Source organism: Citrus sinensis, chromosome 5 (assembly GCF_022201045.2).
Source record: "Citrus sinensis cultivar Valencia sweet orange chromosome 5, DVS_A1.0, whole genome shotgun sequence".
Classification (NCBI taxonomy): domain Eukaryota; kingdom Viridiplantae; phylum Streptophyta; class Magnoliopsida; order Sapindales; family Rutaceae; genus Citrus; species Citrus sinensis.
Genome location: NC_068560.1, coordinates 1,381,490 through 1,525,668, shown reverse-complemented (window position 1 = coordinate 1,525,668; position 144,179 = coordinate 1,381,490). Strand labels below are relative to the sequence as shown.

Here is a 144,179-nt window from a genome sequence, read left to right as displayed (position 1 = left end):
GGAAGAGATGAAATCTCTCCATCAAAACCAGACTTGGGAACTTGTAAAGTTACCAAAGGGGAAAAGGGCTATTGGCAATAAATGGGTCTACACCAAAAAACAAGGATCTCCGAATCAAACAACTCCTCGATACAAGGCAAGGCTCGTGGCAAAAGGTTTTGCTCAAAAGGAAGGTATTGACTACAATGAAGTTTTCTCTCCAGTTGTAAAACATACTTCCATTCGTATCCTACTTGCCTTAGTTGCAGAATATGAGTTAGAGTTGGCTCAATTGGATGTTAAGACGGCGTTCTTACATAGAGATTTGGAGGAGGAAATCTATATGATTCAGCCTTGTGGTTTCAAAGTTGCTGGAAAGGAGAATCATGTGTGTAGGTTGATTAAATCTTTGTACGGACTAAAGCAATCGCCAAGGAAGTGGTACAAAAGATTTGATCAATTTATACAAGGGCAGAAATTCACCAGAAGTGAACACGATCATTTTGTTTACTTTAGAAGACTACCAGATGGAACTTTCATCTATTTGTTACTCTATGTCGACGATATGCTTATAGCTTCGAAGAATAGAGATGAGATTGAAAGATTAAAGAAGCAGCTGGCTTCTGAGTTCGAGATGAAAGACTTGGGTGATGCACAGAGAATACTTGGGATGGAGATTCGCAGAGATAAGAAGAATGGGAGCGTATGGTTGACTCAAAAGTCTTATTTGAAGAAAGTGTTAGAAAGATTCGGTATGGATGACAAAACTAAACCGGTATGTACACCTCTAGCTCCTCATTTCAAATTAAGTTCTTCTTCATGTCCTAAATCTCAAGAGGAGCGCGATTACATGGCTCGTTTTCCATATGCTAGTGCTGTGGGTAGTTTTATGTATGCTATGGTATGCACAAGGCCCGATATATCTCAAGCAGTGAGCATGGTTAGTAGATACATGCACAATCCGGGTAAAAATCAATGGCTTGCGGTAAAGTGGATTCTCCGATATCTGTATGGGACAGTTGGTGCTGGGTTATTGTTCAAGAAGGATTGTGGTCAACAATGTGTTGGGTATTGTGATTCTGATTTCGCTGGAGACCTTGACAAGCGAAGATCAACAACGGGCTACGTATTCACATTGGGTGGAGGTCCGGTTAGCTGGAGGTCGATTCTACAATCGACAATTGCTCTATCCACTACGGAAGTAGAGTATATGGCAGCAACTGAAGCTGTAAAAGAAGCTATCTGGTTGAAAGGCTTGTTAGGTGATTTGGGAGTAATCCAGGAGAACATTGCGGTCTTTTGTGATAATCAAATTGCAAAGAATCAAACATATCACGCTCGGACGAAGCACATAGATGTGAAATATCATTATGTGAGGGAGATTATCGAAGGTGGTGATGTGTTATTGAAGAAGATCGATACCAAAGATAATCCATCAGATATGTTGACGAAGATAGTTTCTGGAGTTAAGTTTCAATATTGCTTGAAACTAATTCAAATCTTTCGATTGTGTTAAGATATGTCCTTCGGGAATTTTGAACTACGGTTGGCTTGATCCCAAATTTTGGGTACGTAGGCAGTCACAGAGATGCAGCCACTTTGGGGATGATGGTTCGTTCATAGTCGGCTCAGATTTGGACAAATTTTCGCCGAGGTGGAGAATTGTTGAAAAATCATGCACGTGACATGCAAATTCAACAAAGCATGCAATTTTTCAAAGAGCTACCAAACATTTGAAGAAAAAATGGAAAGTTGGCAAATTTGTCAAATTTGCCAAATGGACACCATTGACATATTTGTATGGATTAGGTGAAATAGTGCTTGGGTTAGGTGGAATAGTACTTGGGTTAGGTGGAATAGTACTAGCTTCAAGCCTATAAATAGAGAGCATTTCTTCATTCCATAGGCATCCCAAAAATTGTTAAGCTTATAAGTTTCTAAGCTTTTGAGAGAAGTGAGAGAAGTCTGTCTGGGAATTTATCTTTCCTGCAGAGTGTGAGAGTATTGGGTATATTTGGGTTTTTGGAAAGTGAGATTCGTTACTCAAATATTGTACTCTATTAATTGTTAAATAAACAATTATTCTTTCTTGCCTCCGTGGATGTAGGTTTAATTACCGAACCACGTAATTCTTGTGTCCTTTATTTTTCTATAATTATTTGGTGCGCTTGATTCCGCATTCCGCGCACAACACTCCCATCCTGAACTGTCACATTGTCAGCTCTGCTTTTGTATTTTCTTTGACTGAGAGATCTTCTAGACTAACAGTACTTGTGTGTTGTGTTTCATTTGGGATCAGATTTCTCACGTTCAAGAAAATGTCATTTCAGAACGGGCTCATGCTGTTTTGAATTAACGGACAAGATTTGGGATTTGGCTCAGAAACAAGACGCTATTGGACTCTGCAAAATAATACCAATACAATCGTTATCAGTTCCATAAGTCACTCCCAAAAATTGAAAGTAGTTCGGCCAATACACATATGTCACTACTAGTAGCATCATCCAAATCAATTATCGCAGATTTTGTTCCATCTTAATTTATATAAAATTAAATTTTCCTTGCTCCGTAGTAAAATTACGAAAAAGAAGCAATTATAGATATAATTCGGAAAAATAATTTTTTTTAAAAATTTTATCTTCAATATTGTCACACATACAAAAGCTTAGACGATGTCGTTGCTGCCACGGTTGTTGCTGTTATAATTTTTCAATCCTTGTGTACACGTGGTCGATTTCGCTCCTATTTTCTGTTTTTGTTTATTTTGCTGCCATGGTTGTCCTTGGTGTAGACATGGTCGATGGACAATGATTTGTGTGAAATTATTCAAATTATAAAGGATTAAATTATATGGATTTAAAAGAAAAATAAAGTTTTAGCTAATTTATTAAATACTGTAATCATAACTTAAGCTTGTTCTTGTATGTTAAATAAAAGAGTACTTTAGGCAATACTCTAATTATGACGACAACATGTCAACCAAAATATTTTTTACTTAATTAATAAGTAATGTTTGACAATTGATGATTTCATTCTATTAAATTTTGGGTCAAATTCAAAATTCCTCTATATTCTACTGAATTCAAACATTTATTAACTGTTATTATCATTGTCTTTGTCATTACTATTATCATGATCATAATGATTATTATTAAGTGAAAAAAAAATACTTTAGACGAAGAAAGAAATGAAAGAAAATCTAAAGAAGGAGAAGATTTCTTCTTGTTGTTTTTTTTTTTCTTTTTTTTTTTTAAATAAGAGATGAAGAGTTGATTTAAAGAAATAGAGAGAGTCCAAAAGAAATTGAGCGCCCTTTTTTTGTTAACATAATCGACAGAGACACTTGTCAAATAATAAGAGGTCAATTTAATAGGAGTAATTTTATTTTTGGTTTGGGCCTGGTGCGGCTGTAACATGATTCGGCCGCTTTGCGGGCTCGCCTCTCCGGGCTCCATATGCGAAAGATGGTTCGGATACTATTTGTTTTTTTGACCTTTTTAAAATTATGATATGAGTTTTTGTAAATTGTAAATAGTGAAGAAGGAGCCAATTAAATTTAAATTGATAGACACGTTACATGTATAAAAGAAAAATTATTATGTGGTAGCAATTTCCAAGCAACTTGCATGAAATATAATCGTTCACGCAACTTTTGTGCACCCAAATAATTATTTCTTGATACCCATTGATGGAGAGTGACTTGACTTCTTGACTTAGATAAGTATGTTGAATATTTGCATTCAGAATTGGAAAATCAAGCTTATCGCTGGAAATTATTGCCTATAAAAGTAAACCAGGATCCTTACGTTTCTTCACATTTATAAAAAATTTTAAATTTATTGCCAGGAAGCTATGGGTGGTTCATTATTCACAATATCTATGCAGTTTGTTTTCTCACTCATCTTCTTCAATTTTACAATTGCTAACTTCACTTCTTCCATGCTGTCGCCACTCTGCCATGGCTATGAGCGGTCTGCTTTGTTGCAATTCAAAGAAAGCCTCACGATCATTCGTAAGACTTCGTATTATATCTGGGATCCATGTCATCCAAAGACAGCTTCATGGAAACCAGAAGAAGCAAATATTGATTGCTGCTCACAGTGGCGGACTCAGAAATTAAAATGAGGGGGGCTTAGTTCAAAAATTTTTATTTAATTTAGATTTTTTTTAATGTTTACTTGAATACATATTAAGTCTTATAAACTCAAATTTTATTACTTTTTTAAATTCTAAATAATAATAATAATAAATTATTATTTTTAAATGCGTGAAAATATCATTTTTCGAAGTAGTATTTTAAATGCGTGAAAATATCATTTTCCGAAATAATTTCCACAAAATATTTTAAAAAATAAAATAATGTGGCTAATGGATTTGAATCAAGGTTTTGAAACCATTAAATAACACTCTTACCATTGAACTACAAGTCTTTTAATATATGAAAAATGTGTCCAAACTTTTTTATCTAACTTTTTCAGAAGGGGCTTGGGGTACATTTAAAAGAAAACTTAATGGCCCAGGGGGGCTGAAGCCCCTCCTGGGCCTTAATTGAGTCCGCCCATGGCTGCTCATGGGATGGCGTAGAGTGCAATGAAAACACAGGTCATGTCATCAAGCTTGACCTCTCCAATAGCTGCCTCCAGGGTTTTATCAACTCTAGCAGCGGCCTTTTCGAGCTTGTCCACCTTAAGTGGCTTGATCTTGCTTTTTGTGAAGGCAGCTCATTATTCAAGTAGCTCAATAAAGCCACGTCAGTAGCAGATTGCCAGTGAGGAATGACAGCTCAGCATGATCGATTAACAGTTACTAATCCAGCTCATGTAAACTGTGATGTAACAAATTGTAGTTGGTTTTGGTTGTTAAGAAAGTTAGTTAGTCACGAGTTATTCTCACGTGTAAGTGATTGTATATAAGCTTGTGATTGACTGATGAATAAATAAGAATTGAATCTTCTGGAAATCATTCTTCATTTTCTCTGTAATTTTCCTTCAAGCCAAACAACACATTTCTGTTTTCTTTCATGGTATCAGAGCCACAAATGGCTAGTTCAAGTAATACAACTTCAAATCAACCAATCATAAACTCAATTCCAACTTCGCAAACTTCATTTACATTTGCTGCAATTGTAAAACTTGATCGATCAAATTTTCTACTCTGGCGTAAGCAAGTATTAACTTCAGTCAGAGGAAATCGTCTTGAACCATTTATCTCGGAGCCACAAGTTGTTCCAGAACAGTATCTATCTGGAGGATCTGGTGAGAGCATTGAAAATCCAGCTTACATTAACTGGAGAGCACATGATCAAACACTTCTCGGCTGGCTACTGTCAACTGTCAGTGAAGGTATTCTAAGTTCTGTTCTCAACTATGACACCTCCTTTGATATGTGGAGATCTATTGAAAAACAGTTTGGAGTTCAATCTGAAGCTAAGATAATGCAACTTCGATATGAAATGAATATTCTGAGAAAAGATGAAATGAATATTCTGAGAAAAGATTCAATGAATATTGAGGAATACTGTGCCAAAATGAAATTGCTTGCTAATAAATTAGCTTGTGCTGGTGATATAATTATTGAGAAGGATTCGTTAATGAGAGTGTTAAATGGATTAAGTCTAGGATATCTAGATTTAGCCTCAATAATCACTGCAAATAAGATGAGCTTTGATGATGCTTATGCACTATTGTTGACACATGAGGCTAGGCTTAAGCAAAATTAGAGTACCAAAACTATGTTTAATGCAAATTACAGCACAGTGAATGTGAATCATCCCTTTATGAGAGGAAATTTTAGAAGAGGTGCTTTTGGAAATGGACATTATGGTCGATCTGTGAATAGAGGTTTCAATGCTGGCAGAGGCATGTTTTATAACCAATATCCAAGAGGTGTTTCAACTGGTTTTGGTAACTTTGGGGGTTATGGCAGAGGACAAATGATGCAATCTTTTAGGCCACCTATAAAAACAAATCTTCATCCCCCAATCAACATGCAAGTTGATGAATCACCAGTTATATGTTAGATATGTCACAAAACAGGACACACAGCAGATGAATGCTGGCATAGATACGATGATCCACTATTACCTAAACAGTTTGGAAGGGGAAAATGTTTTGGACCTAAGGCTGCTTATGTAGCTAATTCTGAACCATTTACCAGTTATGTTGCTCCTCCAATTGAAGAACAATATGCCGCATCTTACCCATGCTACAATCGTATATCCTACTCACCCTATCCAACAGTAGATTCAACTGTTCCTGAAGCTTATCTTTCCAACTATGAAGGACCTGTTGATGAAGGGTGATACCTTGACAGTGGTGCCACACATCACTTGACCAACAATGGCAAATATGAATGTCAGAGAGGAATTCAGAGGATCTGATCAACTAGTCATGGGCAATGGACAAGGTTTGCCTATAACTCACATTGGAATGCATGCTTTACTTATAAAGGGTCAAATAGTGCATATAAACCTACACACATCTTACTTAAAGACATGTTGTTAGTACCTGATATCACAAAGAATTTGCTAAGCATATCAAAACTGACAACTGATAACAATATTTCTGTTGAATTTATTGGTAATGTCTATTATGTGGAGGATTCTCTGAAGAAACAAGTGCTTCTGAAAGGAATTGCTGAGAAAGGGTTGTATAAGTTGCTTCTAAAGCCATCTGAGCGCCTTCAGTGTGCTTACTTGTCTCAATTCTTTCTTGTTCAACCTTTATCAATGCTGTCTGCATACTCTTTTGACTCAAGTGTTCCTAATAACACTCAAAATAATGACTCCAGTTGTGTCTCATCTTGTAATGCATCAATCAATAAATTTTCCAGTTACATTTCATCTTGTGATGCATTGAATAATAAAGTTCAGCTGTTACACAGACGTTTTGGGCATCCAAATTCTCAAATTCTGATGCACTTGCTAAAAAGTATTCCTTCTGTTAATCTCTCCCACAATACCATAAAGTAAGCACTTGAAAAATTATGTGAAGCATGTCAAATGGGCAAATCTCATATATTACACTTTCCCAACATAGAAACCAAAACAACAAAACCCCTGGAACTTATACACACTGACTTATGGGGGCCTTTACCCACACCTTCTAGAGATGGCTATAACTATTACATAAGCCTTGTTGATGACTTTAGCCGATACACTTGGATTTATCTACTTAAGCTGAAATTAGAAGCATTAGATGTCTTCAAGTTGTTCAAATTACAGGTTGAAAACCAATTTGACACCACTATTAAGAACCTGCAATCTGATTGGGGGAGGGGGGAGAATATAGAGAATTTACACAATTCTTAAACCAATGTGGAATCATTTTCAGACATTCTTGCCCTTATACACACCACCAAAATGGGTTGGTAGAAAGAAAACATAGACATATTGTTGAGATAGGGCTTACTTTGTTAGCACAAGCTAAGCTACCATTTAAGTTTTGGTGGGATGCTTTCCATACAGTTGTCTATCACATCAAGAGACTACCATCCATAGCCCTGGAACTTCTTACTCCTTATGAGAAAATTTTCAAACTTAAGAATCCTTTACACTTCTCTCTTTACTCTCTTTGATAATGGGATGTCAAAAAAGAATAGAATGTTACATGTGATTTGGGAACGATAACCACTTATATAGATAACTTTCCTATTATTGATAGGTGTTCTTATTTTAACCCTTCATAAAAATAAAAGTTACCCTTTAATCTCCACACATTACAGGCCCACATCTTATTAGATATATTGAAGCCCAAATTACCAAAGAATTTAATAGATCAATTTTAATTAGACTTAACCTTAAACAATAACTTGCAACAAATAATTATTTACACATAAGTCTAACGTTGAATTAGGGATCCAATATTTATTTCTCCACTACTTCATTGTCTATTTAATTGCCTCTTTTTTCCCCTTTCCCACTACTGCCAATTCATTTAAATTTTCCTTCATGGCATTTCTACGTTTGAATATTTTGCATATTGAGGGCGTTTATTAAGTCTTTTGCAAATACATGCAATCGTAGTTTGAAAGATTTCAAGTTCTGCATTAAAATTGTGCCAAAAAACTGCATCTTTAATTGCAAAATTAGAGGCTGATATTAGAAATACATCTAGAAGGATTCTCCTCTTACATGTATGAAATAGATCTTGTTGGTTATTTGAGTCAGTTTGTATCTTAAAAGAAATAGAAAACAAAGAAATAGGTAGAGGAGTGTTTTGAAAACAATATTGCCCATGCAATGATGTCAAAGTTCTTTGCTTTTTATTTCAAATAAGGCCCATTTTCAAAATTATTTTCTTCACGTTGAGTCCTAAATAAAGTTTTTAATAACTCATTATATTTTTGCTGTTAGAATTGTTGAAAACTAAGGAGGACTCAAGTGCTCAAGACTAAAAATATTTAGACAATAAAATAATTTTGCTAAACTAAATGACTTTATTGATATTTTATAAAAGAAATATCACAACATTTAGGGCCGTCCGTCTTGAAAAACTAAATTTTCAATTTCATCTTGCAAGACCTTTTCCTTGATGAAATGATAGTGCACCTCCACATGTTTAGTTATTGCATGAAAAACTAAATTTTCCACCAAGCTGATTGCCGATTGATTATCGCAATAAATCTATTGGTTGTTGTAGATCCTTCATTAACTGCAACAGCCAAATACTTTTTTAAGCTACCATTGCTACTGCTCTATACTTTACTATTGTAGTTTATAGTATTATAGTTTGGTTGTCTCTTACTACACCTAGAATATACTCTAGATCTAATGCTAAAAGCATGCCTAGTAGTTGATCTTTTTGTATCATGATCTCCGGCATAGTCAGCCTCACAATAGTTAGTTGGCTTTCACCTTTCTTATCTGCCGAATCTTTTCTTAATCGTCACCAGTAAAAATCAAATCATCCACATACAATAGTATAGTTGCTAACCTTCTTTCATTAGCTTTGATGACGTTAGAGTCTGCATATACTATTAAATGATCAATCTGAGTTAGACATTCAGCAATCTTACCATACCATGCCCTTGATGCTTGCTTTAAACCATAAAGTGACTTTCTCAGCTTTAATACATACTCCAAATGTGCTTTATTCTAAAATCCTCTCTATTGGTTCATGTAGATTTCTCAATCTAATTCTCCATGCAGGAAGGCATTTTTTCATCAATCTGCCACAATTTCTATTCCTTAGTAATTGCGAGTGCAAGTAAAAATCTTATTGTTGTGAGCTTTACCACCGGACTAAATGTTTCATCATTGTCTAGCCATATTGTTGTAGGAATCCTTAGGTTACCAACTGAGCCTGGTACCTTTCAACTGAACTATGTGGATGGTTCTTAATCTTGTATACCCATTTGCAATATATTAGTTTTGTACCTTTTAATTTTGGAACCAGATCCAAAGTCTGATTCTCTTTCAATGTGGGAGCGATTACTTATTCCATCATCTTCATCTAATTAGAATTATCTCTCAGGTTCTTTTATTTTTCCTAACTTCTGTAACCATGACATTAGCATACCTGAGATTTGGCTTTCTAACTCTTTTAGATCTTTTAAGTTGAGATTTAGGAGTTCTTGGTTTTGGTGCACTTGGTTCTTCGTCTTCAATAAGGCTTTGGTGAACACTTGTCTTCTAAGGATTTGGCACCTCATCATGCTCAATATCATCATTTATTAGATCATCAGAATCTTCATATTCTTCTTGGTTCGAGCGAATTTTGACAATTCTCCTTCATTTGATCTTTAATTCTTTTGAATCTGACAGTTCTTTTTTTGAATACCACTATGAAGATGCTTTGTCAAACACCATGTTTCGTGTTGTGTACCACCATCTAATGGTAGGATCACAACACCTCCATCATTTGCTCTGGCTCTCATATATAACAAAGATATAATAAATCACTTTCTTGTCAAATTTGCTTCATGAATAGCTTGGCAGGAAGACGTAGTACACACAATCGAATAAACGAAAGTGGCTGACTATAGGTTTCACATTCCACAACTTCTTATAAGGTGATATGAACCTTAGTTCCGGGTGAAGAAGTCTATTGATCACATGAGCTACCATCTTCATAGCTTCGGCTTAAAACCTCCCCGGTACATTCTTTGCTTGTATCATGCTACAAGGACAAGCTCTTCTTCCTTAATGCCATCATTATCCTTCTTTTGATTCGAAGTAGCAGCATTACTCTTCTTAGACTAGTAATCTTTCGCCGTGTGGTCTTTTTTTTGCAGTTATAGCAATTCTATTCGAAATTCTTTTTAGCTTGTATTGGCCACCATTGCTGTGATTCATTTTTGCTCCCTCTGTCTGCGAACTACCTTATTGTTGATGACCTTTTGACTTATCAACAAATCTTTTAGATCCCCATCACTATGCCATCTGAATCTATGTCTCTTCTTATTGGTGAAAAGCATTTCCTCGCCGTTCTATACTAGGCTCCACTCATTTGCTTATCAATTGCTTCTTGATCAGCAAGCAAGTTTTCAAATTCCTCAATGGTTGGTTGAGTTGCCAACCATAGATAACTGTATGAAAGTTCTAAAACTCGGTCTCAAATAATTTTCTTCATTCTGGATTTATAAATTGCAGCAATACGATCTAACCCAAAAATTTTACGGTATAAGGACTTTACCTTATTGAAGTTGCTTTGTTGTGAAATTGACTGTAGCTCATTGTCCAAAAGTTGTAGCTGTGTGTTCTTCTTCATTGAAAAAAATCGTTGCAAGAGTGTCCCAAGCTTCCTTAAGCCTTTTTTTTTTCCTTTTTGTGTATTGTAACATCTCTTTTTTAATCATACTCTTGATGGAAAACATGGACTTCCCAACTTTAATGTTCCACTTCTTTGAAGCGGCATCCTCCATTGGTGGTTTCACATCGTTACCACAAACAATCTCTCGGATGTCTTGACTTTATAAGTAGGACTCTATCATTGTTGCCCATATTTTAAAATTTTTGTTTTTGAGCTTCTTGACTCCTCCAACCACTTAAAGATCATCCATCGTATTTGTAAGACTTTGACAATGCCAAGCTCGACCTTAACCAATGAACTTGCAGAGTTTCAAACTCCTCACAATTCAACGAAGCTCCATCAAATGATTCTCGATCATCCTCGCTGTACATTTTCCACACAGTCCTTGACTATAGTGAACTTTTGGCAGCACTACTATAGTGTTCCCAACCAACCTGGCTCTGATACCAATTGTTGAAAAGTAGAGAGGACTAAATTGGTCAAAACTAAAAATATTTAGCAACAAAAGAATTTTGCTAAACCAAAGGACTTTATTGTATTTTACAAGCACTCACGACTTACTCTTATTTCTCTCTTCTAATTCTTCACTCTTCACTTGTTGCCTATAATAAACAGCTTGGGGGTATTTATAATAACCTAGAACTAATACAAACCACATAAATATTAAATTACAAAAATATGATAACCATGCTCCACAAATATCTCTAAATATTTAAGAATTGTCTAGACTTAGATATTTTTACCTCCGTTAGATATTTTCAAATTAGAAATATCTGCCACTCTCTACATAGTTCTCTTATCTTTCATGAATTGGACTTTGAACTTGGGTTTAGACAAATGTAATTGGATTAGATCACGAAATTAGTGCTAGACTTTTAACAAGAATAGTAAAAGGAAACACCACATTATTATATTGGGAACCAAATGAGATGTTTATCCACATGGTATGATAATTTTTAACATGGATGCAGTTTCACCCTTCTCATTTCAATACAATACATAATGCTCAAACCATAAAGAAAATAAAGAAAGATTGCACATCGTGGTGATTAGATCTCTGATCGTTCACCTTGATACAGTATTTATCTGTAATTGATAATTAAGCTATTAGCTAATAAAAGTAATTTCTAAAGAGACAAAGTCCCACCAAATAAAAATAATTTTTGATTTAATATGTTATTGATAATCTTTTTTTAAAAAAAATTAATAGAATCTATCAAACTTGTCCGATTATATTTCCTTTCATTTTCTATAGATTGTCATCTAATCGGTGGATAAATTAATTTGCTCTCTTTTTTCTCCTTTCCCGGCTTGAATTTTCCTTCATGGCAAGTTGAGTGTTCTGCATATTGTGTTGGGTCATCTCATTTGAGTGGCCTAGGCCCAAAGTTTAATCGGTTTGGGTAATTAATTAATTAAAGAAAACTTGAAGGGGCAAAAGAAATTTGCCATGAAATTTGCCTGTATAAAGAAGAATAAGTGGACGCAGCAATCTTTTGTTAGAAGAAAAAGACGAGTGAGAAATGAGAGACAATAGAGTTGAGATTTTTAATCTTTGATTGAATGATCAGAAAGTAATTTTAACTCCGTTTTCTCTTAAATTTTGAGGTTAAGTTACTGGCATCGCTCTTTATAATTCTACTAATCTTAATTTTTATTTTATCCTCTCTTTAGTTATTATTTGAGATACCTACTTATTAGAGAAATATGTATTAAGCTATTATTATAAGTAAAGAATATTGAGATTCTTAATATTGATAGTCTCTAGTATCATCTAGAGAAGAATTTTTTTCCGAGCTCACAAAATGTCAAAATTCCTGACTGGTCAACTCAAGGAACGACGCATTAATCGCTGAACTGTCCATGGCGGCGGGAGAAAGGGGTTTGCAAACTAACTATGTTAGTGGTACAAGTCAAATGGAAAGAAAGAAGCATAATTTGCTGCCACCTCCTAAATCTGCTTCTGAGGAAATTATCAAAGCAAAAAGCTCTGAAGGATCATACTGTAAGAGGAATTCATATCCAGGAAGAAATGCCTATGAAAATAGGAGTGCATTGGTGATGAGGGATGAGAAAGATTCTCCTGGGCATGATAGAGGACAAGAAAACTTTCATCTGGGTCAACGATCACGTGTTTTGTATGTGGCCCTCCCTCTTCATGCCAGGAGTTCAAGTGGTAAAGGTCCTTAAAATGATGCTATTGGTGCCCGAAACAAGGTGAGGGAGACATTCCGTCTGTTTCAAGCTGTTTGTAGGAAGCTATTGCACGAAAAAGAAGCAAAACCCGACAGACAAAATTCTCATAAGAGGGTTGATTATCTAGTAGCAAGGATTCTCAAGGACAAAAAGAAATACATCCCTGTACACAAAAAAGTCATTGGTTCGGTTCCAGGAGTTGAAGTAGGCGATGAGTTTCAATACAGGGTGGAGCTCAATATGATTGGTCTTCATCTCCAAATTCAGGGTGGTATAGATTATGTCAAGCACGAGGGAAAAATTAATGCTACAAGTATTGTAGCATCTGGGGGTTACGATGATAAGTTGGACAACTCAGATGTTTTGATTTACACTGGTCAGGGAGGGAATGTGATGAACGGAGGCAAGGAACCTGAAGATCAGAAGCTTGAACGAGGGAATGTAGCTCTAGCGAACAACATACATGAACAGAATCCTGTAAGAGTGATCCGTGGTGATACAAAGGCTTTTGAATATAGGACGTGCATTTATGATGGTCTGTATTTGGTGGAGAGATATTGGCAGGATGTGGGCTCACATGGTAAGCTGGTTTACAAGTTTAAGTTGGCCCGAATTCCGGGTCAGCCGGAGCTTTCTTGGAAAGTGGTGAAGAAGTGCAAAAAAATCTAAAGTACGTGAGGGTCTATGTGTTGATGATATCTCGCAAGGAAAGGAGTTGATTCCCATTTGTGCTGTGAACACCGTAGATGATGAAATGCCTCCATCATTTAAATACATAACCAATATTATATATCCTGACTGGTGCCGTCCTGTTCCTCCAAAGGGTTGTGATTGCACTAATGGATGTTCAAAGTTGGAGAAATGTGCTTGTGTGGCTAAAAATGGAGGGGAGATTCCTTACAACCACAATAGGGCCATTGTTCAGGCAAAGCTCCTTGTCTATGAGTGTGGTCCTTCTTGCAAGTGCCCTCCTTCTTGCTATAATAGAGTCAGCCAGCAGGGTATCAAAGTTCAGCTTGAGATCTACAAAACTGAAGCACGGGGATGGGGTGTGAGATCCCTAAATTCCATTGCTCCGGGAAGTTTTATCTATGAGTTTGTGGGGGAGCTCCTTGAAGAGAAAGAAGCGGAAAGAAGAACCAGTAATGATAAGTATCTGTTTAATATTGGGAATAATTATAATGATGGTTCTCTTTGGGGTGGACTTTCAAATGTTATGCCTGATGCACCATCAAGTTCTTGTGGAGTTGTGGAGGATGGTGGATTTACCATTAATTGATGCAGTGGAGTATGGCAATGTGGGGAGATTTGTTAACCACAGTTGTTCGCCTAATCTTTATGCCCAAAACGTCCTTTATGATCACGAGGACAAGAGAATGCCTCACAAAATGCTCTTTGCTGCTGAGAACATTTCTCCCCTGCAAGAGCTGACTTATCATTACAGTTACATGATAGATCAAGTTTATGATTCGTCTGGCAACATTAAGAAGAAGAGTTGCTTTTGTGGTTCTTCAGAATGCACCGGTTGGTTGTACTGAGGGGGGTTAACAATAGTAGTTTTGATTTTCATCAGAAAGGTACACTCAAGTGCCATGTTAGTTATATCATTTGTTCCATTATCTAATGTTTAGTGGATGCATATATACTGTTACTCCCATGGACGGCTCAAACCAGTAACTGCGTCAAAATGTACAAAACAACTGCTAACTTGTGCAAGTTGACGGACCTTTACTGACAGTTACTCTGATTCTGGAGAACTCAACACAATCAATGCAGTCCTTGTTTGATGCATTTTTCCTTCCAATGCCAAATGTTAAATTTTCTTAAAGGTCGCTGCTTTAATATGTACAAGTATTATGATGCTTCCAAGGGGTGTTCTGTCCTGGTTATTGCTTGTAAGATTACAACACTTCTGAAAGAGGAGAAATAGATATTGTGCCGTCACTTGTTAATTTATTTTTCCAAATACACGTAGTAGTATCATTTTGAACATGCTATATATGTTGTTTGCATTTGAGAAATGTAACAAATGACAAAAAATTTCACAATATCATCTATTTTCCTTTTATGGTGTACCTAAAATCATTAGTTAACGAGTGCTTACCAGAAGGGCTGAAGATGAAATTAATGTAGTACGTTGGTTGAAAATTTTATTACATGTAGTTTTATGGGTAAATATTCATTAACCACCTAATATTCTACATTTTATTAAAAATACACCAAAATTTTTTCTTTGTAATTTTTTATAATTTTTACACTTTTCCATTAATAGCATTAGATGATTTAACAGGATATTGATAAAATACTATTTTATCCCTAAATATAAATAGATTATTTATTAGTTGTTGTTTTAGATACTTTTAGAATATGTTTTATTTTGAATTGATGGAAACAAATTGTAAACTCTATGTTCATCATAACTGGTTTTACATTGTTATTTTTTGATTGATGGCAACAAGGTATAATATTTAAAATTTTCTATAACTACTTTTATGTTTCTTTTAAATGTATTTTCAATAATTATGATTCTTTTTATTGGTAATTTATTGCTTTCGAAGACTTGTTATTGTTGTCAAAGATTATTCAGGATGGATTATATGAGCAAAGGTTCTGGATTTATGTTGTAAATGAACTACAAATTAGTTAGGGTGGTTATATTGGTGATTTTGTATTGTTAAATTTGTAGGTTTGGTGAATTTATCTAACTAATTTTATAGCTGCTATTGGTTCCAACAGCTACAAATTGGAATTTTTTTCGTCATTTAGCTACTAGCTAGGATTAAATCATATTTTAACAGTATAGTGGTCGTTTAATTAATATTTTATTAAATCTTTAATTATGTTAATCAAAAAGTAAAAAGGTGATACATTTTGTAAACCTTATGTGGATAGCTACAAAAGAAAAAAAGTTTGGTATATTTTTTATAAAGTGCAAAACAATGAGTAGTTGGTAGATATTTATCCTACTTTTATAAACAATTGACAAAAGATTTGGCTAATCTCCAATTCTAAAATGAAATGCCTCGTCAGTTTATTTTACAATTTTTACATTTAAAATATGTTGTTTTACATGTTGTAATCACCAAGGATTATTATCGATGATATATGTTGTTCGATAATACATCAATTTTACTGATTCCTCTTACTAGAGGAAATATAGTGGAGTTATTTAAACATTCAAATGAAATTAAACAAGACACACACACACACACTACAAATGAGACGGATGAGCGGTTTTATCTTAAAGAAAGCGGAATTTTATTCATTTATTCCTTCGTTAATTAGATCAAAAGATCTAATTAAAGTACACAATCCCACTATTTATTTAGCAACTAGTTAAGTATTAAGGAGGCAGGGGTACACAATACATGCTAAGCAACACACTAAAAAAAAAAAAAAAGATAAAGTAACAGCACTTGCTGATGCTGGGCAACAAAATACTAGAATATCTAAACGACATTAAGAAGCTGATAACCAGGAACCAGTAATGGAGAAGTTGTTCCTATATATATATATATATATTCTTCTATTCCATGATATGTCATATAATAATAAAGCTTGGGATATCTCAAATTTATTTAAGCTGAATTTCTGACTCATAAGCAACGCCAGCCTTCCAATCGCTAGGAATAGCATTGTTTGCCACAACCCATGTGAGCCCCGCGCTGCCACTCACTTGAAACCTCAAACTAATTGCTCCTTCTGGTGGACTAGAGATGTCAAATACTGCACCGAAAGCCCTTCTCATTGCCACCCATTCTTGATAATCCTCCTGCACCAACAAAAGCATTACATGCGATGGACGGGCCAAAAATCAGTTGTTTAGAAGTTAATTTGATACTTTATTTGTAAGTAATTACCTGCCATATTTCAACTGCTAGGACATCATTTTGGCCAGCTACGTACAGAATGGCTATGGCCAAGTAATGTGGGTACCTGCTGTTTTCATGGACCTTGAACTGAAGGTTGTAGCCTTTGTACCAGCAAGGGACTCTCCGGAATTCAACGTTGACCACACCATAAGAATAGAGCTCTGCTGACTTATCTGGAAGTGCCATTCTTCCATATGCGCGCGGGCTGAGGATGAAGTCTGTTTTGTCTCCTTCACCGTAGTCAGTCACCACCACGTACACCCCATAATCTGTGCAAAGTTGTGGTACCTTGCACCTGACCTGAAGTTAATTAATCAACTAATAATTATTAGTTGGTGCTACAAAACCAAAAGAATTAGTTGTTTATTACTAGTGGCAATAAAATTGTTGAAAATGTTGAATTTCAAACGATTTAAGCAGGTTTATGGAGACTATGCATGCAACTAGCTTTTTATATATAAACGTTAATGTTGTAGTAAATCAAGTTTTCAATTTCCATTCACGCACAGCCTTAGCACTCTTAGCAATATTTGTCCACTTTACACTTGTTATGTAACTTTATAATAAACTGAAATGATTAAGTGGGTTGAAATTTAATAATCATTACTTGATAGCAAGCTCCACAACCAGTTCCATTTTTCCAAAGCCTCGACACACCGGCCACGTTAGCATCATTTACAGTTCTTCCATATTCACCAAACCCGCAAGCACCAGCTGATGAATCATCAACAGGATCATTAGTTAATCTAAAATATAAACATATACAAAAACAAAAATTCTCTAAGTCATAATGACATGAACTAATAGTTCGCGTAAACTTGCGCGCGAGTTTAATGTACAGAGCTTTCTAAAGGTGAGATTTTTACGTACTTGGTGTCCCTAAACTATCAGGGCTACCATAGTATGTAGCTCTAGAATATGTGGATGTGTAATGAGAGTAACACAATGCAGGCAAAAGCAGCATGACGGAAAGAAGGTAGTATTGATATAACCCCATTTGCAAAATATGGAAATCTTTGTTAGCAATACGAAGGAGGAAGAGGAATAATAACAAGTTATGAGATGGGTTGCTAACAAATGTTAATGGCCATATTTATAGTAGAGGCCTTGAGGGCTGCTGCTAAGGGGAAATTGCCACCTCTTTTCTTCCTTTTGGGACTAGAGAGTTGGATTAGATTGATGATGTGTAAATGTAGACCCCATTATTGACCCCTCAAGACCCTTCTTTGAAATGAATTGGACTCATTATCATAATTATTAGCAGAAAGTTACAGTTTCCACATAAAGGTTTTTCGCTTTATGCCTAACACTCGTCTCTCTTTCATATTTTGGATACTTCCTTTGCCACCCACAGACTTTTAAGTAGTGCACTCGTGCTACACGAGTCAGTGACGGTAGCTGAGAGTGAATCTCATCCGTTGTGAAGCAACCAATAAAATCATTAAATCACCTCCCAAGCCATTATTATCAACCGAGTAATTGTTTTGTAATTGTTAATTACTGGTTTGGTTTTGCTTTGTTTGGACGTTCTAATAGCATAAATTATTTATTTATTTATTTAAAATATTGAATGGAGAAGAAAAACTTCAACCACTAAACACCAATCCTTATTCTTTACTGTTATTCGAATTTTGGTGATTACGCCAAAAGATCTAATAGCACACACCTTGTGACTTGTGTGTAAGGAAAAATTCAAGATTTCTCTATTAGAGATGAATAAATCCTACACGGGTTTGGGTTCTCATGAGGCCCCACCCTAAATATGATGAATTTTAAATAATTTCTAAGGACTAGAGTAAGGAATGAGGGAAAATAATCCACAAGCTCTTAATGGGATGGGGTTTGATTTTGTATTCTCCACCCCACCCCTACTTCACTCCTCATTATATGTAAATATTTTTAATTTTTATTTAATAATTTTTGTTTTATCAACTACAATGTTGATTAACAAATTTTCTTTTTTATTTTTATCTAATATAAATAAGTTATAATTAAAAGAAAACCCTACAATATAATTTTTATTCAACTCTAAAACATTGTTATGTTTTCTTTATTTTTGAAGTTCTGTTCTCATCAAACATTTTTCAGTTTTGATATCATTTTAAGATATTGTTTCAAAATTTTGGAGATTTTTTTAAATAATCTAAATATTTATAATATGATAATGATTTATTTAAATCTCTAATTTTTAATTTATTGAAATCACATATTTATGCCTATTATAAAATAAATAAATGGAGAATATGGTAGAGATGAGGAAATCATTCCCTACATGGGGATTTTCCATCTCCATCTCTCTAAATTTATTGGAGAGCGAAATAAAAAATGGAAGCAAAATTTTTTATGGAATGGGGAATGGGGTGGGCCTCTCCACGCCTGCGCCGCCCTCATTGCCATCCCTGTAATCTCTATCACTATGCTAAGTAAATTGTGGAATTAAAACCTATAGAAACTAGCTGGAAATTGCTTATTGAGTCAAGAACTGAAGGCTAATAGGGAAACCGCACCAAGCAATTGGATTTAGTACATATGTACCGGTATCCAAAATGGCGTTTTTTTAAATTGTTTTGTCAAGTCAAAAGCAAATGCTATAGGCTCATAACAACTGGATTAACCCACTTGATCACCACCAGTTGTTTGGTTGTAACGCACTAATAAACGGGTCAAGCCAGGTAAACGTATTTAGCTAAACTCAAAAATTAGGGACGGAGGCACTCACTGATCATAATTAATTTAACAGTTGTTGCACTGCAAAGTACAAAATCAATTTTAAAGTTTGTGGTTTTTGACACGATTGGTGCGACCTAAGATTAAAAAAAACCATGTGTACTTATTGCATGAGAGAGGAGGTTTGTTGGACAATTAATAAATAGAAAATTACTATTTATTGGCAGATGGGGTAGGTGAGCGTTGCTCCTCGTCATCCATCTGTCAGCCCTAGCCATTCCCTTTTAACTAATTAGCCTGCATAATGTTGTATTTGTATGCAAGTCAGTGAAACAATGAAAAAGTGAAATGAATGGGACAGTACATACGGCTACTTAATACTTCCCCAAGCAAGTCGAAACTAAACCAATGGGTCTTTCTAATCAATGGATTTTTAATTCAGTGGGAGAATCCTTTCATTTGCAATGTTGAGAGTAAGAATTTGAACTTCTATAAAACATTATAGGGATTAATTTATGTTCTCCTTCAATTATTCAAAAAAGAAAAAAGCAGCAAGTCGAAACTAAGCATTTGTGGTGGAATAACTTATTAGATAACTTTTTCTTAAACTCTTTTTGTGTTTAAATAAATATTCGAAATTGCGAGTTTCAGTCAAAATGCGGAGAAGACCCTTCTTAGTTTTGAGGAATTTCGATCTCTACAACCAAAATTACACCGTCAGAACCGCAAAGGACGCCTAGACTGAAAATGGTCGCTCGTACAATATTAAGCGCAGGAAGAGTTCTGATTTCTACTTATTTGACAATGCTAATTATTATCACAATTCATCAATATTTGTGTCGATCCTCATGTTAGAATATGACAAAGTTTGAAACATAAATGTAATACAGAGAAAACAAACGCAACTGTTGGACATTGCATATACTGGAATATTCTAAATTTATTCAAAGGTGTCAACACCACTGATGTCTGATGTAAAAGAATCATTGATATTACATGCTTGGACAGGCATGTAAATAACGTGCATGGATGAGATAAATGTACATCACATAGATCCACACACTTCGGTAGCAACATTTTATCTTTCCAAAACCTATCTTCATTCTGACCCACATTGCTCCCCCTCCTCTTGCCGATGCATTGACATTGGCATCGCAACTACCTCTTTCAAAACCACTACTTTTTCAGCTTTGTTTGGACACTGTCGATTCAATCTACCTATAGTTCCAGTGAATAACAAAATATTGAAGCAATGAAAAAATAATTTCAATGAACTGATTCACACTGAAAGAATGTCAAGTCCCTAAACATGCATTAACTAATTGGAAGAGAAGGGGGAGGGGGGGTAGGGGGGAGATCAAATAGAGATAGTGACTGTCCTTATAATGGACTCGAATAATGACAGCACCCTCCTTAATGGGACATCCACCACGAGTGTAAATAATGGAATAATACTGTGGAGACTTGGGCCCAAAGTATGTGTATGGTTGATGTCTCTGAACTACTTATCTTCTCGCAGCATCCCTTTCCTACACTTAGCAAAAAATTTGGCCGATGCGAGGGGTAAGGTGATGTGACTGGGGTTGAAACTAGAAAACCAAAAGCCACAAGCATACCATCAACAAAAAATGCCTCTTCCACCCCTTTCAATCTCAATAGAAAAAATCTAAATGCAAGTTGTAAAGCAATTGAACCACATAGTCAAACAATCAACTATAGCTATTGCCGAGTATAATTTTCCAGGTGTCTTATGCTAAATATTTTGTGCAGAAAGAAAGATCAATAATGCAAAGGTGGTGGTGTAACAGAAAAGAACAAGCAATTACTTTCAGTTCTACAGCACAATAATTGAGAATGGAGTTATTAGGAGATGTCTAGAAATGTTGCTTTCTTCTCCATGCTAACATCTAGATATCATTTACTTACTTATTGCATCTATAAATCAGTTCAGGTTATGGGTTTAATAAATTTGTTAAGCGGGAGCAAGTTGGTAGATTCCCTGATTAACTCTTCTAATTGAATTGTAGTAGCATCCTGCTGGTAAGGTTTATGGTGACAAATCTGAAAAACCAGATGGACCTCTTTCTCATGGGATGTTACCTTGCCCAACACTCAGTCTTTCCACAAGAATTAGTACTAAAGATAATTAAAGAGATCTTGTGGCCTGGTAGACTAACAACTGACTACAGTAATTACAAGTGTTGTAAAGAAGTTGAGAAAGAAGACTTAGCTTCTTTTGAATGCATGCTGGTACGAAAGGGAACACCAAGAACTATAACAATATGTTTTATTACGTACATGGTCTGACAATGACTTTTGTGCTTTACCTGAATACTCCAAGAAACTACCAGTCTGAGTTTTCCTACTGCTAAATCAGTTGTGCCTTCTTCAGGTCAGAAACAACTCCATGGTCTTCCGGGCTTTTTTCAGTATACAATACCTGCAGAATGTTAAAGGTAAATGTATTCAGTAAGGCATGACAATGAGGTTCAGTGAAAAATCTTTCTTGACTGTAGGAACCTTATCCATGATGCCGTATTCAACAGCCTCACTGGGACTAAAATATTTTGGACGCCTTATGTCAGCCTCAATCTGCTCAGGAGTTTTTCCAAAATGCTTTGCATAGAGTTTAACCTTTGAAAACAGATTGAAGTACATATGTTAGACGTTTAGCTGTCATATTTGCTAATGCACATCCAAATGCAAAGTTGCTGTTGAAATGAACTCAAACTCGTTAGTACAACTTGTCGGTTTAAAGTTGTGAATACGAGTGACATATCGTTTTATTTGAATGAGTTCCAGAAGCTGACAAATTGACAATGTCGTTTAAAACCATTAAATCTCACATGACTAATGCAAGCCTGTTTTAAGCTTAAACGGCATTGCTAGAAGTCGTTTAAGGAAGGCTTTATAATAGCGCGTGAGGAGCACGTGACAGGTTGGTTAAGGCTGTTGGATTTGGAGGGAAAATTCTGGTTCTGGTGTAATCTTGTTGGATCAAGGAGAGAGAGATAAGGCAGCTGTAGTGAGAGTTAAGCTTTGTGAGTGATCTCTGTATTGTGCGTTATCTTCTCTATAACCTTGAAGCTTAATAAAGTTGCTCCCTGAGTTGTTTTCTCCAGTGGATGTAGGCACCCTCAAAGGTGCTGAACCACTCAAGTTTTTGTGTGTTCTTTGTTCTTTGGGCTGTGTTCTTTGATCTGATTGTTGTTCTTGGGTAGCTTAAGTTTGATTCTTGAGTCTTTAAGTTTGAGTTAGGTCTTGGGGTGTGATCAATCCAGTAATCATAAGGGTTAATTTCACAACAGTTGCTAATGTGGTCAATTTTCACCTAGGAAATAGAAGAAATAAATCAGCAGAAATAAATAAAGTCCGTCAATCAAGTTCGGATAACTCAAAGCATAATTTCAAATGTTAACTTGGCAAATAAGCAGAATCCTTCTTGTTTAATCTATTTTCCTTGTGAATAGAAAGAAAAGAAAATCATTCTTGTTTCCCCCCCCCCCCCTTAGAAGGGTAAAATTAACTAATTTCGGAAATTAACTTCTAACACTTCTTAAAATGAGAACTTTGGCCACTCATGAAAATTTTGATATGCATGTCAGCATAAATATGCAAGGTCATGATAGAACAATTTGAGATTTAGTTTCTTTTGAAGAATAATTATAAATTCATAAAAGTATATGTGAATTTATGGCCGGTTTCAAAAGATATAACGGAATTAAGCATCATATAAGCTCCTAGATTTTCAACTAATAGTGGCAGCCCTTTGTTCTTCTTCAAGAACACATAGTTCAGCACTGTTCCTGATTGATAAGCTATGGCATTAACCACCACAACTACTCATGCAAGTTTAATGAACTTTTTCAAATATCAAGTTTACAGATACAGATAAATGCACAAAAAATTATGTCATAAGTCTAGTTCTGGTCGTCCTCAATATTTTACCCCCTTGTCCTCACACTGCTAAGATAAAAATCCTAAGTAAGAAAGATTTATCTCAGAATCTTGATTAATAGGGAGGAAATGTGTAATCATTCAAGTATAATCATCAATATTACCAACTCTGCCTTCACATTCTTTATTTCTTTTCTGGCAATTTCGACATCTGTTGCTTGGCCTTCAATCCTCCCAATTGGCTGCAGATAGGTAGAGAAAGAATAAGAACATTTAATTTAACAGAGTTCGCCAATGTCAAGGACCTCTTAAGCAAACAAATTCCAGTATCTCCAGCCTTGCAAGACATCCGAGCAATATTTCAGAAGATACTTAAACAACAAGGACATTGGAGATCACTGGTCAAGAAAGAACCTGCTTTATCATGATCGTTGACGATGGCAGAGCTGCACGATTTCCTTTTGCACCGGCACTCAAGAGAAGTGCTGCCTGTAACATATGCACTTTAATTTTTTTAATTAAGTGTAGTATTTAATTTTTCCCCTTCTGTATTAATTTTAAATTTGTCAGATTTGTTGTGAATTTTTACGGTGAAGTTGATGCGACTCGATTTTTCCGATATTGTGGATGAAGGTTGTTAAATGCTACATGTTTATTAAATATATGTCGTGTTTGCATTATTTTAAATTTGTCACGACAATAAATCAAGGCAAATCGAACGCGATTAAAAGGATCATATAGTCGGATTTTGTTTTCGTCACGGGTCTGATATTGGTTTAATTTGTATTAAGCTTAAAAAAAAAAGGGATGCGTTCTATAAATTGAGAAGAAATGAGAGAGGGGGAGAGGGAGAGAGGAGAAAGAGAGAGATAGCCCCGGTTTTGACCCGGATCCGACCCGGAAACCTGCGTCCTTGACCCGACTCCAGCGGCCGATTCCGGCCACCTCACCGGCCGATAAAGATACCGATTTGAAGCTTAGTAGCCAGCCATCATATCCCCATCATCCTCGCCGTCGAAACATAACCGAAACGCCGCCGTTGGAAGCTCGAAAAGCCGCGGCCAAAACCCATCACCATCGCCGTCGATTTCGTCGGAATTAGCTGCGCCACCGGCTGGGTTCCACTCCTCACGTCAGAAGCTCTGATTTCCGACCAGTTCCGTCACCAGCAACGGCCGGATTGCTGCCGATCGACCACTTGGAGCTCACGGATTTGGGAAGCTCGATCTGCCATTGTCACCGCGCGTGGGAGTTCACCGCCGGCACCATTGGACTCAGCATGGCTGAAAATTTCAGACCTGAGCTTTCCGTCACCGTTGACCGGCAGGGGCAATTCGGTAATTTCATAAAACTTTGGGGGTAAATTTGTAATTTCTGAAAATAGTGGATAATTTGGTAATTTCAGACTAGGACAGTGAGGTAATTTGAAATTTCGGGGGTAATTCGATAATTTACGTTGTTAAGGCAATTTTGGTAATTTTACACTTCAAGGGTGATTTCGTAGTTTCTGATATTGTGGTTATTTTGTGATCATAATTGAGGGCAGTGTGATAATTTAGGATTCTGCGGATAATTTGATAAATATTGATGTCGGGGGCATTTTGGTAATTTCGGCATGCAGGGTATTTTGGTAATTTGATGCATACGAGAATAGTTGAATGCAGATAAATATTCGTCTCGAGATTAATCGCCTAAAGTTTATTATATTTCATGTTTACGAAAAATGATTTGTCGTTTACTTAATTAGGAGGACCCGCGAACGAGAATTAACCTGCGGACGTTGTTGATATCGAGTCTGGATATTGTCACTGTGAGTGGAATATACAAAACTTATTTTCATAGTATATTCTGATTTTACCATACAGTACAACAGGCTTTGACAATAAGTATTTGATGTTTTGATTTAATGATTTTCTAGAAAATAAATTTTTATCTGCGTGCTGATATTTATTATTATTGAGCATGAGTTTGATTAATGATTTTATTATCGCTTTTGAGTAAATTCATAATAATAGTTTTAAAGAGAATTAAGTGGAATTGAGATTTGTTGAATAAAAAAGAAATGAGAATTTAGATGTGATTATATGTTTATGTACATGTGTGTAAAATGGTTGCTTATAAAATCATTGGACAATACCTATCCCCTCCAGATACAGTGATACAGATGATATGAGATAAGAGGCCTTTGGGGCTCGTCTGAACACACATAGAGGTTTTGGACCGTGTGTTTGGGTGCTTTTGCTTTTAGGGGGCATGTGCATACAGTATGGTGATTACAGAGATACAGATATTAAGATACATATGATACAAATGGGATATGATGATACAGATGATATATGATGATACAGATGAGATATAGGTCTTTGGGGTCCGTCTGAGTACACATAGAGACTTTGGGTCGTGTGCTTGGGCGCCTTGTCCTTTGGGGACCAGATTATGCATGCACAGATATGATGAGATATATGAGATATGAGATGGCATTTCCCTGTCTATTTGTTGTAGCTCTGGGATATGATGGTTCCTGATTGCCCGTCCGTCGAGGTCCAGATATGATGAGATTATTCCCCTAGGTACTTGTTTGGTGATAGTTTTTGGTATTCAGTATTTGATATTATAAGTGTTATGATTTTATTGATTTTATGCGGATTTATGGAATATTGTTATTTTAGTGCATGATTTGAATTAAATAAGTTTATGTAAGTTCTTATGATATTTCGATGAAATTGATTTGGGAAAGATTAAATCTTAAATAAATTTATTTTTCGAAAATTACTATCCACTCACTGAGCTCACTGAATTTTATACTAACTCTGTTTTTCGTATATTTTTCTCCTCCACAGGAGATTTGCAAGTATATCAGTCGACCCAACAACGATAGTTAGATTTGAAATTTTGGCCACGTGATGGTGTTAGAAATCATAGATATTTTGTTGGGATATTTTGAATTGTATAATTTATTATTTATTTATGATTAAGGATAAATTATTATATTCTTGACATTATATATTTGAAGGATATTGGTATTTAATTGAGAAAGTTGGTTGTGGAGGTTTGTATCTTTTTTTGGAGTGTTAATTGTATAAATTACAGGTTTAGGGATGTCATAATTATATAGAAGATTCTGTCGAATTTTTGGTAGAATCTTTATATAATAGATTTATTATCGATTCAATTAGGCGAGTTTAGATAAATTCACCCTGAGGTTTGGGGCGGGTCGTTTCAGTGCCTCACCCCAAGCATTGCCAACACAAAGAGTAAATATAGGCGGCTTGACATAACTGCATTGGAAGAAGATAATAATTAAATTAAACATTGGCTTAGAAATCACTGAATTAAGAGGGATGCAGATGGTTAAGAGTTGGTTATGAAATTTTATTTATTTGTTTTTTTTAATAGGAAACAAAGAAACTAGTATTAATAAGAACAATAATTACAAAATGTGAACAATTAGTCCACAAAGAAAGAACCCCCCAAAAGATCACTAGAAGATCTATACAGTTAAGAGCTGATCAGATGAAAAAATAAATAAGGGACCTAAAAGACTGAAAGCTCTACAACAAAATCATAATAAAAAACACAGAATTACGCCAAAAACCATTCCCAGTTTAGATGAATGAAGAAGAAAGAAGAATCCTGAAATTCTTAATAATTGTGGCCCAAAGAGAAGCTAATACTCACGCTCTCTCCCACAAAAAGATGATATCTTCCTCTGAATCTTCAAAAATCCGTCTATTTCTTTCAAGCCAAATCATCCAAAAGGTGGCCATAACTGAACACTTCCACAGCACTCTAGCTTTTTAACCATTCTCAACAGCATGAATAAATTCTGAAAGCTTAGATATACTAGAAGCTGGCATCACCCGAGAGATTTTAGCTACCTAAAACAATCTATGCCATAGCTGGACAGCAGTGTGACAATGAAAAAACAAATGATCCACACTTCCGCCATTTTTCTTGGACATGATACACCAAGAAGGAGACAAAGAAACATTAGGATTCTGCCTTTGAATAACATCACTGGTATTAAGTTTACCAAGAGCCAAGGACCAGGCAAAATTTTGAACTTTACTTGGGATTTTAGCTTTCCAAATCATATGGGCAGGCTGAAAATTCAAAGGAACTTGATCATCAATCAACTTATCCAAAAAAAGGATTTGCAAGAAAAGATCCTTGAAGGACTTAGCTTCCGAATTCTTTTATCCACTATCACAACATTAGCTGAAACATTCTCCAGTAAAGTCAAAAGAGCAGAAGCTTCTTGTATTTCTCCCTCGTTCAAGTTCCTCAAAATTTGAATTCCAATTCCAATCAAACGAGGAATAAGCAATCTTACCCTTGATAGAGACATTGGAATACATATATTCATCACCATTACTACAATGGGATAATCTTAGGAGGGTTTATATATATATATATATATATATATATATATAAAATTACTAGATTGAGATTAGACTCACCAGAAACTTAAAGCAATTTGGTCAGTGAGATAACAATATGTGGACATTAGCATGCATGAGGCTGACATTAGGCACACTATTTCCTTAACTTGAAGATTACCATACAAAAGCATAAAATATGTGAAATTTAGGCCAAAATATTTTTCCCACAATCAGGACCAAAGGGTCTCTTTGGATAATGCACCTAACTAAGAAATCACAAGAAAGTATAGAAAGCATTAGTTAAATTCGTTTTTTTTTTCTTTCTTTCATTTGTGCTTATTGGAAGGCTTCATCCTGTATTTATGGGCAGGTATTTTTTAGGGAAAACCAACATTTTACTGCCTGAAGACACCTGCAAGTTGCTTAAAGCCTAAGCATGGTTCTCAATCACAAGGCATAAACTATGCAAAAGCAGTTAAGCTTGATGGTCAAACATGGAGCCAATATGTTAATGTTGCCAACAAAACTAGAAAAAAGGGATGAAATCCATTTTTGCATTCACTCAGAGCAAACAACAAACTACTAAACACATTTCAATAGGAATCGATTGCTTAAGAAGAGAGGCATAAAGACTACTCACCCCATAACATCATATATCGCAAAAGCCTCAGTTTCATAACCCAGCTTCTCGCCACCCTGACAAAATATAAAACTCTGTTATTAGCATGAATCAATAGATAAAAGCCAAGGCAACATGGTTTTCGCAGCGTATTATTTACTTTTCTCACTTAATAAAGAAAGAGAAGTAGAAAAGACAGCATATTTATAACGCCTAAACTTGGCTTTTGGAGAAGAAGAGAAGACAAAAAGTCTAGTTTAAGAATGAACATAAATACTGGCCAAGACTGCAACCATAATTGAGAACAAGAATGCATGATTGCTGATCCTGGCATAACTATTCATGAACCAGTGTCCGTGCAAGAGAACCAGAAGAAAAACTGAAAACCCAGCACATAAGATGCTCGAGATTCAAAATATGTATTCAGAAGCATTAATAGACGAAATCTGAAAGAAAACTGGAGCATGACATAGAAAGCTTCCAACGTTGGTGGTTTCCGTAGAGTTTATGTATAAGTAAATGGGCTTCTCGGCATCTTCATATTGGGGGTAAATGATTTCAGCAAGAATCAGCTCTGTGACAGAAGGAACAAAAGACATGCCCGAGTAAACAATTCGATTCTTGTACAAATAAGATGCCAAGTCTGGTGGAGGTTGCTCCCATGCAGTTCCACTAGTAAAAGGAATGACCTGCCCAGAGGAACATGGCAAGCTAAATAGATAAGTGGACCACTTGTACGCAGGAATGATGCAAAGAAAATTATGCTAAAAAAATTAATAAGATATTACCTGCTAAGAAACAGGATGAAGATAATCTATTACAAAACATGAAGTCTTAAACTAGCATACTCTTATGTCGCATAAAAATCAAGTTCAAATAATCAACACGAGAAGTATCTCAACACTCAGTTTTTCTCCCCATCTTACAATCCTACTTGCTGTCGATGGTATGGTCAACTAGCTCAGAGTTACTTTCCTCTTTCTTTAATTCCCATAAGGGGAAGAGGGAGGATGTGTATCATTTGGTGTAGTGGCCCACAGCCTATAGATTGTTTCTTTCAGAAAGAAGGCAACCTTGTTTTCGACAATGTAACCTCAAGGAACGACGCATTAAACTTTGGAGTTGTTTCAATCCTAGCAAAGGTAGATTCTTTAGCAGGGTACCCACTTGAGAAATTATCAAAATCTTTCTTTCTCTCTATTCTTTTTGCAGTATTTAAAGAGTGCCCATTTGAGAACGCGAATTTGTTTTTATTATTTTGTTTTTTTTTTGAGATGCTGTTAAATGTTGGATGTGCAGGAATTGATCGTCAATGGAGAGTAGAAATGGTTATCGTAAGCAGAACAGTGCTCTGTGGAGATCATTGAGAGATGGAGATTTTGAAGAAGCAGATGTTTGGGCAGTTCTCAAAGAAAGAAAAGATTCAACTTATTCAAAAGCCGACCAATCTCCTTCTCAAGTTCAAAGAAACCTCTATATGCCTTCAGCTGCAAGAATGATTACAAGAACAAGCAACAGCAGCAGCAGCAACAATAATAATAATAATAATAACGCCACCAATGGATTGAAGCAGCAGCAGTAATCAGCACCAGTCAAAACGCCTGACTGGTCAAAGATTAGTCACAAAAAGTCAAAGCTCACAAGAAAAGAGTTCTGCTTCCGCTTAATTTGCAGCTGCTTATTGTTGAATATGGGGCACCACTCTTCTAGAAATGTTGAAAATGGGCCGAAATGCTTGAAGAGGAAAATGGAAAAAGAAGCAGTTTGAAGAAGAAAAGGAGGAACGCGGTTTTGAAAAGGAGGAACACGGTTTTGACTTTCTTGGCCATCATTTTGCTATAAATAGAAGTGCAAATGAAGAGCTGAAGCATTCCATTGAGAGAGAAGCATTTCCTTCCTTTAGAGAGGTGAGAGTATTAAGAGTTTAATAAACTCTTGAGTGATTAGTGTTTTGAGAGTTTGGATGTATTGAGATTTTGGGTAGTGAGCTAAAATACCACAATACTTGTAACTCCTTTTCACTAGTAAAATATTTTCCTTCTGTTTTTGCCCGTGGGCGTAGGCTAAAAGCTGAACCACGTAATTTCTGGTGTCCTCTTTTGTGCTTGTTCTTTATTGTCTTTCAATTTTATTTTAACTGCGTGTCTGCTTCACCCATCAAATTGGTAACACTTATGGTAGTTCCTTTCCAAACAAAACTCTATTAGCTTGCCCAAGCATGACAGAATATGGCCTTAGAGATTATTGTTGTTGAGGTTTAGAACTTCAAGATCCTTTAAATTGGCAGTCGAAAATGGAATCACCCCATCAAATCTATTGCTTGAGAGATAACTCCCCTGAGGATATCTGGGATCTTGTCGTATCTCATCAATTACCCTTTGTTGTTCATTGTCAATGAGTAATCGTAAGTGACCATTTCTTCATTGGAAAGCCTTTCATTTGGAGAAATCACATGCTGCTGATATTTTAGCTCACTTGTGTTGGCAATTTTCATGGGCATTCCAACACAAGAAACACTTTGATGGAAGCATTGCAGTAAATGTATTGTTGGAAAATCCACAGTGCAGAGTTTAGAAAATCCACAATCAATTTTAGGTTCTCTTGTAATGCCATAAAATTTGTTAGATTGTAGGATAGGAACTTTCAAGTTTGGAATATTTCCTAGCCAAGAGGGAAAAGTGTCACTAGGCTGGTTGTTTCTAAGATCAAGAACTTTCAAATTTTAACATTTGATCAACGATCTTGAAATTCTTCCTTGAAATAGATTATGGCTTAAGTCAATCATCCTCAATCTACTTTCTTTCATGAAAGTATTTGTTATGGTCCCAAAGAAGTTGTTTGCTTCCAAGTCCAGTACTGAAAGTTCATCATTGAAGTTGCCTAAACACTAAAGAAGCAAGCCACTTAAGTTATTGTGAGACAAATCAAGGTTTGTAAGCCTATTCAAATTGCATATCCAGGATGGAATTTCCCCTGTTAAGCTATTGTTTGAAACTAGATAGTGAATGGTTTTTAGAGGTGGAACTAGGAATAGTCCTCGTAAATTACTAGGTCAGATCTAAAGTCAACAATTTCCCGTTAAATCCAGGAAGAACGACAGGATGCTAATCACACCCAATTAACAAGTTATGGGAAAGGTTCAAGGAGTAGAGATTTTGGTCTAACAGCCATTTAGATACTTTTCCATGAATTCTATTGGAAGAAAGTCCAGGAACTTTAAATCATGTTGGTTTTTCAAGAAATTTTGATATTTAGTAAGGTTACATGAACGTCGTCTTACATAACAAAATTTTCTGTGAAGTGGTATTAGAAGTGGCAATTGGTGAGTGTTGAGATTTGCCAAGATTATGGACAGTTATTGGCAAGATTATGGACAGTTGTTCTGTTGCAGTAATGGACGTAATTTGATAGTCAACTTTCTCTTATAAGCAATTTCCTTTTCTATTGTCTACAGCTAGCAATCAATCTCTTCTTTTTAGCCTTTTAGTTAGCTGACGCTTTTGTATATAAATGATGTATAACAATAATAATAAAGTATATCTTTTCCCCCTTTTTTTTACATGGTATCAGAGCATTACGCTCTTGGGAGAATATTTTCTTAGCTTTCCTTTAGTCACAAATGACGAAAGCTACTTCATCGAAAATAGAAACCAATGTTATTATCGATCCTTCGGATCCATTTTATCTTCATTCCTCGGATCATCCAGGAATTAGTTTGGTCACCAAAGCCATTGAATGGTGATAATTATGCCACTTGGAGTCGGTCAATGAGTATTGCTCTAAGTGCGAAAAACAAAACAGGTTTTGTTGACGGTTCAATTGATAAGCCACCATCAGCCGATGAAAAACATGCCTTATGGCAAAGATGTAATGATATGGTATTATCTTGGATCCTTAATTCTATTGATCCTAATCTTGGTGATAGTGTATTATATACAGAATCTACAGCAGAGGTATGGGCCGATCTAAAGGAGAGATTTTCCCAAAATAATACCCCAAGGATCTTTCAAATTGAAAGAGACATTGCTTCTTTACATCAAAGGACCATGTCCGTGGCAGCATATTACTCCAAACTGAAGGGCTTGTGGGATGAACTCTCATCTTACAATGACATGCCTATTTGCACCTATGGGGCAATTAAGAGAAGTGAAGAACGAGAACAATGAGGGAAGGTAATGCAATTCCTTATGGGTTTAAATGATACATATTCTGCTATACGTGGTCAAATTCTCCTTATACAGCCACTTCCTACCATTAGAAAAATTTATAATTTGATTCTCCAAGAAGAAAAGCAACGTGATGTTGCTGTGTCTAGAGAAATCTTGTTGGCAGCAACACAAATCAGCAACAATGATAGCAGTTCGCATAACAAAGGGAGAGGAAAATTGCATTGTAGCCACTGCAACAGAGATAACTATACAGTTGAGAAGTGTTTTCACTTGCATGGCTTCCCCCCTGGTCACAAATTTCACAAGAAGGGTGAGAAATCTGGAAATAAATCAAGGCCTACAGTTAACAACTCACAACTTGAAACGCCAAGTTTCACACAAGAGCAATACCAACAAATCATGGCTCTCTTGAATAACGGTAATGCTCAACCTAAGGCAAATATAGCAGGTCAGCTTTCCCCTTTTTGTCTTTCATCCCATATTAGCTCCTCTCATTCGAATAAATGCATAATAGATAGTGGTGCAACTCACCATATCACATCTACTCTTGATTTGTTATCTGAAGTAAGTCCATCTCCACACACCTCTGTTACACTACCCAACGGAAACAAGGTTCAAATAGACTCAATAGGCTCAACTAACTTTGGTTCTGATTTTTCTCTCTCAAATGTTTTCCATGTACCCTCGTTTTGTGTCAACTTGGTGTCTCCTAGCAAAATGACAAAGTCCTTGAATTGTTCAATCACTTTTTTTGCTGACTTTTGCATCTTACAGGACTTGGCAACGAAGAGGACGATTGGTCTGGGGAGACAACATGACGGTCTTTATTATTTTTCTCCAAACATTACACCTTCGCCTAATTTGCTCACTCCTCAAGTCAACCATACATCTTCACAACCAGATTTGTGGCACAAACGTCTCGGACACCCTTTCATCCACCCAATGAAACATCTTGCAGATTTAGTACCTGAAATTTCTTTCTCTTCAAATAAAGTTTGTGATATTTGCCCTTTGGCTAAACAAACAAGGTTACCTTTTGGTTTAAGTATTATTTCTACTAAAAAAACCTTTTGAGTTAATTCATTGCGATATTTGGGGACCTTTTCGAGTATGTTCTCTTTCAGGTGCTTATTATTTTTTGACTGTTGTGGATGATTACTCCAGACATACATGGATTTATCCTATGTGGTTTAAATCAGACACACAAAATTTTTTAAAAACTTTCTGTGCTTTTGTTTCTACACAATTCAATCATAAAGTTGAAAAGGTTTCGCACAGATAATGGCAAAGAATTTACTTCCATGCATAACTTCTTTAAGGATGAAGGAATCCTTTATGAGCATAGTTGTGTTTCCACACCTCAACAAAATGGTGTAGTAGAACGCAAACATCGACATATTCTGAATGTAGCCCGAGCCTTGAGATTTCAATCTCATTTGCCTTTAACCTTTTGGGGCGAAAGTGTTCTTACTGTAGTTTATCTTATTAATTGCGTACCTACACCCTTACTTTCTAGAAAAATGCCATTTGAAATTCTACATAAAAAGCCACCTACTTACGACCATTTGCGTGTGTTTGGATGTTTATGTTTTGCTACCAATGTCGAACCTCAACATAAGTTCGATCATCGTGCCCGAAAATGCTTTTTTATTGGGTATCCTTCGGTCAAAAGGCTTACAAAGTTTATGATCTAGAAACTAAGAAAATTTTTTCTAGTCGAGATGTTATTTTTCATGAGAATGTATTCCTTTTCACAGACTTCAAATTTGATATCAATCATAATTTACAAGTTTTGCCTTTATCTATACCAGACCATGATGCTCAGTTAATTCCCATCGTTCCACAAGAGGACAATACATCCAATGAATCTCAACTTGTACCTTTACATAACCAGCCCACTCAACCTATGCTAAGAAGATCTGATCGAATCCGACAACCTTCCACTTGGCTCCGTGACTTTCATTGCTCACAGGCCGCTCTGTTGTCCCCCGGCTCAATGTCATCTTCTATGCTTCAGTCTCGACAAGGTGCACGTTATCCTTTAGTTAATTTTGTCTCTTATAATAATCTTTCCTCTTCTCATCACTCCTTTGTTGCATCTATCTCTAGTTCTGTTGAACCTAACACATTTGCCCAGGTTGAGCATGATCTCAAGTGGCATGAGGCCATGAATTTGGAAATCGAAGCTCTTGAAGCCAATGGTACTTGGACTCTTACTACATTGCTCAAAGGGAAGAAACCAATTGGTTGCAAGTGGGTCCATAAAATAAAGTATCGTTCTGATGGCACAATAGAACGATACAAAGCTCGACTGGTAGCTAAGGGATACACTCAGATTGAAGGGATGGATTATCAAGAAACATTTTCCCCAGTTGCCAAACTTATTACTGTGCGATGCATTTTGGCTATTGCTGCTGCTAGAAATTGGTCTCTCCATCAATTAGCTGTTCAAAATGCCTTCCTTCATGGTGATCTAGCTGAAGAGGTATACATGCTTCCGCCACCAGGTTATAGTAGACAGGGGGAGAACTTGGTTTGTCGACTTAATAAGTCACTCTATGGATTGAAGCAAGCTTCACGTAACTGGTATTCCAAGTTTTCTTGTGCCATTCGCAAAGCCGGCTTCAACCAATCTATGGCTGACTACTCTCTTTTTACTAGAGTGCATGGAGACTCATTCACAGCAGTATTGATTTACGTTGATGACATGATAATAACAGGAAATGATCCAGCGGCAATAACAACTCTAAAAAAGTTCCGTGATGAACATTTTAGAATCAAAGATCTTGGAAAGCTAAAGTATTTTTTGGGAATAGAGGTGGCTCGTTCCAAGAAAGGCATTTGCATCTCCCAACGTAAATATATATTAGATATACTTGATGATATATGACTCCTGGGAGCAGCACCAGCTTCTTTTCCTATGGAACAAAACTTAAAGCTTATGCCATCAAGTGGTGACCTTCTCAAAGACCCATCAAAATATAGAAGACTTGTTGGTCGTCTCATTTACCTCATAATCACAAGGCCTGATATTAATTATTATGTACATCTTCTTAGTCAATTTATGAACCAACCCCGCAAGCCACATTTAGATGCGGCAATTCGAGTCCTTCGATACTTGAAAGGAACATCGGGACAAGGACTATTTTTTCCAGCAGAAAATAATTTGAAGTTAACAGGTTATAGTGATGCAGATTGGGGAAGTTGTCCTACCACAAGGAGATCAGTTACTGGATATTGCATATTTCTTGGTCCTTCCCTCATCTCTTGGAAAACCAAAAAGCAAACAATGGTTTCACGGTCTTCAGCAGAAGCAAAATATAGAGCCATGGCAGCCATTACTTGTGAGCTCACTTGGTTGAGATACCTCTTCAAAGATTTGCAAGTTAATTTCGTGATCCCTGCTAAGCTCTATTGTGATAACCAAGCAGTATTACACATCGCAGCAAATCCAGTGTTTCACGAACGAACAAAACATATTGAGATGGATTGTCACGTGGTCAGAGAAAAGATTCAATCTTGGCATGTTGCTACTGCTTTCACTTCATCACAAACTCAAGTTGCAGATTTATTAACCAAGCCTCTTAGAAAAGCCATATTTCATACTCATCTTCGCAAGTTGGGCATCATTAACATCCATACTCCAACTTGAGGGGGAGTGTTGAGATTTGCCAAGATTATGGACAGTTATTGGCAAGATTATGGACAGTTATTGGCAAGATTATGGATAGTTGTTCTGCTGCAGTAATGGACGTAATTTGATAGTCAACTTTCTCTTATAAGCAATTTCCTTTTCTATTGTCTATAACTAGCAATCAATCTCTTCTTTTTAGCCTTTTAGTTAGCTGATGCTTTTGTATATAAATGGTGTATAACAATAATAATAAAGTATATCTTTTCCCCCTTTTTTTACAGTGAGCAATGACAACCTATTTGATGAAAGAGATAAAATTCCCAAATTTTTCAGGTTGATAAGTAATGAACCTAGCTATATCGTTCCTCTCTAAGAATTCTGAGAATGGTCAAGGCGGATGAGTTGGGTAAGATTTGTGAGCGAAGATGGAATTGAACCTAAAAAATTGTAGTTTTCAATGTCTAATATCTCTTATGACCTAAGATTTCCGATGGAAGCAAGCAACTCACTTGAAAATTTGTTAGAGTAAATGGCCAACAATTGCAGCTGGGTAAAATTACCAATTGAATCTGGAACTTTGTCCCCAAAAACTACATGATGCTAAAGATAATCTAAGATAATCTCCTCAAGGAGCTAAAGTTTCTAGTGGACCATGGGAGCTCTCCTAATAAGTTATTGAATGAAAGGTCAAGTTCTTCCAAATAAAAAAGATTTCACATGGAAGTAGACAACTCACCAGACAAGTTATTTTTAAAAAGATCTAGTTTTTTTTTTCAAAGAACAAAGATTTCTAAAAGAAATAGGCAGCTCACCCATTAATTCATTTATTCTAAGGTCTAACTTAAAGAGCTTGGACAAATTATCGAGTAAAGATAAAATTCTTCTTGAAATTTATATAATATATATTAAGTAGAAAATTAAAAATAATAATTTTTTACAGTAATGAATTTAACATTACAATTGGCGATTTCAAGTAAAAAATATATACTTAACAACAACATGCATGTATATTAGTTTAGGAGAAAATATATAAAATTGAATTACCTTGCAATTCATAGTTTTGGAGAGATGAAAATGTCAAAGAAGATAGATTTGTCAAGTTATGAAGTATCGTTAAACGAATAGAAACATCACCAAGGTCAAGTGATTTTAGATTGCTTAACTTCTTGACCAGATTTGCGAGATTGGGCTTCTATAGTTCAAATCTATCATGACCGTGTTTATTTTGTGATAGATTAAGGGACATCAAGTTGGAGAGCTCTAGAGTTTTTTATGGTATTTGATCAGATAAAGTATCTTCATATACCTACTTAGAGCCACTTGGCAAATTTCTTCCATTTACTTTTTAACAATCCCTTTTAAGTAGCACTGATTGTCTACACACCCAGTAGACTCCTTTTTTCTTAGAGTTATCTTTCTTCCAATTACCAACTATCAATGCCAAATCATCAGAAGCTTTATTATTTCCATCACTCATCCTTCTTTATTCTAAAATTAGAGTACTACTAACTTCTTTAAGATCCACAGCCTCTTTCTCATACAGTAAAGTAGGCAACAAATGCTTGTAGGAAGTTGAAAGAGACCACAATAGCCTAAGTGCCTTGTCTTCTTCTTAAATTTTAACTCCAACTGCTTCTAAGATGATCATAAATTTTTGTACCTTCAATCATTCTTAACATACAAAAAATTAGAAATGCTCTTTACTTGATACAAATTTTCTAGTCTCTCCCAAATTTCTTTTGCCGAAGGAACTTTTCCTACATTGTAAGAGCATGCTTTGTTAGACATAGTCATATAGCACTTGCAGTCTTTCATCCAATTCTTCCCAATCTTCATCACTTAAAACAAATTTCCTAGAGTCACTGCTAGAAGCAGGAGATGGTTTGCCCTTCTAAGCCTTGCATACTCAAGATTGAATCAATACATCCTTAACTTGAATTTGGTAGACTTGAATTTAGTAGAAGTCAAACTTGATTCTTCCATCAAACTTTCAACCTCAATTCTCACAGGATTTGAAAATTTGTTTGTAGACATAATTGTTATGCAGAACAAACTTCATCTGTGATACCAATTGTTAGGGAATTTAATCCCATCCAAGATCGTGCAATCAAAAATATCAAATAAATAATAAACAAAAAATAAATAGAGAATAAAACCAATCACACAACACAAGAATTTACATGGAAGACCCCTATACCGGAGGAAAAACCACGGCCACCAAGGACAACGAGAGAAAAATCCAAAATGTGAAAAATTATTACAATTGTTCTAGTATTTTTCTCACACTTGAAATCCCAATAACACCCAATCTCTTAATAGAATTACCATTGCTCTCACACTAGAAGCTATCTACTTGCACAAAATTGATTGTTGTGCTATCTTATACAAACAAGTGAACCCAACCTTCCTACATATAGTGATTATTTCTTGCAGAAGAAGTATTCATTTTCTTATACTAATTGTATTCCTCATTGAATAAATAAAAGTCCCAAAGGAGAAATTACTTATTCCTTAAAAAGGAATCTTACTCAACAAGAAAATATTATAGGAAATCCTTATTGAAAAGTAAGACATATTTCCTAATAGATTCAATGTATTAATTGTACTTGCATCATAAATTACCATCCCTATGTATGACTAGGACGTGATGAAGGCTCATGGAACATTGACTCGAGACTAGTGAGAGTCTATCTTTAATAAGTATCATTTTAGGTCTTCGTCCGCTCCGTATTGGAAAATACTTTCGCTTTTAATCTAGCCAACAAAAAACTGAAAGCTAACTAAATTTTTAACTGATAATTTAGCCATTAATTTGCTAACAAAAATTAATTTCTGGAGCGGCAACATCCCCCCAAAAAAAATAAAAAAACTAATTTTTTGTTTAATGTATTATTCATAATCTTTTTCTTTTTTTTTTTGAAAAAAATTATTTTATAGGATAAATCGAACTTGTCCATCGGGGGTTTATATTTCCTTTCACTTTCAATAATTTCTCATCTAATGCTATTACCTGTTCACTTAATTTTTCCTTCGCGGCATCTTGAGTATTCCGTAATCCTCAAGGGGCATTTATCATTGATGTTATTGCCATAATCTTTGTCTACCAGGCCGACCCATTTTGTATTGATATCTAGCAGTTGTCTTGATGACTTTTAAACTATAACTCTGTTCGGTGTATTACTTGGGGGAACCGAGCCTAGGATGTTTATCCAATCCAAAAGATTAATTTATTGAAAAATATCCTACCTATAAACCCAATTAATTCGCCTTTTCTAGTTAATGTAAGACATACCTTAATATAATTTCATTTAACTGAAAGTTTAGTGATGTTATCTCATAGTCATCTAGCAACAAGATTACACTGTTGTCGCCAATTTTAGTTTGATAAAATTATTATTTAAAAGTCACACTTAACAAAAACTCTCACATTTTATTTCGTAGCTAAAATTTAATTTCATTACACGGCAACTAAGCACTATAGTAGTAAACGGAGCCTTAATTTAGCATAAGTTGAGATTGAGTTTTAATTATATGTTAATGTTTCTGGTACTTCATATGGGAGTTTCAATAAATGTTCTTTTGATTCCCAGCCATGCCTTGAAAATTCCATTATCCGTATGGACACCGTTTTTTAACTCAATTAATTCGCCAGAGTAATTATATGTACCATTTTTTTTTAAGAAATTCTAATTTTTTTATCACTCTTTTTATACTTTTTAATTGCAATTGTGAATGTTAAATATACTTTAGGTATTTAGGTTTACTGAGGTTGTTAACTTATTTCAGTCATGTTAGTATTTATTGAGCTCACAGATTTAGTCGCTTCCGTTTTATAGTCTTAAGTTATGAGCCTATATAATAAAGTCACATCTATTGTACAATTTCATGTTAATCTTGAATAAAAATTTTCGTTTATTCACAGAGAATATTTACCAATTCCTCTTATTCAATTCACAGAGAATATATTCCAATTCCTCTTATTATGATAACCATTTTATTTTTTTTAATTTTTGGGTGAAATCAATATCAAATAATTTATTAGTATGGAAAGAAAGAAAATGTGTAGCCCTCAAGATTAGATAAAAACGTAATTCTTATTTAGATTCTGAAAAAGACTTGAATGTTCTCATCTTAAAATAAATTCCATTAAAACAATCATAATATTTATCAAATATTTATTACTAAGAATGAGTGTTACTACTTGGCTAAGATACGTTGAAGTGACCCAATTTAAAGGTTCGATCCGCTCAACATGGGTCAGGAGGGATTTTTTATTCACGGGGGCCTTACTAATTCCTTTCATTTTCAATAATTAATTGTTCATAAAACGGGTCAATAAATTTGCCTCTTTTCTATCCTGTTCAATAAAAATTTTCCTTCACGGCGCGCTGAATATTCTGCATACTCGGGGGCATTTGTCATTGATGTTGATATCTTCTTGTCTACGATTTAGGCTGATCCGTTCGAAATTTTCTAATTGTATTTAGGGAAAAGGAGACCTATACTTCAAGATTTGGGGGAAATAGTCATGCAAATCTCCAAGTTTTCAATAAAGGCCATTAAGACTCTTTTTTAAGTATAATCCCCTTTGAACTTAATAATTAAAAAATTGATTTTAAAGTTTTTTATTAAATATAAATATAATTTAAATATTTTAATTTATCTGGTAGACTAATAATATTAGAATTTTTAGTATGTAAAGTAATTTTAAAAATGTAAATTTTTTATATTCATTTTAATAATATATTTCTACTTATTATAAATGTTTTGAATAAATCTTTGGGTTAAATAGATTTTACAACTAATAAAATGTATCTCATGTATTGTAATATTAAAATTATTTTATACAATATTGAAAATAATTTAAATGTTTAAATATTTATTTCAATACTATGTTTCTATTTATTACAAATTTAGTTTAATATAATATAAGATTGTAAATTATTAAAACATTTTTAAATATTGAAATTATTTTAAAAGGTATATATAGTTTCATTTATTTTAATATTATATTTCTATTTAATAAAGTAAAAGGGTATTATAGTCAAAAAAGGATTTTAGTGTCCCTTAGTAAAAACTTGAGGGTTTACATAATTATTTTCCCAAACCTAAGGGGTGTAGGTGTCCTTTTCCCTTGTATTCATAATTTGAAAGTTATTTGAGGTAATTTTATCTTGTCGGAGAATATATTTGATTGCCTTACTGCCCTCTCAATTACAAAACATTTTGTTCTCCAATTTTATAGGCTTTTCTACTTTTATTTCCTTAATTTTAGAGATTTTACAGCTTTGCTTTCAGGTGCTTTCCTTTATTAACCTTTAGGAGTCAACTGGAATTTTGCATATAATCCTTTGCATTTTACACTTGTAAAAATAATAATATATGAAAGCATTTTCCGAACCTTTCATTTTAATCATAGTATTAGTCTATCAGAGCGAGGGTAGTGCTCTTGAATCATATATTTCTTATTGCTCTTCCTTTTCCCTTCTTTCGATCTTGGTTTCCTTTCCATTAAATATGGATGTTTGATTTGCAGTTTGAATAACTTTTAAATTAACTAAGAAAACAAATTATATTAAATATGACACAAACAAGAACCATGAAAATTTAATTCAATTCGGTACCGCTAATTTCGTGTCAGATTCATGAACCATGTAATAATAAATCAGCATTTTAAAAGTCATATGTATGATGAGACAAAGGTTCAAGACTAGTGAGAAGTAGTTAAGTGTCAATTAATTAATAATTTAATTAAAAATGTATTTGGTAGGATGAGGTTCTATCAGGGATTTATTTCTCCACTATTTCATTGGTCTATTTAATTGTCTCTTTTTTCTACTTTCCCAACACTATTGCCGGTTCATTTAAATTTTCCTTCTCGGCATTTACATGTTTTAATATTTTGCATATTCGAGGAAGTTTATCAAGTGTTTGGTAAATACATGCACTCGTAGTCTGAAACTTTTAATGCTCCACATTAAAATTGTTCTTGACGATTGCAGCTCTTACTGCAAAACCAGATGCTGATATTAGAAATGCATCAGAGTTAGTTTCCGAAATAGATCCTGTTGGTTATTTGAGTCAGTTTTTATCTTAAAAAAATAATAAATAAAAAGAAAGAAAGAAAAAAAGTAGACAGAAGAGTGCAGTGAAGAAAAGTACCTGGGCAATCCTTTCAAAGTCCTCTGCCTTATATTTCAAAGGAGATGGTCTTGGTCCATTTTTGAAAACTATTTTCTTCATTTTGACTCCGAAATAAAAGTTATCAGTAACTCCACGCCCACGGTGTGTTGAATATTCTGTGCTTACTCGAGGGCATTTGTCATTGAAGTTGACATATTCTTGTCCAGCGAAGGCAATCTTAAAATAATCAAAATTTTCACTAAAAGTTCTTCCATCAATAATTAAACATCTCTTTGAACACATGTTACTACTAAAATGATTTAGTTTACTTGAAGCTTTGGCTAGCATTGGCTCCACTCGAGATTCACTATCACTCTTCTTTGTAAGCTGTGCACCCATCGCTTGAGTGATGGAGCCTCCTCAACTTAGTTATTCTCAAGGTCAAGAATTTAATTTGAGTTTTACTCCCCGAGTACCGCGGGGGTATATTTCCTTTAGATTTCTTGAGCTGAGCTACTAATGCACGGTACGTATGAATTTGCCATGAGCTTCAGCTGATGATTTCTGAGATGGGCTCTGATGCACCTAAATTCTTGCAAAGGATGCGCAAGGTTTCCATTCATATAAATTTAGCTATCTTTTGTGGTTGATTTAACTAATGTTGTGATTTATCTACGCTAATTGATAGAACTTTCCAAAGTTTTTCCTGCAGGACTGATAGGAAATTCTTCATCAGCCAAGAACTCAGATACAAAAACTCAAGTATATCATATTATCATGTCCATGAGCACTAATTGGTTTCACTCTGATTTGCAGCATTTTCCTAGAAATTGTCCATTCAACCATTCTTCCGGCATCCGTTAGATATCCATATCTGTATACATGCATCTTTCAAATGCAATACAATTAGTCTAATAAAATTGTCATTTAGTCACACGTAAATTTCCCAAAGAAAATGAAAGTGTAACCTATATCTCACGTTAACAACCCATAATTTCATGCAAAACCATTCTGGAAGTTAAAATTAGGAGTCAGGTCTCAAGAGTCGGAAAACTTCTCGAAAACGTATATTAGCATTCGTGCAAATGCTTCAGGCGAAACATCCCAAATCTTTTTATGTTTATTAATGCTACCTGCATTGTCAAGTTAGCCCTATGGACAAAGCAGTTTCACATTGAGGAGGATTAAAGTAAAAGAAAAGGACAGAGTCAATAATTCTCTTTATTTGTTGCACAGGCTATCAGATTTCAACGTTATAGTATTTATAGGCGAAAAACATCCAAGAAAATGTCATTTCAGAACCAGAACAGACGCATGAAGTTTTGAATGAGTAAGAGAATTGGCCACCGCATTGATAAAACTGCTAACTACTCTTTTCTTTTCATGCCTAACAACATATTCTTGTGACATTGTATGTCATCATTAATTTGAAGTCTTTAAAATTTTGTTCAATCAATGATCTGCAATAAGTAAACAAATTTGGCCAATAGAACTTGCAGGCTTTCTAGTAGTAAAATTAGAAATCCTGAATTTTGTTTATTTAGCTACATAAATATTGCATTAAAAGCTTGAAACAAAAACAACAGGCAATTATAGATAATTGAAGAAAATATAATCTTTTAAAAGAACAAAATTAATTTTGAAACGACCCGCCCCGAATCCCCCCAGGCGAGTCTATCTAGTCTCATCAAAATGGACTTGATAAAAATTCTATTAGCAAAGATTCTACCGAAAATTCGGTAGAGTCTCCTTTATATATATAACACTCCCAATCTACAAATATGATTATAACACTCCCAATACAATTCAATATACAATAACTCTAGTGATCAACATCCTCAACCAAAATGCTGAGTTTTATATCTCCAGAGTCTCAAAAGATAATATTATAACTAATATTAATTTCTCAGTTTATTCTTAATCTCAAAAGAATAATATAACAAAATTATACAATCCCAACAGGACGAGACAACCAAGATGTCATTACAAAAACATTTATATCTTCTAACACCATCACGTGGCTAAGACTCAAAATATATTTACAGTCGCTGGATCGGTCTGGTGTACCTGCAACCTCTTGGTGAGGGGGGAAAATATAATAAAAATGGGGTGAGTTTAAAACTCAGTGAGATCACTGAGTAGATAGTAGTTTTTTTGAAAAATTAATTATTACTTTAAAAGAAATAATCGTATCATTTCCAAACACGATTTCATCAAACCATATGTGAGAAATCAGTAATAAATCATTTAACATTTAAATCAGATTACTAACCATGAAAAACATATATAACGATCATACGTTATAATCATGGAAATCATATCATAATATCATATAGAATTCACAAATCTGAAAATCATCACCAAACAAATATCTAGGGAAATAATCTCATCATATCCGGACCTCAACGGACGGGCAATGATGTACTATCTAGGTAACATCACGTCCTAGAGCTACACGGATAAACATGAAAATACCATCTCATAGCTCATCATATCTGTGCTTTCATAATTTGGTCCCCAAAGGACAAAAACTCCCAAGCACATGGCCCAAAACCTCTATGTGTACTCAGACAGACCCTAAAGGCATGTATCTCATTCGTATCATCTGTATCTCAATATCTGTCTGTATTTCATGCATGTATCTCTGTAATCATCATACCACATGCATATGCCCCCAAAAGGCAAAAGCACCCAAACACATGGCCCAAAGCCTCTATGTGTGTTCAGACGGGCCCCAAAGGCCTCTCATCTCATCTGTATCACTGTATCTGGAGGGAAGGGTACTGTCTAATGATTTCAAAAACAATCATATACTCATATTCACATACCTTTTAACCATATTTCAAATCATACCACTTTTGAATCCACTTTTCTTATCTTTAAAATACTATCATGTTTAATCAAAGTTAATACGCAAAATCATTAATCAAATATTTTAATAAAATACTAATGCGTGAATAAAATCCAGTTCAAGGAAATCATTAAATCAAAACATTTAAAATACTTATTTCGCAAACATGCTTTACTATCATAATTAACTATGAAAATAGGTTTTGTATATTCCACTCACAGTGACGGTGTTCACGGTCGGTTATCGTCCACGTCCGCGGACCGGTTCTCGCTTGCGGATCCTCCTAAATCAAAGAAACGACATAATTATTTTCCGTAAATCAGAATGATAACTAAATTTTATGCAATAAACTCGAAACGAACATCTATCCATAATTGACAACTCTTGTGTCTATAAAATTACTAAAATACCCTTAAGTCCGTAGATCATTAACATGCTCTGAAATTTTAAATTACTGAATTACCCTCGAAATCATAATTACACCCAATCCTCAATTTTGGGAATTGCTAAAATATCCACAAGCTCAGAAATTACAAAATTGCCCTCATGTTGTGAAAGAAAATGTCATTTCGGAACGGGCTCATGCTGTTTTGAATTAACGAACAAGATTTGGGATTTGGCTCAGAAACAAGACGCTATTGGACTCTGCAAAATAATACCAATACAATCGTTATCAGTTCCATAAGTCACTCCCAAAAATCGAGAACAGTTCAGCCAATACACATCTGTCACTACCAGTAGCATCATCCAAATAAATTATCACAGATTCTGTTCCATCTTAATTTAAATAAAATTCAATTTTCGTTGCTCAGTAGTGAAATTACGAAAAAGAAGCAATTGTAGATATAATTCGGAAAATATTTTTTTTAAAAATTTTATCTTCAATATTGTCAACGCGTACAAAAGCTTAAACGATGGACAATGATTTGTGTGAAATTAATCGAATTATAAAGGATTAAAGGATATGGATTTAAAAGAAAATTAAAGTTTTAGCTAATTTATAAAATACTGTAATCATAACTTAAGCTTGTTCTTTTATGTTAAATAAAAGAGTATTTTAGGCAATACTCTAATTATGACGACAACATGTCAACCACAATATTTTTCACTTAATTAATAAGTAATGTTTGACAATTGGTGATTTCATTCTATTAAATTTTGGGTCAAATTCAAAATTCCTCCATATTCTACTGATTTCAAACGTTTATTAACTGTTATTATCATTGTCTTTGTCATTATGATTATGATAATTATTATTAAGTGAAAAATAAATGTACTTTAGATGAAGAAAGAAATGAAAGAAAATCTAAAGAAAGAGACGAATTCTTGTTCTTTTTTTTTTCTTTTTCTTTTTAAATAAGAGATGAAGAAGAGATGATTTAAAGAAATAGAGGGATCCCACAAGAAATTGAGTGCCCTTTTTTGTTAACATAATCGATAGAGACACTTTTCAAATAATGAGAGGTCAATTTAATATGGGTAATTTTATTTTTGGTTTGGGCCTGGTGGGGCTGTAACCTGATTCGGCCGCTTTGCGGGCTCGCCTCTCCAGGCTCCACATGAGAAAGGCGGTTCCCATATTATTTGTTGTGATTTTTTCCTTTTCTTTCCGCCTAAATTACGACATGAGTTTTTGTAAATTGTAAATAGTGAAGAAGGAGCCAATTAAATTTAAATTGATAGACACGTTACGTGTATAAAAGAAAAATTATTATGTGGTAGCAATTTCCAAGCAACTTGCATGAAATATAATCGTTCACACAACTTTTGTGGACCTAAATAATTATTTCCCGACACGCAATGACGAGAGTGACTTGACTTCTTGACTTAGATAAGTATGTTGAATATTTGCATTCAGAATTGGAAAATCAAGCTTATCCGCTGGAAATTATTGCCTATAAAAGCAGACCAAGAGGGAAGTCGCCTTTGTTGGGAGAACCTGTGCCTCCCGGTTCGAGCGGGGACTTCTAGTCTGGATTGTGGTACGGGCTTAAAGGTGTGTCCCACAGTTGGGGCCCTCCCCAGGATACCTCGTGGATAAGACCAAAAAAAAAAAATAAATAAAAGCAGACCAAGATCCTTATGTTTCTTCACATTTATAAAAAATTATTAATTTATTGCCAGGAAACTATGGGTGGTTTATTATTCACAATATTTATGCAGTTTGTTTTTTCACTCATCTTCTTCAATTTTACAATTTCTAACTTCACTTCTTCCATGCTGTCGCCACTCTGCCATAGCTATGAGCGGTCTGCTTTGTTGCAATTCAAAGAAAGCCTCACGATCATTCGTAAGACTTCTTCGTATTATATCTGGGATCCATGTCATCCAAAGACAGCTTCATGGAAACCAGAAGAAGCAAATATTGATTGTTGCTTATGGGATGGCGTGGAGTGCAATGAAAACACAGGTCATGTCATCAAGCTTGACCTCTCCAATAGCTGCCTCCAAGGTTTTATCAACTCTAGCAGCGGCCTTTTCAAGCTTGTCCACCTTGAGTGGCTTGATCTTGCTTTTAACTACTTCATTTGTTCTGAGATCCCACCAGAAATTATTAACCTTTCGAGGTTATCCTACCTAAACCTCTCTTCTGCTGGTTTTTTTGGTCAAATACCATCAGAAATTCTAGAGCTTTCCAACTTGGTGTCCCTCGATTTATCTCATAATTCATATTATAATCTTATTGAACTCAAGGAGCCAAATCTTGGAAATCTAGTTAAGAAGTTAACAAACCTTAAAGAGCTTGCTCTCGGAGGTGTGACAATTTCTTCTCCAATACCTCATAGCTTGGCAAATCTATCTTCTTTGACTCTTTTATCACTCTCAGGCTGTGAATTACGAGGTAATTAAAATCTTGCTTCGTTAAATTTTCTCCTTAATATATGTGCAACATCTGTATTTCACCAGTTCTGATTTTTTTTCTTTTATTTCAAATTCTCAGGAAGAATTCCGTCTTTACTCGGTAATCTAACCAAGCTCATGTATTTAGACCTTTCATTTAATAATTTATTAGGTGAGCTGCCTACTTCTATTGGAAATCTTGACTGTTTGAAAAGACTTGATATTTCATGGAATGAATTATCGGGTGAGCTGCCAGCTTCCATTGGAAATCTTGCTTCTTTGGAACAACTTGAACTTTCATTAAATAGATTTCGGGGCAAAACTCCACATTCAATGGGTAACTTTACCCGACTCTATTGGTTATCTCTTGCATCAAATGATTTTTCTGGTGAGCTACCTGCTTCTTTTGGCAACCTTAGATCATTGGAAGGATTGGACATCTCTGAATGCAAATTTTCAAGTCAAATTCCATCTTCACTTAGAAATCTCGCCCAACTCAAATTCCTTGAATTTTCTCATAATAATTTTAGTGGCCCAATAGATCTAGATATGTTTCTTGTTAATTTTAAACACCTAGAGCATCTATCTCTCTCATCAAATAGGTTGTCGTTGTTTACCAAAGCCATTTTTAATACTTCACAGAAATTTAATTTTGTAGGACTGCGTTCATGCAACCTTAATGAATTTCCAAACTTTTTAAAAAATCAACATTATTTGGAAGTGCTTGACCTTTCTTGCAATAAAATTCATGGAAAAGTACCAAAATGGTTGATAGAGCCAAGTATGCAGAACTTCAGCTATTTAAACCTTTCCCATAACTTTTTAATAGGTTTTTATCAACACCCTATGTTTTTTCCACGGAATTATGATGGCTTTACATTAGATCTTAGTTATAATTATCTACAAGGACCACTCCCAGTTCCACCCCCCCAAACCAAACACTATCTAGTTTCAAACAATAGCTTAACAGGGAAAATTCCATTTTGGATATGCAATTCAAGTAATAGTCTTGAAATCCTTGATTTGTCTTACAATAACTTAAGTGGCTTGCTTCCTCAGTGCTTAGACAATTTTAGTGATCATCTCTCAATATTAGATTTACAGCACAACAAATTTTGTGGAAGTATTCCTCAAACCTTCTTGAGCGGAAGGTCTCTTATGATGATTGATTTGAGCGATAATCTGTTACAGGGAAGAATTCCGAGATCTTTGGTCAATTGTTCAAGTTTAAAATTTCTTGATCTTGGGAATAACCAAATTAGTGGTACTTTCCCCTCTTGGTTAGGAACTCTTCGAGAATTGAACGTTCTCATCCTGAAATCCAATAAATTACATGGCATGATAAGAGAACCTAACACTGGTTGTGGGTTTCCTGAACTCCGTATTATTGACCTCTCTAACAATAGGTTTACTGGAAAGCTTCCATCCAAGTACTTCCAGTGTTGGAATGCTATGCAAGTTGTCAACACAAGTGAGTTAAGATATATGGAAGGTATGATTTATCCATTTGCATTGGTGTCTTATGCGGCCCTTGGCATTTATGATTACTCGTTGACAATGAGCAACAAAGGCCAAATGATGTCATATGACAAGGTTCCAAATTTTCTCACGGGCGTTATTCTCTCAAGCAATAGATTTGATGGAGAGATTCCAACATCAATTGCCAATTTAAAAGGACTTCAAGTTCTCAGCCTCGCCAATAATAGTCTTCATGGCCATATTCTATCATGTTTGGGCAACCTAACGGGTTTGGAATCATTGGATCTCTCAAATAACAAATTTTCTGGACAGATTCCTCAGCAACTTGTTGATCTCACATTCCTTGAATTCTTCAATGTCTCAAACAACAATCTCACAGGACCCATACCACAAGGAAACCAATTTCCTACATTTGACAAAACGTCATTTAATGGAAACTTGGGGTTGTGTGGAAAGCCATTGCCCAAGGAATGTGAGAATGACGAAGCTCCAACAAATGAAGATCAAGTCGAAGGCTCAGAGGAGTCTCTGCTTTCAGGCACATCTGATTGGAAAATCATTCTGATAGGCTATGCGGGTGGACTCATTGTTGGAGTGGTTCTTGGGCTTAACTTCAGCATAGGAATTCTTGAATGGTTTTCGAAGAAATTTGGGATGCAGCCAAAAAGGAGGAGGAGAATCAGGAGAGCTAGGAACAGAATGTGACTATAAAGTTACATTTAATTCTCTTTTATATGATTTATTGCTATGATGTGCTAAGAGAGGATGTGGAGAATTCATTCCTTGTAGTCTCATTGCGTGTCAATGCAATTTTCTAACAAGAAAGTTGAATAAAATTCTCTTTATAATTCATTTAACCAAATCAACTTTACATTTTTACGGCCATAAAAATGCTCTCATAAGTAGATCACATGAGCTTTGAAGGATTTTTTGGCACGTGCATTGTTATTTATGTATGGTCAAGATTTTCTTATTTATTAATTTTTATTTATTAAGTACCAATCATGTGAATTTGTTTACTAAAATGAAAGATTAAACTAGGTGGGAATCCTGATTTTTTTTTATACGTTATTGATGTCAAAGAATTGAGCCCGAGCAAGACACAATAAATAAATAAACATATGATAAACTTAATGTTCAAGTCGTTTAGTAAGGACAAATTAGACGTGTATGGATAGCACTTTTTTTAACTCAATTCACCGCAGTATTTATATGTATCATTTTCTCAAAAATCTTAAGGATTGTTTTTAGGTGTTGTAGTTTTTAAAATACAACTGTCGCGGAAAAAAACTATAACTATAAAGTAAAAGTTAATAGTATATAGTAAATACAATTTTTAAATAATAATTTAGACAAAATTGTAAAGATATAATAGATTTTTCATTATACAAGTATAAAATTAAATCAACTTATCTTCCAAACTACAGCAATTAGTGTTTACCAAATACTTTAGTCCGTACCTTTTAAGTTATAAAATAAAAGTTAATAGTATGTAGTAAATATAATTTTTAAATAATAATTTAGACAAAATTGTAAAGATATAATAAATTTTTCATCGTACAAGTATAAAATTAAATCAACTTAACTTTAAATTACAGCAGTTAGTGTGTACCAAATACTTTAGTGTTGTACCTTTTAAGTTATAAAGTTATCCAATCTTAATCCCAAACGGGACCCAAATTCTTTAATCATACTTTAGTGTTTACCAAATTCTTTTAAGTTATAAAGCTATCCAATAATTTTCAGTTGCAAATGAGAATGATAAATATAATTTAGTATTAAGGTTTACTTTGGCAGGTAATATTTTTAAATTTACATGTTTAGTGGTTTCCCTTTTATGGTCTTAGTTATGAGCCTATATAGAGTCACATCTATTGCACACTTTCATATTAATCTTGAATAAAAAATTTCGTTTATTCACAGAGAATATATACCAATTCCTCTTATACTGTTAACCCTTATTTTTTTTGGGGGTGAGGTGAAATCAATATCGGAAAATTAATCGAAACCGAAAGCATGGAAATGTACCCCTCAAGATTGGCACAAACACAAAATGTTTTAGTTAATTTGTAAAAAAAGACTTGACTGTTCTCAGCCTAAAATAAATTCTGTTAAAACAATCATAATATTTGATAAATATTTATAAATAAGAATGACTGCGACTATTTAATCGATTTACTGTATTTGATGTATTAATAGAAGATTTCTTTGGTATTTTTAGACAGTTATATAGTAGCATAGCTTTCTTATAATTGTTGGGTCAAAAGCGGAAGAAAAATAACAAGTTAGGTCGATCGAACTTGCTCATCGGGGCATTATTATTATTTCCTTTCATTTTCAATCATTAATTGTTCATATAACGGGTCAATAAATTTGCCTCTTTTCTATCCTGTTCACTAAAATTTTCCTTCACAGAACGTTGAATATTCTGCATACTCGAGGGCACTGTCATTGATGTTGATATATATTAAAAATGTCATACGTATAATAAATCAGCATTTAAAAAGTCATACGTATGATGTGACAAAGGTTCAAGACAAGTGAGAAGTAATCAACTATCGAATAACTAATAATTTAATTAAAAATGTTTGGTTAGTCGGATGAGGATCTATCGACTTGTCTATCAGGGATTTATTTCTACACAACGTCATTGGTCAACTAATTTTTCTTCACTAAGTTCGGATTTCTTAATATTTGGTAATTCAGAAAAGAACCATAAATTATTTTCAATGAGTCAACATGAATAATTTTGATACCACTTATAAAAAAGTAATCCCTTGATGAAAACTATCACCTAAATTGTAAAAAGATTCATATTGTATCATCAAAAATCAATAAATAAATATACAAAAGTGTTGGGTCATTTGGGGGCCCAAAAACCCAAAATCTAAAAAGGCTTGTTTGATGTGTAATTAACATTAAACATTGGACTTGGATGACAATTGCTATGAAATTTGGTTTTAATAGGAAGCGGCAGCTCTAATTTATGATATCGCAAAAAGACGAGTGGAGAAGCAAAAGACGAGAGAGAGAGAGAGAGAGAAAAAAAAAAAAACAGTGGCTGGTTATTATAATTTGGGGGTAAGATTTTGCATCTTTAATTGGGCGATTGAAAGGCGAAGTTAATTATGTTTTCTCCCAAATTTTGAGGGTAAGTTCCTAGTATCGCCTTCTACAATCCTACTAATCTTGATTTTTATTTTATCCTCTTTTGGCTATTATTTGAGATACTCACTTGTTAGAGAGACAATTATTAGGTTGTTACTGTAAGCCAAGAATATTGATATTCTTAATGATGTTGGTAGCCTCTAGTATTATCTAGAGAATAATTTATATTATAATCCCATTAATATAGTGGAAGATTAAATCGGACTATGGTCCCTTGATTTTTTCCGCTTTGGGTTTCTCACGGAAAAATTTGTGTCTCTTACGGTTGGTTTTTGCTTTGGATTTCATTGATTAATTTTTCTGCCTATTTATTTGTGGTACACATTCTATTTTAATCACACAAAGAGAGAAAAAGTTTGTTTTCACTTAATTTTCAACTGTTTGTGGTAGTCCCTTTCTCAATAGAGTGGTATCAGAGCTTTAGGTTTTGTGTTTTTTTATTACTTGTGTGGTTGAAATAGAGGATTACTCGGCATGCATGATTAAATTAAAATTATGGAATTATGATATTTGGAAGTCTAGAATGGAGGATTTGTTATACATGAAAGACTTACATGAACTCATTAAAGGCAAAAAAGCTAGACCTATCGATTTATATGATAAGGAATGGGCTCAATTAAACTAGAAGGTCGTGGGTACTATTAGGTCACGGATTGATCAGAGTGTGTACCACCATGTCGTGAAGGAATCCAAGGTTGATGTTCTTTGGAGAAAATTAGAAACAATCTGGGCATGTTGCTACTGCTTTCACTTCATCACAAACTCAAGATGCAGATTTATTAACCAAGCTTCTTGGAAAAGCCATATTTCATACTCATCTTCGCAAGTTGGGCATCATTAACATCCATACTCCAACTTGAGGGGGAGTGTTGAGATTTGCCAAGATTATGGACAGTTGTTCTGCTGCAGTAATGGACGTAATTTGATAGTCAACTTTCTCTTATAAGCAATTTCCTTTTCTATTGTCTACAGCTAGCAATCAATCTCTTATTTTTAGCCTTTTAGTTAGCTGACACTTTTGTATATAAATGGGGTATAACAATAATAATAAAGTATATCTTTTCCCCCTTTTTTTACAGTGAGCAATGACAACCTATTTGATGAAAGAGATAAAATTCCCAAATTTTTCAGGTTGATAAGTAATGAACCTAGCTATATCGTTCCTCTCTAAGAATTCTGAGAATGGTCAAGGCCGATGAGTTGGGTAAGATTTGTGAGTGAAGATGGAATTGAACCTAAAAAATTGTAGTTTTCAATGTCTAATATCTCGTATGACCTAAGATTTCCGATGGAAGCAAGCAACTCACTTGAAAATTTGTTAGAATAAATGGCCAACAATTGCAGCTGGGTAAAATTACCAATTGAATCTGGAACTTTGTCCCCAAAAACTACATGATGCTAAAGATAATCTAAGATAATCTCCTCAAGGAGCTAAAGTTTCTAGTGGGCCATGGGAGCTCTCCCGATAAGTTATTGAATGAAGGTCAAGTTCTTCCAAATAAAAAAGATTTCACATGGAAGTAGACAACTCACCAGACAAGTTATTTTTAAAAAGATCTAGTTTTTTTTTTTTTTTCAAAGAACAAAGATTTCTAAAAGAAATAGGCAGCTCACCCATTAATTCATTTATTCTAAGGTCTAACTTAAAGAGCTTGGACAATTTATCGAGTAAAGATAAAATTCTTCCTGAAATTTATATAATATATATATATATTAAGTAGAAAATTAAAAATAATATTTTTTACAGTAATGAATTTAACATTACAATTGGCGATTTCAAGTAAAAAATATATACTTAATAACAACATGCATGTATATTAGTTTACGAGAAAATATATAAAATTGAATTACCTTGCAATTCATAGTTTTGGAGAGATGAAAATGTCAAAGAAGATAGATTTGTCAAGTTATGAAGTATCGTTAAACGAATAGAAACATCACCAAGGTCAAGCGATTTTAGATTGCTTAACTTCTTGACCAGATTTGCGAGATTGGGCTTCTATAGTTCAAGTCTACCATGACCGTGTTTATTTTGTGATAGATTAAGGGACATCAAGTTGGAGAGCTCTAGAATTTTTTACGGTATTAGATCAGATAAAGTATCTTCATATACCTACTTAGAGCCACTTGGCAAATTTCTTCCATTTACTTTTGAACAATCCCTTTTAAGTAGCACTGATTGTCTACACACCCAGTAGACTCCTTTTTTCTTAGAGTTATCTTTCTTCCAATTACCAACTATCAATGCCAAATCATCAGAAGCTTTATTATTTCCATCACTCATCCTTCTTTATTCTAAAATTAGAGTACTGCTAACTTCTTTAAGATCCACAACCTCTTTCCCATACAGTAAAGTAGGCAACAAATGCTTATAGGAAGTTGAAAGAGACCACAATAGCCTAAGTGCCTTGTCTTCTTCTTCAATTTTAACTCCAACTGCTTCTAAGATTATCATAAATTTTTGTACCTTCAATCATTTTTAACATACAAAAAATTAGAGATGCTCTTTACTTGATACAAATTTTCTAGTCTCTCCCAAATTTCTTTTGCCGAAGAAACTTTTCCTACATTCGTAAGAGCATGCTTTGTTAGACATAGTCATATAGCACTTGCAGTCTTTCATCCAATTCTTCCCTATCTTCATCACTTAAAACAAATTTCCTAGACTCACTACTAGAAGCAGGAGATGGTTTGCCCTTCTAAGCCTTGGGTACTCAAGATTGAATCAATACATCCTTGACTTGAATTTGGCAGACTTGAATTTAGTAGAAGTCAAACTCGATTCTTCCATCAAACTTTCAACCTCAATTCTCACAGGATTTGAAAATTTGTTTGTAGACATAATTGTTATGCAGAACAAACTTCATCTCTGATACCAATTGTTAGGGAATTTAATCCCATCCAAGATCGTGCAATCAAAAATATCAAATAAATAATAAACACAAAATAAATAGAGAATAAAACCAATCACACAACACAAGAATTTACATGGAAGACTCCTATACTGGAGGAAAAACCACGGCCACCAAGGACAACGAGAGAAAAATCCAAAATGTGAAAAATTATTACAATTGTTCTAGTATTTTTCTCACACTTGAAATCCCAATAACACCCAATCTCTTAATAGAATTATCATTGCTCTCACACTAGAAGCTATCTACTTGCACAAAATTGATTGTTGTGCTATCTTATACAAACAAGTGAACCCAACCTTCCTACATATAGTGATTATTTCTTGCAGAAGAAGTATTCATTTTCTTATACTAATTGTATTCCTCATTGTATAAATAAAAGTCCCAAAGGAGAAATTACTTATTCCTTAAATAGGAATCTTACTCAACAAGAAAATATTATAGGAAATCCTTATTGAAAAGTAAGACATATTTCATAATAGATTCAATGTATTAATTGTACTTGCATCATAAATTACCATCCCTATGTATGACTAGGACGTGATGAAGGCTCATGGAACATTGACTCGAGACTAGTGAGAGCCTATCTTTAATAAGTAAGGTCTTCGTCCGCTCCGTATTGGAAAATACTTTCGCTTTCAATCTAGCCAACAAAAAACTGAAAGCTAACTAAATTTTTAACTGATAATTTAGCCATTAATTTGCTAACAAAAATTAATTTCTGGAGCGGCAACATCCCCAAAAAAAAAAATAAAAAACTAATTTTTTGTTTAATGTGTTATTCATAATCTTTTTCTTTTTTTTTGAAAAAAAATTATTTTATAGGATAACTCGAACTTGTCCATCGGGGGTTTATATTTCCTTTCACTTTCAATAATTTCTCATCTAATGCCATTACCTGTTCACTTAATTTTTCCTTCGCGGCATCTTGAGTATTCCGTTTCCTCAAGGGCATTTATCATTGATGTTATTGACATAATCTTTGTCTACCAGGCCGACCCATTTTGTCTTGATATCTAGCAGTTGTCTTGGTGTCTTTTAAACTATAACTCTGTTCGGTGTATTACTTGGGGGAACCGAGCCTAGGATGTTTATCCAATCCAAAAGATTAATTTATTGAAAAATATCCTACCTATAAACCCAATTAATTCGCCTTTTCTAGTTAATGTGAGAGATACCTTAATATAATTTCATTTAACTAAAAGTTACGTGATGTTATCTCATAGTCATCTAGCAACAAGATTACACTGTTGTCGCCAATTTTAGTTTGATAAAATTATTATTTAAAAGTCACACTTAACAAAAACTCACATTTTATTTCGTAGCTAAAATTTAATTTCATTACACGGCAACTATCGCTTAAGCACTATAGTAGTAAACGGAGCCTTAATTTAGCATAAGTTGAGATTGAGTTTTAATTATATGTTAATGTTTCTGGTACTTCATATGGGAGATTCAATAAATGTTCTTTTGATTCCCAGCCATGCCTTGAAAATTCCATTATCCGTATGGACACCGTTTTTTAACTCAATTAATTCGCCGGGGTAATTATATGTACCATTTGTTTTTTCAGAAATTCTAATTCTTTTATCACTCTTTTTATACTTTTTAATTGCAATTGTGAATGTTAAATATACTTTAGGTATTTAGGTTTACTTAGGTAGTTAACTTATTTCAGTCATGTTAGTATTTATTGAGCTCACAGATTTAGTCGCTTCCGTTTTATAGTCGTAAGTTATGAGCCTATATAATAAAGTCACATCTATTGTACAATTTCATGTTAATCTTGAATAAAAATTTTCGTTTATTCACAGAGAATATTTACCAATTCCTCTTATTCAATTCACAGAGAATATATTCCAATTCCTCTTATTATGATAACCATTTTATTTTTTATTTTTAATTTTGGGTGAAATCAATATCAAATAATTTATTAGTATGGAAAGAAAGAAAATGTGTAGCCCTCAAGATTAGATAAAAACGTAATTCTTATTTAAATTCTGAAAAATACTTGAATGTTCTCATCTTAAAATAAATTCCATTAAAACAATCATAATATTTATCAAATATTTATAACTAAGAATGAGTGTTACTACTTAGCTAAGATACGTTGAAGCGACCCAATTTAAAGGTTCGATCCGCTCAACATGGGTCAGGAGGGATTTTTTATTCACGGGGGCCTTACTAATTCCTTTCATTTTCAATAATTAGTTGTTCATAAAACGGGTCAATAAATTTGCCTCTTTTCTATCCTGTTCACTAAAATTTTTCCTTCACGCCGCGTTGAATATTCTGCATACTCGAAGGCATTTGTCATTGATGTTGATATCTTCTTGTCTACGATTTAGGCTGATCCGTTCGAAAATTTCTAATTGAATTTAGGGAAAAGGAGACCTATACTTCAAGATTTGGGGGAAATAGTCATGCAAATCTCCAAGTTTTCAATAAAGGCCATTAAGACTCTTTTAAGTATAATCCCCTTTGAACTTAATAATTAAACAATTGATTTTAAAGTTTTTTTATTAAATATAAATAAAATATAAATAGTTTAATTTATCTGGTAGACTAATAATATTAGAATTTTTAGTATGTAAAGTAATTTTAAAAATGTAAATTTTTATATTCATTTTAATAATATATTTCTACTTATTATAAAAATTTTAAACAAATCTTTGGGTTAAATAGATTTTACAACTAATCTCATGTATTATAATATTAAAATTATTTTATACAATATTGAAAATAATTTAAATGTTTTAATATTTATTTCAATATTATGTTTCTATTTATTACAAAATTTAGTTTAATATAATATAAGATTGTGAATTATTAAAAAAAATTTAAATATTAAAATTATTTTAAAAGGTATATATAGTTTCATTTATTTTAATATTATATTTCTATTTAATAAAGTAAAAGGGTATTATAGTCAAAAGAGGATTTTAGTGTCCCTTAGTGAAAACTTGAGGGTTTACATAATTATTTTCCCAAACCTAAGGGGTGTAGGTGTCCTTTTCCCTTGTATTTATAATTTGAAAGTTATTTGAGGTAATTTTATCTTGTCGGAGAATATATTTGATTGCCTTACTGCCCTCTCAATTACAAAACATTTTGTTCTCCAATTTTAATTGCTTTTCTACTTTTATTTCCTAAATTTTAGAGATTTTACAGCTGGTGATAAATGGTGAATTTCATTCCTTAACCGAGGTTTACTAAGTTAAAAAAACTAGTGAAAAACATATGGTAATTAAATAAATTTTAATGGAAATAAAGTCACAATAGTAGAAGTGACAATTTTTGGCACGATCAACTAATTAATCAGACACAAACACAAGACAAATTAATGAATTTGGATTTACAAAGATTGACGTGATTTTTAACTTAGATCAATTAAAAATCTTTCATTTCGTATCATCGGACTCACTATTAGTCATCATAAATTATTGTCAACAGACGACCAATTTCAGAGACTTCAGAATCGATTATTAGCAATCTATTTAAAAAGAAAAAAAAAATCTTTAATAAGATCTATGAAACTTGTTTGGGGGTTTATATTTCCTTTCATTTTCTATAACTTGTCATCTAATGGGTCAATAAATTTATTTGCTTCTTTTTTTCTCCTTTCCCCACTTTAATTTTCCTTCACGGCAAGTTGACTATTCTGCATACTCGAGGGCATGCCATTGTCTTGATGACTTTTAACTACAACTCTAAAAGTTTCGTCCACGGCGTGTTTAATAGTCTCTGCTGACTCGAGGGCATGGGCATTTATCGTTGATGATGATATATATTCTTGTCTAGCGAGGGGAGTTTTAAAATAATCAATTTTTCGTCAAAAGTTGTTCCATCAATGATTGAACATCTCTTTGAACACATGTTGCCATTAAAATGATATAGTCCACCCGAGAGTCACCGTCACTCTTCTTTGTAAACAACGCACTCGTTGGTTGAGTGATAACACCTCCTTAACTTAATTATTCTCAAGGTCAGGAATTCGAGTTTTGTTCCCTTAGATTTCCTAGCTGAGCTACTAATGTACCAATTTGTAATGAGCTTCAGCTGATGGCCTCTGAGATGGGCTCTAATTAATGCACCTAAAATGTAACAAACATCTCACGTTAACAACCCAAAACTCCATAATTCCATGCAAAATCATTCTAGAAGTTAAAATTAGGTGTCAAGTCTGAAGAGAACACTGACACTTCTGTTCGATGTCTCTGTATTTTCTTGAGCTATTAGTCATCATAGTAGAAGTGACAATTTTTAACACGATCAACTAATCCGACACAAACACTAGAAAAATTAATGAAATTTGTATTTACTAAAATTCACATGATTTTTAATTTAGATCAATTAAAAATATTTCATTTTATATTGTGGAATTCACTATAAGTCATCATAAATCATCATCAACAGACGATCAAGGCCTGCGGATAGAGACTCAAGACTAGAATTAGAAGTCTTCAAGTATCAATTTTCGGTGATAGCAAGCGCAATTTCAGTCAAGTGGTTTAGGTCTTTGCATGTTCTATACGTATGTGTGGACTCTAAAGTGCAATGAATTCAAAACTCAAGCATTTGATACGGCTGCGTTTTAAGTGATTTCACTTACAAGTCACATGCTGCACACGTGATGTTTTAAGCTTCAACAAACGACATCGGTTTCAGCCGTTTTGGGCAAGCTTAAGTGACTCACGCGCTAAGCATATGAGCTGAGAGGCAGATCAGTTAATAGCCGTTACACACGTTTCACAAACTGGTGCAATCTGGGTTTCTATATCAGGCGTATAAAAGGGCTGATTGTTAAGGCAGATTTTGAGTGATTTTGAGAGCTTTCCAGAGAGTTCTAAGAAAGTGAGAAAGAATTATCTTGTTCCTTGTATTCTCGTCTGTATAAACTCTGTAATCTTTTGATTCTAATCTCCATAAACCTTGAACTAAGATTTGAGTCAGCGTTGACTCTTCAGATTTGTTGTTGGTTTAATTGCAACTTGAACAGATCTTGACAAGGTTCTTGGGCAGTGGTTTATTGCTAACAAGAGAACAAAGCAATCAAATCACTACAATATGTCCGGTCAGAGAATTATTTCTTAGTTCTTTAGATAGGAATGACGAAGGTGAGATGTATATATGAACACCGTTCTAAGTCAACTAAAGTTAAATTCGCCATATCATTATAATGGATGTTAATATCGCTAATTTGGAGTCAAAGTCATGCATTAATGGTTATGAATTTTTTTTTTTTAATCATGGTGGAGATTGTTGAAAATTGATTATAAAAAAAGAAGTCAAAATGATGGGTGGTTGAGCCACCATCTTTGAATTCAAAGAAGGTGGGTGGCCAAGTTAGCCACCATCATTGAACAAGAAAAAATGGGTGAGTGCCGCCCATGCAAAGAAGAGGAGGGAGAAAATGAAGCCAAAGTTTGGCTATAAATAGAGGGGTTCTCCCTCTCATTTTTGTATCCCATAGAAGCAATCCCAAAATTTGAGAAGCAAGAAAATGTAAGAGAAGCATTAAAGCTTCTAACATGGGAGAGAAATATTCTTAAACATGTAGTTATATTGAAGGAGCATTTGGCTCCTCAATATGGGTATTACGGGTTTGCTTTGTTAAGGAATATTTCTCGAAATTATGTATTTGGGGCTTGGGTGAGAGAAAATTATTTCTGAGAGTGTGGTTGTAATAATTTTCCACATAGTGAATATTTTTTCTCTGGTTGTCTCTTGACAACGGCCGTAGTTTTTCTCCGGATTCGGAGTTTTCCACGTAAATCTTGTGTTGTGTGATTTTTGTGTTCTCCATTTAAATTTTTTATTAATTTGTTGCTTGACAAATTGCTTGGAGTGATCTTGGGAGGAAACTCAATTTCCTAACAGTGGTATCAGAGCCATTAATTGAAGTTTTGGTGTCGGGGCACTGTTTACGTAGACGGTGCTGTTTGATATTGTTTCACGTATACAGTACTGTTTATGTGAAGCAATGAAGCCAAACCAAATAATCCGTGGTGAAGAGCAAAAACTGATTTGTAAAGCATATATATCAGCAGCCTGTGTTTTTCAAACTTGTTGGAGTTTGATGTTGTTGAAAAATTAATGGGAGAATGATTTTTTGTTGGCTTATGGAGAATTCAAGTCAAAGGTATATCCAATCTGGTATGCACAAGGATTTGAAGGTGTGGACAATTTTGCACCTTAAGGAAATTGTCAAGAAGGTGGCGCGGGCTCGGCAAATTGCTCCAGAATCAGTAAAAGAGATACTGATATTCTCACAAATGGTGAATTTCTTTTTGATAAGAGATTGGGTTAGTTCTTTTGGCATGTAGATCTCCAAGTTGCCATGAAAGAGAACATGTTATTATCAGTGGGGTCCACAAGTTTGCACGCGAGCATTGGCTTGGTATAAATGCAAGGTGTGTGGTGGAAAGTTATGTCATGGCTGAAGAATTCTCAGTGAAACCAAGCATGAGAATTGCACCATAAATTTTAGCAGGATATTTTGACATGTGCCGAGAAAAATTTTAGAATGGTTGATTCTAAGTGGTATACTTGTTATGGTGGAGTGTGATAATTCTTTATGTTGAGAATTATGACTGTTGGTGAAGACAGTGCTTTGCAGCAGTGGTTATGAATTTTTTTTTTTTAATCATGGTGGAGATTGTTGAAAATTGATTATAAAAAAAGAAGTCAAAATGATGGGTGGTTGAGCCACCATCTTTGAATTCAAAGAAGGTGGGTGGCCAAGTTAGCCACCATCATTGAACAAGAAAAAATGGGTGAGTGCCGCCCATGCAAAGAAGAGGAGGGAGAAAATGAAACCAAAGTTTGGCTATAAATAGAGGGGTTCTGCCTCTCATTTTTGTATCCCATATAAGCAATCCCAAAATTTGAGAAGCACGAAAATGTAAGAGAAGCATTGAGAGCTTCTAACATGGGAGAGAAATATTCATAAGCAAGTGGTTATATTGAAGGAGCATTTGGCTTCTCAATATGGGTATTACGGGTTTGCTTTGTTAAGAAATATTTCTCGAAATTATGTATTTGGAGCTTGGGTGAGAGAAAATTATTTCTGAGAGTGTAGTTGTAATAATTTTTCACATAGTGAATGTTTTTTCTCTGGTTGCCTCTTGACAACGGCCGTGGTTTTTTTTCCAGATTCGAGTTTTCCACGTAAATCTTGTGTTGTGTAATTGTTGTGTTCTCCATTTAAATTTTTTGTTAATTTGTTGCTTGACAAATTGCTTGGAGTGATCTTGGGAGAAAACTCAATTTCCTAACAAGTAAAAGAAAAGGATAGAACTAGTTCTCCCTATTTGTTGCACTAGCTATGAGATTTCAATATTACAGTGATATTATGTGCCAAATAATATTATGTGCTGCTTGGAGAGCCATTGATTTGTCCATGTTCACTCGCAATGCGGACGCAGAAGCAAAGGGCAACTGGTCTATGTTGACGATATTGATATCTGATGTTTAAATACAAAACACTAATAATTTTTTTATTTAATATCTAAAGCTTCCATCTCATATTAATAGTGATTTAAATTTCAAAAGGCACCGTAAACCAATTTTTAATATATAAAACACCAATTTCTTTTTTTTCTTTTTTTCAAAAAAAGGAGAAATGTAAGGATCCATTAAAAAAATCACACCAACATTATAACGACAATTAAAGGGAAGAAAAAAACCGAGGACACATAATAGTGCATAGTCTTAAAAGAAAAGCCTAATTGAATTCAGTTTCTACGTATCCCCTTCTTCCTTCTTGTCATTTGCCGCATTCCCAACTTGTCCAGAAACCATCCGACAATTACGGTGCTAAAGTTGAACCCGAGAACCAATCTTGCAACAAGTTCACTTGCATAGCCTATCAGAATGATTTTCCAATCAAATGCGCCTGAAATCTACTAAAATTTATCAAATTGACTCATAAATTACGACCACACAACTCTGGAACCTGAAAATCAATATTCAGCAAAACTGTAATAATTCTTACTCTAGAATCAATATAATCTATAGCCAAGATAAACCTCCATTATTTCTCTTTCACCAAATTAGTAGAAAACCATTTATCAGTATACAAGTAAATAATTTACCCAGAAAAAACTTTTTTTCTTTTTACCAAGGCGTGATTGCTTTAGCCTTTGGCAATCTATCTAGAAAACTTATAAGGTAATTTGGGTCACGAATAATGACTCTGTTTGGTCATGAAAAATGTCTCTGAATTCACTTGGCTTGATAACTTCAGGAGTTTAAAATAGACCAAATTAATTACTTTTCACCTTTTACAATTTTACTTACATTGAGAATCCTCATTTGGCAAAACTAAGAGGCAAATTCCAGATTGGGGATTGTCTGAGACATCTCTTAAATACAATAGATGAAGCAAAAGTGAGGGGACGATACTGGATACTACCCTTCGGATCATTGAATTAATAAATTTGTCTGATTTACCCTTTTTTCTTTTAATCATCTTCCTGAAGTGTCATTTCACAAGATATTAGGAAAATCTGAGATGCAAGCAATGAATTCCGAGAAAGATGAATTTTAGCAGAGAATCTCAATCAACTACCGTTGGCATGCGCACGTGAGAGAGAGTTTTGGATGAAAGAACCTGGTCTCATGCCCCTCACTCCGTTGTAATTCATGAGAATTATTGTGCTAAAAGACTTTTCGTCATTTATCTAAACGGAGAAATAAAAACAAATAATTAAACTGCTGAAGAATTCATGTTTTTCATAAAACAAAGTTTTTTACATTATGTATTTATCACTAATCTTTAAGTTTAGGAATGTCGTTTTACACGTGTCTTTATTATATTGGTTCGTGTTCCCAACTTTGTCCCCAATAATATACATATATCATTTCTAAAAAACAACGAAGATGCGCGTACATCTTGGAGTACATCATTTGCTACTAAAACAATTCACGAGTGATTTATATTTTTGTGGGTGTAGTAAGGAAACAAATGTGCCAATTGGCCTCCACAATGGTTATACTTCTTGGAGGGATGTATAGATCTGCACTAAGCTAGTCATAGACACATTTAGAGACCTCATGCAAGTAAATTATTGACCTACACAATGCAATCAAGTTAATGCAATCCTACAATTATTCGTATTCCCCTCTTCCATATAAATCTGCTGACTAAAGTGATACGTTACTCATGTGAAATAAGCGGTTGCTGCTTGATGCTTACAACTATTTTCAGATTCATACAAGTATAGCAAAATCAAATGCTGACAAAAGAAAGGCAGCAAGAAGACAACTTCTCTTACATCTCCCAAATAGATACTGTTGGCTATTTCACTCGGTTTTCAAAGCAAAACTAATTAATAAAAGCCGAAACGGAGCTAAAACAGATGAGTGCAAAGAAGAAATTCCAAGTGTTAAACGAGTTACCCAAAAAATTAATAATATAATTAATAACGACATGATTAAAAAAGAATCAGGAGACGTATCGAAACTCTAACTTTCTTTGAAGACTTCTACCATGACGTTTACAACTTTCTTTCTTTTTTCTTTTTTTCCTTCATGTAAGAATTAAACTTTCATCCTATCTTAGAATTTAATTTTAACACTTGGATTCCTGAAATTTTTTTATAGAGAATAAAACCTTCATCCTATCTCAGAATTTACTTTCACCGCTTAGATTTCTGGAAAATATTTATCACCTCATATCGTTCCGAGTGTTAAACGAGTGACCCAAAAAATTAATAATATAATTAATAACGAGGAACAAGATGATCTCCTTATAATGTTTTTTGAAAAATCAAAGTATTCAAAAACAGAGGATACTGAGAAACAGTAGCCTACTGTTTCTATATGAATCATTAGCCTACTGTTTTGTCAAAACTGATGCATGTCAAGCAAAATTACCCGTATACTGAAGTTGACTTAATGTAATACAAATTTTTTTTTATTTTTTATAAAAAGAAAAACATAAATTTCCATTAAAATAACCACAACAGTATTACAATAACAGACTTAAAAACGGTATAACAATGACAGATTTAAAAGCAATCAAAACAATATTACAACGATAATTTAAAGAAAAGAAAAACGCGTACACATGCTAGTGCTTACTCTTCAAAGGAAAAAGCCTGATTACATTCAGTTTCGAAGTCTCCTCTTTCTCCTCATTGTTTTGTGCTGCATTCCAAATTTCTCTAAAATCCATCCGACTATTCCTGTGCTGAAGTTGAACCCGAGAGCCAATCCTGCAACAAGTCCACCCGCGTAGCCTATCAGAATGATTTTCCAGTCAGATGCGCCTGAAAGCAGAGATTCTTCTGAGCCGTCAATATGATGATCCTGATTTGTTGGAGGTTCAGAATTCTCACATTCTTTTGACAAAGGCCTTCCACACAATCCCGGGTTTCCATCGAATGAACTATTGTCAAATGTAGGAAATTGGTTTCCTTGTGGTATGGGTCCAGTGAGATTGTTGTGTGAGACATTAAAGAATCCAAGGAATGTGAGATCAACTAGTTGTTGAGGAATCTGTCCTGAAAACCTGTTGTTTGAGAAAAACAATGGAGTTGGAAAAATCACCCGATAATTGATTCTCTGAAAGGTCAAGTTCTTCCAAAGAAGGAAGATTTCCAATGAAAACTGGCAACTCACCGGAAAATTTATTCAGTGAAAGATCAAGTATTTCTAAAGAACGAAGATTTCCAATGAAAGCTGGCAAGTCACCAGAAAAATTATTCTCTACAAGAGTAAGTGCTTTCAAAGAACTAAGATTTCCAATGACAGCAGGCACCTCACCCGAAAATATATTCATTGAAAGGTCTAGTTCTTTCAAAGAACTAAGATTTCCAATGGAAGCAGGCAACTTACTTGATAATATATTCCCTGAAAGGTCTAGTTCTTTTAAAGAACCAAGATTTCCAATGGAAGCAGGTATCTCACCCGATAATAATTGATTCTGTGAAAGGTCTAAATGGATGAGCTTTAATAAATTACCAAGTGAAGACGGTATTCTTCCTGCTTTTTTTTTAAAAAAAAAAAAAAAAGAACGTTAGTATCCAGTGAAATACCAATGGACATGACATATTAATTTATGTAGACAATTTTAATAATAATAATGAAACTAACCTCGCACTAGGCAGTTGTTCAAAGACAGAAATCTCAAAGAAGATAGATTACCCAAGTTATGAGGTATCGGAGTATTAAAAATCGACACCAAACCAAGGTTAAGTGTTTCAAGATTGGTCAACTTCTCGGCTAGATTTGTGAGGCTGGATTTCCTGAGTTCAAGAATACCGCCAGGATATGCATTTCCTGATAAATCAAGGGATACTAAGTTGGAGAGCTCTAGAATTTCTGATGGTATTTGACCAATAAAGAAAGAATCTGAAAGGTTTAGATAAGATAATCTCGAAAGGTTGGCGATTCCTGGAGGGATTTCAGAGTAACGGAAGTCATTACCAGCTAGATTAAGCCACTCAAGATGGATAAGATTGAAAAGGCCGCTGCTAGAGTTGATGGAACCTTGGAGGCAGCTGTTGGAGAGGTCTAGCTTGAAGACATGACCGTTGTTCTCATTGCACTCAACGCCGTCCCAGGAGCAGCAGTCAATGTTACCTCCTGCTGGCTTCCAGGATGCTACTTTAGGACGGCATTCGTAGATCCAATGATAAGTATGGTAACTCTCGTCAATGGTGTCATTAATGATGAGGCTTTCTTTGAATTGCAACAATGAAGAGCGCTCATCGTCATGACAGATTGGCAGCACAGAAGAAGCAATACTGAAGTTTGCAATTGTAAAATTAAAGAAGATGAGGGAAAAAACAAAGTGCATAAATATTAAGAATAAACTTAGGGATAAACCCATTGTTTCCTCGCTGTAAAATCTATCAAATTTTATCAATGTGTAAGGGACATCAGCATCTTTGTTAGCTTTTATAGGCAATTTGCAATTAATTTCTATGGGAAGCCAACAAGTGATTGAGATTAATTAATATTTGTATAAATAGTTTTGTCTTTTGTTTAAATTCTATTATAAATGAAGTTCACATTTTTAATATGTCTACACAGTTATTACGATTTCAACTATTTTATCATGTTAATAATCAATAAAACAACTTTCTAAACTAATTAACTAAAATAGTACCTAGCTAGCTAATTAAATAATCGGTTAAAGAAATAATTATTAATACGTTTTTTTTTTTTTTGGAATGTAGGTAATAAGGATGTTTAGTTTTAGAGTTTAGATAGTTTTTAATAAATTAAAGAGAAGCCTATTATTCTTGAACATTAAGCAAAAAACAAAGCGACTCTCTTTAATCAATTTTAGACTTGTTCACAGGTTAAATCTAATCCAAAACTAGACCGGAGACTAGTGATTAGTGAGAAATTAAGTGACGTCTTAATTAATTATCAATTTTCTTCTAATGCCAGAGCTCAATTTTAAGTAGTCTTCGAGCGCACTGTCCATGACGCATTACAAAATCATTAGAAGTCTAGGGAAACGGACGGCAATAAACAAAGCAAGCATTAGCTACCAAAAATTAAATTGCGAAGCGACAAAGTCCGACTAAAATAATTTTCTTTTATTTAATGTATTACTGATAATTTATTAAAAAAAATTACTCAAGAGGATCTATCAAACTCGTCTACGGTAGGTTTATTTCCTTTCATTTTCATTAATTTGTCATCGAATGGGTCAATTTGCCTTACTTTTCTCCTTAATTTCCCCATTGTCGCCGGCTGAATAAAATTTCCTTTTACCGCATGTATAATGAGATTGTTGTGCATAGGAGCGGATCCAAATATTAATTCATTGGGGGCAATATTATTAAAAAAAATAGAAATAAATATTCAAAATTTCATATCCATTGATACTAGTGAAAAACATTCTTACACTAGTTCTTGATGCATTTTCATACTTTGAAAACATTTAATAATATTTTCATTATCATATTGACAAGAATCTTGCCAAGAACTGGCGCAACCCTAACCAGTCAGCCTCAATGAATGAATCCTAAACCTAGAATGTAATGGAACCGTGACCCATTTCTTATCGAAAGCACGAACCTTGGTATGTGAGGATGCCAAATCAGTTATAAACAAAACAAGCATTAGCTACCAAAAATTACATTGCGAAGCGACAAAGTCAGACTAAAATAATTTTTTTATTTAATGTATTACTGATAATTTTAAAAAAAAAATTATTTAAGAGGATCTATCAAACTCGTCCATGGTAGGTTTATTTCCTTTCATTTTCAATAATTTGTCGTCGAATGGGTCAATTTGCCTTACTTTTCTCCTTAATTTCCCCATTGTTGCCGGTTCAATAAAATTTCCTTTCACCGCATGTTTAAATATTCTGCATACTGACGGCAATTGTGATTGATGCTGATATATTGTTGTCAAGTAAATGTTCCTTTATTTTATTTTATTTAAAGAAAAGACCTTATTAGAAGACTATAATCAAGTAAGAATGTTTTGCCTTGATGTCTTGTAAAGAATAATCCATAATTTGTAGTTATAAAGAGAAAAAGAATCCGGCGAGCCAATGGAATTACAAGTAATTAAGAGAACCTTATTTTCGAGGTTTTACAGTATTGATTATGAGATTGTTGTACATAGGAGCGGATCCAAAAATTAATTCATTGGGGGCAATATTATAAAAAAAGTTAATAGAAATAAATATTCAAAATTTCATATCTATTGATACTAGTGAAAAACATTCTTACACTAGTTCTTGATGCATTTTCATACTTTGAAAACATTTAATGATATTTTAATTGTCAATACTATTAAGTACCTGTGTCATGTGCCCAAAACTATTGTCACCAATAAACACACTAATGGATTCAAGAAATATCATATTGACAAGAATCCTGCCAATATAAGGTTCTTAGGTGGTTTTCTTTTCTAGGCAATTTGGAATCATCGCAAAGCTTAATTTTCCAGTGACAATGAGTAAATTCTCCTATTTCTTCCAATTTTGAATCTGAGTATTTAATGTACATTGGTCTAAGTCCTCCAAGTCCTTGTGAGAAAAATTGTTGGGCCAGTAAAAGAGAAATGTGTGGACTCGGTGGCCGGTGCAAGTCCAGAAATTTGTGAGACCAATTTTTCTATGCATCACAATCATATAGAATTAACTAACGCAAGTTGCTTAGAAATATCTTCCATAGTTTCAGAAATTCCTTTACATATCTCTTTTGCATTTCTATATATATATTATTTGTCTATCCATTTAATTAGCTCCTTCACAATCTTTAAAACTCATTTCTTAATGAAGTTTGAATAGTTTCTCAAGAAAATAATAAAATTAAAATAAAAGGAAAAAAATACAGATACTTTTAAGGTTTGTTAAAATAGTCGCACAAGCTTCTTTATCATTCGATATTACATCGTAGAAGTAGCCGGTAGGCGAAAGTATCAGTAATCTAGCAATTCCCATGATAAAGAAATTCTAACATTAAACAATTGATCTTGGAATTCTTCCTTGAAATGAATTATCGCTTAAGATATTCTGGTTATTTCAGTCAGCTGTTAAAGCAAGACAAAAAGATAGAAACAGAAACAGAAACAGAGCTGTAACAGAGGAGTGCACAAAAGAAAACAGTGGCTGCTGTGTTATTTCAATATCGCTGTTTTTGAATACGAGTTATCTACAAAATTATTTCAAAGGCGATCACATAGGTCGCCGGTATCAAATAATCAAATTTTTATATTAAAATATTTACAATTACACTAAAATTATTTTTTTTCGTCACTGTTTTACCATTAGGAAATAATGAGATTGTAAAAAAGGTTGGAATACAAGTTGTAATAGTAAATTCTAAGATGGGATGAATATTTCATTGTCCCATATTTCAACACAAAAACTAGGCTGAAAACATAAAGAAAATATGATGCTGGTTATTTCAGATTCTACGTCTACTATTACAATGACAATTTAAAGAAATGGAAAATGAGTAAACATAATATTGCTAACTCTTGAAACAAGAAGTTGTTGTGGAATCTGTCGTGAAAACCTATTATTTAAGAGATCCAATAATTCGAATTTTGTTAGGTTGCACAAACATGATGGAATGTGGCCTTGGAGATTATTGTTGGCGAGGCTGAGAACTTGAAGTCTCTTCATCTTGGCAGTCAATATTGGAATCTACACTACCCGTCAAACTTATTGCCTAGGAGGATAATGTATTAGAAAATTGATGGGTGAAACAGATATACAACTAAAGTGAATTGAGAAATATTAAGACACCAGAATTTACATAGTTCACTAGTTCGGTTGTTAGCCTACATCCACGAACGAAGATATAAAGATAAAACTTTATTAGTGAAGTAGAAATTACAAGTATTGAAATATTTTAGCTCACTACCTAGAACCCTAATACACCCAATCTCTTCTTCACTAATTACTCAAGAATTTATTAAAAACTCTTAATTTCTCACTCATCAAACTCTCAGATGCTCACTCTCTAGAGAGAAAATGAATTGATGAATTTTGGAATGCATACCAAAGGAAATGGCTTGGTATCTATAAAAGAGCTTCACCATACATGCATTTAATTATCGCACTCAAAAGTCTTAGAAATCAGCAACCATTTTCTTCCATTTTTGACAAATGCATGCATACGGCTCCCACTCATCTAAATTGACAATATATGTGGCTACCCAATGGCACCATAAATGAATATAGGCTTTTGATTTTGGGTAAAAGTCTTTTTAGTCCCTATATTTAGAGGTTGATACCCGTTTGGTCCTTTTTATTTTTAAAAATACCTTATAACATCCTTGTCGTTAAACTATTAACATCCTTGCCGTTACTTTTTATTTCTTTTGGCTTGCTTTTACAATGTTACCCTCTTACAATAATGTTTCTTTTTTACATTAATAAAAATAAAAATTTATATTACAAATTTAACACCAAAAATAAAATAAAAATAAAAAGAATATAAATTAATTTGTGTGGAACACTCTGCTAAGGAGTTAATATATTAATTTTTTATTAATACCCAAAAAATGGTAATTTAATTTTTTTACAATATTAATTTTTTTGGACATACATGAGCTTCCACAAAAATTAATATATATTCTTTTTGTTTTTATTTTTTAGGGTTAAATTTGTAATTCAATTTTTTTATTAATGCCCAAAAAATAATTATAAGAGGGTAATATTATAAAAGCAAGTCAAAAGGAACAAAAAGTAACACAAGGGTATTCATATTTTAACAACATAAATGTTTTAAGCTATTTTAAAAAATATAGAGATTAAACAGGCACTAATATCAAAATATAGAGACCAAATAAACTTTTACCCTTTGATTTTTTCAACATAATGCCGGTGAGAATATCTGGGAGCTTGCGACAGGACATGATTTGGCTTTTGTTACTTATTGTCAATGAGTAATCATAAATGCCATAACGCCCAAGGGAAGTCGTTACGTATGGCGTAATAATATCTTGCATGTAACTTAGCTCACTTGTATTGATAACATTTCAACGATGGAAATACTTGTATAAAGTTTCTCACTTCGATTATTATTTTTGTAGTGAAAATTTAAAAAAGTAATTATTTAATTTTTAATGAATTCTTTTATTAAAAGTTACAAAATTATATTTTATTAAAGACAAGGATTTTAAATTTTTATTATAAATAAAATAAGAATGTGCAATAAAAGAACGTATGCTGCACAATTTAACTTTTTAAAAAAATTTCTATAACCTTATCTCAAAAGAGCTTTTTCCCTGTTAGTCTAAGCCTTATTTGGTTTGAGATATTATACTTTTTAAGTTACAATTGCGTGAAAAAAAATGTAACTATAAGATAAAAATTAATAGTATGTAGTAGATATAAATTTTAAATAATAATTTTAATAAAATTAGTAGAGATATAATATATTTTTATCATACAAGTGTAAAATCAAATCAATTTAACTTACAAGGTATAGTAGTTAGTGTTTATCAAACATTTTAGTGATTTAATTTAAAAGATACAACTACTCCTCAATCTAAACAGAGCCTAATAATGTTTAATGTGATAATTAATTTTGGAAACTTTTATTATGTCCATAATGTTTCACGAGATAAGTCACCACTGAAAACGCGTTTAGCAAAAGTGAGGACTAAGAAGAAAATGAGTGAAAAGCAAAACAGGACGGTGTCGCCGTGTCGGGCTTTTGGCTTTTCAATTCTAATTTTCTTTTTTTCCAGATCTATTCAGATTGATAATGCAAAAAAATAAAATCTCAAAGTCTCTGTTTTCCCTCTGCTTCTCAGATTTTCTCTTCATTTTCTCAGTATCCATCACAACACTTCATAAATTCTGATTTATGAGTTGATTACAATATTTACTACGTACACTAAATCTGTAACTAATAGATAAATAATAACAAATTTGAAGAAAATTTATAAAAATAGATAAAGATTATTAAAAAGAATAAAATACTACATGTGCTGTTATAAAGATAGGGGTATGTTTGGTACTAAATGGGATCATTTATCAAATAAGAAAAAAATGTCAACGTTTATTTATCTTTTTTACCCTGTACATGTATATGTTTTCTAAATTCTTTTTGACAAAAAATGAATATTGGAGTTATGAAATTAAAAAAAAAATGTACAAAACAAAAGACTGGTTTTGCCTCAGAACTCAACATTTACTCCCCGAAAATCTAATAAATTGTCCCAGCACCACCCGGGCCCAGAACTTTCACGGTCAACCCAATCCCAAGTCTAAGATCATCAGTCTCCTGATATATAATAATTTAGTCTTCAGTCTTCTGCTGATATATAATAATTTCGTTGGCATCTTTTTCCCTTTAAGCTTTCATAGTTCTTTTCTATTGCGACACAGAAATAATTACCTGCAAATATATCAAACAAATTCGCCTTTTCTTTACACTTTGCACTGTGAATAAATAAATTATTTTCAATTAATCAGCCATTTTATAAGATTTATACTCTCTTCGACCGCCAAAAATTACATACCGGTAGTCTTGATTGCATCGTATATACATATATTATGGGGATCTTCGCCAAAAGCAAAGCAATCAAGTTATGTGCCCATCTGTAGAGCTGGCAAAATTTGACACGACCCGATTAGCCGACACGAACACGACATGAATAAATGGATATGTGTCATTGAATTTAACACGATTATTAAATGGGTTGGATCCGGATTGACACGATTTTTTTCCGTGTCGGGTTAGGGTTAAAAGTCTTGACCCATTTACCCGATCAATGACTCGATTATATTTTTTATTTTAAAATAATTTACAGGTTCTTGTGGTCAAAACTCAAATATTATGGATGATTTTCTCTTTTATTTTTATTCTTGGAAATAATAAATATAACCACAGTGTTTTATTTAAAAAATTTTAAATACATTTAGAACTTCAATAGTGTAAATGTGTAAAATATTAGTAGACATGTATATTTTATAATGTTGATATATAATATTATTTACATATATATAATTAAAACTTCAATAGTGTAAATGTATAATATTTTGTTATATATGTATATTTTATAATATCGATAAATTATGTTTATATGTATGTATGTATGTATGTATCTATGTATGACAATGTGTAAATATTTGATGTAACTTTTGTTTAATATATAGATATTAAGCGGGTTATTGAGTAACCCGGTTATTTTTCCGTGTCGGGTTTGGGTCACAATATTTTGACACAATTATTAAATGGGTCGGGTTTGGGTCTACCTAAATTTGACACGATACGAGCACGACCCGATGGCCCGTTTTGCCAGCTCTAGCCATCTGGACCAATACTTAGGCAATGTTTGGGATTGAAATTGAATAACTATAGTTTTTAAACTGAAGCAATAAAGTGTTTGGTAAGCACTAACTGCTGTAGCCATTTGGACCAAGGTTAACTTATGGTGTGGTCACAATGATCTGTCCAGAATCCATGTTATTTGGATCTAATTATGCTTAAATTTGATTAAATTTCAGAATGGGTGAATAACTGAATATGTTTGAAAACATGTGTAAATAATAATGTGGTAATTCCTATATGCAGTGGCTTTGTATATATATTTACCTACGGCCAAGAGATATCAAGGACATGCGTTATTGACTATCCAATGCCTCAATTTGGTGCTTTTTAGTTAGTTGAATGCCTTTCTCAAACATGCATTTCTGTCATCATTTTCAGTAATGTAATTGATTAATGTTTTCCTTTTTCTGTTTTCCATTCCATTGTTGCAGCTATTAATTATGCTGCAATTTCAGAGGCTCTTGGTGTTTCTCCATCATTTTGTTGTGTTATGCGATCCACAATCTATCTCAAGAATATTAAGGTAGCGTTTATTTCTCGCATTGGAGTGAGAATCCTGAGAAGTATGAATCCAGGAATTGGGAGTGTAGAGTAAGAGTAGATTGTTTTCTTATATTGAAATGAGAGTATGGAATGTGAATCAAAATTTTATTTATATGCTTACTTTATCTTAGATTAAGAGTGATTGTTTTAAATTATAATTTTACCCTTATTTAAAGAATTGTAGTTTTTTAATGACAAAGTGAATAAAAATTTTTAAGATATTCTATTTATTTTATTATTAATTTTAATTATAAATTAATACTAATTAATAATATTCTTAATTATGTAAATCACAATTTTTATTAATTTTTTAACTTCAATAATGTAAATTAAAAATTATTTATAAGAACAACACAACTGAAACATTATTATTAACATATAGTACAAATTTAATATTTTCTTAGAACAAACTATTTATTATTATTAATTATTAATATTAAAGAAATATAATAGTATTAAAATTAAATTATTATATTTTCAAATAAATATAGTATATAGTGATGTTATTAATTCTTTATGAATATAATAATATTTTTTAATGTAATTTTAATTTAGAATCAATGCAAATTATTATTTTTAACTAAATATAATAATTTTATATTTAAATAAGTTTAATATTATTATTTTTAATAAATATAATATTATTAAATAATATAATATTATTATTTAAATAAATGTAATATTTATATCATGATTTATTCAATTAAATTAGACAGCCTTTTTAAAGACAAAATTGTCCTACATTAAGGGTATGTATGATTGTGCTAACTGCTAAGAGGATGTGGAGAATTCATTACTTATAGTTTTGTTGCATGTCAATGCAATTTTTTTAACAGGAAATTCTGACTATCATTCATTTAACCAAATCAACTTTACATTTGGTGGGTTACCGATTTCAAAGAATCAAACCCAAGCAAGACGCAATAAATAAATACACTTATGATAAATTTAAGACAAAAATAATCAAAGAAAACATAGTGAGAAACAAAGCAATTCTTTTATATAATTTTAGGCGAGTTTACACCAGCGGATCTCCAAATAAATCATCATCTGCGTGGCCTGATGAATCAGAAGCTCCCCCATCATTTTTGAAGGTAAACACAGCAATAATTACTGCAAAGACTAGAGGGAAAACCGATACGTTAAAATTGTTCTTGACGTGAATTTCTGCCAGAATAAAATAAACTAGTGTGACAATCAATTGGACCACAGAGAAAGCTATTTCGACTGTCCTAACTAGTTGCCTAGTTAAAGAATGAAATGCTCTGTAGATTCTGTTTGTTTACTTAGAAAATCAGAGAGAAAGTTTATTAATCAAATGAAACTGTAAACGTAACATCTCAATGATTACAATACATCTCTATTTATAGTAGTGTGTAGAACCTTCTCAAGATTACAAAAATAACAAACTCGTGAGTACAGACTCTGTTATGAATAACAAACTTTGGAGGGAAGCTCAGCACGGTTTTAACCAGCAATGATATATTGACAGCTCAGCTTGATGACTCAGCACTTTATTCTTAACATGCCCTCGTAAGCTCAAGGTCTTGAACAGACATTGAGCTTAGTTCTCATATAAGCAAAATGATCAGAACCTAGAGGTTTTAGAAGTACATCAGCTAGTTGATCAGAACTGTACACATGCTCAATGAGTAGCTCTTTGTTAGCAATGTGTTCCCTGACAAAATGTAAATCTAATTCCATGTGCTTAGTTCGGGAATGATACTTAGGATTGCTTGCCAAAGCTTCTGCACTTTTATTATCGTAATAAAGAACATGAGACTTGGTGAGTGACACTTTAAGCTCTTTCAGCAAATATGTAATCCACAACATTTCAGATGTGGCCAAAGCTAAAGCTCTGTATTCGGATTCAGCAGATGATCTAGAAACAGTGTTTTGTTTCTTAGATGACCAGGATACAAGATTTGATCCAAGATAGACACAGTACCCTCCAACAGACCTCCTGTCATCTGGATCAACCCCCCAATCTGCATCAGAATAGGCTGTGAGAGTTGGAGATCCTGACTTGAAGAACTGAAGTCCAAAATGTGTTGTACTTTGCAGCTATCGTAACACTCTTTTACAGGCCTGCCAATGTAGAGTAGTTGGAGCAGCCAAAAATTGACTCAATTTGTTGACTATAAATACAATATCTTGTCTGGTCAGTGTCAAGTATTGTAGAGAACCAATGATGCTTCTGTAAAGAGAAGGATTCTCAAATATGCAATCTTTATCCTTCTGCAACTTATCAGCAACACTGATGGGTGTATTACAACCTTTACTGCCAAGCATATGAGCTTTTCTCAAGATATCACCAACATATTTAGTCTGAGATAGATGTAAGCCTTCAGCAGATAGAGTCACTTCCACCCCAAGAAAATAATTGAAATCCCCTAAATCTTTAAGTGCAAACTCTGAGCTAAGTTTACTAATAACCTCTGTGACTTGAGCATTGCTGGAGCCTGTGATCAAAATATCATCTACATAGACAAGAATAACCAGAACATCACAGCCAACGTGTTTGAGAAACAATGAAGTATTTGACTTGGAAGACCTGAATCCCCACTGAACTAAAGATCCTTTCAGCCTATCATACCAAGCCCTGGGGGCCTGTTAAAGGCCATAAAGAGTTTTTGTAATTTGCAGACATGATTAGGAAACTGAGAATTAATGAAGCCTTCTGGCTGAGGCATAAACACATCTTCAATAAGCATGCCATTAAGAAAGGCATTATTAACATCTAATTGTCTGATAGGCCAACAATTCATGACTACCAAGCTGAGAACAATTCGAACAGTGCATGGTTTAACAACAGGACTGAAGGTTTCAAAGAAATCTACTCCATAAGTTTGATGAAACCCTTTTGCAACCAGCCGAGCTTTATACTTGGAAATGCTGCCATCTGGGTTATACTTAACTCGAAAAACCCACTTATTACCAACAAGTTTAGTAGCCTTCTCAGCTGGAACTAATGTCCAAGTACCATTGTTCTGCAAAGCATCATATTCATTTTGCATAGCCATCTTCCATTTTGTGTTAGTCAATGCAGCCTTAACACTCACAGGTTCAAGGTCTTGGGTAGCTGTAAGATAGGTCTTTGGTTTAAAAATACTAGATTTGGCTCGAGTAACCATTGAATGAGTGAAGGTTACAAGATGTGAAGATGGTTGTGATGTAACATGAGAATTAGATAAGAAATATTGAGACAAAGAATTTGGGGATGAGGAATTTGTAGATGAGGAATTTGGTGATGAGGAATGTTCAGCTTGTTAAGTTTGCTGAGGTGAAACTGGTGACACTACTGCAGCAAGGGACATAGCAGATGACTGATGCAAACCACTGTCATTGAGGATACAAAATGATGGAGGATGGGTTGATAGAGACTCAGAGGAAGATACAGATGATGAGAACAATTTTGAATTGGGAAAGTCAGACTCATTGAAAATAACATGTGCTGCAACATAAACTTTTCCTGACTTTATTAGACATCGATACCCTTTATGAAGAGGATTGTATCCTAAGAACAAGCACTTTTGTGAATGAAAATCAAGCTTGTGTTTATTGTAGGGTATGAGAAAAGGATAACAAGCAGAGCCAAAAACCCTGAGAAATTGGTAATTTGGTGGCTGATTATGAAGTTTTTGATAAGGAGATAAGTTGTTGAGTGTAGGAGTAGGCATTCTATTGATGAGATAAGAGACTGTATGAAAGGCCCCCCACCAGAAAGAAATAGGCATTTTTTCTTGAGCTAGTAGTGTTAACCTGATTTCAACTAAGTGTCTATGCTTCCTCTCAACAACACCATTTTGATGATGTGTATAAGGATAACTAAATCTAGCTTGGATGCCCTCTTGTTGAAGAAAAGATTGGAAAATTTTAAATTCACCTCCCATATCAGATTGCAAGGCTCTGATAGATAGATTGAACTGTTTTTCAACCAAGCACTTAAATTTTTTGAAAGTTGTAAGAGCATCTGATTTCAGTACTAAGGGAAAGATCCAACAATATCTGGTAAAATCATCAACAAAGGAGATATAATATCTATAACCATCCAATGATAAGATAGGTGCTGGTCCCCATAAATTTGTGTACATCAATTCTAAAGGGTATTTTGTTTTGATTTCAGTGGCTGAAAAATGAAATTGGTGTAACTTTCCAAGTTGACAGGCATCACAAAAATGAAAAGTTGAATTATTAACATGAGCTGACAATAAGCAATTGTTCTTAAGGATAGTTTGTATAACATGCTTGCTTGGATGGCCAAGTCTGTTATGCAATACATTTGCTGACATAGAACCTGAAGTTTGAAAGCTTACAAGAGATGGAGACTTCAAACATAAATTATTGTCTGAACTTTGAACAGAGGTAACTTTATTATTGAAAGAAAGTGTTGACATCATAGAACTAGGATGAGACACTTGCAGAAAAGAAGAGGAAGGGGAGATAGGTTCCTCTTATGAAAGTAGCTTGTACAGACCATCTTCAGCAATCCCCTGAGCCAACAGAGTGCCCCTCACCTTGTCCTTTAGGAAGCAAACATCAAAGAAAAATTCAATGGTTATATTATTGTCAGTGAGGAGTTTGGAAATGCTAATGAGGTTCTTGGTAATTTAAGGAACACACAAGATATTATGTAGTTGTAAACAAGTGTCAAAAGAAGTATAAAGTTGAGTATAACCTATGTGAGTGATTTGAAGGCCTTGACCATTACCAACAGTTAGTAAATTTAAGCCAAAATAGATCTTACAATCACTCAAATTCTGAACTGTGTATGTTAAGTGATGAGTTGCTCCACTGTCTAGAAACCACCCTTGATCAGCAACTCCCTCTGATGTTGTCATGAAGGCTGCTCTTGGTCCCTGGTTCTGATTGGAGAAGTGATTTGGAGCTGGAGCTGGAAAATTTGGAACAAAATTCCTGTTGAACCTGTCTCTACACTCAGATGCTGTGTGATTAAACCTGAAGCAGATTTGGCAAGCAACACCAGTGCCCTGAGCAAAATTCTTTCCAGCACCTCTTGAGTTAAAACCACCTCTGCCATAGCTGTTATTGAAGCCAGCAGATCCAGGAAATCCACTCTTAAATCCACCAGCAAAACCTCTGAAGTTATTATTCCAGTTTCCTCTTCCTGGATTAAATCCTTGATATCAACCTCTTCCATTACCTCCAGAACCACCTATTCCACCAAAATTATTGTTCCAGTTATTTCCTCCAGCCTTATTCCAGTTGTTTTGATTATTGTTATTACCTTTCTTCTGATAATTTCCAGCTTGAGCTACATTTACAGCATAGTTACTCTTAGTTTCCTTACTATCATGAAGCTTATTATTTTCAAGTCTAGCCTCATGTGTGAGAAGCATAGCATATGCTTCACTAAGATCCATATTCAACATATTTGCCTCAATATGAACAACTACAGGATAATAAGACTGATCTAGACCAGTGATAAGATGTGTAATTAGATCCAACTCATTCACAGGACTACTAGCTAGAGCAAGGCCATCTATGACTGTTCTAAGCTTTGTAAAGTATTCTGACATAGTTAAGGATCCTTTTTGTAAATTACTTAGAAGCATTTTCAGGTGAACTTTCTTGGCCATAGATTCATATCCGAATTGTTTTTCAAGATTTTTCCACAGCTCAAAAGAAGTCTTAGAGCTTACCACAAGACTGAGAATATCAATACTCACAGAAGACATAATCTAGCTAAGCAGGAGCTGATCTTGACGTTTCCAAGCTGCATACTTTGGGTTCTCTTGACCTTTGATGCTGGAAGAAGAACCTTTAGATCTGATCTCTGGTGGAAGAAACTGACCAGGACAAATCCTTGATCCATCGATATAGCCTTCAAGACCATTACCACGAATTGAAGAAAGTACTTGCTGTTTCCAGATTGTGTAATTTGATCGATCAAGCTTAATTGGATTTGTGAAGGTGAAGGAAGTTACAATAGAGTTACTAGACTGTTGATTAGAACCTATTAAGGCCATTGGATTCAAGCTCTGATACCAAGTTAAAGAATGAATGCTCTGTAGAAAATCAGAGAGAAAGTTTATTAATCAAATGAAACTGTAAACGTAACATCTCACTGATTACAATAGATCACTATTTATAGTAGTGTGTAGAACCTTCTCAAGATTACAAAAATAACAAACTCGTGAGTACAGACTCTGTTATGAATAACAAACTTTGGAGGGAAGCTCAGCACGGTTTTAACCAGCAACGATATATTGACAGCTCAGCTTGATGACTCAGCACTTTATTCTTAACAGCCTCTGACTTTGTACGCTGGTTGAACCTCTACTTCTTCCCATGATACAAGTATACATACACATAGCAAAACCAAATGCTGACAACAGAAATGCAGCAAGAAGCAAAGCCCTCTCACTTTTTCCATACAGATCCAGTAAAAATGATGCTGCTTCCAACACAAGATAAAACACAGCAAGTGAACGTGTCTTATGTTTTCCAAGCAGCTGATAAACCTGTAATACAAAAACTACAATCATGTATCTCAAACAATTATTATTTATCTCAGCAACATTGATATTCATACCTTGATATTCTGCCATTGGTACTGCTGATTGACTTGACAAGCAGCTGGAGCCAAAAGAGGGGCAGGGCTGAATGTCAAGCGCAAGTCATCATCACCAAAACCATGCCATAAGAGCTGGGGACGGTTCCCATTCATCATCATGTTATTAGGCATCATACGCGGAGGGCCACCACTACCCATGATGGGTTTCATCTCGTTGAGTGGCGGATGGTGTTCATCATACTCATCGTCATAAAAAAATTCATCATCAAAGTCACTTACATCTTCGTCATCATCAGAAATATTAAACTTGACAGCCTTGTGGTTTTGGTTTAGCACGTTAGGCAGTTTCATGTCATTAAAATGTGGTGGCAGCTTCAGATCTTGAAACCCTTTCATTTGCTGCAGTTGCAGTTGAGGGTTTGGCTGCTGGCCTCCGCCGCCCCCTTCAGGCTGATTGTTGTTGTTATTGTTGTTCCCACATTTCTTGGCATTTTGAGCAGCATTTGAAGCACCCTTTCGAGCATTCATGAGCTGGGGATGGTTCCCATTCATCATCGTCATCATATTATTAGGCATCATACGCGGAGGGCCAACATTACCCATGACGGGTTTCATCTTATTGGGTGGCGGATGGGGTTCATCAGACTCATCATCATCAAAGCCACTAAAATCTTCGTCAAAGGAATACTAAACTTGACAGGCTTCTGGTTTTGGTTTTGGTTTTGGTTTGGCATGTTAGGCAGTTTCATGTCCTTAAACTGTGGTGGCAGCTTCAGATCTTGAAACCATTTCATTTGTTGCAGTTGCTGCTGCTGTTGCTGTTGAGGGTTTGGCAGCTGATCTCCGCCGCCTCCTTTAGGCTGATTGTTACTGTTGTTGTTGATGCCACCTTTCTTGGCATTTTGAGCGGCATTTGGAGCACAATTTCGAGCATTCATGAGCTGGGGATGGTTCCCATTCGTTATCATCATCATCATGTTATTAGGCATCATACCCGGAGGGCCACCGTTACCCATGATGGGTTTCATCTTATTATGTGGCGGATGGGGTTCATCATACTCATCATCAAAGCCACTAAAATCTTCGTCATCGTCAGGAATACTAAACTTGACAGGCTTCTGGTTTTGGTTTTGGTTTCGGTTTGGCATGTTAGGCAGTTTCATGTCCTTAAAATGTGGTGGCAGCTTCAGATCTTGAAACCCTTTCATTTGCTGCAGTTGCTGTTGAGGTTTTGGCTGCTGGCCTCCGCCGCATCCTTTAGGCTAATTGTTGTTGTTGTTGCCACCTTTCTTGGCATTTTGAGCAGCATTTGGAGCACCATTTTGAGCATTCATGAGCTGAGGATGGTTCCCATTCATCATCATCATATTATTAGGCATCATACCCGGACGGCCACTAATACCCATGATGGGTTTCTTCATCTTATTGAGTGGCGGATGGTATTCATCATACTCATCATCATCAAAGTCACTAAAATCTTCTTCATCAGAAATATGAAACTTGACAGCCTTCTGGTTTTGGTTTGGCTTGTTAGGCAGTTTCATGTCCTTAAAATGTGGTGACAGCTTCAGATCTTGAAACCCTTTCATTTGCTGCAGTTCATGAGAGTAAAGTATCACTCAAACAAATAATGGCCAAAAAAACAACAAAGAAAAGAAAAAGAAATCCCTCTGCTTCGCATATACATGAACAAAAACATATAAAGCAAAAGTTCAAAGAGTGGGAAATTTCTAAGCGTCAGGGAAGTGGTACCTGAATCTTCACGAACTCTTCTCTACTTATTTATTTTATTTTATTTTTGTTTCTGTCCAGTCAAATAAAACAAACAAACAGCTACAACAATGAAACCAAAAAGAAAAAAGAGGGATTTGACAATGCTAATAGATCTGACAAACAGAAGCAGCTAAACCACAATGGATTCTGTTACAAGCTAACAAGCAGAGATAAAATAAATGGGTCGTAGTCTCAGAGCGGAGAAAAAGTTGAACATTAAACAGCAACGTGGTTCAGTCTTTGAATAACAAAGAGAAAGAAAAAGAAAAAGAATGAAGGGTTGGAGGAGGAGGTCTCTGAACATTAAAGACCTCTGCTTCCTCTGTTTCAGAATAACTCAGAAATAGAGAAAAGAGAAGAAAAGAGGCTAAACAGAAGAAAGAGAGATAGTGTTGAGTTGTAGGAGAGGTGCTCATGCAAGCTATTGGGTGGCTTTATTTATAAGAATTTTGCATCAGGGCGGTCTCTTTGGACACGAGACCATGACACGGTTTTTATCTTTATTTAGTTAGTCAAGCTTTGTGGCAGTGGCCTGTAGGACTGCCTCAAAATTTTTGACCCAAAACTTACTTGATGTCCCAAATGTTAGACGAAATATGACCAGTGGAAACACCATTAGCAAAAGTGAAGCGCGTACGCCATTCTACCCTTTTGATGATCGAATTATACCTTCCATACCATATGCAGCAGTTGTGACTTAAAGCTAGCATGAAGGGCATGTTTGGTACTACACTGGGGCAATCCGAAGTCTTGATTCAATATAAATCGAGCTTGATGTATTTTTGGTATCTTTATGTGGGATCACATTTGTCATCTTTCTTCATTTTTTATCTAGTCAATGTCGGTGAGATTCATAGCTTTATGTGTGGTTATTGTAATATATAATTTTTTTCTTTCTACATAAATATAATAAGATACTATAATTATACAATCATAATATTTATAATTGGGAGTGATTGCTGCTTCTTAAGTGGTAAAATTTGTTGAGTGATCCAAATTAAAGGTTTGATTCCTCTTCACATGAGTGAGGAGAGGATTAGATTACTTCAAAAAAAAAATTATTTTTTATAAAATTCCCAATTATGAATTAAACTTATGTTAAAGCCTAAAACAGTCTCCCTCTTCGTAAAACCAATGTCAAATTAATGAAGAATTTTTTTTTTCACCTGGCCATTATTGTTTTGCTTGAAAAATAAAATAAAATTTAGAGAATATATAAGAGTTTAATTTTCTTAAAGGCTAGGGGATAGAGAGTCACCCTCTAGGAAAAAAGAGATATAACAACAGGAATTCAGCAACGTGTATGCTATGCGTGTTGTAAAATTAGATATTTAACAACGTTCTAAGATCGCGCGTTGTTAATATTACTTAAAGTTTACCTTCAACAATATACTTTAAAGCACGTTGTGAAAAACATTATTACAACAATTTTCTAATTATGGCGGATTTGATAGGACAAATGACAATGTGCAATTTAAGTATGTTGTTAAAAAGTTCATTTGCAGCAACATTCTAAAATGCATGTTGCTATTAAGAATGTAGCACAACATTTTCTTGTTTGTTGTCATTTGTTTTCATCCATGAAATAATTTACCATAGGTGAAAAATGCTTATATTTATTCATTCTTTTATGTCTATAGTAATAATAAAGCCCTTTAAAATTAAAAAAAATATTAATAAAAAAATAATCAATTTTAAATAATAATTGGCTATTCATATAATAATTGAATTTATCTAATTAAACCAATAATTTATTTTTGTATAAAATGTAAGTAATTTTTTATCCACCACAAGTAATTTTTTAAATAACTAATTAAATAAATACATTCAAATCTGTTTATTATTTTCAACTCTAATATATTATTTTAAATTCAAAAATGAAAAACTATTTTTTCAGCAAAAAAAAAAAAGAGCTGTGAGGATATAGCCATATAGGTTGTTCAGTCTGTGGACTCAAGTGAAACTTTTGAGTAATTCTGGGGAGGTAAGTGCAGTATGACTTCAGTTCAGGGGTACTGGTGATAAATGCATGCTGAGGTGGCAAAAAGTTTGTTTTGTCTGTTACCGCGATTTCCAGTTTTAACAGCCTATAAATAGCTGATCGTCAGCCTCTGCAATTATTCCTTTTTCTTCTTCAATTCTTTGTGAAATGAGCTGAAATTTTGTTTCTTTCGATTGCTTGTAATCTCCTCTAAATCTTTCGTTGTATTTGATTCATTGTGATTAATAAAGTGAAGCATATTTTTCTTTCTAAATTCTGGTTCCTTGATATTGTTCGTCCTGTTCTTGGTGATTGTTCTGGGTTTTTGGTTCTTTGATTATTCTCGTTCCAATTGTTATAACTCTTCGAGATTCATTGTAATTCAAGTGTGAAGGCTCTGAAACTTCAACAAGAGCGAATATAAAAACTCTATATTATTAATTGGTAGAAAATAATATCTTAATTACAAACAAGAAAAAGCCTTACCATTTGGTAAAGTTACCTTTTCCAGCATTATCTCTCTCTACTTGCTTTCTTCCTCTTGGCGAAGACCTCTCAAGTCTCAACTATTCTTTCCTCTTTGTGACTGTTAAGAAAAAATAAAGTTTCCGTCTTTTTTTATTAGGGTGGGCAAAAAAGTTCAAGTCAAGTCCAAACCCACATTCAAAAAAAAATTATAAATTAGAATAATATAATTAAAATTGAAAAAATAACATAAAAATAAAAATAAAACTTAAATTCTTAATTTATAAATCAATGATGATTCAAAAAAGCTAAAATTATAATACTAAACTATTTCTTATGCGTTAATTAATTAACAGAGTTTTTTAATTAGAAAATTAGTATTAAAAAAATTAAATTTTTAAACTTTTATTTACTTTATTTATTATTTTATTTAAAATATTTATTTTCTTTAATTTATTTATAATTATAACAACTTATTAATTACTAACTCATTTCAAATTTATAATAATTTAAAAAAATTTTAAAAATAAAAACCCAAGGTTGCCCCAGGCTCGCAATGGACCTAACCCTCATGTTTATCTTAAAATAACCTTGGGCTTTGGCTTAAAAAAACCCGGTCTAAGCCCATTTTTCCCATCCCTACTTTTTATTCAACCTACATTCTCTCTATTGGGACTTAAATTGAGTTATTCTTTGTTTTTTTATGCAGGTGTATAAGTTGTTGTTCCAAAGAGAAAAAGCTTTTGATTGTGGTCTTGAACAAAGAAGACAACATCCTTGAAACTAAAAAAGGTGTATATATACTTCATTCTTTGTTGTTTGTTTGCAAATAAAATAACAAGAAAAGTCTCTTTTACTCTTTGTTAATAATGGGTATTCGTCTGTTTTACTCTTTGTTAAAGGTGTCTCTTTTACTCTTTGATAATTGTTTGTTTATAAAAATAATAATAATAATGGGTATTCGGCTATTTTCTTATTATAAAATAAATAATTTTTTTCTTATTTATTTTGGTTTAGACATTTAAACTAGTAAATAATAAAGAAGATATTGAAACTGAAAAAAACAACAATTATACAAAGTCTTATCAAACCAAAATAAAAAGAGTCATGTGACAATTAAATACCTTAACTAATTTTGTTCGTGTCTTGAATATATTGTTATGTAACTTTTTATATGTTCTTGCTCATGTAAACAGGTTTTAATAACAATAGTTGCTCGAAAATGGATAAAGGATGGATTCACTTATCAAGGTATTATTTTTGCCACTTTTGAAATATTATTTTTTATTTTGCCTTAAAAAAAAAACTTGCCAGTAAGGAATTAGCAAAATTCAAATAACTTTTAAGTTTGGTAAAATCTTCATTGTAGACATACAGAGGATTATAGATTGGGAGCCCCTAAATTTGTCGATAATGCATGTGCTTGTTTAGGAAACTTAGATGTTATAGTATGTCCCTGTAGATATTGTAAGAATTTAGAACGCCACCATGGATCCAAGTTATACAAATTGGGTCCTTCATGGGGAGAGCTCTATTGCAACAATACAATATGAAGGTGAGAAGAATACATATAGATCAAATCAATACATAGATTTTGAAATGATAGAAACTTGTAAGATGTATAGAGATCAAGCATGTTTTCAAGAAGCAAATGCTACAAAGAATACATGTGTGGGAAGAGAGGAATTTCAAAATTTAACCAGAGACGCTGAGACTCCATTGTATCCGGGCTGTACAACTTACTCTAAAATGGTAGCAATTGCAACTTTATTCAAGCATAAAGTTGCCCAGGGTTATCTCATAGCAGTTTTAATGAAATGCTTCAAATTTTTGGTGATATGTTACCACTAGAAAATACACTTCCAGATTCTTTTTATTCAACAAAGAAACTGCTGAAGGCATTTGACCTTGGGTACGAGGAGATACATGCTTGTATAATGATTGCTATCTATTTAGAAAAGACTTGGAACATGCAAATGTATGTCGTAAAGGTGGTTCTTCTCGTTGAAAAGTTGATGAACGAACTAATAAGATTCATCGAGGAGTACCTACAAAAGTCTTGTGTTATTTTCCAATAATACCAAGACTTAAGAGGATGTTTGAGATCACAGAATTGGCAAAACAACTTAGATGGCACCAAAGTCTTAAAAGCCAAGGCGATAAGATGAGACATCCAGTTTATTCTCTTGCATGGGAGATCATAAACAGAAAATGGCCATCATTTGCATTAGATCCCCAAAATATCATATTTGGTCTTGCTACCGATGGTTTCAATCCTTTTCAAGATCTTAGCACAAGTTATAATTGTTGGCCTGTCCATATAAAAATTACGTCCTTGGTTATGCATGTCCAAGGAAAGTTTAATGTTGACTTTACTAATCCCCAGGCCAAAACAGACAAGTAATGACATAAATGTTTACTTGGTACCACTTGTAGAAGATTTAAATAAGTTATGGGTAAATGGAGTTGAGGTGTATGATGCTATGAACAAATTAACATTTAATTTAAAAAGAAATCTTGACGTGGACGATCCACGATTTTCTAGCTTATGCAAACATGTCAGGATGATCTACAAAAGGAAAGTCGGCATGTCCTGCATGTCATACAAACATATATTCAAAGTAGTTACCACACAGTAGGAAACATGCATACATGGGTCATAGACTGTTTCTTCCTCGTAAACATAGTTTCTGAAACAAGTGTAAATGGTTCAATGGGCCTATCGAAGAGAAAGGTAAGCCTAAATTGTTCACTGGTGAAGATATATATAAAGAAGTTACAGATATTGTAAATGATTGGGGAAAGGGAAGAAAAAAAGAAAAGGAGCACAAATAATTCTCAATTACGGAAAAAGAAGTCTATATTCTTTGAATTGCCATATTGAAAGGTGAGTTGCCATTAAATATGTTCTATGATAAATCTTTATGCTTTAATTTCTTGATTAAAATTCAAAATCTTAACAAATTTTGCTTTTAAAATTTTGCAAGACTTGGTTTTACGTCACAACTTAGATGTAATGCATATTGAAAAGAATGTTTGCGATAGCATAATTGGTACACTTTTGAACATAAAAGATAAGTCTAAAGATGGCTTTAATTCTCGCGTAGACCTAATACACTTGGACATTAGGAAGGATTTACATCCTAAAGTTTTATTTCTTGCCAGCTGCTTCACACACACTTTCTAAAGAAGAGGAAGAACTTTTTTGCAAGCAGCTTGCTGATATAGAGTTACATGGTGGTTATGTTTCAAGCATTGCCAATTGTGTTTTAGTGAAAGAGCACAAGATATTGGCCCAAAGTCTCATGCTTGCCATATTTTAATGCAGCAACTTTTACCTGTGGCTTTGAGAGGAATTTTACCAAAAGGTACAAGAAAAGCAATTCTTTGTTTGTGTGCCTTTTTCAAAGAATCATATAGTAGAGTTTTAGATAGAAATAGACCAAGTTATCTAGAATATAATTATTTCCTAAGTTTTTTGCAATTAATTTTTAAAAATTCATTTTTTCAAATATTTTCCAGCATTCCACGACTTTTCTGATAATTATTTGCAATTTTTCTCTATTTTTAATATTTTTTCTGATACAAAATCAATTAAATAAATATTAAAGTATTTACAACCGGTAGAATACCATTAGCCCAAGCTGCTTTTTCACTGTTCAACTGGCTGTATGTTATACGGCACTGTACTATAGGATGACTCATGAATGCATAGTTGACTGTCTTTGACTGCTCTAATTAGTCACTTGCCCTCAATGTGCTTGGTGGTGGGACAATTTGCCACTAAAAAGGCCTTCTAATCTAAGCGAAAAAAATCATGATATGATTTAGATTTTCTACCTATTTAGTACACTAATAGCCTCTAGGTTCTCCAGTTGCTAGCAAACCGCGAAACCATAGATCAAATTCTAGAAGTCTCAAAAGACATTGAAACATAATTCACAAACCCAGATATTAACATAAATCTTTTGGTACTAAAAATAAACGAGCGTGTGTGTGAATATATTATGAGACAGAGCATGTCCGAAGGCAGAGTGAAGGACAAGCATATGGAGTCATTTCTTAGGATCATCTTCATTTAATCATCAGGGATCAGTATAGTCAACATAGACGAGCTGCCGTTTCCTTCTGCATTCGCGAGTGAACATAGACAAATCAATGGCTCTCCGACCAGCAAATAATATTATTTGGCATATGAACCTAAAAAAGATGCAAACTATCAGATAGTTGATATATATCTTCACCGAGCTAGCCATAGTAAAGGATTACATAAATTATTTCCAAATCTACATTGGCACATCTAGAGACCTCATGCCAGGATATTATTGACTTACACAATACAATCAAGTTAATGCAATTTCTCAATCTTCCACAATCCCCTTTTCCACAATATTCTACTCATGAAAATTGAATTGCTTCTTGATTCTTAAAATTGTTTTCAGATTCAAACCTGGATATTCTGCAACTGACACTGCAGATTGTATCGATGATCTGTGGCTGGTGCCAAAGTAGAGGCAAGGCTGTATATCATGTTCAAGATCCTCTCAGGATTCCAACTTTCCACCATCATACCAATTAGGGAAAGCTCATTAGATGTACTAGGTATAGCCTGAATAAGTGGAATATTTGTCATAGGCAAATCTCCATATAAATCATCATCTGCGTGCTCTGGTGCATCTGAAACTCCCCATCATTTTTGAAAGTGAACACAGCAACAATTACTGCAAAGACCAAAGGGAAAACCGATATGCTACAATTGTTCTTGACATGAAGTTCTGCCAGAATAAAATAAACTAGTGTGACAATCAACTGGACCTCAGAGAAAGCTACTTCGACTGTCCTAACTAGTTGCTTCTGACTTTGTACTCTGGTTGCGCCTCTGCTTCTTCTTCTGATGCAAGTATACGTGCACATAGCAAAACCAAATGCAGACAACAGAAATAAAGCAAGAAGGAAATCCCTCTTACTTTTCCCAAACAGATCCAGTTTAAATGATGCTGCTTCCAACACAAGATAAAACACAGCAAGTGAACATTTCTTATGTTTTCCAAGCAGCTGACAAACCTGTAATACAAAGGTTACAATCATATATCTCAATCAATTATTATTTATCTCAGCAACATTAATAGTCATGCCTTGATATTCTGCCATCGGTATTGACTTGACAAGCAGCTGAAGCCATGAGAGGGGCAGGGCTGGATATCAAGTGCAAGTCTTTCACCAAGTTAAGCTGGTTCATCACGTTCCGGATTATCAGTAACAAGAAGCGATTGGCTGTACTAGGCACATAATCAAAAGATGGAACATGTGAAATACTCAAATTTCTTGATAAAATGTTATAGGTGCCGTGTGATGAATCAGTAGCATTCTCATCCTTTTTCAAAAGGAAAAGAGTTGCTATAGAAAAGAGTAGCAGCAAAACTAATGCACTGTAATTGCTATTGACACCCAAATCTGCTAGTGAGAAATAAAAATATTTTATAATCCATTGGATCACCGAGAAGACAATCTCCACTGCCCCAATTAGCTGCCTCTCAAATTCTTGTCTGGTTGCTGCGGTAGCTCTTGCTAGAATACAAGCACAAACAGCAATACCAAAACCAAGAAGGAAGCTCCACTTGCTTTTCTTGACTAGATCCTGTATATCAGATATTGCCTACAAGACAAGATTACTGAACAGCTCACACAAGAATGAGGTTGATACCAAGACATAATATTTCAGTTTATGTCGAACAAATGATGTGGGCCCCAACGGAAGATAACTAAATATATCTCACAAAGATGAAATCACTTCCGAGACGAGATAGCCGAGTAGATATACCGCAAATGATGTACCCTCCAACACAAGATATGTAAATAGATTCCCTACAAGGGGAAGCACTGCAATTGTATGCTTTTTACACTTACCGAGTAACTTGTATACCTGTGATATAGAGGAAAAGATTAGTGAAATTTATTAAAAAATTAAATAAAATAATTAGGGAAACGACATTCTCGTAACTTTTTTCTTTTTTCTTTCTCAATGAAGTCCTGCTAATCAACAATGACGCTCTTCATTTCTTTTTCCTTAGGTAAGAAACTGGTGTATCTGTTATATTGAAAGCAGCTTTATACCCAAATCCAAACAGGAAATGGGAAAGACCTTATAAATCAAGTGGGGTACGTGCTACTTACATGTTCAGTTTATGATGACATTCGAGCATTTTTCAAATGTCAAAAAGCATATTTTCAAAATTATACAAGGAAGAAATGTTTCAGTATCTTTAAATGCTGGCCTTTGGTGGTGGATGCAACAAATTCTTGAATTCCTCTATCTTCGACAGCGGATCCTACGTCATCAACACATTCTTGAATTCGGCAGCCTCAGATACAGTGTATTCACTTGATGACACATCTTCTAGTTCCTTTTTTTCCATAAATCGATGTGCAGCTAATTGAACATTCACTGCAACCCTGATTTCTTCCTGTAACACAACAGACAGCCGTCAGTTTAGTATATTAAATTGAATGTCATGATATATTGTATAATACTTATCAATCCAGTTCACATTGCATTTAAATTCTTAAGGTAATGAAACTTTCTACAGTGCACCAAGTTAACAAAAATTTGAGATATGATTTAAAATTTTCCCAAGGACAAATCCAGGGCGGTTTCAGCTGGCCTACCAAGTCTTTGAAATTGTTTTGTCATTCATTAAGTGAAAAATTTTAAGATCATAAGTTGGAGCTCAATTATATGCCAAACTTTGATCTTCTTACCTCGATATATCCAAGTCCAAACGGGGAAATGGATATTCGACCATTTTTCAAATATCAAAAGAGCAAAGTTTCAGTATCTTTACGTCCTGGCCTTAGATTGTGGATCCTACATCATCAACACAATCTTGAACTCTTCTAGCTTTGGCAGCCACAGTCAGTATGTACTCTCTTGATAACAGATCTTCTAGTTTCTGTTTGTCGATATATTGAAGTGCAGCGTTTTGAACATAATTATTGGTATGCATAGCACAAATAATGAGCAAAACGGGGCCTAATGTGAAGAGACCAAAACAGCATTTTTGCATAAGCATTTGCAGGAAGTATCCATGTCTTTGTGTTACTTTAGAGTGCTATATAAGTTTCTCCATAACATCAATTGTTTCCACTGTTTTTCTTTCAGTAAACTTGTAATTAAGCTGACATTGCATATCGTGCGGCCGCAATAGATACATAATTCATGCGTGCAATTTGACAACTGAACCACGTTTCTTAATAAAGGCTAGTGATGTACATCCAAATGGAGGAAACTACTAAACAAGTTTGTAAGAATTTCTACATATTCTCCAAGGTTCTTCTGTATGTAACGGACTAGATTGCAACGAAAACACACAATTAATTAACCAACTTAACTCTAACTTTATGATTCTAATAACTGTTTCTGTCATTTCATTCAAATTATATAGGATTTGTGGAATGGCCAATCCAGCACCAAGCTTCGACTCAAACCTTGCATATCCACAGGCCTAACAAGTTTTACAGATTTTTTTTTTTTTATTACTTTAGCTTTAACCAATCCGTCAGACTGCTAGTTATTAAGAATTTCAGGTTCAATGAGCCTTTCAAGCTGAAAGAAATAAATTGATAGCCTAAGGGAAAACTGAAACAAGTACAGAAATGAAACCTGATTGGAGCGTCGGATCGCCTTCCGATCTCTTGGCGAGATTAGCAGTGAAAGGAAAGATCCGTTTCGGATTTTTCACAATTCCATAGAGTCTCCTCCATCTCTGTAACGCTTCTTCTGATGAGTTCTTCGGCTTCACTGATCCAAAATTCTCATTCAAATGGTTCTCCATTCCAAGTCCTGCTGCTGTTCTCCTTATTCAATCTTCACAACAAAACCAAACTTCATAACTAACAGAGCATTAAAGAAATAGAAACAGCAATAGTGCTCATCATACTTGAAAAACATTAGAGGTGAAAAATACTAACAGTTAAATATCGGTTGCAGCACTTCTTTAGCTAAAATAAATAAATAAATTTTAATATTGGGAATGGGCTTAACTCTACAATGAAAGGTCTCAAAGCGAGTACAAACACTTATCAATTAACTACCAATTTTCTTCTAATGGCAAAGCTCCATTATAAGTAACCTCTTAAAAAATTAATTAACGTTTAAGAAACGTAAATCAATGTTATCCTCTGCTTCCTCTGTTTCAGAATGAGTGAGAGAGAGAGAGAGGAGAAGAGAAGAGGAGAAGCTAAACAGAAGAAAGCGAGAGAGTGTATTGAGTTGTAGGAGAGAGATGCTTATGCAAGGCTTCTCCAGTGTTTCTTTTGGGGGGGCACTTTGGACACGAGACTGACACGGTTTCTATTTTTACTTAAGTCTAGCTTTGTGGCTGTGGCCCGCAGGACAGCCCCAAAACTTTATTGATGTCCCAAATGTTTGACGAAATATCTCACCCTTAGCAAAAGCGAAGTGTGTATTGTAAAATACATTTGATAAAGTACTGCTTTTTATACCTTTCATACCATATGTAGCAAGTGTGACTTTTTTTTTTTTAAGGGAAAGTAAAGCTTTCCATTAAGATAAATCAGAAAGTAACATCAGAACATCATCTGGAAATTTTTCCAGCCACAAAGCAGGGGATTCAAACTTTAAAGCTAGTTTAGCTGAAGAGTCAGCTACAACATTACATTCTCTTGGAGCATGTTGAATTCTTGAAAGGTTCTGACTCTTCAAAAGCTTCTGGATTTCTGCAATTGTCCAACCTATCTCTGTCATGCTATCCTTCCTACACAAGGAGAGATCCACCACCTCTGATGAATCTGATTCAATTATTATTGGCACACAATTTACTTGGATAAACTTTTGCAAACCAAAAGAGCAGCTTCCGCCTCCATACAAGCCACATTACCTTGGAAAGGGATTCTCTCAACTGCTGCTGCTATAGTATTTCCCCTGGAGCTTTTTATCACAATCCCTAGACCCGCCTGCTGATCTGACATTTTAATTGCAGCATCTACATTCACTTTGAACCAACCTTCTGGGGGGGGGGGGGGGGGGCCCCTGTCTGTTGCTTTTTTCTGATAAGCTTTGAAATAGCTTGATCATTTGAACATTTAATCCTCTTGTAAGAGTCCACCAATGCTTCTGCTCTTGCAACTGATAATTGGGGGTCTTCTTGCTTTCCTTAAAAAATGAGAAGGTTTCTTGAATGCCAAATAGCCCAGAAGATTGCAATTATCAGCTCCCTATCTTCTTTCCTTCTTTTCACAGCTACTTCTTGGATCACACTTAACATATCCTGATGGGCCATCAATTTTATGTCCTCATAAAAAACTGTCCTTTTCCACACCCTTCGAGCAGACTTGCACTCCAACAAGGCATGAGCCACATCTTCGCACTTGCACCCACACCTTAGACACATAGGCTCCAGCACAATCTTCTCTTTCCATAGATTGCTTGCTGTTGGCAGAAGATTTTTCGCAGCTCTCCACATGAAGATTTTCACCTTTTCTGGAATTTCATTGGACCAAATAACATCCCACCGAGACTTGGAGCTATCAGAGCAGCTTGGATCATTCTTGAAATTATCCTTAACAGCCAATTGGTAACCACTCTTAACTGAGTATTTTCCATGCTTATCAAAGCGCCAAATCAAAGTATCTTGTTGAGGAGTTCTCGGGAGAGCAATTCTTAAAATTTCTTCTGAAACCGCCTTTAGGAAATTTTGAGCTATTTCATCTTCTTTCCATTGCTCACTTTCATTTATAAAATCAGCCACCACAGCATCAGATTGTAAATTTGAGCATGGAACCGTTCTGAACCAGCCAAAATTTTGGATCCAAATTCTGTTGTGAACTGATACATGTCTTCCATCACCAATCCTCCACCTCAAACCCCAACTTAGCATTCATGAAATCAGTACTTTTAAAATACTTTGCTTTTAGAATTTTTGCCATTAAGGATTCAGGACTGTGCAGAATTCGCCACCCCAGTAGCAAGTGTGACTTAAAGCACCATAAGTAGGCAGTAGCAAATGAAGGGCATGTTTGGTGCTACATTGGGGCCACTGTGTGAGTTAAAAGTATCGCATAGTTATTTGAAGAAAAACTTATCTTAATAGTTTTGTAAAAAAAATTATTATAAATCATATTTATCAAGCACAGTTTTTTTTTTTCTTTAATGAGAAAGTAAGCCTTTCCATTGAATAAAACTGAAGAATAACAGTTAAATGTTATATTATAACTATAGATTTTTTTTTAACAGCTATAAATTAAAAATTATTACCATCTCAATACTAAATAAAACCCCATATCTTAGTTCAGTATAAATTGAGCTTGATGGGCTTTTGGCAGCTTTATGTCGGATCACATCTGTCATCTTTCTCCATTTTATAAAGTCAATGTCGGCGAGATAATCATAGCTTTATCTGTTATTGTAATACACATTTTTTTCCATAAATACAATAAGATACCATAAGCTTAATTATACAGTCATAATATTTATGAAATATATATAAGTGGGAGTGATTACTACTACTTACCTTGTAAAATTTTGTGGAGTGATCAAAATTAAAGATTTGATCCCCGTTCACTTGAGTGGGGAAAGGATTAGATTACTATAATAATTAATATATATAAATATCATAGATTCCCAACTGTGAATTAAACTCATGTTAAAGCCTAAAACAGTCTCCCTCTTCATAAAATTAATGTCAAATTAATGAAGAACTTTTTTTTTTCTCTCTTGGCCATTATTGTTTTGCTTGAAAAATAAAATTAAATTGAGAGAATATATACATGTTTTCTTGAAAATTACTAAGCTTAAAGGCCAGGGGAGAGAGACTCAAGAGGCTTGAGTTAGATAATTTCAATTAGATTTTTAAAAAATAGATTTTTTGATAATAAATTGATTTTTTGATAATATCAATTAGATAAATTAATTAATTAATTTTATAAAAAATAATTATTTTATGCCTTTCCTTTATAGTTTTTAAGATTAAGATGCAAATTTTGTTTAATTATTAGATTTTAACCTATGAGATCAACAAATTAATATCTTGTTATTGTTCAACAAAGAATATAAAAATGTAAGGAATAAGTTGAAATTAAGAAATATTAAAATTAGTTGCAAAACAAAAATGCTACCAGAGTTCTAGCTGCTCGTAAGCTAGCTCTTTGAATTGCTCTTGATCATCAAAACTAGAGTTGTTGCTTCCCAAATTATTTCTGCCGAAACTGAAATTTACTTGCATTTCAGAATTCTCCCTGGCTTACTTGGTACAGTACACAAAATATTCAAATAATAAGTAGCAATATGTTGTGATATATATGCCCCTATCCACCAAAATCACCCAAATCAATGCAATCACTTCTTGGGTTCAGCTACGTTGGATTAACACCAACTTAGAGTCAACTAATATCAGCCGTCCAACCATCACGATTACACTTAATCAATATACATGAAGCGTATAGGATTATTGGGTATATTTATCCTCTCAACAGCTTTTTCTTTAAAACATAAACACGAAATCTCAAATTTTAAATATTTAAAATTTTAAAAACACATCTTTAAAACCAATCTCTAGATCTTTCCAAAATATTTTCCTCTTAAAGCTCTACATCTCTTCCTCACCAAATCCCTAGAAAGGGAAATCTTTCTCTCCTCCTCCAGTGGTATCTCCTTTTTTTTTTTTTTTGGTTGCAACCTCCTCCTCCTTAAAGGTTGAGGATGGCTGTCTTGTTTTGGCCTCCTCTACCTTTAGGTTTGAGGATGGTTGTTCTATTTCAGCTTCTTCCTCCTTTGAGTTTGAGAATGGCTGTTGTGTGTCCATTCAGATCTTGATCTGTGATGGTAAAAATGTACATATGATGGTGGTAATGTTGGTTTGTTCTGTTTTCCAGTACATAACCCTTCAACTTTTAGATCTAGAGTCTATATTTCTCATATTTGTAAAGTTACAGGGTGTGGATCGATTTCGAAAGCATAACTATGGTGAAAGAGATTATTTCAAACGAGCCATGGAATCCCAAATAGAGCTCGAATTATATGTGCTCTGTGAATGGCTCTTTTTACTTCCAGTGTACAATTGTTTCTTCCTGTTCTTCAATAAAATTTTATGGGTCAATCCAATTGATCACTGCAATGGATCTTTGTAACTGAAATGGATCACTGTATTTTGATGTTAGTAATGTGTACCGGTGATGTATTGTAAGTAGTTGTATTGTTGTTATTTGTTTAATGAAATATTATATTTCATTGTCCAAAAAAATCTTAAAATTTTAGTTTTAAATTAGACAAAATAAAGGGAAAAAAACTAACAATGTACTTTGATAAGAAAAATAATCTTTTACAAAATAAATAATTGAAATTTCGAATAACTAAAGTTGAAACTTGATAATTAAAAAAAAAAATGGCAGCAAAAAGAGAATAACAAGGAAGAGCTTGTTAAAGAAAGAAGATGAGAGAGTCAGTTGGGTGGTGAATGGTGATCTGTTGTTGTTACGCGGTGAAAGCATATCGAGAGACAGAGTAAATATTAGGTCATGTTTATCCTCTCAAAAGATAACCCAATAACTGTATACGCTTCATATCTATTGATTAGGTGCAATCGTGACGGTTGGATTGAGTATATATAATCGCACGGCTGATATTAATTGGCTCTAAGTTGGAGTTAATCCAACGTAGTCGGAGCCTCACTTGTGATGGGCAAATTTGATCTGCACATAGTTTGATAGTTGTCGAAGCCAACAAAAATAAATACCTATTCTAAATAAATTGTGTATAGTGATTGAGCAGGGTCGTGTCCACAGAGATCGGTAATTATTTAAATCCTTTTAAAACGTAAAACATAAAACGGGGGTTTTGTTGACAATAATAAAAATCAAATTAAAATAACAAGAATGCAAATTAAAATTGTAATTCAATTTGGAGAAAGCTCTGGTTGAAGGAATTAACTCAGCTTGATTCGACTACTGATCATTGATTCAAATATAAATTATTACTACTTATGAATAGACCGGTTATAGCTACTGATCGAGACCCTCTAATAGCCAATCTCTCCTTAACTAGTCGATAACCAAGGTACGACCGTTGGTTATTTCCCTAATCAATAGATAACCCTAGATACGATCATATGATTTAATCAATTGACAGCCTGAAAACCCAGAGAGACCCAAATCCTAATCAACAAACACATACGATGGTTCATTTAAATTAGATTGTTTATTCTCATAACACAACTCACTACTATGTTATTTGTCACAAACATTAAAATCTTCATACGATGAATCCTTTAATTGACAATAAATTAAGTTGATAATTAAATAGTGGCCAATTACCTAATTAACAAACATAATCATGAAAATAATTCAGAGAACAAACAAATACGCAAAAAGCAATAAAACAATTAAAGCATAAAAAAAATTTCACAGTAGTGATGAATCAAAGCTTCATTAACCTTCAACCAGAAAAATAGGTTTAGTTCTTCATAGAGAGAAGAGAAAAGTTTAGATCTATGGTTTCTTTCTTTTTTCCTAAGTCCCCTTTTCACAATAGATTCCTCCCTTAAATACTCTCTCTCTCTTCTCCTCTAGAATTCTATTTAAAATAAAATACTAATATCTAAAATATTAAATTCGTAATTACAAAAATAACCAAAAATACAAAACACGTTAAACTAAAAACTGCAGGTCCGTAGTTGACAGCACGCGCCCACGCCTTATCAACAAAGTTCTTCTGACGCTCATAGTTTCTCCAAGAGAACAATCATCCTTAAACAACATCTTGTAGCTCAATTTTATCACCAATCAATAGAATTGCACCTGCAAAAGTAAAACACAAGTAAATCACTATTATTAAGTGCAAAACATCAATATTAAGGGAAGTAAACAATGCAAAACTAGTGCATAAATTACACTCTAACAATAGTGCTCACACCGCTTGGTACTATTGGAACGGAAGCATGAGTAAGAGATTAGCTTGTTAAGTAGCAACAATACTTCTTTAGTGAGGGTGCACATATTTTTTAAAATTTAGATTCAGAATTTTATAATATTGTAAAAGATTTTTTATAGTGTTGTAAAAAAAAAATTCAATAATTTACATTATAGTAAAATTCCAAATTCACAAATCCACATTTTAAAAAATAAAGACATGCACCTGCAATAATTATAAGTAGCAAAATGATAAAAATCACATACGATGCTACGAGCTACATCACACAAGGATTACTTGCATAAGCTTCCCACCACCTGCACACTCATCACACACCACTTGATTCGGTTATAATAGATGGGTGGCCTCCGTTTGTAGTAGTACACTTTCCAATTTACGGCATTAAAATTCAATTACAAGAATTCACTTGGTTAATATCATACAATACCTTGTCTTTATATTATCTATATACTTCCTATACATATATTATCAACAATTATAATACAATGAACTTTCTTTTTCTCATTTTTAAGTTACCCAACAGCCAAAGGTGTTTAAGATGGTCAAGACCACAAAACACCAGCATCTAAGAGCACATTTATACTCCATTTGCTTCATAATGAGCAGATTCTTAGAAACATATAAACTTCAAAAGTGCTAATCGATTTGTACTTTTAACAACCCCCCCAAAAAAAAAAAAAAGGTTTTAACATCAACTGATATTTACCATTCCCACCCACTCAACCCAAGAGAAGAAAAAATGGAAAAAGAAATCATAACAGAAAAAACCTAGCCCGCATGAAGGGAAGGAAACCTAGCAATTTAAATGCCACTGATTTGTTACCAGGACCTCTGAATTCCAACATAACGCTAGCCCTCCTTTTAAGCCCCTCCTATTTACAGCAAAACAATTCTCAATACTTAGCCTTCTCCACTCCTCTCTAGCTTGCACAGCCAACAACTTAGTTTCACAGAAAAATAAAATCTGAGGATATACTGTAGTCCAGCTGGAGAATGGAAAGCAATGGAGATGCATGGGGATATACGGACATTCAGAAATGCAGCAAAAACAACACACTTGGACGCTGCTTCGAAGGCTGTCAGATTTGTCTAATCTCCCGTGGTTATGCTTTGGTGATTTTAATGAAATTTTGAGTCCAAATGAGAAGTGTGGTGGGAAGGATTGAAATTTGAGTATGATGGCTAGTTTTAAAGAGGCTGCTCAAGCCTGTAAGTTGGTGGATTTAGGTTGGACATGCTACCTTTTTACTTGGTCTAACCGGAGATTTGGCCCTTATCTTGTTGAGGAGAGATTGGACAGGTTTCTATGTAGTAGGGATTGGGTTACCAGCTTTTATGATAATGCAGCAACAAACCTTTTAACCGTGAGCTCTGATCACTACCCAGTGTTGATGGAAGTTCGAGAAAGAGGTAAAAGTGTTCGTTATGAGAGGAAGGCACCTCATAGGATTCATTATGAAGATATGTGGAGTGCCTATGATAAGTGCAAAAGCATTGCTCAGGAGGAATGGAGTAGTCAAGGGAATTGGAAATATGGGAATCCAGTGCTTCAATTTCAAACATCTGCCAAAAGCTCTATGGCTAAGCTTAAATGGTGGAGCACGCAGGAGTTCGGGGGAAGAGAAAAAGAGTTAAATCAGATGACGGAGCAGCTAAAAAGATTGCAACAGAATTTTGAACATTACGTCAGCGGATATGAACTTAAAAAGCTTGAGAGGAGAATCAATAATTTGTTGATTGATAAAGAAATATACTGGAAGCAAAGATTAAGGGCTGACTGGCTAAAAAAGGGAGACAAAAACACTAAGTTCTTCCATTTAAAGGCTTCAGCAAGGAAGCGAAAGAACAAAATTTGGGGGATCGAGGATAAACAAGGACACTGGACAAAAGAGGAAGCTGATGTGGAAGCAGAATTTTGCGAGTACTTTCAAGAGATTTTCACCTCGTCAAGGGCCAAACCAAGCTGCGCTGCTACCAAAGATAACTGAAGACATGAAGGATCAGCCGAATCAGCCGTTTACAGCTGAGGAGATCTCAGAGGCTTTAAACCAAATGTGCCCCACAAAGGCACCGGGTCCGGATGGGCTTCCTGTTGTCTTCTTTCAGAAGCATTGGCAAGCAGTGGAGTGTGGAGTTGTTTCAACTTGTCTGCACTTTTTGAATGAACGAGGTAACTTAACTTCATTAAACCACACTTATATAGCTTTAATCCTGAAAGTTCATAAGCCTAGAAAAGTCATTGAGTTTAGACCTATTAGCCTTTGCAATGTAATTTATAGAATTATCACTAAGGCTATAGCAAATAGAATGAAGCCCATACTTGCACAAATTATTTTGTCGTCTCAGAGTGCTTTTATCCCAAATAGACTCATCACCGACAATATTATTATTGGGTACGAGTGCCTCCATAAAATTAGGCACAATAAAGGGAAACGAAATGGGTTAGTGGTTTTAAAGCTAGATATTAGCAAAGCATATGATAGGGTGGAATGGGAATTTTTGAAACAAACAATGACAAAACTAGGATTTCCAAACAAATGGGTAGATTTAGTAATGAATTGTATCACCACATCATCATTCTTTGTACTCATAAATGGGAATCCTAAGGGGATGATTCACCTGCAAAGAGGCCTTTTCCATTCTTGCATATTAAGAGTAGCCCTTCAAGTCGACCCTCTCCAGATCTAAGTTTCTCAGCATAGCCTTGCCTCTTCCATTCTTTCTGAAGTTTCATCTAAGGCAAAAACGAGCAACACATCACGGCTACTTGAGGCACCCTTTCACCTTAACACAAATTTATTGTGTTTAGCTAGGTTTTTGTTTCCCCTTTTTACTTTATCCCAAAATCTAGTTAAAATACTTGTAAATTTTGAGTGGTTTAATTTTTCTTTTAATAATTAACTGAATTCTTCCGAATTAATCCCACAAAAAATCATCAACCCGATTCTTCATTTTCAGGTCAAATACCGTGGGAAATATTAGAGCTCTCCAACTTGGTGTCCCTTGAATTATCAAGAAATATAGATCTTCAACTCTCAAGAAGCCAAGTCTCGAAAATCTAGTTGAAAGTTGTTAACCATCCTAAAAGCACCTGATCTTCGTGGTATGACTGTGACAATTGATTCTTCAATACCCCACAGCAAGGCAGTTGCAGATCATCAATTGCAGGTGCGGCCAAGCCAGTTGCTACTACTTTTAACAAGAGCTTTGAGATAAGGTATATGCGGCGTTGTCAGTATAGAGCTAAGGCATATTTTTGTTGTTGAATCTACCAGGCGATGAGGCAATTCTTTCACCGAAAACACAAATGATTCCTAACTTCCAGGTGATATTTACCATGTACTACTGCTTTCGGTACAAAATCTAAGAAATAACTAAGATGGTGCACACATTCTTTCCTCGATTATTGACCCCCTGTAGACAGATCAGTGGCATTTTTTTTTATCTCCACCAAAACTTCGCCACTGCCATCTGAATGTCATCGCACAGCCCTATAGGGAGCTTAAACACACTCATAGCACAGGCGTGGAACTCTTGAACCATATGTTTAGTTATATACTTATATTGGGACTAATATGATGGTTATTATTATTATTAGTAGCGGCTACAAAAGATTCAAAGAACTTAAAGGTGTGGCTTGTGGCTTTCTTGCTGTTTGGGCTTTAACTGCTGCCTCACCTGTCATTGCTGCTAATCTGGTGTGCCACTTCCATTTTAGTGTAATTACATAAGTCATCTTACTTAATTGATTAATTAATTAATTAGTTCGTGGATTGAATAGCCAAATTGATGAATTTTCATGTCTTGGCTTTGGGGCTGCTGGATTTTGCTGCTGGAAGACTACATTTTGTAATTTTGCTGCTGCAAGACTACATTTTGCATAGGTTTGATGCTGGATGTTGCTGAATGCCGAGTACTTTGCTTGGTTTTGGATTGGCCTTTGTTGCCTATTGGCTTGGCTTTGGAATATTGATTAACTAATGTAATGTAAAGTTTGAATTGCATGTTTTTAGAATTTAGAAGTACTTTGGATATTTTTATGGATAATAAAGTTCACTAATTTAGTTCATTGGTTTTGGATTTAATTGCATTTAGTAATTTATTTTCTTTCATAAAATTTTTATAATTTAAATTTTAAATTGAGGAAGCTAAAATTGCATAATCTTTATTTTAAATTAATAAATAAAATAATTAATTAATTTTTTTCAAAAACACACAATTGATATCCAAAAAAAAATACAATCTAAAAATTTCTAAAAAAATGAAAATAAAAAATAAAAAAATAATTTCCCTCTTCTAAGTAGTATGACATAATTATGACAAGTAAAATTTATCATAACTCGTGACGTTGTTTTATCTGTCATCTTTTCTTGACGCTGGCTACAATGATAGTAAAGATAAGCGTCATTTACCCCTTAAAATGACAAGTTTTTACCTGTCATGATAGGTTACTTTTCTTATGATGATGTGTATTTTTGTTGAATGAGAGAACTAGAACGTGAGCGTCTTTTTGTGGATTGGCCAAGGGTGCTTGGCTGCCATGCCACCTACCACATTTTTATTGGCGTTCTTTGTTGCTTTTGCAGGGATTTTTTTTGCCCTCTTGCTCATGTATCTGTTGGGCTCTTTGGAGCATACTTGGAGAGCAAGCATTTTTCATCATTTTATAAATTGTCCATACATAAATGTTTGGACTTTGCTGGGTGGTCTAGTATGACTTTGCAGAGGCTGCTCAGCAGTTGTAGGTGTGGCTGTTGAGGACAAATGGTCTCAACTATCCTGCTGAGCTACTTTTTTACCTTTCTACAAGCGTGGCAGCTCGCTATTTCCTTTTTTTTTTCAATACAACATTGCTCAATTGATTCCTCATCCTAAAAAATCAATTATTCTTTTTGGGAACCTCATGTGGCTTACATTTTATACATTTTCGCTAACCTTTTTGCCTTTAACATGGTGAGACTCATGTACCATTTTGATTACCTGGTGTACCCAAAAGGGGCCAATATCCTCCTGGCAACTTTTTATTCTTGTAAAAATTCGCATCAACGAGTGGCGCTCTATTACTAATCTTCCATTTCTTCCCTAAACAATAAGGTTGAAAAGGCTACTACTAGAGTTGATAGGACCCTGGAGGTAGCTATTTGAGAGATCAAGCTTGATGACATGGCCGTGTTCTCATTGCACTGAACGCCGTCCCATAAGCAGCAATAAATATTTCCTTTTTCTTCTGCCCTCCTTGATTCTGTTTTAGGACGACATGAATCATAACAACCATAAGAATTATAAGTGTTTTAGGAACCTATAAATTAGAAAATTTTATTTGGCTTTAATTTTTTGAATACTGATTAATCATCATATTACTGCATTACACAGATATTTACAACTGCTATTATAGCAGATATATTACACTGATATTTACAATCAGAAATACATGATTGGGACTTATATTATTACATTGAATTCTGTGAAGTACATGCCCAGACAAATAATCCCTTACAGAAGAGGAATGTCCATACTCCACTCGTATTACACGAGGGAGAGGAAATTTTTGAAATATTAAACAAATAAGCACATTAGCCCCCACAAATGCTTTTGTGGGGGCTTGCTTGTGAGGGCAGCAGCCCACCACTCCGACCAAGGCCGAAGTGGCTATTTGGCTTTAATTATGATGTGAAAAGTGAAATCAGAGAAATGCATGGACCCACTTTAAGGCAATTAAAATTGTGGAACGAATTTTCTATGTATATCAATCATATATAATTGATTCATGCAAATTGCTTAAATTTTGGTTCCGCAGTATAAGAAGTTCCTCTGCGTATCTATTTTGCCATACAAGCCATTTTGGTTCATTAAATGGTGTCTACGTAACTATTTCTTTTTTTTAATCTTTTAAAAAGTATCTATGCAACCATTTTCAAAATTAAATGAACTTATATTATCAATTTAATGAGAAAATAAAATGTTCTTATGATCTCGACTCGTTTGAGCTTTTAAGAAATTTGTGTTACATATCTTCAAGTGATAATATATTGTTATAATTTAATTATTTTTATATTTTTTATTTGAAGCGCATAAATAATTATAATTCTTGCAGTCACAACTATATGATACGTTTCTACTCATTAAATCCAAGATGCCAATGTTTCTAATGTTGGGCTAAGGCTCAATCACTGGTGATAAGTTGATGCTGGAAGTCCCATCTCTTGCAAGGCTTTTAATTAAGAGGTCCGCTAATTTTTTTGGTATGATCTCACAATGTCAATTATGAATACTCTATTAATGACCAATTATTTCACATAACTATATCTTACCACCAATATATCTTGAGTTGTCGTTGCAGATTTGGCTATGTGAAACAGAGTTGTCTTACTATTGTATGGATATAAGTATAGGAGGCATTATTGGTTTGGGCTAGATAGTTATTCTGTGTCTTGATTTGATAATTTCAGTACATTGTTGATCCATAAGCCTAGAGTCAAATATTGATCCTGGAACGGCTGGATCGATTTGATTGCTTGATCCAGTCATAAAGTAGATATCGATTAACAGATCAGTATTCAATGAAACCCAAAGTGAGTTCATTAGGTTTATGATTACATATAAAATTTTAATGCCCTCCAAAGTAAGTGCATGCAAGACCAATGTGACCATTTATACATTCTCAATCGGAGTAATTATATACATAATCTACCTTAAGATAATCTTGATTACATATAAGTATCTAGCTTATGATCTTTATGTACTATTAAGATCGAATGACTCTAAAAAAGTCCGAGAAATATGCTGTGGAATACAGTTATTTTGAAGGATAATTTCCAAAAAAATAACACAATCATGAATTTGATAACTGATAACTGCAGAAATATGTAAGTTATATAAATCTCTACATAGTTGCAATTATGTTAAATAATTATAATAATAATGTTAATAATAAAATCACTTTTTTAGAAAATTCATATCACATACTGTACCGTTACAAAAACAATTAACCATGCCGATCAATAATTAATTGGCACATCAAAAGTTTCTTGTGTGACCCAATCAAAATAGATTCATTTATTCTTATTGGCATAATACAAGTTTCAAGAATTTCAGGAATCACAAAAAACTTATCACCATCATTTAACCCCTCAACGTGCTCTATAAACAAAAAGTTATTCAGCTAAAATAATACATATTCAGTGGCTATAATCCAAATTATAGATATATATCCAACTGGACTACAGAGTAATTGAAATTAATTATAACACCTATGGCCAAAACTTGGACCCAATGTGCTTTAATTATAGTCAGCTTGAATCTGAATCAAATGAGCAAATGGGGACAAATGCCTCTTCTAGACTCTAAGAATGAAACAATAATCAAATTGTCAGACTCCTAAAATAAGCTCTCGAAACATTACTCACAAACCCATCTATTAACATATATAAATTTTTCAGTACTAAAACTTAAAAAGAGAATTTGTGTAAATAGTATGAGAGAAAGAGCAAGCCTGAAGGCAGTGTGAAGAGCAAGCATACCAACCTCGTTTCTTAGAATCATCTTCATCAGTCATGAGAGGTCACTATCACCGGTATAGGCATGCTGCCGTTTGCTTCTGCATCCTCATTGCGAGTATTATTTGGCATATGAACCTAAAAAGATGCAAACTATCAAAGATTTGATATCCGTACTGATTTGGCCATACTGCTACAACAATCGTTAACTACGCAAAGTATTTTTAAAACTACAGAGGCACTCAAGCAATATACCAATTATTAAAAGTAATCTTTTAAAGACCTCATACGATTAAGTAATTGACCAACACAATGCAATCTCACAATCTTTATGTTTCTTTCATTCCACAATATTTCAATCGTCTCAGGGCGTTAAGAGAAATATTCAGTATTGATCCACTTAGCAAACTTTCGGCGGACAGCTGCAAAAGAAAAATGTTTTACCGTCCGCATGGGGAGACCAGCTGGGGCCATAGATAAGCTGCTGTCTGTTTCTGCATCCTCAGCAGTCGTACTTGGGTTATGAACCTAAAAAACATAGCAACTATCAAATATTTGATATCAGCACTGATCTGGCCATGGTACTACTCAAACAATCGCTAATCACAAAAACGATTTCTTAATCTACACTGCACTATAGCATTATAAATACAAAATTTAGATGCAATCTTGTAGAGACCTCAAATGACTAAATTATTGACTTACACAACCCATTCAAGTTAATGCAGTCTCACAACTTTTAGTTTTCCTTTTTTCCACAATATTTCAAAAGCTTACCGTCTCATACAACTTTCTTTAAATTTTGCAGGAACTCATAGAGGTAATAAGTGTGCGTTTGGAATTAAGGTTGGGCGCATTTGGAATTAAGGTTAGGCAGCTGCAGCTTTTAAGTCACAGCACTAAAGTGTTTGGTAAACACTAGCTATTGTAACTTAGAAGTTATGTTGATATAATTTTTCACTTGTATAATGAAAAATCTATTATATTTTTAATAATTTTGTTAAAATTATTATTTAAAATTTATATTTATTACATATTATTAACTTTTATTTCATAGTTACAGTTTTTTTTCACAGCAGCTGTAATTTTTAAGTTATAGAACCTCAATCCCAAACGGGACCTAAGTTGCTTGTGAATTTACCTAGTGCAGCTTGATGATTCATTTATGTTCACAATAATACCTGGATATTCTGCAATTGATGGTCTGCACATGAGGCCATAGACAAGCTGCCGTTTGCTTCCACGTCCTCAGCAATAATACTTGGGTTATGAACCTACAAAAGATACAAACAGTCCAATATTTGATATCAGCTTTGATGTGGCCATAGTACTACAAAAACAATCGTTAATTACATAAAAGATTTCTAAATCTAACAGAGGCACTCTAGCATTATAAATATAAATTATAAAATAAATCTTTTAGAGACATCTAACGACTGAACTACTGACTTACACAATGCATTCAAGTTAATGCAATCTCACAATTTTTATATACATTTCCTTCTTCCACAACACTTCAAAAGTTTACCGTCTCATGCAGCTTGTAATAAGACAAAAAGAAAGCAAACTAAAAAGTAAAAGAGAGACAATTGATGCGAAGTTGTATTTCAATATATAAAAGAATGTACAAAAGACTGGTTATGTGAATCCACCAAAGTGCAGGTCGATGATTACATTTATGTTCACAATCATACCTGGATATTCTGCAATTGATGGTCTGCAACTGAGGCCGTAGACAAGCTGCCGTTTGCTTCCACGTCCTCATAAACAGTATTTGGATTATGGTCCTAAAAATACAAACAATCAAATATTTGATATTTGCTCTGATCTAGACATAGTACTACTAAAACAATCATTAATTACAGAAAGGATTTCTAAATCTAACAGAGGCACTCCAGCACTGAAAATACAAATTACAAAATCAATCTTTTAGAGACCTTTAACAACTGAATTATTGACTTACGCAATGCATTCAAGTTACTGCAATCCCACAATTTTTATACTTCCTTCTTCCATAATATTCAAAAGCTTACCATCTCATGCAGCTTGTAGACTTAATAAGACAACGAAAGCAAACTAAAAAAGAAAAAAAGGGGAAAGAGAGACAACTGACACGAAGTTGCATTTCAATATATAAAAGAAATACAGAAGAAGGCTTTTATATGTAGTTGGTGATAAGCCCATGCATAAAAGGAATGCCTTGATTACATATAAGTGCTAAAGATCATCAAGTAAATGGCTAAAATTAATCAATGATCAGCATATTTCATCTCCAATATCATGGAATCCCTAGAATCAAGCATAATTGCCATGCCATAAAATACTCTAACACAACTTTAAATTTATAAGAGCTCATAGAGATGATAAGTTTCTTACATGAATTCACCAAGTGCTGCTTGATATTTACACTTATGTTCACAATCATACCTGTAAATCCTGCAGTTCAATATCAGCAGCTGAGGCCATAAGAGAGCTGGCAAGGCCTGATGAATCAGAAACGTCCCTAACATATATGATGTTAAATGCAGCAACAATTATAGAGAAGACTAGTGGCAAAACGGATGCATCAAATTTGTTCTTGACACCCAATTCCGCCAGAATAAAATTAGCAAGCGTAACAACCAACTGGACAACAGAGAAAGAAATTTCCACCATCCGAACTAGTTGTGTCTGCCAATGTACTCTGGTTGCAGCTCTGGTTCTTCTCATGATACAAGTATGCATACTAATAGCAAAACTAAATGCTGACAAAACAAATGCAGCAAGAAGAATTCTCCACTTCATTTTCCCAGCTATATCCAGTGACAATGATGCTGCTTCCAACAGAACATAAAACAATGCGAGTGCACATTTCTTGTATTTATCAAGTAGCTTAGAAACCTGTAATACAAAGACTGCAATTATACATCTAAAGCAACTACTATGAAGCTTGTTTAATGAAATGTTTTGTCATTCAGTTAATGAAATGTTTTAAACTCAGAAATTGGAGCCCAATTGTATGCAAAACTTTGATATTCTTACCTCGATGTATCCAAATCCAAACTGGAAAATGGATATTCGACCATTTTTCAAATATCAAAAGAGAATGTTTTCAAAGTTAACTAGCAAGGAAGAAAAGTTTCAGTATCTTTACACTTTTCCTATTGTCTGTGGATCCAACATCATCAACGGATTCTTGATTTCTTCCAGCTTCGGCAGCCTCGGTCAGAAGGTGCTCTCTCAATGACTCTTCTTCTAGATCAGATTTTCCAATATATTGACGTGCAGCTTTTTGAACATAAAGTGCAACCCTTATTTTCTCCTGTAAGAAACACAACGGAGCAGCCTTGAGTTTGATATACTAAATTCAATATCACAATCATTCCAGTTCACTCTGCATTTAAATATTTAAGGTACCGAAACTCTCTATAGTTCATCAAGTAACTATAAATATGAAACAGCAAGTGCTGGTTTTAAAACGTCCCCAGTAGCCTCAATGAAACTGAATTACCTGAATTGTGCGCTTTCTTTTCTCGTCTTCCGATCTCTTGGCAAACTCAGCAATCGTACGAAACCTCCATCTCGGATTTTTCACAATTCCAGAGAGTCTCCTCCATCTCTGTAACGCTTCTTCTGATGAGTTCTTCGGCTTCACAGTTCCAAGATTCTCATTCAAAAAGTTCTCCATTCCAAATCCTGCTGCTGCTCTCCTTCTTCAATCATCACAACAAGACCATCAGGCGTTTGGTAAAAGCTTATGAATTGGGTATAAAGCTAGGGAGTGGACATCGTTGACCAAGAGCAGTGCTTTCTTTTCTTTTTGTATTTTTGTTCAACGTGAGTACGTGACCAAAACCAGAATGTTGATACACTGCTCCTGTGGGAACAAAGCCCGGACCCGGGCGGGGCTTAGGCGCCGCCCTCTATATTTTTAAAAAATAAATTTATACATAATAATAAAAAATTAAAATTTGAAAAATAATAAAAAATAAAAAACTTAAATTCTTAATTTATATAAATCAATAATAATTTAAAAACTTAAAATTATAATTTTAAACTTCTTAATTGTTAATTAATTAAAAGAGTACTTAAATTAGAAAATTCATTATTAAAAAGTTAAATCTCTAAGTTTATTTACTTGCTTAATAATAATTCATTAAGTACGTCATGTTGAATATTTTGCTTGCTTAATACCCTTCGTCACTGATGTTGATCAGTCAAGCGATTTAGGCTTATCCGTTTGATCACTACAACAAATATAGGTATATTTGACATTTTTATTTATCACTTTATTAGATGTTATGCACGCCTCTAAAATAAATGACGGTGTGCGCAAGCATGAAACATATTTGATGGTTTAATTTCTCTTTATACAAGCATTGAGAATGGAGATTCTCCACTGCCAGTATTAAAATGCCGAGCCTCCATCTTCTGACTCGGACGCTCTCAGACTCAGAGAGGATCTCCGAGAAGCTGGAGTTTCTTGATTTATTTAATTTCTCTTTATACCTTTATTTTCAGTTGTTAATTCTAATTTTTGTTGTAGATGCTTCGCATTACGACATGTTTCCACAAAGTACATTTTTCAAGCGCTATTTCTTTGATAATTTGGGGAAATTGAGCACTAATAAAGCTGGCGATGCCTCTGATCGTGCTCTTCGCCATAGATTCCTCATACAAGGTCAATTTTGTCTTTCTTTTTTACCGTTATCATTATCCTGATCATCGTCGTTGTTGCTGTTTTTGTAACTTTGTAAGGTTTTCTTGATTTAATTTACAGTGAGGCTTGGTGGAGCAGCTAAGGGCCTCGGTTGACTTTCTCGTCGATCCCTGTCACTCCGTTTCTCCGGTGAGAAGGAATTTGGTAACGGTTTCTTATGAGCTTACTTATGTCACTCTCACATTGTTGACTCTGATCAAAGGTGTGGTTGCAAAATAAACTTTACTCCTCTTTTAGAATGCAAGGAGAAACAGTTCACTTCAATTGGCTGCGCTGGAACAACAGAAGGCTAATGACAAAGTTTGTTTTTTTTAATGCTTTGGTCATAACCACAATGCATCCATATCAATTCCTTCGAAACCAGAGGCAATAGATGACCACCGTTCCTACTTTTAATCTCATACAGATGCAGAAGGAGAAGCTTCATAACAAAATACTTCAGCTGGATGCAAAACAAGGAAATTGAGCGATTGAGAGGGACGTTAAATGTGATGAAGCACATGTGCAATGGTGGTGATACAGAGGTCCGGCAAAAGATGGAAAAAGTGCTTAAAGATTTGAGAGGAAAGGAAGGAGAGATTGAAGATGTAGAAGGATTGAACCAGGAGAGATTGAAGATGTAGAAGCATTGAACCACACTTTAATCATAAAAAACATAAAAGTTACGGTGAGCTACAAGATGGTCGTAAAGAATTGATTAATGTAAGCATTTCTTCTTCCATTAGTCTAGAAACCTACTGCGGTAGTTAATGGGATGATTTCCATTTAGATGGTTTACAAGATCATGAATTGTGAGAATTTGTACTTTGGTCTTCGCCTCTTTTCTGTTTTTCAGGACTTATTTTGCTTACCTGAACTGTGCTTTCAAAGTGTTAGAACTGAAGAAAGGATTTTGAATGGATTGGCATGCAGTATCTATTTTCTGTGCTATCAGATAATTATCTGTTGTTGATGCCAAAAATCTGTAGGTGACTCAGAAACTCATGAGTGAATGAGAAAATTGGAAAACAAATTTTAAATTGTGATTAAGTGAGAAGGATATGCAAACTATTTACGTAATCTCTTTCAATGTAGAATGATGAAGTCCAATTTTTCATAATTTTTATATGATTTTTGTACTCCTGTTAAAGGCTTACCTTTGCTTCTTTTAGTTCTTCTCTGCAGTTCTTAACCTATGTGTACTAGTCTATCTACCAATTTCATAGGCCTTGAAAGAAACATCAGATCGTGCTCATACTGGTCTTAAGAGGATGGGGGAACTTGACAGTAAACCGTTATAATTTTGGCTTTCATTCTCATTCCATGTGACCTTTTTAAATATTCTTTTAATTCAATTTGCCTCTGTTCTGCAGTAAATTTTAAATTGTGCAAATGTGTCACTGAATGAATTATGGTTATATATTTTTGTCAACTGCATATTGTTGAATTAATCTATCTGAAAAATATTAATGAGAATTAATGAATTCTAAAAAATTCTCTTGCATATCTAGTTTTGTGTTGGTGCTATAATATCTTTTTGCAGTTTTATGACTCATAATATGAGCTTCCTGGATCTTTAAAAGACTTGACACCCATGAATATGAATTGTCCACATGTTGCTACCTAGCTATGTATTTTAATGTGAATATGAGACAAATACCTTAGCTATATATCTTTTAATGTGAATACGAGACAAATTCCTTAACCATTGAAAGAGAACTTTTTGGACATAATTTGCTGGACAATATCTATGAGGACTTCATTTTTCCAGCCTTTTTCATCACGCTTACCTACCTTAATTTGAAATCTGATAATTATTTTGATTGTTTTGAGGTGACTGCTTAAGAATGGCTAATAAAGAGTGCAGTGGATCACTGAAGCTTCATCAGCTAGAATCAAAGAGCACTCACAGCAAACAGCTACAGGCTAACTTGTACTACAGGAATGCTGGTGCTGACTTTACTTTTCGGTGTCGAAAATGATTGATGGCTACTGATTTAATTTTAAGTTTTAGACTGAATTTAGATTACGAATAGTTTCAAACATTTAGAGTTGATACATGTATAACTTCATGTCAAAAATTTCAGTTTTGTTTGCTCGTATATTGTGTTGTATCAAGTTGAAAAATTTGAGATTCGTTCCGTTTATGTGATATATCCTGTGTACAAGCCAAGTCACAGGCACCATTTTTGTAGCCTTGAAATTTGATCATTTTAGTAGTCATATGTAATTGACAAGTTTGAGCAACTCATATTTATTAACTTTCATACATATTTGACAATTTTCTATTGTCATTAACCTTTGATTGATTTTAAATGACAAAAGTAAATTGGTTGTTTTAATAAATGTTAAATGAGGATATTTGACACCGAAATGCCTCATGCTTTTTTATTGTCAAATATACCTTTATTTGACAATTTTGAACCATCATATGTATTTTATTTTCTTGTGATGGATATTGTTATTTTCAGAGTATATTTCTAAAGCATTTGATAAATACTTGTAATTATAATTTAAAAGATAATTGAATAAATTTATCTCATGGTCGTATAAAGAAAAACTATATTATTTGCTAGTTTTTATAAAAATTTTATTTATGTTATATTTACCAAACACTCTGAACTATTATTTCATGGTTAAAACGCTCATACCGTGGTAATTGTGATTTAAAGCACCACAATAGGCAGTACCAAAACGAAGGGCCTGTTTGGTACTACTTTGGGGCAATTGAGTGGCATAAATGTTACTGCAGCAAAGCATTTGATACACACTTGTAGCTGTGGCTTTTAAATCAAATTGAATTGATCCCATAGTTATTTGAAGAAAAACTTATATTAATACCTCTATTAGTTTTGTGAAAAATCTTATTATAAATCACATCTACCAAACATAATCAAATGTTATATTATAACTAGATTTCTTTTTTAATAAAGAGTAAAAGTTATAATATCTCAATATCAAACAAAACTGAAGTTTTGATTAACTATTAATTGAGTTTGATGTGTTTTAATTATCATCGTTTCTGGCAATTTTACGTGAGATCACATTTGTCATCTTTCTCCATTTTTTATCTAAGTCAATATTGGTGAGATGATCAAGTCAATATATATATATATAATAAGAAACCATAAGTTTCATTAATACAATCAAAACATTTATTGAATATTTGTAATTGGGAGTGAGTGCTACTACTTAACTGGTAAACTTTTGTGGAGCGATCCAAATTAAAGATTTGATCTCACTCACATGAGTGATGAGACTTGAGAGTATTAGATTATTACAAAAAAATATAATTTATTTTCTAATTTCATAAAATTACCAATTGTGAATTAAGCTTATGTTAAAGCCTAAAACAGTCTCCCTCTTCATAAAACCAATGTCAAATAAATGACCTACCTACCCATTGTTGTTTTGCTTGAAAAATAAAATAAAATTCAGAGAATATATACGCGTCTTCATGAAAATTACTAATCTTAAAAGCTAGGGAGGAGAGACTCAAGAGGCTTGAGAAGTCTTTAAGTCAAGTCGTGTTTGAAAATTATTTAGCTAAGAAGTCGTCAAATCATGGACAATATTGCACACTGCAATAAGTTAAATTGCAATAATGTTTTGAAAAATTAGGCCTAAAGTTAACCAAAAAAGAAAAAAGAAAAATTATTTAAATAATCTCAATTAGATAAAACAATTAAATAATTTTTATTAAAAAATTATTTTATGCCTTTTCTTCATGTTTTTTAAGATAATAATTGTGGAAGTCAGTTAGTTATATTTGGTTGAGTTATGAGGTGGCAGCTGGAGTGGCACCCGCTGGTGGTTAAAGTGGTTATTATAACCGGCTGATTTTGCAGCTATTTGAGTGACCTTGTGAGAGAAATACGTGAACAATTTGTTTTCTTGTTCTCTTGAGAGTGCATTGCAATTTTGACCTGGTTCAATAAAGCTTTAGTCCTCCCGTTTTTCAGTCGTAGATGTAGGTACCTTGGTATTCAACCACATTAATCTTTGAGTGCCGAGTTTTATTTCTTTCTTAATTCTTAATTCTCTGTTTTGGGTTGGTCTGTTCTTTGCTGCATTCATCTTGATTGATTAAAGATTGAGAATCTAGTCTGATTCCATTAGCAATAATTTTGTTTAATTATTAAATTTTAATTCATATATCAACTTTTTTTTTTTGAAAAAGTATACAGTATAAGGTATTGGTCCATGCAAATATATTTTCATGTACTCATGAGATCAACAAATTAATATCTTGTTTTTTGTTCAGCATAGAATATAAAAATGTAAGGAATAAGTTGAAATTAAGAAAAATTACAATTAGTTGCAAAATAAAAATGCTACCAGAGTTCTGACTGCTTGTAAGCTAGCTCTTTGCATTGCTCTTAGAGTGATTGCTTCCCAAATTATTTCTGCCAAAACTAAAATTTACTCGCATTTCAGAATTCTCCCTGGCTTACTATTGCGCAAAATATTCAATGAATAGATAGCAATGTGTTGTGATATATATGCTGCTATCCACCAAAATCAGCCAAATCAAAGCAATCACTTGTGATGGGCAAATTTGATCTGCACATGGTGCTCACACAGCTTGGTACCATTGGAACGGAAGCATGAGCAAGACATTGGCTTGTTAAGTATCAACTAGTCCTTCTTTAGTGGAGAATGATGTCCACATTTTTTAAAATTTAGATTCGAAATTTTGTAATGATGTAAAAAAATTTTTTATAGTATTGTAAAATAATTTTTCAATAATTTACAATATTATAAAATTTAGAATTCACAAATCTACATTTTAAAAAATATAAACATCCGCACTTGCAATAATTATAAGCAGCAAAATGATAAAAATCACATATGATGCTACAAGCCGCATCACACACCGATCACTCGCATGAGCTTCCCACCACCTGCACACTCATCACGCACCACTTGATCTCGATGTTTCCAAGTGTTGGGCCGAGGCTCAATCACTGGTGATAAGTTGATGCTGGAAGTCCCGTCTCTTGCAAGGCCTTTAATTAAGAGGTCTTCGTGATACCAAGGCTTTTAACATTCCACTTTTTGTTGTTGTAAAACTTCGCATTGACATGTGCAGCTCTGTTACTAGTCTTTAATTTCTTCCCCCAAAAAAAAAGGTTGAAAAGGTTACTGCTAGAGTTGATAGGACCATGGAGGCAGTATTTGAGAGGTCAAGCTTGATGACATGACCAGTGTTCTCATTGCACTGAACGCCATCCCATAAGCAGCAATCAATAATTCCTTCTTCTTCTGTCCTCCATGATTCTGTTTTCGGACGACATCGATCATAACAAACTTAAGAAGTATAAGTGTTTTAGGAACCTATACGTTAGAAAAAAATTGGCTTTAATTATGATGTGAAAAGTGAAATCAGAGAAATGTATGGACCCAATTTAAGGCAATTAAAGTTGTGGAATGAATTTTCTATGTATATCAATCAAATATCATCAATTCATTGGTTTCACAGTATAAGGAGTTCCTCTGCGTATCTATTTTTCCATACAAATCATTTTGGTTCATTAAATGGTATCTATGTCACTATTTTTTTTTAATCTTTTAAAAAATACATGTGCAACCATTTTCAAAATAAAAGGAACCTCTATGATTAATTTAATGAGAAAATAAAATCTTCTTGTGATCTCAACTTGTCTGAGCTTGTAAGAAATTTGTGTCATATATCTCTTCAAATGACAGTATATTGTTATAATTTAACTATTTTTATATTTTTCTTTGAAGCACATAAATAACTATAATGCTTGCAGTCACAACTATTTGATACGCTTATACTCATTAATCCAAGATCTTGATGTTTCTAAGTGTTGGGCTGAGGCACAATCACTGGTGATAAGTTGATACTGAAAATCTCATCTCTTGCACGGCCTTTGATTAAAAGGTCCGCTAAATATTTTGGCATGATCTCACAATATCAATTATGATTACTCTATTAATGACCAATTATTTGACATAACTATATCTTAATACTAATATATCTTGAGTTGTCATTGTAGATTTGGCTATGTGCCTTAAACAGAGTTGTCTTACTAGGAGGCATTATTGTTTTGGGCTAAATACGAATTCTGTGTCTGGATTGATAATTTCAGTTCATTGTTGATCCATAAACCTAGGGTCAAATATTGGTCCTGGAGTGGCTGGATCGATTGGATTGCTTGATCCAGTCATAAAGCAGATGTGGATTAAGAGATCACTATTCAACGAAACCCATAGTGAGTTCATTAGGATTATGATTACATACAAAATTTTAATGCCCTCCAAATTAGGCGCACGCAAGACCAATGTGACCATTTATACATTCTCAATCGGAGCAATTATATACATAATCGACCTTAAGATAATCTTGATTACATATAAACATCTAGCTTATGATATTTATGCACTATTGTGATCGAATGACTATAAAGCTATCTGGGAAAATATACTGTGGAACACAGTTATTTTGAAGGATAATTTCCAAGAAAAATAACACAATCATGAATTTGATAACTGCAGAAATATGTTAGTTATATAAATCTCTACATCGTTGAGGCCGCTAATCTAATTTGTTGTAAAACTTTGAAGTGGAAAACGATAGTTCTGGAGCTGAAACCCTGCACATAAAATGTGGAGGAAATTTAGTTGCAGATGTGTTAAATAATAGTAAAAATAATGATAATAATAAAATCACTTTTTTAAAAAATTCATATAACGTAGTGTACTGTTACAAAAACAATTAACCATGCCGATCAATTATTAATTGGCACATCAAAAGTTTCTTGTGTGACCCAATCAAAACAGTTTCATTTATTCTTATTGGCGTAATACAAGTATCAAGAATTTCAGGAATCACATAAAACTTAACACCGTCATTTAACCCCTCAACGTGCTCTATAAATAAAAAGTTATTCAGATATAATAATATATATTGGGTGGTTATAATCCAAATTATAGATATTCATCCAGCTGGACTACATAGTAATTGAAATTAATTGTAACACTTATGGCCAAAACTTGGACCCAATGTGCTTTAATTATAGTCAACTTGAATCTGAATCAAACGAGCAAATGGGGGCAAATGCCTCGTCTAGACTCTTAAGCTTGAAACAATAATCAAATTGTCAGACTCCTAAAATAAGCTCTGGAAACATTACAAACAAACCCATCTATTAGCAACATATAAATTTTTCGGTAGTAAAACTTAAAAAGAGAATTTGTGTAAATAGTATGAGAGAAAGAGCAAGCCTGAAGGCAGAGTGAAGAACAAACATACAAACCTCGTTTCTTAGAATCATCTTGATCAGTCATGAGAGGTCACTATCACCTGCATAGGCATGCTGCCGTTTGCTTCTGCATCCTCATTGCGAGTATTATTTGGCATATGAACCTAAAAAGACACAAATTATCAAAGATTTGATATCTGTACTCATTTGGCCATTCATAAAGGATTTCTAAATCTACAGAGGCACCCTAGCATTATACATGCAAATTAATAAAGCAATCTTCTAGAGACCTCATATGACAAAATTATTAACTAACACAATGCAGTCAAACAATCTTTATATTTCCTTCTTTCCACAATATTGCAAAAGCTTACCGTCTCATGTAGTTTACTTTATATTTGTAGGAATTCATAGTCATAGAGGTGACAAGTATGCGAATTCACCAAGTGCGGCTTGATGATTACAATTATGTTCACAACCATACCTGATTATCAGCAACTGGGGATAGATGCCTGCTGGCAAGGCCTGATGAATCAGAAACTTCTCCATCATATTTGAAAGTAAACGCAGCAGCAATTACAGCAAAGACTAGTGGGAAAACAGATGCATTAAACTTGTGCTTGACACCCAATTCCGCCAGAATAAAGTACATGAACGTAACAAACAACTGGACCACAGAGAAAGAAATTTCCAACACCACAAGTAGCAGCTTTTGAATATGCGTTCTGGCTGCAGCTCTGATTCTTCCCACGATACAAGTAGGCATGCTCATAGTAATAGCAAAACCAGATGCTGACAATAGAAATGCAGCAAGAAGGATGCTCCTCTTACTTTTCCCAAATATGTCCAGTAAGAGTGATGCTGCTTCCAACACAACATAAAACACAGCAAGTGCACGTTTCTTATATTTACCAAGTAGCGCACAAATCTGTTATAGACAAAGAATGCAATTATACATTTCAATCAATGAAATTGTATTGTCATTCATTAAGTGAAAAACCAATTGTAGGCAAAACTTTGATTTTCTTACCTTGATATATGAGACAATAACAGACATCAAAGAAGCATAATTTGATGCTTGAAAATTGAATTGGGGAACAATCGTATCAAATACCGTTACACCATGGCCACTGACGGTGGATCCAACACCTTGAATTGTTTCATGAAATCTTCTAGCCTCAGTCACATCTTCATTTGAAGGCAGACCCAGACTTTCAGTAAAGTGAAGTTCAGCTTTCACAGCAACAGATGCAGCTCTAAATAGTTCCTGTAACCACAGAAAGAATTTAGTTCGGTATCTTCAATTCAATTTCTTGATCATTTTGTACTATTCATCTTTATACTTCACTCTGCATTTAAATTCTTGAGTGTTAATTTTAAAAATTTCCCATTAGGCATTAGCCTCTGTGAAATTAGGCAAAGACCCAAATAAGTAAATACAAAATTACTTAGAATTAAAAAATAAATAAATAAAGCTAAACCCAAATTAACTTGAACCATAAGTTAACTAATAATTAAATAAATAAATAAATAAATAAAAGGAAGAACCGACTTGTAATTCGAGATGCTCGTCGAGATCGTCGAGCTTACGTAAGACTCTACGGCGGTTCTTGAGGCCGCTGCAGGCAGATCTCCATCTTCTCAAGGCTTTCTCCGACCTAATTTTCTGAGCATCGTCGAAGTCCTCCGAAGTCAATAGCTCGCTCATTTGTTTTCTCGTTGTGCTGCTCGGAAATTTTCTTTTCTCTCTTTCTGTTCTCTCTTTCTTCTGTGTTTACTGTTTTGTACACAACAAACAGCTTTCTATTCATTCATCTTTTTTAGCTCGACAATGGATTATTGGATATTTCCGAGTGAAGACAGTGTTGACTGGTCGTGCTGCTAACTCTTGCTCTTTGCTTTTCGCTTGGAAGAAAAAACAATTAAAAAAAACAAAAGAATCCTCCTTGTCCTTATCCTTCTTGTAACTGTAGAAAAAAAGTTCGTTTTATTACACATGACAAATAGAATGTGGAATGTGTCGTAGAGGTGGGTGGTGGTGACACTCGACAGCCAATTTTGGAAGAACATCCTTTGATTTAAGGATGTCTTATTGGCGGCACGTAGAATTTTATAAAGATAAAATTAATAACGTGAATAAATTTATGTTTTAGTATCTTGACATTGCTGATCTTGTACAAATTTATATATAATTTTATGTGCAAAATCAGTGGTACCCTTTTCGCTCAATAAAAAAATAATTATAAATAAATAAATAAGAAAACGAAACACTAGCTTGAGTTTTGAGTTGGAAAACACTGCGTAGTACGTGCAAGCTTGTTGAGTGGCTTAGCAGAGGCACAGTTATTGCTTTTCTGGTAAAACTGAAATTTACAGTGCTTCCACCAGTAGAAATTTCTTAGGTGACAGCATTTCAGTTTTCTCCCTGGCACAGGTGGAAGCTGTGTATGGAAAATATTCAAATAGCTGATCACAATTAGCTTTCTTATTACTCCATTTTAAGATTCCCAAAAAGTCAAACATGCTTAAGATGGTCAAAACCACAAAATATCAGCATCTAGCTGTACTGAAGCTATAAGGACTTCATTCTTGTCATTCTTCCAGCCTTTTTCTTCATCCCTTAGCTACCTTAATTTGAAATCTGATAATTATTTTGATTGTTTTGAGCTAATTTCTTGAGAATGGCTAATAAGGATTGCAGTGGACCACTGAAGCTTCGTCAGCTGGAATCAAAGAGCACTCACAACAAATAGTTACAGGATGACTTGTATTAGATGAATGCTGGAGTTGACTTTACTTTTTGGTGTTGAAAATTATTGATGGGTACTGATTTCATTTTAAGTTTAAGACTGAATTTAGATAATGAATAGTTTCAAACATTTAGAGTTGATACATGTATAACTTCATGTCAAAAATTTCAGTTTTGTTTGCTCGTATATTGTGTTGTATATAGTTGAAAATTTTGAGATTCGTTCTGTTTATGTGATATATCTTTTGTACATGCCAAATCAGGGGCACAAGTTTTGTAGCTTAAAAAAAAAAAGATATTTGATCATTTTTAGTAGTCATAAGTAATTGTCAAGTTTGAGCAACTCATATTTATTAACTTTCATACATATTTGACAATTTTCTATTGTCATTAACCTTTGGTGGTTTTAAATTACAAAGGTAAATTGGCTGTTTTAATAAATGTGACCATATTTGACACCGGAATGCCTTGCACTTTTTGATTGTCAAATATTAACTTATTTCACAATTTTAGGCTATCCAATGTATTCTATTTTCTTGTAATGGATATTGTTATTTTCAAAGTACAACTTTAAAGCATTTGGTAAATAGTTATAATTATAGTTTAAGAGAGAGTTGAGATAATTTTATCTCATGGTCGTATAAAGAAAAATCATATTACTTACTAGTTTTTATAAAATTTTTATTTATGTCGTATTTATCAAACACTGTAAACCATAATTTCATAGTGAAAGCTTTCATGTCATAGTAATTGTGGCTTAAAGCACCACAATAGGTAGTAGCAAAATGAAGGACCTGTTTGGTACTGCTTTAGGGCAATTGAGTGGCTTTAATGTTACCACAACAAAGCATTTGATAAACACTTGTAGCTGTGGCTTTTAACTCAAATTGAATTTATCTCATAGTTATTTGAAGAAAAACTTATACTAACACCTCCATTAGCTTTGTGAAAGCACTTCAATATCAAACAAAATTGAAGTCTTCATTTATTGAGCTTGATGTGTTTTAATTATTAATGTTTCTGGCAACTTTACATGAGATCACATCATAGCTTGATGCATAGTCATTATAATATACAATTTATATGGGCGTGCGTGTGTCTGTGTCTGTGTATATATATAACCATAAGTTTCATTAATACAATCAAAACATTTATTGAATATTTATAATTGGGAGTGAGTGCTACTACTTAACTGGTAAAATTTTGTGGAGTGATCCAAATTAAAGGTTTGATCTCACTTACGTGAGTGATGAGACTTAAGAGGATTAGATTATTACAAAAAATATAATTTATTTTTAATTTCATGAAATTACCAATTGTGAATTAAACTTATGTTAAAGCTTAAAACAGTTGTGCTTGAAAATTATTACAAAAAATATAATTTATTTCTAATTTCATGAAATTACCAATTGTGAATTAAACTTATGTCAAATCAATTAGCCATTGTTGTTTTGCTTGGAAAATAAAATAAAATCCAGAGAATATATACGAGTTCTCATGAAAATGACTAATCTTGAAGGCTAGGGAAGAGAGACTCAAAGAGGCTTGAGAAGTCTTTAAGTCAAGTCGTGTTTGAAAATTATTTAGTAAGAAATCGACAAATCATGGACATTATTGCCCGCCACATTAGGTTAAATTGGCAATATATATATATATATATATACAGTGGTTCTCTCACGCGGACACCCGCAACCTCAAAAATATGTGGACACTCACTTTTCGACCGTTGGATCCCATCAACGGCTGAATTAAGTCGTGATGTAAAGGCGTTCCTGGCATTTTCTGCGTGTGGGCCCGTCTTCAAAACTTTGGAAAAAAATTATCTTTTATTTAATGGGGACCACGTGAATATAAAAACACAATATACTAGTTTTAAATTTCTCTCTCTTCTCCCAACTCCATCTTCCAACACCCAAGAAGCCGAATCGTTGGATCATCTTCATCATCAACGGCAACGTGGCCGGAGATGACGCGTCCAACATGTTACTCTTCTAATTTTCCTCAGCTGTGGCTTAAATGCCTCATTTTGCTCCTCTTTCAAGAACTTTCAAGTTTCTTAAGAATGTCCTGGCCTGTGTTTTTTCTTCTTCAATTTCCGCTATTTTTGTTTTTTTTTTTTGGAGAAAATCTTCTGTTAGAGATACCTTTAAGCTTGATTATTTAGATGGGTCGTTAAGTCTTTTTTTTCAATTGGTAACTTACTGAAGCGTGTTTTCCTTCTTTTGCTTCATCTTCTTCGATTGGAAGGATAATTTTGATGATGGAAAGATGGAGAAGCAAAAATGGTGATGATGATGACTGTTTATTGATCTTTGAGAAAGTTAGTTTTGGTGGCAAAAGAAAAAGGAAAGGAATTTAAAAAATCTACATTCAAAATTCATCTGTGCGTGAGTGAGAGTACTGCCAAATCTCGTTGGGTCTTGGGTGTGGGGAGATGGAAGTGGGAGAAGAGAAAAATAAAAATAATAATATAGTATAGTGTACTTATAAAAAAAAAAAAATATATATATATATATATATAGTATATTGTATTTTTATATTGAGTAGTTTTTAGTTGGTCCCATTGAAAAAAAGAAATGATTTTTTTTTTAAGTTTTGAAGACCGGGCCCACAGACAGAAAATGTCAGTAGTTGTCTTTACTTTACAACTTAATTCAGCCGTTGATGGGATCCAACGGCCGAACGTGAGTGCCCGCATATTTTGAAGTAATGGGCGTCCGCGTAAAAGAACCACTGTGTGTGTGTATATAGGCAATGGGGTGGGGTAGGATGGGGGAGGCGAAGCCTATTAAAATTTTATTTGAGGATGGGATAGGAAATTCTCATAAAGAGAATGATTTATTCTCTTTATTTTATTTTTTATTTACTTATTTTATAGTAAGTATGGATAAATGATTTTAATAAATTAAAAATAAAAATAAAATTATTAGCACATTATAAAATATTTAAATTGTTAAAAAATCTCCAAAAGGTCTAAATAATATTTTGAAATAATATCAAAATTAAAAAATGTTTGAACATAGCAGTATCTTGAGAGAGAAAATAAAACATAATAATATTTTAGGATAAAATAAAAATTATAATATATGATTTTCTTCTAGTTGTAACCTATTTTTATTAGATAAAAATAAAAAGAAAATTTATTAACCAACATTTTAAGTGATAAAACAAAAATTATTGAATAGAGATGGCAAAATCCTCTACGGGTTTGAGGCCCCATGGAGCCCCATCCTAAATGGGGAAAATTTTGAATAATTTTTGGAGAATGGGGTGGGGAGTGGGAAAAAATAATCTCCAAATTCTTAACGAGGTGAGGTTTGGTTTTGTACTTCCCATCCCACCCCGACCCCAATCCCCATTATATATAAATATGTTTTTAATTCTTATTTAATAATTTTTATTTTATCAACTATAATGTTAATTAATAATTTTTTTAATTTTTTATGTAATATAAACATGATATGAATAAAAGATAATCCTATAATATAATTTTTTTTCAACTCTAAAACATTGTTATGTTTTTTTTCTCTTTTAAGGTATTGCTCTTTTCAGATATTTTTTAGTTTTGATCGCATTTTAAGATATTGTTTCAAACTTTTAGAGTTTTTTTTAAAATAATTTAAATACTTTATAATATGGTAATGATTTTATTTTAAGTTTTTAATTTTTAATTTACTGAAATCGTATATTTATACATACTATAAAATAGACAAATGGGGAATGGAGTGGAAATAGGAAAATCATTCCTCACATAGGGATTCACCATCTACACCCACTAAATTTATTAGGGAATGAGGTAGAGAATGGAAACAAAAGTTTTTAATGGGGTGGGGAATGGGGTAGGTCTCCCTACCCCCACCCCACCCTATTGTCATCCCTATTATTGAACAAAATGTAAAAAGAATTCATATTTAATGGGGATTGGGGTGGGATAGGGAGTACAGAACCAAATCTCACCCAATTAAGAATTTGAAGATTATTTTTCCTTACTCTATTATCTAAAAATTATTCAGAATTCACTCCATTTGGGGTAGGGACCCATGAGGTTAAAAATTTGTGGAGGATTTTTTTATCACTATATATATAGAGAGAGAGAGAGAGAGAGAGAGAGAGGCAAATTTTGGCCTAAAATTAACAAAAAAAAGAAATATTTTTAAAATAATCTCAACTAGATGAAACAATTAATTAATTTTTATTAAAAAAATTATTTTATGCATTTTCATGTTCATGTTTTTTAAGATAATAATTTTGTTTAATTATTACATTTTAATTCATATATCAATTTTTTTTTTCGAAAAAGCATACAGTATAAGGTATTGGTCCATGTAAATATATTTTCATGTAATCATGAGATCAACAAATTAATATCTTGTTTTTGTTCAACAAAGAATAAAAAAATGTAAGGAATAAGTTGAAATTAAGAAGTATTAAAATTAGTTGCAAAAAAAAAAGGCTACGAGAGTTCTAGCTGCTCGTAGGCTAGCTCTTTGAATTACTCTTGATCATCAAAACGAGAGTGATTGCTTCCCAAATTATTTCTGCCAAAACTGAAATTTACTCGCATTTCAGGATTCTCCCTGGCTTACTTGGTACAGTACGCAAAATATTCAAATAATAGATAGCAATGTGTTGTGATAGATATGCGGGTATCCACCTAAATCACCCAGATCAATGCAATCACTTGTGATGGGCAAATTTGATCTGCACATAGTGCTCACATCGCTTGGTACTATTGGAACAGAAGCATAAGCAAGAGATTGGTTTGTTAAGTAGCTAGAGTCCTTTTTTTAGTAAGGGCACCTACATTTTTTAAAATTTAGATTCGAAACTTTATAATGTTTTAAAAGGTTTTTTATAATCTTGTAAAATAATTTCTCAATAATTTAAAATATTATAAAATTCCGAATCCACAAATCCACATTTTAAAATATAAATACAAACATCCGCAGGCTGCAATAATTATAAGTAGCACAATGATAAAAATCACATATTATGCTACAAGCTACATCACAGGCCGATCACTTGCGTGAGCTTCCCACCACCTGCACACTCATCACACACCACCTGATTCGGTTATAAAAAGATGGGTGGCCTCCGTTTGTAGTAGTACACTTTCCAATTAACGGAATTAGAATTCAATTACAAGAATTCATTTGGTTAATATCATACAACACCTTGTCTTTACATTATCTATATACAAACGACCAATGTGCCCCCAAGACCAATGTGACCATTTATACATTCTCAATCGGAGTAATTATGTACACAATCGACCTTAAGATAATCTTGATTACATATAAATATCTACCTTATGATCTTTATGCACTATTCTGATCGAATGACTATAAAGCTATCAGGGAAAATATACCGTGGAACACAGTTATTTTGAAGGATAGTTTCCAAGAAAAATAACACAATTATGAATTTGATAACTGCAGAAATATGTTAGTTATATAAATCTCTACATAGTGGGGGCCGCTAATCTAACTTGTTGGTAAAATTTTGAAGTGGAAAACGATAGTTCCGGAGTTCAAACCCTGCACATAAAATATGGGGGAAATTTAGTTGCAGTTATGTTAAATAATAGTAATAATAATGATAATAATAAAATCACTTTTTTAAAAAATTCATATCACTTAGTGTACCGTTACCAAAACAATTAATTGGCACATCAAAAGTTTCTTCTGTGACCCAATCAAAACAGTTTCATTTATTCTTATTGGCATAATACAAGTTTCATGAATTTCAGGAATCACAATAACTTAACACCATCACTTAACCCCTCAGCGTGCTGTACAAATCAAAAGTTATTCAGAGTAATCGGAATTACACCTATGGCCAAAACTTGGACCCAATGTGCTTTTATAATCAAAATTGAAACCTATAATTATAGTCAGCTTGAAATCTGAATCAAATGAGCAAAGGGGGACAGATGCCTCCTCTAGACTCTAAGCATGAAACAATAATCAAATTTTCAGACTCCTAAAATAAGCTCTTGAAACATTACTCACAAACCCATCTATTAACATATATAAATTTTTCCGGCACTAAAACTTAAAAAAGAGAATTTGTGTAAATAGAATGAGAGAAAGAGCAAGCCTGAAGACAGAGTGAAGAACAAACATACGAACCTCATCTCTTAGAATCATCTTCATTAGTCATGAGAGGTCACCATCACCAGCATAGGCATGCTGCCGTTTGTTTCCGCATCCTCATTGCTAGTATTATTTGGCATATGAACCTAAAAAGACACAAATTATCAAAGATTTGATATCTGTACTCATTTGGCCATACATAAAGGATTTCTAAATCTACAGAGGCCCCTAGCATTATACATACAAATTATTAAAGCAATCTTTTAGAGACCTCATATGACTAAATTATTGACCCACACAATGCAATCTCACAATCTTTATATTTCCTTCTTTCCACAATATTGCAAAAGCTTACCGTCTCATGTAATTTTCTTTATAGTTGTAGGAATTCATAGTCATAGAGGTGATAAGTATGCGACTTCACCAAGTGCAGCTTCATTATTACAATTATGTTCACAAGCATACCTGACTATCAACAGCTGGGGCCGTATGCATGCTGGGATGGCCTGATGAATCAGAAACTTCCACATCATATTTGAAAGTAAACACAGCAGCAACTATAGCAAAGACTAGTGGGAAAACAGGTGTATTAAACCTGTTCTTGATACCCAATTCTGCCAGAATAAAATAAATGAGCGTAACAATCAACTGAACCAAAGAGAAAGATATTTCCAGTGCCATATGCAGTTTCTTCTGTGAATCCATTCCAGTGCCAGTTCTGGTTCTTCTCAGGGTCCAAGTATTCGTACCCATAATAACAGCAAAACCAAATGCTGACAATAGAAATGCAGCAAGAAGGTCGTCCCTCTTACTTTTCCCAAATATATCCAGTAAAAATGATGCTGTCTCCAACACAACATAAAACACAGCAAGTGCACGTTTCCCATCTTTACCAAATAGCTCACAAATCTGTAATATACAAAGAATCCAATTAGACATCCCAATCAATGAAATTGTTTAGTCATTCATTACGTGAAAAATTTCAAGCTCAGAGATTCGAGGCCAATTGTATGCAAAACTTTGATATTCTTAGTTCTTACCTCGATATAGCCAAATCCAAACAGGAAAATGGATACTCGAGCAATATTCAAATATCAAAAGAGCATATTTTCAAAATTAAGTGAGGAATAGAAGTTTCGGTATCAATTATCATTACATGGCCATTGACGGTGGATCCACCAACATCAGCGGGTTCATGAAATCTTCTATCTTCAGTGACAGGCACAGCCACACTGTATGCATTTGGTGGCGCATCTTCAATTGGATACAGATCCAAATTTTCAGTAAAGTGAAGTACAGCTTTCAGAGCAACACACACAACTCTAGCTTTTTCCTGTAACAAACAGACAGCCCTTAGTTCGGTATTGTAAATTCCATTTCTTAATCATTCCGTACTATTAATCTTTACTGTTCACACTGCATTTAAAATTCTTGAGTGTTGATTCTAAGAATTTCCCATTAGGCATTAGCCCCAATGAAATTAGGCAAACAACTATATAAGTAATACTAAATTACTACTAATTAGTAATTGGGGAAAATAACATGAATTCCGATTTTTTTTTTTGCATTTTTCTTTCCTATCTCTTCTTCGAAAAGCATAAAGAATACGTGATAGAATTTCAAAACTTTCATATTCAATTTGGCGATGCATTAAGTAAACTTTGGGTTTCATATCAAATCAAGAGTTACCGATTCAGTTCCACCGCTAATGCAGGGTCTACTGACCGGTCTTGAATTAGATTGAAAAGCCCGAGAGAGAATCGAATTCATCGTAAGCTAACCTAAATTAAATTGAATCATAAGTAACCAATAAAGAAAAAAAAAAGGAATATGGACCAGTAATTTGGGATCGTTAGCCTCAGACTCGTCATTCTTGATGAGGTCGGCGATCGTACGGAAGCTCTTGAGGTCGAGGATCCTACGGATTCTGGCGAGCCAGAAGATTGCAATGCCGGCAGATCTCCATCCCATTTCTTTCCCCACTCAGCTGTTTGGATTTTTTGTCTCTTTTTTTGTGATTATGCCAAGACTAGTAAGCGTCGGTACACTCTGACACACATTTATCTTGTCCTTGTGTCCGTTTAGGCAACTGGCTCGCTGTTGCTCTTTATATGTTGACATGTGTCGCTGTTGCTCTTTCTTCCTTCGAATCACATAAAGTAACGGGGAGCTTGCTGGTGAATCAAACTCATCAGTCTTAAAACGGCAGCGTTTTAGTGTGCCATGCCCATGGGCATTAAAAATTTAAAATTAAATTTAAAATTTAATATAAGCTCAAAACGGCAGTATCGCTATGTTGTTTAAACAAAACTTTAAGTGATGCACGTGATGGCCATGTGATCAAGCTTAAGCCAGTTCGGTAAAACCGTTACTCTACGTGTCAACATTCTGTACATTTTGGGTTGCTGGTTTGTTGCTCTGGTAGCTATAAAACTGACTGGTGTAACAGTTTTGATTCACAATTGTGTGTAAACAAGTTAAGAGAGAGATTAGAGAATAGATGGAAATTATTCTCTGTAGTCTCCTGAGTAAGCCGTGTAAAGATCCTCCATTGTTGTTCAATAAAAACTCTCCATAAAGCTTCTCCCGTGGACGTAGGTTGTGCCATTCTTGGTGCAAATGAACCACGTTATCGTTCTTTGTGTTGGTTGTGATTGTTTCTGTTCTTTTCAGATTTCTTGATTCTTAGTTTTAAAGAAGATAATTCTTGTGTTAATTGATTCTTTCTGGATTTAGTCTTCTCTTTGAACAACTTGTTAAAAGTTGATCAAAAGATCCTGAAAAAAATGATTGTTTCTTGCAAAGCTGTTAGCAGGTTCAATCACTTCAAGTAACTTTCTTCTCTCTTTTTTTTTTTCCCCATCAAAAATTAAACTTTCATCTCATTATCAATAAAATATTTAGTTACATGTTTTACCCACCATTTTCATTGAAATTACATTCAAAATGCTAGCATTATCCTTTGTTTTGTTACTTAATTGCCCTTAACTTCTCCAAAAAGACCAAAACACTAGCTTTCCAGTTTGCGCCTTCTTCCACTTCCAAACGCACAAAAGTTTATGGGCATTCGTGGATGAAAGTTTTAATTTGAAATTATCATCTCAACAGCGGCCGAGGAGGAGTTGTTTAGAGAAGCTACATTTTAGTAAATTCCTTTTACCTTTCCTTTATAAAAATAGCCTTTTATCATGTAATTTAAATTACATGAGGTTTTTGTTTTATTATTAGGAAAATTACCACTTTAAATTTATTCTGCCATAAAAAAATAACAATAGAGATTCTCATTCTCTGCATCTATCTCAACAGTGAAATTCCCCACCTACAAAAAATTCAAACACAAATCAAGTGGATCTGTACACTTCAATTGCGGACAAATTACCGTTTTTAAAACATTATTTTTCATTCTCAATTATTATTTAAAAAAAAACCATTTTTTATCCCTCCATTTTCATTTTCTCAAAAGCCAAAGATGCTGATATTTCATTTTGCTTCTTCATATGAACAGTTCTTATTTAGGCAAAGAACAAAAGAAGTAATACTAGATTGCCAAAATGACCAAAACACCAGCTTCCAGCCTTCCACCTTCTTCCCCTTTCAAACGCACAAAAGGTACTGAGCATGCTTAGAGGAAAGTTCTTATTTGAAATTATCATCTCAATTAGCGGCCAACAAGGAATTATTTAGAGAAGCTACATTTTAGTAAATTCCTTTAATTTTTCCCTTACAAAATAGCATTTTATCATGTAATTTAAATTACTTTATGTTCCTATTTTATTATTAAGAAGATTATTAATCATCCACTTAATCTATCCTGTTATAAAAAATATTATAAAAAATTAAATTTATTTAATTTTACGATGCATTTTAACAATTAATTGTTTCCAATTGCAGCCAAATCTCTCCGCTTTTCTTCATCTACCAATCCCAAATAGTAGAAATTTACTACTATTTCTACATTTTCCATTTTTCTGTTTTAGAAAATTTATTTTTAAAAAATGCTACCAAGACATTTTCCTTTCCATTTTTAAAATTACTGTTTTAAAAACACTATTTCCATTCTCAATTATTATTTTCAAAAAAACACCATTGTTTATTACTCCATTTTCATTTTCACAGTAGCCAAAGATGCTGATATTTTCACCATTGTTTAGAAAATAATATTTCATTTTAACGTGGTTCGATTATGCATAAAATGCACAATCTACATCTACGGGAGAAGCCACAGAAAAAGCTTTATTGATGATTCGAAATGGATTTTACAGAGATAATACAGAGAAAGGTACAGGGAACAAGAAGAATCTCTCTCACTTTCTTGGAATTCTCTGGAAAGCTCACAAAATCACACACAATCTGCTTCAACAATCAGCCTCTATATATCCAGTTATGAAAACCCAGATTGTACAGCCTTTGGACACGTGTGTAACGGCTTTATAACGAATTTGATTCCTTCCTCACATGCTGTCTCACGTGCTGCACTTAAGCTTGCCCAAAACGACTGAAAACAACGCCGTTTCTTCCATAAGACAAACGACGCGCGATTGCACGTGATCTATGAGTGAAAACACCACTTACTCAAACCGCTACCGTTTTGGAGCTTTGAGTTTTGAATTCATTTCACTCCAGTCCACACTTACAAAATACAGAACAGATAACACAAGCTCTAACAGAATTACTCCTAATGGATATAGAACCAAACGACACATCAACCATGTCAACATGTAGGTTAACCTCAAAGCAAACCAGTATAAAAAGCAAAGTGGCCAGATCTAATGCGAATCTCTCAAGGTTTGTCCAGTTATCAACAGGAAGGAGTTGCTTTAAAACATCTAGAGGCACTTGTTTATTCCTTTCATATTGTGAATTAGGATCGCCAAGGCAGCCACTGGATACATCAGAATCTTGCTCCTCTCCCCATAAGCTTTACAGTGAAGTTGCAAACCCAAATGGATATTTTATAAATGTATTTAAAAATTACTTTCAGTATGTCCATGATATTAAATCCAAACAAGAAATCAAACCCAGAACTATACAGGTTGCATTTAATTGTCTAATTTGGTGATGCTGCTAGACTACCTCTAAGATATACATAAACGTACCCCAAAGGATGATCAGACGCTTTCAAGACTGTATGATGTTATAACGAGGAGAAGGAAGTTACCTAGTAGTTTGCAGTGGCCTCTTTACAAATGGATGCTCCATTAGTTGTGCTGCAGAAGGGCGATCGTTTGGGTTAACATATAAGCATTTAAGAATAAAATCCCGGGCATCTCTCGATAATGAGTTGGGAACTGGTGGAAGTTCACCCCTGCCTATCCTGAATAATGCTTGCATCTGCCAACACACAAAATCAAGTGCTTTTAGGATGGTTAACAATTTTCAACTAGATTTCCGAGACTTGGCTTCTCGAGAGTTGAAGATTTAAATTTCCTGATAATTCAAGGGACACTAAGTTGGCGAGAGCTTTAATATTTCTAATGGTATTTGACCAGAAAATAAAGAATCAGAAAGATCTAGATAAGATAACCTCAACAGGTTGATGATTTTTTGTGGGACTAATTCGGAAGAAATGTATAGACCCAGTTTAAGGCAATTAAAGTTGTGAAACTAATTTTTCGATGTATATTAATCATTTATAATAAAATTTTGGTTCCACAGTACAAGATGTTCCTTGCGTATCTATTTTGCCATAGAATCCATTTTGGTTCATTGAATGGTGTTTATGTCTATGTAAGTATGTAACATTTTTTTTGCTTCAAGTATCCATGTAACCATTTTCAAAATCAAATGAATCTATGTGATTAATTTAATAAGAAAATAAATCTTTTTACGATAATATATTTTATAACTTAACTATTTTTGATATTTTTATATCAAGCACATGTATACCATAGAATGTATCCTGAAAAATTATAGTGATTGTCTTCTACTCATTGAATCTAAAATCTTAAGGGCCCGTTTAGTATTGTTTTTGAATCTGTATTTTCTGAGAATAAAAATGAAAATGAAAATAGTGTTTTGCAGTTGCTGTATTTCGAATTTAAGTATGCGTCTGGTATTATTTTCTGTATCCTGTATTTTAAAACTGAAAACAGTAATATGCGTTCAGTAGACACAATTGAAAATGATAAAAACTGAGAATATGTGTTTGGTAATACTTTTTTCAAAAACAGTTTTTACTATTAAGCATTTACATCATATTTATACTTATAAAATAATTATTTAGCTAATACATACACAAATACAACATAATAATTTAAAACAAAATTATTATAAAAAATTTACATGATGATAAAGTTTTAGAATTAACATTAATTAAAAAAAATTACATTGTCATTGTTTTTACATCATAATTAAGATATATATTACAACACATGATTTAAACAAAATAATTATAAAAAAAAACATGATAGACATTATACATTACGTATGTAATCATGTCACATAGAAGCTGCAATTCTATCTCTTGTAGCACTCATCTCGGTGACACTTGCTGGAGATAAATCAATATTAGTAAGTGGCCTACTAGTGTCTCCTTCTTCGTTGGTAACCAAATCTTACACATCAAAGTCCCCAAATAACCTATCATTATTCTTCATTGAATACACGTAAATTAAGCAAAGTTTAAATAACCCAAGTATTATATCCACATTCCCAAATACTATTGCAAACTATCATTGTTAAGTTATAAATGCATGCTCCCCAATCAAAAGGCTAGCTAAATAACAAACAGTAAATTCTTGTCACCATTTACATCCTTCAATGCAGCAAATTTCTCAAGTTGATTTGTTGGAGATGAAGGAACTAACAAAATGTAAATTCCTTGATCAATGCCACCAGCTTTTACTTTCCATGAAACCAATGTCATAGGCTTTGGATCATCAGCTTTTACAAATGTCACGTCTGGCTCCTTACAGCAAGTTTCATCTAACTTCAGTTTCCCAATCCAAAGTCCATAGTCCTGAGCATTTGCAACTATTTCAAGCAAATATTGTTTCAAGCATTTGCACAAGCAAATTTCACAAGCATCGGCTTTTACAAATCTTCGGTTTGAATAGTTCAGTCTCTTCAATTTGCTTCAATACTTGTTTCTGAAATACCAAACACGAAGCCTAAATATTAGAAAATAGAGATTTAATTGTATAAATCTTGATAATTAACAAGCTTTAATTACTTTCTCTATTTTACTTAAGAAAACACTGGCATATTCTTGTCTCCAAAACTTAGCAACACACTTGACCAAGTCTTTAAATCAAAGGACACTGATTTAAGTAGAACAAAGTGCAAAGTTTCAGCACCCTTTACATCCTTCAATTTCAAAGCAGGACATTATAAATGCAAAGAAAACATGAAGTTTAGACAATCTGTGTGCAGCCAAAAGGCTAGCTAACATTTCAAAATCAACCAAGAATGCCACCAAAATTCAATAACATATTTCCATAGCTTTCTCTTCTGATAGAATAATTGAAAAATTCCAACATATATGATGATGATATAGGTCCACCGAGATTAAAGCTATCATGTAAATTAGGTAAACCCAACCCAAATGAGATATAAAATAATCCAAAACCCAAATCACCATGACTAAAATAATTCAAAATCTAATTAAAAAAAATTAATAATTTACCTTGATACTCTGCTACAATTGTGTGATGAAGCTCCAATGAAGGATTTATCAATGGAGTCCGGAGGCTGCAGCCTAGATTTATACGGCAAAGCTGAACAGGTTTAGCGTGCAGGCAGCAAAGACGAAGTACGGCGACGGTATTCTGCGGGCATTTACTCAAATAAAAAAAATCAGGAACTCACAATAGTAGAGACGGAGCTGACAGAGCAGTAGCAGTTGAGGCAGTCGAGACGGAGCAGCGACGGTGGCGGAGATGGAGCAATAACAGTGGCCCCATGAAGCGGCGGCGCCGACCAGTACAACAGCCGTTTTGGGCACATCCAGAGAGAGTAACCATTGTGAGTAGATCGCGAGAGAGAGTCGAAGAGATAAAGCACACCGAGAGAGAGTAAACGCTGTGAGTAGATCGGGAGAGAGAGTTGAAGAGATAAGCCCGAAGAGATAAGGATGAAGAGAGAGTCACTGGAGTTTGTTTTTTAATCTGTTTTTTAGTTTAGTTTTGGAATATGGCGATAACATGTTAAACACGTTCTCACTTTGATAGTTATAAAAGTGAATCTCAAATTATTTATTTTATAATTTGATTTTTGAAATCCAGCCACCGAACACGTACTAACTTAAATTTAGAAAAGGAAAATGAAAACAAGACCTCTAAAATGATACCGAACGGGCCCTAATGTTTCAAGTGTTGCGTTAGGCTCGATCACCGGTGATAACTAAGATGGTGCTGGAAATCCCAACCCTTGCAAGGCCTTTAGTTACTAAAGGAGTTTGCTAAATTTTTTTATATCATCACACAAAGAATTGAGATTACTCCATAAGTAAGTAACCAATTATTTCACATAACTATACCTTAATGCCTGTATGTGCTGAGTTGGCATTGTGGATTTGGTTATATGCCTCTTAAATGGAGTCTAAGGCTTTGTTTGGTATAATTTTTTTTAGTAGAATTTTTGTTAGTAGAGCTCTTACAAGTGAACGTTTTAACAAAAAAATTTAATTGTTTAGTTGTTAATGATTGCTTTTGTTAATAATTGTAAAATCAATTTAATATGTAAATTATTTCACGTCATATTATGAAAGAAATCAAATAAGATTATAAAATAAGTAAAGGATATTTAGACATGTTAATATTTTTTTTAAAAAAATTAACCTCTATTCCCAAAAAAATGAAAATTTAAGCTTTTACTAGTATAGACAAAATAATTTATTTAGTTTCAAAAACTCTACTTAAAAAAAAAACAACATTAAAAAATTTAAAAAGAGCTTATGAGATTGAATAACTATTTATATTTATTAGATAAAACATACTAAACAAAAAAAAAAAACAATATTTTTTGTTTCCAGTTGCGGCCAAATCTCTCAACCTTTTTCATCTACCAATCCCAAATAGTAGAAATTCACTACTATTTCTACGTTTTCCATTTTTCTGTTTTAGAAAATTTATTCTAAAAAATGCTACCAAAGCATTTTCCTTTCCATTTTTAAAATTACTGTTTTAAAAACATTATTTTCATTCTCAACTATTATTTTCAAAAAACACCATTTTTATTACTCCATTTTCATTTTCAGAAAAGCCAAAGATGCTGATATTTCATTTGCTTCGTCATATGAACAGATCCTCAGCGTACGCATAAAGACATATGCTGACAGAATTTACCTTTGAGCCATAAAATGCAACATATGAATTTTACAAATACTGATTTTTTTACTTCTGAAAAAGAGTTCTTTACACCAAATTGATGCCAAGCACTCTGCCCAGAAAGGAAAATCCTAACAGAAAAAACCTAGCCCACATGAAGGGAAGGAAACCTAGCAATTTAAATGCCACTGATCCGTCTGCAGGGGTTCCATAAGCAATGATAGAATGTGTGCGCCATCTCAGCTTCTCAGATGTTGCACCATAAGCAGTTGTGTCCGGTGCATATTCACCAAGAACGCACCATCTCTGTTTTCAGTGCCAAGAATTGCCTTGCAGGTAGATTCAACAGCAAAAAGATGCTTAGTGTTGTACTAACAGTTGCAAACAAAGGACACGCAAACAGAAGACACATACAAAATAAAGAACTGATAACACAAGCTCTAAGAGAATTATTCCCAATGGATATAGAACCAAATGATACCACAACCATGTCAACATGTAGGTTAACCTCAAAGCAAACCAGTATAAAAAGCAAAGTGGCCAGATCTAATGCGAATCTCTCAAGGTTTGTCCAGTTATCAACAGGAAGGAGTTGCATTAAAACATCTAGAGGCACTTGTTCATTCCCTTCATACTATGAATTGGGATCGCCAAGGCAGCCATTGGATGCCTCAGAATCTTGCTCCTCTCCCCATAAGCTTGGCAGTGAAGTTGCAAACCCAAATGGATATTTTATAAATGTATTTAACAACTATTTTCAGTATGTCCATGATATTAAATCCAAACAAGAAATAAACCTAGAACTACAGGTTGCAGTTAATTGTTTAATTTGGTGATGCTGCTAGACTACCTCTAAGATATACATAAACCCCAAAGGATGACCAGAAACTTTCAAGACTGTATGATGTTATAATGAGAAGGAAGTTACCTAGAAATTTGCAGTGGCCTCTTTACAAATGGATGCTCCATTAGTTGAGCTGCAGTAGGCCGATCATTTGGGTTAACTTGTAAGCATTTAAGAATAAAATCCCGGGCATCTCTCGATAATGAGTTGGGAACTGGAGGAAGTGCACCCCTGCCTATCCTGAATAATGCTTGCTTCTGCCAACACACAAAACTATGCAATAACTAAACAGCATATCAAAACTAATGCAACCTTTTATAAATCACAAACAAGAAAAAATCGGCATATAAATAAAGCATGGAAAATTATGAAAAGAAAATCAGTTTTAATATATGAAAATTTTTACTTACACCTTCCAAGTGAGAGTATGGAGGTCGATGGGTTATCATCTCCAACACAGTACACCCAAGGCTCCATATATCAGCAGTTAGCCCATAGCCGTCGTTCTTTAAATTCACAACCTAAAAAGCAAAACTAATTTTCTTAACCTGGAATGTCTAATACAAACATATTTGGTATGTGTCAATACGCGTTACTGAGAGTCAGTTTCCAGGTTTTTGGTGCTACGTACTGGGTGATATTTTGATAAATGTGTACAAATACCAACTATAGGACTAAAGTTATCTACATCTGAAATAAAGAGAGGTTTTCTCTCGTCAACTTCAAATGAAAGGGAGCAGACAATGTTTCAAAACTCAAACGAAAGAAGGTAGAGGATCTGATTTACAATCTTTAAAGCTATACAGAAGGCAAGCTACAGAAAAATGAAAAAAATAATAGAAACACAGTAGTGTCAAATTCAAAAGTTAACCTCCTAAAAACTGTGCCAAACATGTCAAGCTAAAAAGTTGCACTTAAGCTGTGTAAAAAGAAAAAATCAGATTTTATGTGTTTCAGAGCTCTCAAATTTGACAATGACCAAAAATCAATGGTTATAAACAATTAGATCAGCTGAACCTTGAGACCATGCAAATTCGGTTATAAATGATGGACATTCAGAAAACAGATCAGATTTTATCTATATAAATCAGACAACAACAGAAGAAGAAACCTCAGGGGCCATCTAGAATGGTGTTGCTTTGCAGGATTTCACATCATTCATTGTAGTTGCCTGAAAAGATCAAATATATTGCAGCAAATACAGTAGCATTCACAAGTTTTACAAAGAAGGGGAGAGATTAACTACCTTTGCCAACCCAAAATCCGCAAGTTTTACTGATCCACTAGCATCTACCAATATATTTGCACATTTGATATCCCTTGACAATGAGAAGAGACAAATTTTAAAAGAGATACGTATAACAGAAGCAACTTTTCAAGTGCCGTTGCCAAGTTCACCTGCCACAATTATAATAGACCAAAAAATAGACCAGCTATGTACCTGGCCTGGAAATCGATTTCATTTTTTCACTTTTAAAAGTAATTCACACAAGCTATTTATTCATCTCCACACGCTTCCTAACAATTTTCACAAGTCTGTAAACAATCAGTGAGCTATCTGAATGAGCATTTTTATAACATTTTGCTGAGAGAAGAATTTCTTACTCTCATCAACTGAGATTCACCTTGTCTCTAAATCGATCCCCAGTACATGCACTAAGAAGATATCAGATTATTATTCTGTTGAAACTTTGTAGCTGCTAAGTTATGATTAACACTTGCAAGATGATAACAGTTAAGCAGACTTTCCGTCAATTCCAAATAACAACCTCCATTATTGCTATCTTCTGTGTAACCTTGATTGGAAACAATATCCATGATTTGCAGCAACTGAGAATGTAATTGTCCTTGTGAGGGATTAAAACTATCAGCAAATGGTGATGATTGCAATTTTTTCTTCAAAATGCATATTCGACATGGTTAGCTGTTTACAAAACATCCTACCACATTAAATGCTCTTTCATTATTTCTATACTCTTTTACCTTTTTCTCTTTGCTTCTACCGATTTTATCAATCTTTCCTCTACAAAATCTCATGTCTAATACTATCAGGAAATTATAAACGAAGTCTCAGCAATAAAAATGCTTAATAATATGCATGTTTGTAGTCTAGTTTTAAAAATTGAGCTCCAAAAAGCTGCATTTTTGGAAAGAAAACAAATGTATAATAATCACATATTGCAGGCAAACAGCAAGGGAAAGAACTGATTTCCTACCTGCATTAACAATCATGAATGCTACAACTATTTGCACTGAAACATTACATTCTGGTCGTGAAGATATATTAAGCCATTCAGGATCTGCCTTGTGTATGAAGAGACTTGAGAATCCCTCAAGTGGTACCTTTGATAAAGATTTGCAAGTGAACCCTTTCTTACAAGCTCAAGGAAGATATAAAGCCTATTTTCATCCTGAAATCATTTGTTGACTTAGAATTAAAGAGCCAGAAATGAAAGAAGCACACCTAAACAACCAGATATAAAAGGACAATTTAATATAACAGAGACAAATTCCATAGAAATCCAAACACTTAGTTAATATGCCACACAAAGTGTGCAACAGGGCTGCATGTTTCTTCAAATTTAGGATTAATGGGAAGTTCCTTGTTCTTTTATGTACTTTAACAAATGAGATAGGTTTATATATATTGGGATGCCAGATAATAAAGGATTGCACAACTAAATATAGCTGGAATAAATTAAAGCTAGCAATAATAGAGTTCTGCGCAGGTATATAGATAGTTTGGAAACATTGGCGATTTAATTGTAGCGTAAAAATTTGATTCTCAAGTATATCCTGTCAAGCATGACTACTTAATTCAATTGGTTATGTTAATGATAAGGACAGTGACAGTATAATTTCACTTAAAAGAAAAAAGAAAGAAAAATTCAAATAGTGCTAAAGTTAATAACAAGAATTATAAAATACACAGTGCTTCAAATTCAAGCAAAATCATAGATGTTAGGGGTCTATAAATTTCATTACAAGCACACAGTTATGGCTCTCACTTCATAAATATTACTATGAGGAAATGAAAGGTTTAAAAAAAAAAAGGAAGCACCGAGGATAGATGCATACCTTGTCTGTGCCAAGATATTGAACTATGTTGTCATGTTCAAACCGACTCAAAAGAGAAATTTCCTGAGCCAATAAACAAATTAATAGAAAAAAATGTAGCTATTTAGAGGCAGAATAAAAATATGCAACTGCATGATTTGTAATTTAAAGCAGAGAAAAAGACTACAGAATAATATGTAATGGAGTTCCAGCAGGACAAGACTAATCATCCCACCTGCTCAAGTTGAAGAATGCTCTGCTTTCCCTAAGCTCCTTGATCCTGCAAAGAAACCTCCTTCACAGCAAAAAATAATCCATCACTGCAAACAAACCAGAAAGCATAAGAGAAGTTGCCCAAAAAAAAAAAAAAAAGTATATGCTCATGGACGTTTGCACATAAACATGCACATCAAAGATAGTAAACAAGGCCAAGTTAATCATCGTAAGTCTGACCACACAGACATAATCCTAACCACTTTCAGAATATGGACTCGTTGCAAAACAAATAAAATACACCTCAAAATCTTAGAAATATTTAGAAGTAAAAAGTAAAATAGTTGCAAAACTTCATTGTTTCAAGTAAGAATATGCAAAAGAACATTCAGTCTAGCTCGTCATCAAAAACAAAATTGAATTCATCTTGCGTGATTATCTTGAGAAATAAGACGAGTAGATTTACAAGTAGCATACCCAAAACCCCATTGAGTTCTCATCATGAAGTCTATCACTTTTCCTGTAGTATCTTTCAGAAAGCAGAAAAAGTATTCAACAAGTTCCTAGAAACTTCCTTCTAATCCGACATTGTACATCCTTTTAACTCATTAAAAACCTTCAGCAGGTACATATCAATAAGGCTATGTAACCAAATGGGTATTGAAATACAATCAGAACAATAAAACTCCTTTTCACAAGTTCCAAGAACATTAATACAGGAACAGATTTCACTTACTCAGTGAGGCCTTCATACACAGACCCAAATGACCCACTTCCCAAAAGCTCACCCTTTTGCCATGACATTATTCTTCTTCTAAATTTCCCATTCGGAGAGACATTATAAACCGGTTGCATTATTACGCTAATTGGATGATCTTTAAAATCGTCGTCGTCGTCGTTGTCGTCATCATCATGATCATGTGAAACGTATTCTACATCATTAAGACAATCTTGCATTCTTCTAACTTTGGCAGCCTCGGTCACAATGTATTTACGTAATGACATATAATATTGAAATTTATGTCGTACAAATGCGACCCCCAACAAAAGATTACTAAATATATTCCGCACGGATGAAAATGCTTTGAACACAAGATGACTGAGAAGATATACCCCAAAGGATGTTGCCTTCAATACAGTATAAGTTAATAAATTTCCTACCCGGAGGGAAAACACTGCATTCGTACATTTCATTAACTTTAACTCATGGCCTTTGATTATGGATCCCATGTCATCAACAAATTCTTGAAATCTTCTAGTTTGGGTTTTGTAACCTGATAGCACATCGTCAGGTGATCTAGTAAAATCAAGTGCAGCTTTTTGAAAATCATGTGGAATGTAGGTCGTGACGTATTCACTTGGTGCCACATCAAAAAACGGCAAAGCAGCTCTTTTAGCCCTAAATAAATCCCGTAGTTTTTCCTGTAACACAACAGACAGCCTTGAGATGGGTATACTAAATTTAATGTCAAAATCATTTTGTACCATTTATCAACCCAGATCCAGTTCACAATGCATTTAAATTCTTAAGGTACTGAAACTCTCTACATTACACCAATTTAACGAAAGGGTAGTGATACTATTACACAACCAATACGAAATCATCATTCGGGGTCAGAAGTGACAACGTTAATAACTAATCATCACATGATCATATAAGATAAAGACACACCATCCGGGATTTCAAAAAAAAAAAAAACTTTATCTGAAATTTGTAAGCGTCATTACATAGTTAAAGAAAATATAAGAGTTGAACTAACGAAAATATAAGAGTTGAAGTCACAAAGAGATGGTATGCTCGGCAGGATCCCTTCTTTTTCGTTGGTCTTCTCTCTCTCCTTTGGTCATCTCTTCAATTATTTTAATCCTATATCTCGATGTACTAATAGCGTCCGTTTGGAATTGAAGTTGGATAGCTGTAACTTAAAAGTTATAGTACTAAAGTGTTTGGTAAACACCAGTTATTATAGTTTAGAAATTTTGTTGATACGAATTTTAACTTATATAATAAAAAATCTATTATATCTCTAACAATTTTTTTAAAATTTATATTTGCTACATATTATTTATTTTTTTTTCATAATTAAACTTTTTTTCACAACAATTGTAGCTTAAAAATTACAGCATCTCAATCATAAATAGAACTTAACCTTGGTGTATTGAGTTGAGAAGAAAAAAAAAAGTGCAATCTTACTTTTTCCTGTAACACAACAGACAGCCTTGATTTGGGAATAATGAGTTCAATGTCAAAATGTACCATTTATCAATCCAGATTCAGTTCATATTATATTTAAATTCTGAAGGTACTGAAACTCTCTACATTACAACACATTTAATAAAATGGTGTTGATACTATTATACGACCACCGCAAAATCATTATTCGGATGAGAAGCGACGAGGCTTAATAAATAATCATCATCATATAAGATAAAGTCACACCATCTGAGATAAAAAATACTTTTTTATCCAAACTTTGTAAGCATATCATTATATAGTTAAAGAAAACATGAGAGTGGAAGTAACACCCTGTTTAAAACAAAAACTAATGAAGGTAGCGACTAAAAGAGGACCTATACTTGGCGCTTGTTATCCATGCCCTCCGCATGGTTGGTGAGATTGGCGACCAAAGGGAACCTTCTACGGCGGTTCTTGATGATAGCGCAGGCAGATCTCCATCGTTTCAAGGCTTCATCCGATGGTTGTACAGATCTCCATGGGTGCAGCACATCAAAATCTTCCGAGTTGAAAATATTCACCTGGAAGTTAGGAATCATCTCTGTTTTCGGTCAAAGAATTGCCTGATTGCTTGGTAGATTCAACAACAAAAAGATGTCTTGGCTTTGTACTAACAACACCACATGTGCCTCATCTCAAAGCTCTTGTTAAAAGTAAAAGCAACTGGCTTGGCCACAGCTGCAATTGATGATCTGCAACTTGACTTACTGTTTGAGAGAGATAAAAATGTTTAAGAAAATAGATTTGCCAAGTTATGGTGTATT

General features: G+C 33.9%; 10 protein-coding genes and 4 long non-coding RNA genes across 21 annotated transcripts; 5 read left to right on the top strand and 9 right to left on the bottom strand.

The window, feature by feature from the left end:
* Positions 1-12,920: 12,920 nt before the first annotated feature.
* Positions 12,921-14,464, top strand: LOC102630011 (histone-lysine N-methyltransferase, H3 lysine-9 specific SUVH6-like; the record flags this gene model as incomplete). Its single annotated transcript, XM_015527684.3, is given in 3 exon segments — positions 12,921-13,588; positions 13,590-14,199; positions 14,201-14,464. Coding segments are annotated over 3 exon segments (1,542 nt in total), but the record flags the coding sequence as incomplete, so codon positions are not given.
* Positions 14,465-16,160: 1,696 nt separating this feature from the next.
* Positions 16,161-17,872, bottom strand: LOC102624467 (expansin-like B1). Its single transcript, XM_006470116.4, has 4 exons — positions 17,669-17,872; positions 17,406-17,512; positions 16,787-17,098; positions 16,161-16,698 (listed from the first exon to the last, which is right to left on the bottom strand). The coding sequence occupies exons 1-4, from the start codon at positions 17,793-17,795 to the stop codon at positions 16,501-16,503; spliced, it is 744 nt and encodes a 247-aa protein (XP_006470179.1). The 5' UTR covers positions 17,796-17,872; the 3' UTR covers positions 16,161-16,500.
* Positions 17,873-20,276: 2,404 nt separating this feature from the next.
* Positions 20,277-28,962, bottom strand: LOC102629735 (ATP-dependent Clp protease proteolytic subunit-related protein 4, chloroplastic-like). Its single transcript, XM_006470396.3, has 8 exons — positions 28,849-28,962; positions 28,385-28,440; positions 26,589-26,640; positions 23,777-23,851; positions 23,527-23,604; positions 21,986-22,099; positions 21,793-21,905; positions 20,277-20,683 (listed from the first exon to the last, which is right to left on the bottom strand). Exons 1-7 carry the CDS (start codon positions 28,960-28,962, stop codon positions 21,834-21,836), a joined length of 561 nt encoding a protein of 186 aa, XP_006470459.2. The 3' UTR covers positions 20,277-20,683; positions 21,793-21,833.
* LOC112497330 (uncharacterized) lies at positions 24,116-26,414 on the top strand. The gene is made up of 3 exons (XR_008055285.1): positions 24,116-24,699; positions 25,110-25,172; positions 26,203-26,414. It is a non-coding gene; the product is annotated as an uncharacterized LOC112497330 (long non-coding RNA).
* Positions 28,963-47,045: 18,083 nt separating the features above from the next.
* Positions 47,046-50,312, top strand: LOC127902107 (receptor-like protein 35). The gene is made up of 2 exons (XM_052440642.1): positions 47,046-47,982; positions 48,082-50,312. The coding sequence occupies exons 1-2, from the start codon at positions 47,223-47,225 to the stop codon at positions 50,163-50,165; spliced, it is 2,844 nt and encodes a 947-aa protein (XP_052296602.1). The 5' UTR covers positions 47,046-47,222; the 3' UTR covers positions 50,166-50,312.
* Positions 50,313-65,653: 15,341 nt separating this feature from the next.
* LOC102628886 (receptor-like protein 35) lies at positions 65,654-67,379 on the bottom strand. Its single transcript, XM_052442843.1, has 3 exons — positions 66,641-67,379; positions 66,095-66,529; positions 65,654-66,048 (listed from the first exon to the last, which is right to left on the bottom strand). The coding sequence occupies exons 1-3, from the start codon at positions 67,377-67,379 to the stop codon at positions 65,654-65,656; spliced, it is 1,569 nt and encodes a 522-aa protein (XP_052298803.1).
* A 21,865-nt stretch (positions 67,380-89,244) lies between these two features.
* LOC102625231 (uncharacterized) lies at positions 89,245-93,915 on the bottom strand. 2 transcript variants are annotated; one of them, XR_008054645.1, is made up of 5 exons: positions 93,579-93,915; positions 93,271-93,474; positions 90,426-92,074; positions 90,061-90,331; positions 89,245-89,810 (listed from the first exon to the last, which is right to left on the bottom strand). It is a non-coding gene; the product is annotated as an uncharacterized LOC102625231 (long non-coding RNA). The 2 variants fall into 2 exon arrangements; XR_008054644.1 differs by having other exon boundaries at positions 93,271-93,915.
* Positions 93,916-100,730: 6,815 nt separating this feature from the next.
* On the top strand, positions 100,731-101,540 carry LOC107175882 (uncharacterized). Its single transcript, XM_015527680.2, has one exon. The coding sequence runs from the start codon at positions 100,731-100,733 to the stop codon at positions 101,538-101,540; it is 810 nt and encodes a 269-aa protein (XP_015383166.1).
* Positions 101,541-106,171: 4,631 nt separating this feature from the next.
* Positions 106,172-120,884, bottom strand: LOC102625977 (uncharacterized). Of its 3 annotated transcripts, XR_008055119.1 has the most exons (6): positions 120,508-120,883; positions 119,986-120,222; positions 119,440-119,883; positions 119,010-119,119; positions 118,085-118,346; positions 106,172-106,243 (listed from the first exon to the last, which is right to left on the bottom strand). XR_008055119.1 is itself a non-coding variant. In XM_006470121.4 (5 exons), exons 1-4 carry the CDS (start codon positions 120,661-120,663, stop codon positions 119,033-119,035), a joined length of 924 nt encoding a protein of 307 aa, XP_006470184.2. In that variant the 5' UTR covers positions 120,664-120,883; the 3' UTR covers positions 118,016-118,346; positions 119,010-119,032. The 3 variants fall into 3 exon arrangements, 2 of the variants coding, with proteins under 2 accessions (XP_006470184.2, XP_052298403.1); XM_006470121.4 differs by lacking the exon at positions 106,172-106,243 and having other exon boundaries at positions 118,016-118,346; XM_052442443.1 differs by lacking the exons at positions 106,172-106,243; positions 118,085-118,346 and adding an exon at positions 118,395-118,873 and having other exon boundaries at positions 120,508-120,884.
* LOC102625504 (uncharacterized) lies at positions 106,505-110,884 on the bottom strand. 4 transcript variants are annotated; one of them, XM_006470120.3, is made up of 9 exons: positions 110,539-110,884; positions 110,182-110,349; positions 109,701-109,928; positions 109,476-109,531; positions 108,743-108,835; positions 108,230-108,322; positions 107,493-107,576; positions 107,077-107,186; positions 106,507-106,895 (listed from the first exon to the last, which is right to left on the bottom strand). In XM_006470120.3, exons 1-8 carry the CDS (start codon positions 110,713-110,715, stop codon positions 107,120-107,122), a joined length of 966 nt encoding a protein of 321 aa, XP_006470183.2. In that variant the 5' UTR covers positions 110,716-110,884; the 3' UTR covers positions 106,507-106,895; positions 107,077-107,119. The 4 variants fall into 4 exon arrangements, with proteins under 4 accessions (XP_052298400.1, XP_052298399.1, XP_006470183.2 ...); XM_006470119.3 differs by having other exon boundaries at positions 106,508-106,895; positions 109,476-109,928; positions 110,539-110,883; XM_052442440.1 differs by lacking the exon at positions 108,230-108,322 and having other exon boundaries at positions 106,505-106,895; positions 109,476-109,928.
* Positions 111,338-113,943, top strand: LOC107175906 (uncharacterized). Its single transcript, XR_001507340.3, has 4 exons — positions 111,338-111,708; positions 111,808-111,876; positions 111,985-112,047; positions 112,154-113,943. It is a non-coding gene; the product is annotated as an uncharacterized LOC107175906 (long non-coding RNA).
* Positions 120,885-126,843: 5,959 nt separating the features above from the next.
* LOC102626266 (uncharacterized) lies at positions 126,844-129,935 on the bottom strand. 2 transcript variants are annotated; one of them, XR_003063631.2, is made up of 5 exons: positions 129,636-129,935; positions 128,956-129,132; positions 128,155-128,708; positions 127,836-127,945; positions 126,844-127,241 (listed from the first exon to the last, which is right to left on the bottom strand). XR_003063631.2 is itself a non-coding variant. In XM_006470122.4 (5 exons), the coding sequence occupies exons 1-4, from the start codon at positions 129,768-129,770 to the stop codon at positions 127,859-127,861; spliced, it is 843 nt and encodes a 280-aa protein (XP_006470185.2). In that variant the 5' UTR covers positions 129,771-129,935; the 3' UTR covers positions 126,844-127,241; positions 127,836-127,858. The 2 variants fall into 2 exon arrangements, 1 of the variants encoding a protein (XP_006470185.2); XM_006470122.4 differs by having other exon boundaries at positions 128,265-128,708.
* A 2,436-nt stretch (positions 129,936-132,371) lies between these two features.
* LOC102609842 (uncharacterized) lies at positions 132,372-143,954 on the bottom strand. Its single transcript, XM_052442828.1, is given in 10 exon segments — positions 132,372-132,717; positions 137,994-138,166; positions 138,320-138,430; positions 139,021-139,080; positions 139,156-139,282; positions 140,253-140,320; positions 140,988-141,050; positions 141,657-141,708; positions 141,916-142,601; positions 143,757-143,954. Coding segments are annotated over 10 exon segments (1,842 nt in total). The 3' UTR covers positions 132,372-132,413.
* Positions 134,470-135,712, bottom strand: LOC112498357 (uncharacterized). Its single transcript, XR_008055127.1, has 3 exons — positions 135,606-135,712; positions 135,424-135,495; positions 134,470-134,887 (listed from the first exon to the last, which is right to left on the bottom strand). It is a non-coding gene; the product is annotated as an uncharacterized LOC112498357 (long non-coding RNA).
* Positions 143,955-144,179: the final 225 nt, after the last annotated feature.

Bases quoted from the DNA above. Each gene is read 5' to 3' on its own strand.
- LOC102626266 (XM_006470122.4), bottom strand. From the start codon at position 129,770: ATGGGATGGAGATCTGCCGGCATTGCAATCTTCTGGCTCGCCAGAATC. The intron at 129,133-129,635 runs GTCCATATTCCT...TGTTTGTTACAG, and splicing joins CTAACGATCCCAAATTACTG to GAAAAAGCTAGAGTTGTGTG. The intron at 128,709-128,955 runs GTAATGATAATT...TGTATATTACAG, and splicing joins GATCCACCGTCAATGGCCAT to ATTTGTGAGCTATTTGGTAA.
- LOC102625504 (XM_052442439.1), bottom strand. From the start codon at position 110,715: ATGGAGAACTTTTTGAATGAGAATCTTGGAACTGTGAAGCCGAAGAAC. The intron at 108,323-108,742 runs GTATGATTGTGA...TATCTTTTGTAG, and splicing joins ATCAATTGCAGAATATCCAG to GTTCATAACCCAAGTATTAT. The intron at 107,577-108,229 runs GTATTATTGTGA...TATGTTTTTTAG, and splicing joins ATCAATTGCAGAATATCCAG to GTTCATAACCCAAGTACGAC.
- LOC102624467 (XM_006470116.4), bottom strand. From the start codon at position 17,795: ATGGGGTTATATCAATACTACCTTCTTTCCGTCATGCTGCTTTTGCCT. The intron at 17,513-17,668 runs GTACGTAAAAAT...ATGATTCATCAG, and splicing joins TGATAGTTTAGGGACACCAA to CTGGTGCTTGCGGGTTTGGT. The intron at 17,099-17,405 runs GTAATGATTATT...AATTAACTTCAG, and splicing joins GTTGTGGAGCTTGCTATCAA to GTCAGGTGCAAGGTACCACA.
- LOC102625977 (XM_052442443.1), bottom strand. From the start codon at position 120,663: ATGAGCGAGCTATTGACTTCGGAGGACTTCGACGATGCTCAGAAAATT. The intron at 120,223-120,507 runs GTCGGTTCTTCC...CTGTGGTTACAG, and splicing joins ACGAGCATCTCGAATTACAA to GAACTATTTAGAGCTGCATC. The intron at 119,884-119,985 runs GTAAGAAAATCA...TGTCTATAACAG, and splicing joins TTATTGTCTCATATATCAAG to ATTTGTGCGCTACTTGGTAA.
- LOC102629735 (XM_006470396.3), bottom strand. From the start codon at position 28,962: ATGTCTTTTGTTCCTTCTGTCACAGAGCTGATTCTTGCTGAAATCATT. The intron at 23,605-23,776 runs GTTCTTTCTTGA...ACCTATCTGCAG, and splicing joins CAACGATCATGATAAAGCAG to CCAATTGGGAGGATTGAAGG. The intron at 22,100-23,526 runs GTAATATTGATG...CTGTTTTCAAAG, and splicing joins AGAATGTGAAGGCAGAGTTG to GTTAAACTCTATGCAAAGCA.
- LOC102628886 (XM_052442843.1), bottom strand. From the start codon at position 67,379: ATGGGTTTATCCCTAAGTTTATTCTTAATATTTATGCACTTTGTTTTT. The intron at 66,530-66,640 runs GTTAGTTTCATT...AAAAAAAAGCAG, and splicing joins GAACAACTGCCTAGTGCGAG to GAAGAATACCGTCTTCACTT. The intron at 66,049-66,094 runs GTGATTTTTCCA...ACAGGTTTTCAG, and splicing joins TTCAGAGAATCAATTATCGG to GACAGATTCCTCAACAACTA.
- LOC107175882 (XM_015527680.2), top strand. From the start codon at position 100,731: ATGGCTAGTTTTAAAGAGGCTGCTCAAGCCTGTAAGTTGGTGGATTTA.
- LOC127902107 (XM_052440642.1), top strand. From the start codon at position 47,223: ATGTTTCTTCACATTTATAAAAAATTATTAATTTATTGCCAGGAAACT. The intron at 47,983-48,081 runs GTAATTAAAATC...TCAAATTCTCAG, and splicing joins CTCAGGCTGTGAATTACGAG to GAAGAATTCCGTCTTTACTC.